Genomic DNA, 144,179 nt, shown 5'->3' with positions numbered 1-144,179 from the left:
TGATCAGAGCTGGGGGGCTGACATGGGGGTGGGTATTGCCCTTCCCCTGCCTTAGGATAGGTTGATCAGCCTGCTGTCTCCCCCCACACATCACTCTCCCCCCCCCACTTCAGTTGAAAATGGCTGATAATCTACTAGGATGCCCATGGAACAATGGGATTGAGAAACCTGCATCATGTGATGCTGTGCCTGCCCCATGAGGCACTGGAAACCCTTCCCAAAGCACCCTGCAGCCAACTGCACAGTGGGATAGCAGAGTGCACTGCTCTCTGTATCAATGCAAGAGCTGCTAGTGTGGATGCATTCTGCCGACCCAAGGAGCTAGTGTGGACATGCAACAGCAGTTTTAATTAAAGTGCTTTAACTAAAGCGGCATACCTTTTGCCAACAAAACTTTGTAGTATAGATAAGGCCTTAGAATGCTCAAGGAGCTGACTAAGGAGATATGAGTCATCAGCGATTATCTTTGAAAACGCATGAAAGAATGGGGAGATTCCAGAGGACTGAAAAAAGGCAAATAGAGTGCCAAACTATAAAAAAGGAGAATAAGGCCAACCCAGGGAATGACAGACCAGTCTGCCTAACTTCAGTACCCAGAAAGATAATGGAGCAAATGATCAAGCAATCAATTTGCAAACACCCAGAAGATAATAAGGTGATAAGTAACAGTCAGCATGGATTTGTCAAGAACAAATCGTGTCAAACCAACCTAATAGCTTTCTTTGACAGGGTAACAAGCCTTGTGGACAGGGGAAGTGGCAGATGTGGTATAGCTTGACTTTACTAAGGCTTTTGATACCGTCTTGCGTGACCTTATAAACAAACTAGGGAAATACAATCTAGATGGAGCTACTATAAGGTGGGTGCATAACTGGTTGGAAAACCATTCCCAGAGTGTAGTTATCAGTGACTCACAGTGAAGCTGGAAGGACATATCAAGTGGGGTCCCACAGGGATCAGTTCTGGGTCTGGTTCTTTTCAATATATGCCATTAGCTAAATAATTTGTGAAGAGAGAGTACACTTATAAAGTTTGCAGACTATACAAAACTGGGGGGGGGGGGTTGCAAGTGCTTTGGAGAATAGGATTAAAATTCAAAATGATCTGGACAAACTGGAGAAATGGTCTGAAGTAAAGTAGTATGAAATTCAATAAGGACAAATGCAAAGTACTCCACTTAGGAAGGAACAATCAATTGCACATATTAAAATAGGAAATGATTGCCTAGGAAGGAATACTATGGAAAGAGATATGGGATTATAGTGGATCACAAGCTAAATATGAGTCAACAGTGTAACACTGTTAAAAAAGGTGGGGGAGAAGAGAGAGATATCATTCTGGGATCTATCAGCTGGAATGTTGTCAGCAAGACAGGAGAAGTAATTCTTCCACTCTACTCTGAGCTGTTAAGGCCCCAACTAGAATATTGTGTTCTGTTCTGGGCATCACATTTCAGGAAAGATGTGGATAAAATGGAGAAAGTCCAGAGGAGAGCAACAAAAAAATCATTAAAATTCTAGGAGTACTTGTGGCACCTTAGAGACTAACCAATTTATTTGAGCATGAGCTTTCGTGAGCTACAGCATGAAGTGAGCTGTAGCTCACGAAAGCTCATGCTCAAATAAATTGGTTAGTCTCTAAGGTGCCACAAGTACTCCTTTTCTTTTTGCGAATACAGACTAACACGGCTGTTACTCTGAAACCTATTAAAATTCTAGAAAACATCACCTGTTAGGAAATACTGAAATAACTGGGTTTGTTTAGCCTGGAGAAGAGAAGACTGAGGTGGGACATGATAACAGTTTTCAAGTACATAAAAAGTTGTTAAAAGGCGGAGGGTGAAAAATTGTTCTCCTTCACCTGAGGACAGAAGCAGCATCAATGGGCTTAAAGTGCAGAAAGGAAGGTTTAGGTTGGAAGTTAGGAAAAACTTCCTACCTGTAAGGGTAGTTAAGCACTGGAACAAATTGCCTAGGGAGGTTCTGGAGACTCCATCGTTGGAGATTTTTAAGAAAAGGTTACTCCTGTCAGGAATGGTCTAGTTATTATGTAGACCTGACTTGAGTGTAGGAGTCTGGACTAGATGATCTACTGAGGTTCCTTCCAGTCCTACACTTCTATAATTCTATGACATACGTAAATACAACTATAAAGTAATTTAAGTTAATAGCTTTGCAAAGCTAATAATTATTTGGGACATATAAGTAAAATATAAAATACTAAATGTTGACATTTCCCTCCCATATGCAACTAAATAGGAGAGGGGAATTCCAGTAGCCATCTTTAACAACAAAGATCAATTTTTTTTTTAAATCACAGGTGTTGGATCAGCACTTGGAGAAGTTTACTCAGTGCTGGAAAGTGTTGAGCTATTCCACTCAGGGCCTGGCAAGTCTCAAGATACTGGACTGTAACTCATAATTTCCCATCTCCCCCATATTGTCATTGAACTTTACATTTATAAATCTTCCCAACAGTTTCACATAACTGAACTAAAAGTAGTGTCTGTTCCCAGTGCAGTCCCCTCTTCCAAGGAAGTCACCTGAGTCCCACGTTGCTGCTCTCCTAATATCACCTAGCTCTTATACAACCAACTTCATCAATAGATCCCAAAGTGCTTTACAAATAGGTCAGTATCACTATCCCCATTTTACAGGTGGAGAAACAGAGACATAGAGAGGTGAAGTGACTTGCCCAGCTTCATCCAGAATGCTAGCTGCAGAACCAAGAATAGAAGCCAGGCCTCCCACGTCCCAGTTCAGTGCTCTATCCACTAAACCAGGGGTTCTCAACCTTTTTCTTTCTGAGCCCCCCCCCCCCCACATGCTATAAAATCTCCACGGCCCACCTGTGCCACAATAAGCTGTGTGTATAAAAGCCAGGGCTGGCACTGGGAGATAGCAAGCAGGGCAATTGCCTGTGGCCCTATGCCACAGCCCCATGCGATGGGGCTTCGGCTTTCTGCCTTGGGCCCAAATGAGTCTAATGCTGGAACTGCTTGGTGGAACCCCTGAAACCTACTTATGGCCCCTTGGGGGCCCGGGTCCCCTGGTTGAGAACTACTGCACTAAACCACACTTCCGTTTCCACTCTGAAGAGAAACTAAAGCTGCCCTCTGAAATTATGTTGTGAAGGTATCAGGCTTATACTCCCCCCCCCCCACCCGCACCCCCGAAGTCCAAAGATTTCTAACAAATTGGAAGTGCAACTGAATAAGACAAGGCGAAAAAACACAGCACAGTAGGATCAGCATGCATTGAGCAACACCAGGTTCAGAGAGTACAAAGGAGGGCCGGGATTTTCCATTAGCAGGTGGTTTTGGGTTTTCACTTTGAGACAATTTGTTTAATGGGGCCTGATTTTCAGAAGCTGGGAGTTCAGCACTTTCTTGAAGTCAGGCTTCATTAAGGTGTCAAGTGGGGCATCCAGAGTTTGAGGCACCCAACATCCATAGTCACTTATGAAAATCATGGCTGAGTTTTAAGCAGGAGTTGCATGCAACTCCTCAGTTTTCGCTGTTACCACTCTCTTCTACTGTCAGACTAACTTGGTGCGAATGGCACATTCCACTGGCTGGCAACAGTTAGAGGCTGAGCTACAGCTGTACTTGAACAATTTGGATTTTTGAGAAAGGAAATGCAATGAAGACAGGAAAAATTTGAGAGAAAACAAGCACAAAAATAACTGGAGTAACTGATGCTCACTTACGAAAATGGCACTGGAAGGGCAAAACGCTCCCTCAGGTCAACACTCATGAACGGGACATACTCAACACCATTTATCTTTGATGTCTTTCTGCACATCATAAAAGGAGAACATGATTGTAAGTGTCAAAGTGGGAACCATAATGTTCAAAGCTATTTGGTTTTTACCAACTTCCAGAACACAACTCCCAGGAAATAACAATGAAGGAACGAAAAAACAGAAGCCAAGAAATGGTGCACTTGAGGGTCTTTAAAAGTATTGTTGGGGTGCAATTCGGCCTCAAATAGGGAATAACTACAAGTTCCACATTTCTAAAGCTGGAGTACTTGCTGGGCTGGGCATCAATCCTGCAAAGACACACACAGAAGTGGACCAATGGTCCTCTGTAGAGGCACAATGGTCTGCTGCCTGCACAGCAATCTGTGGCATTGAAGTCCAAGGCCTTAAAATATGTTTGTTTACGTATACTTTCAACGATGTCTTTAAATTTCTATTGTCACAAAGTTATAACTATATACACGCACACACACAAAAACTAACAACTGATATGGCACTTTTTTAAGAGGTAATTTTTCATATTCATCCACTTTTGATCAGTTAGACAAATAGTAAAGGTACGAATGATAACACTGGATGTATTTATTAGTGTATTTGCAAAGAGATAGTCAAGTGCACACAGAGCTATAATGGGGGCTATTTTAGATCAGGAAGAATAAAGAAATATGTACAAGTCAGATGTGACCGCAACAAGTTTCAGTGACAACTGCTGAACAATAGGAAGTCAAAAAAACCGATATTTTCAAAAGAAAAGATATGTAGGATTTAAAGCAATTTGAAGCTCTCTTTGAAGTTTAGAAAGGTTTATATTTAACAAATATCAGTTAAGATGAAAAAACTTGTTTTTAAAACGAAACTCGTTCATACAACTGTCTAACTTTTCCTGCGCAAACATATTTATATTGTTAGGGCCTGATCCAAGCCCAATGAAGCCAATGGAGAGACTCTCATTGACTTCAGTGGGCTTTGGATCAGGCCTTAAGTTTTTAGGCACAGAGCTGGGCACTACTAACCGCCTCTGAAATCTTACATTCCGGTATCTGTCTGAAAATGAAAGCAGAGTGCATCTGTCCAGACAGCACCCTTTGGAAGGATTTTTCTACACTGCACTGCCCCACAGTTTGGACTATGGAGATGTGAATAGCAGTATGCACCAAAGTGCTGCACCGTAATTCCCCTGCGAGGACGCTGCGGGTGTGAACTAAAAAGTTCCTGGTTCACATTAACGTAGTCCTCTTTGAAGGGGACTACATTAAACACAAATTAAGAACCTTTTAGTTTGCACGTGCAGCACCCACACAGGAGAGTTACAGAGCAGCACTGTAGTCACACCCCTGCAGGCCAAACTGTGGGTCACTGTAGACATAACCTAAGATGCATTTGATGGAGTTTTCAATACTTGTAATTTGAACTCAGGATATTATATATTAATTGTTGAACACCAAAGCATGTATAGTGTATGTGTCTGATCCTACTCCCATTAAAGTCAATGCAAGAAGGAGTGGGCCTAAGTAAAGGCCCAATCCTGCAAGAGGATAAGCACCCTTAATTCCCGCTGAAGTCAATTTTACTCGAGAGAACTCTGTAAATATTACAGGGATCTCTGCAGCTCACAGGGTCAGGCCCCCAGATTATACACTCATTCAGGTAGGAAATGTGTGGGGTCTATGTTCTGTACTGCACTAAAGAAATAATGAATACACAGAGAAAACAGAGAAAATATTTCATCAACTAGAAGAACTGAATTCTCTATCAAATACACCTTACAAAGAATGCTGTCTGACAAGGAGCCATCTGCATTCACTTACAAAGAGATTATTTTTTGGAATGTGTTAGCTTTCAATACAGTAGAACCTCAGTGTTATGAACTGACCAGTCAACTACACACCTCATTTCGAACTGGAAGTATGCAATTAGCCAGCGGCTTGTTTTACAGGTGAGAGCAGGCGCAATCAGGTGTAACTGAGATACCATTGTCTGGGAAAATTTAGGCCCTGATCCTGCAATTGGATCTGGACTTGGTAGATGTCAGTGGGCCAACCTATGTAGCCTTCAGTGACAGCAGCAGTATTTTGCACTGTTAAGAAAAAACATTCCTGTGAACTTTGACTAACAGCATTTAAACCCTTCTGGTAGATGAACCCGTTTTGATAAAGTCTATACCTTTCAAACACGGAAAGGGATACTCATGCAAACATTTTTACTGTAGTGTGAAATTTGCCCAGTAGTGTGGTAATATGGAGGGTCCACCAAAGATTACTGCACTGCCTTAGCCCAGAAAAGGGGCTTAGCCCAGACTGGCTGCTTTGGGAGGGCCTCTTCACTACCTGGGCATCACAATAATGGCTCCTGCAGGGCCTGAATAGACTTGGACATATGGGAAATGTGCATGTAGGTCTGGGTGGGGATAGGCCATGGAATGTGTGACTACAAAGATCCAGCATTCCTGACACACTGGATAGGGGTGAAAAGTGGTAAGAGCTTCTCTGTTAGCCTATGTACCGTAGGAGCACCCACAGAGGAGTTGTGTTGAAGCTGCACAGCCTGTCCACAGAAGGGTGGTGATATAGATACTGAGGACCATAATATTGCACTTGAATATAGGACTTGAAATAATAGTAAACTGCCCTGTTTTGTAAGTTCTTCAGTGTGTTGCGGGTCATGTAGAACATTAGCCTACTGGATTAGAGGACTGCCTTCAAGTTCCAACATGATGCTTAGGCAAGCCCTGCAAAACTAGTATTTCATCAAAATGGCATTTGCTCTATTGTCATGTAATGTTCTTGTATTGACCCACCCATCATAGCAGATAACACAGAAGTTGATATATAAATGAGCTCTTTCCCTTGTATCCAGCCTGCTTCTCTTATCTGATGTATTGACTGCCAGGGAGAAGCAAAGTATATTTTATCTACAAAAAGCGAACACCTTTCAAGCAACAATTAAACTATCACAGGATCTCATTGTATAGCCCCACTCTTAACTGTGGTCTTCCAGGACCAGCAAGACATCATGTATCTAACACACTTGCTCCTCTTACCAATACCAATTTGTCCACTCATCCAAGAGCACCTTCATTGCTCTACTAATAAAACTATGGAGCTCAACAATGACTAAAGCAAGGAAAGTGTCAGTGACTAACCAAGCAGCCTTGAAGACAACTTTTTAATAAAAGTATCATAATGTCCTTACGCTAAAAGATCAGGTTAAAATTTCCAAGACAAAATTTATTGGAAAAATACCATAGAAATTACTCCAGGACCATTTTGATACATTATATTAGCTGTTTCCCCTACAAAGAAAGTTAGTATCTGTCAGGGTATACCCCCCCCAAAATCTGAACTCTGGGGTACAGATGTGGGGACCCGCATGAAAGACCCCCTAAGCTTATCTTCTACCAGCTTAGGTTAAAACTCTTCCAAGGCACAGTCTCCTGCCTTGGACAGATATTTATATTACCACAAAGTGATTTTCAGGGAAGGGTCACTTAGAATCCCTATCCCCACAAGCCTCTTCACCCCCTTCCTGGGGAGGCTTGAGACAAAAATACTAACCAGTTGCCTTAGCAACGTGAGCACAGACCAACCCCTTGTTTAAGGACTTTGGAATCAGAGGATTCTTTAAAAAAAGGTAAATTTTATTAAAAAAGAAAGAAACATCTGAAAATTCAGGCTTTAGGGATTAAACACCAAAAATAACTTTCTTGGGGTTTCAGCTTAAAGGTTACAAGCAAAACAAAAGCACCTGGAGTTAGTACAGAGGAATCCACAAACCACAATAATTAAAAAGGTCCCTAATCGCATCTGTCTTAACTTTTCCTGTGCTACTTACATATCTGGGGTTCCAAATGAGGAGTTTCTAGGTATGATGCTGACGATTTCCCATACCTGGCTTAAAGCCTACAGCTTGTTGCTACCTTCCCCTCTCTCCAGCCCAAGAGAGAACCCCCCACACCCAGCAGTTTTTCCAATTTGAAAGGGTACAGCCTTCCTATTGGTTCCCCTGGTCAGGTGCTAACTCAGCCCTGGTCTACACTAGCACTTTAGGTCGAATTTAGCAGCGTTCAATCGATGTAAACCTGCACCCGTCCACACGATGAAGCCCTTTATTTTGACTTAAAGGGCTCTTAAAATCGATTTCCTTACTCCACCCCTGACAAGTGGATTAGCGCTTAAATCGGCCTTGCCGGGTCGAATTTGGGGTACTGTGGACATAATTCGACGGTATTGGCCTCCGGGAGCTATCCCTGAGTGCTCCATTGTGACCGCTCTGGACAGCACTCTCAACTCAGATGCACTGGCCAGGTAGACAGGAAAAGAACCGCAAACTTTTTAATCTCATTTCCTGTTTGGCCAGTGTGGCAAGCTGCAGGTGACCATGTAGAGCTCATCAGCAGAGGTGACCATGATGGGGTCCCAGAAACACAAAAGAGCTCCAGCATGGACTGAACAGGAGGTACGGGATCTGATCGCTGTATGGGGAGAGGAATCCGTGCTATCAGAACTCCGTTCCAGTTTTCGAAATGCTAAAACCTTTGTCAAAATCTCCCAGGGCATGAAGGACAGAGGACATAACAGGGACCCGAAGCAGTGCTGCGTGAAACTTAAGGAGCTGAGGCAAGCCTACCAGAAAACCAGAGAGGCGAACTGCCGCTCCGGGTCAGAGCCCCAAACGTGCCTTTTCTATGATGAGCTGCATGCCATTTTAGGGGGTTCAGCTACCACCACCCCAGCCGTGTTGTTTGACTCCTTCAATGGAGATGGAGGCAACACGGAAGCAGGTTTTGGGGACGAAGAAGATGATGATGATGATGATGAGGCTGTAGATAGCTCACAGCAAGCAAGCGGAGAAACCGGTTTTCCCGACAGCCAGGAACTGTTTCTCACCCTGGACCTGGAGCCAGTATCCCCCGAACCCACCCAAGGCTGCTTCCTGGACCCGGCAGGTGGAGAAGGGACCTCTGGTGAGTGTACCTTTTAAAATATTATACATGGTTTAAAAGCAAGCATGTGAAAGGATTACTTTGCCCTGGCATTCGCGGCTCTCCTGGATGTACTCCCAAAGCCTTTGCAAAAGGTTTCTGGGGAGGGCAGCCTTATTGCGTCCTCCATGGTAGGATACTTTACCACTCCAGGCCAGTAACACGTACTCGGGAATCATTGTGGAACAAAGCATTGTAGTGTATGTTTGCTGGCGTTCAAACAACATCCGTTCTTTATCTCTCTGTGTTATCCTCAGGAGAGTGAGATATCATTCATGGTCACCTGGTTGAAATAGGGTGCTTTTCTTCAGGGGACACTCAGAGGAGCCCGTTCCTGCTGGGCTGTTTACCTGTGACTGAACAGAAATGTTCCCCGCTGTTAGCCACGGGGAGGGGGGAGGGTTGAGGGGGTAGCCACGCGGTAGGGGGAGGCAAAATGCGACCTTGTAACGAAAGCACATGTGCTATGTATGTAATGTTAACAGCAAGGTTTACCCTGAAAGAGTGTAGCCACTGTTTTATAAAATGTGTCTTTTTAAATACCGCTGTCTCTTTTTTTTCTCCATCAACTGCATGTGTTTCAATGATCACAGGATCTTCTCCTTCCCAGAGGCTAGTGAAGATTAGAAAGAAAAAAAAACGCACTCGTGATGAAATGTTCTCTGAGCTCATGCTGTCCTCCCACACTGACAGAGCACAGACGAATGCGTGGAGGCAAATAATGTCAGAGTGCAGGAAAGCACAAAATGACCAGGAGGAGAGGTGGCGGGCTGAAGAGAGTAAGTGGCGGGCTGAAGACAGGGCTCAAGCTGAAGCTCAAATGTGGCAGCAGCGTGATGAGAGGAAGCAGGATTCAATGCTGAGGCTGCTGGAGGACCAAACCAGTATGCTCCAGTGTATGGTTGAGCTGCAGCAAAGGCAGCTGGAGCACAGACTGCCACTACAGCCCCTGTGTAACCAACCGCCCTCCTCCCCAAGTTCCATAGCCTCCACACCCAGACGCCCAAGAACGCGGTGGGGGGGCCACCGGCCAACCAGCCACTCTGCCACAGAGGATTGCCCAAAAAAAAGAAGGCTGGCATTCAATAAATTTTAAAGTTGTAAACTTTTAAAGTGCTGTGTGGCATTTTCCTTCCCTCCTCTACCACCTTGGTAGTCATCCCCCTATTTGTGTGATGAATGAATAAAGAATGCATGAAAGTGAAGCAACAATGACTTTATTGCCTCTGCAAGCAATGATTAAAGGGAGGAGGAGAGGGTGCTTGCAGGGAAGTAGAGTGAACCAAGGGGCGGGGGTTTCATCAAGGAGAAACAAAGAGAACTTTCACACCGTAGCCTGGCCAGTCATGAAATTGGTTTTCAAAGCTTCTCTGATGCGTACCGCGCCCTCCTGTGCTCTTCTAACCGCCCTGGTGTCTGGCTGCGTGGCCAGGCGATTTGCCTCAACCTCCCACCCTGCCATAAACGTCTCCCCCTTACTCTCACAGATATTGTGGAGCACACAGCAAGCAGTAATAACAGTGGGAATATTGGTTTTGCTGAGGTCTAAGAGAGTCAGTAAACTGCGCCAGCGCGCCTTTAAACGTCCAAATGCACATTCTACCACCATTCTGCACTTGCTCAGCCTGTAGTTGAACAGCTCCTGACTACTGTCCAGGCTGCCTGTGTACGGCTTCATGAGCCATGGCATTAAGGGGTAGGCTGGGTCCCCAAGGATACATATAGGCATTTCAACATCCCCAACAGTTATTTTCTGGTCTGGGAATAAAGTCCCTTCCTGCAGCTTTTGAAACAGACCAGTGTTCCTGAAGATGCGAGCGTCATGTACCTTTCCCGGCCATCCCACGTTGATGTTGGTGAAACGTCCCTTGTGATCCACCAGAGCTTGCAGCACTATTGAAAAGTACCCCTTGCGGTTTATGTACTTGCCGGCTTGGTGCTCTGGTGCCAAGATAGGGATATGGGTTCCATCTATGGCCCCATCACAGTTAGGGAATCCCATTGCAGCAAAGCCATCCACTATGACCTGCACATTTCCCAGGGTCACTACCCTTGATATCAGCAGATCTTTGATTGCGTGGGCTACTTGCATCACAGCAGCCCCAACAGTAGACTTGCCCACTCCAAATTGATTCCCAACTGACCAGTAGCTGTCTGGCATTGCAAGCTTCCACAGGGCTATCGCCACTCGCTTCTCAACTGTGAGGGCTGCTCTCATCTTGGTATTCATGCGCTTCAGGGCAGGGGAAAGCAAGTCACAAAGTTCCATGAAAGTGCCCTTACGCATGCAAAAGTTTCGCAGCCACTGGGAATCGTCCCAGATCTGCAACACTATGCGGTCCCACCAGTCTGTGCTTGTTTCCCGAGCCCAGAATTGGCGTTCCACAGCATGAACCTGCCCCATTAGCACCATAATGCATGCATTGGCAGGGCCCATGCTTTCAGAGAAATCTGTGTCCATGTCCTGATCACTCACGTGACCGTGCTTACGTCGCCTCCTCGCTCGGTATCACTTTGCCAGGTTCTGGTGCTGCATATACTGCTGTATAATACGTGTGGTGTTTAATGTGCTCCTAATTGCCAAAGTGAGCTGAGCGGCCTCCATGCTTGCCTTGGTATGGCGTCCGCACAGAAAAAAGGCGCGGAACGATTGTCTGCCATTGCTCTGATGGAGGGAGGGGCGACTGACGACATGGCTTACAGGGTTGGCTTCAGGGAGCTAAAATCAACAAAGGGGGTGGCTTTACATCAAGCAGTATTTCAGGCAGGACTTCACGGAGGGTTCCAATAAGAAATGGTGCACCTAAGTTATTGTTCTTATTGGAACAAGGAGGTTAGCCTGGCCTCTGATTGATACATGGCTAGATTTACCTTGCTGCACCTTCTCTGTGAGTGACTGCAGTGTGACCTAGAGGAATGAGTCCCCTAGACGGAGGGGGGGGGGGGAAGCAAATGAGTACAAAACAAATCTGGTCTATTTCTTGTTTTGATTCACTCCATCTATCTTTTACATCTTTGGCTGGCAGCGGACAGTGCAGAAGGACTGCATGCCATCCACATCTCATGGCTGCCCAGAAGAAGATGATGCAATAGGACTGCTAGCAATCCATATCGCCTGCCTGCTCACCATAAGACGGTTCAATAGGACTGACTGCAGGACTAAAGAGAATGACCTGGTCGAGTCACTCCAAATTTAGTCCCTGCGCCCATGTCTGCCGAGGCGCTCCTGGCCGACGTGGCCAGGAGTACCTCGGACATGACAAGGACGGCTACCAGTCGTACTGTACCGTCTGCTGCCACAAGGCAAGGGGTTGATGCTGCTGTGTAGCAATGCAGTACCACGTCTGCCAGCACCCAGGAGACATAGGGTGACGGTTACCTGAGCGGGCTCCATGCTTGCCGTGCTATGGCGTCTGCACAGGTAACTCAGGAAAAAAGGCGTGAAATGATTGTCTGCCCTTGCTTTCACGGAGGGAGGGAGGGAACGTGGGCCTGACGATATGTACCCAGAACCACCCGCGACAATGTTTTAGCCCCGTCAGGCATTGGGATCTCAACCCAGAATTCCAATGGGCAGCGGAGACTGCGGGAACTGTGGGATAGCCACCCACAGTGCAACACTCTGGAAGTCGACTCTAGCCTCGGTACTGTGGAAGCACTCTGTCGAGTTAATGCACTTAATGCACTTAGAGCATTTTCTGTGGCGACACACACACTCGAATATATAAAACTGATTTCTAAAAAACCGACTTCTATAAATTCGACCTGATTTCGTAGTGTAGACATACCCTCAGATTAAGCTTCTCTTAACACTTTACACTTAAGGCAATTAGGGTACAGCTGCTAAGGAGGATGCTCTAGCTACTTTCTGGCTGGGTGTCTATAAAAGGGAGCTACCCCCCTCATTTATCACAGTATCTCATTAATTAAGGCTTCACTGCATTCCAACTAAATGCAAAGCCTGTCTTTTCATCTTCACTCAATCAATTCTACCCACTTGCAAATATTCAGCACATATGTTAACTAATTGAGCTGTTTCTCCCACAGTCTGGACAGGAAGAGAGATTATTATTTCAGTGTTTAAATATTTGGGAAGTACTATATGTATATCTATATCTATATCGATATCTATATCTATATCTATATATGTGTATCTATTTACTGGTGAAAGTTAAGGATGGTATGTAAACACCAGTGTAGATAGGCAGATATGGGATCTCAAAACACCAATACTGACGTCAGATGGTGATACGGCCAGATTGGTATTTGTGCTTCAGCGTCTGTGCTAACATTCCAATGTACAGCAATGCTGCCATACTGCCCTACAGAAGAACACGACAGAAAAAGAGTTAAACTCTGCAGCGTGTTTGGTGAAGATGCTCTATGCTGCCGGGAGAGAGCTTTTCTGTTGGCATAAAAACACCACCTCCGCGAGGGGCAGAAGCTATGTCAGTGGGAGAAGCTCTCCCACAAACATAGCACTGTGTACATGAGCGCTTATGTCGGTGTAACTTACATCGCTCGGGGGGTGGTTTATTCGCACGCCCAAGCAACATAAATGATGCCAACGTAGGCTGTAGTGTAGACATAGCCGTAGTGTCTGAACCTGCAAACATTTATGCACGTGCTGAACTCTGTCCCTATGAATAGTTCCAGTGAAATGTTCTCAGATGGGTAAATTACTCCTGGGCATAAGTGAATGCAGAATTGGGGACTAGCGAGAACAGAAGCTCCTGGGTGTACACGGTTTTGTATCTTAGGCCTGGTCTACACTAGGAAATTAGGTTGGTATGACTATGTTGCTCAGGGGTGTGAAAAAGCCACATCCCTGAGTGACACAGTTAAACCGACCTAACCCCTGGTGTAGACAGCACTAGGTCGCTGGGAGAATTCTCCTGCTGTCCTAGCTACTGTCTCTCAGGGAGGTGGAGTACTTACACTGATGGGAGAACCACTCTCGTTGGCGTAGGTAGTGTCTTCGCTGACACCCTACAGGGGTGTAGCTGTGCTGCTGCAGCGGTTTAAGTGTAGGCAAGCCCTTAAACATCACTGGGAGCCTTGGCGCTCGATGGCATGGAAAAAGAGAACAAGAGCTGGTATGATGTGGAAAGTGGCAAGGGATATAAAAAATGAAAAGGAAACCAATCGGTAAAAGCCGAGTAATGGCGTACACGGATTCTGAGATTTTAAAATACGCACAGAGCTCTTGCTTTGGTCTCATTTTTATGAGGTGATCAAATGGAAAGATTACGTTTTACATAAACAAGCAGAGCAAATCTTCCATCTTCAGAAACTGGGCAAAAATCATTTTGTTCCAATTTCCTTTCCTCGTTTTGTACCAAAACAGTGATTATTGGAGGAGAAAACACAAGGTTTGTAGCAGAGGGTGTGGTGCTTCTGTAGAATCTCCCTATTAAAAGCAGTAACTGGAATTTTAACCAGTACCTACCTGTCACAGGGCTGGCCCTTTAAGGGACTCAGCTGCCCAGCCTACCTGTGACAGGCTCTACTGAAGGGAATGAGCCAACCCAGGTCCACCTGGAGATAGTTAACTGCCTACACACCTGGAAAGCAGCTAATAAAGAAATAAGCACCTGGGCCGAATAAAAGGGCTAGGAGAGCTCAACTGAGGGGAACCTTTGGAAGAGGAAGGATGCCCTGGATTGGGGGTGGGTGAGGAAGATGCTCTGAGGGAGTCTGAGCTAGGCAAAAACTGTCCAGGCAGGGAAGCCTGGGAGAGACCCTGACCAAGCTGGGGAAGAGCAGCAGAGCTCTCCAAACAGTGAAGAAGCCAGAGGCCTTACAACAGAAGGAGGGGCTGGAACCCAGTGGCTTTTGGTTTGGGACTTTGATGTTTCATCTGGGTAAGAGCCTCTGAACATTTGCAGAAGTGCTCCTTTCAGGAGGCTTTCTTAAATGGTGCTACTCTGCTGTAGAGTGTTTGTTTGGCTTCTCCTTGACTGGGCTGTTTAAGTGACCTCATTGTCCCCTCAGGAAGAAAGGGAAACTGAGGCAGACCATAGCAGAGCCACACTCCTCCATAATGGGCTGCTCAGGAAGTGATGGTGCCCCATCTGCATCACCCTTCAGTGAATTCTGTTGAGTATCACATTAGTGGGTTGCTTTAATAAATACCCATTCCAAAAGCTAAAGGATGGTGGTAAAACCTGCTCTTTTAACTCACCCCAGCTCACCAGTTCTAGCTGCAGAAATTTTACTCATGCATTTCCTGGTTAAATGATTTAGACTTTTTAACTGGCCTTCTACGCAGGGCACTGAATGAATGTGGTATATTTAAAATAAAATAGAAGCACAATTTCTTAAGTCAATAGATACACTTCTAGCTCTCATGAATACAGTTTCTGCTCTGCACTTGAAGGATGGATATACACTGTTATGGTGTGGTCTTGTAGGTTGAAAAATGCATGGATATACAACTTTGGAGTGATGGCTGATACTCCAAAGAGTTTTTATTGGTTTTAACTTTTGCCTTTCCATTAATGTGTGTAATGCCAACATCATCGGTCACCATCGGCTGGGATCAAACCTGGGACTTCTGGAGTTAATGCATGAGCCTCTACTGCACAAGCTAAAAGGTGTGTGTCTTTTAGCCAAGGCTGTAGCAGAGTCATGGATCTCTAACTGCCAGTAAAGTGGGACAGTGGGCCACACCGTGCTCAAAATGCTATGTTTGCCTCAAAAGTGGTAGGCCAGATCTGGGGTTGAAGTTAATTTTTTTTTTTGTAAAACTTTAAGGGAATCCAATGAAGCTTCATGCATTATAACAACCTAAAAATAGGTGTTCAGTGTAGTTCAAGAAGTCTTCCAACTTTATTGACTCTTCTGTGTGTTTCTGTTTTTTAGTTGCTCCAGAGAAGTAAAACTTAATCTCAACCAGGGGGATTTAAAAGACTAACTGCCCAGCACCTTAATTTTGTTGTTCAAAGTCTAATTTTGAAAATTATTCACTTTTGAAATTGGAAAACTGATGTGGATGCAGCCCCCATCAGTGTTAATACAGCACGCGAGTGCTGGAGATCTAAGCTTTCATTATATTTTATTAAAAAAAAGTCCCTAACCCTTTTCCTTATCTGTGTTTTCTGGGTCTCTTTTTCATGTTGTCTTCAATGGGAGCAGAATGAGGCCAGTCTCACCACTCCTGAATACCCCACCCTGAATTTTCACTTAAAAAACCCTAACTTCCATGAAAAGTCACAGGTGCTCAAATTACTGATTTGTGTTTAATAGCTTCATTTTAACAAGGACTCTTTTGTATGGGATTTTCTGACTATAAGGCGGCATTGGTTTCCTTGGTCTCACTTCTCCTCTTCCATCCTTTCAAGAGGGTGTATGTGTGTGTAATTCACTGGGTCCCCATTGTGGGCTGATCATGTCATCTCAACACTGGTATGCTATCTTTAAAGTTGCTGGACAAGCTGCCAATGTACCGTATGTACATATCTCAATAGTTCTTATTACTTGTCAGTTCCTTTGAGGCAGTATTGTTAAACCCCAAACTTTAGATGCCACTGCATGTGCGCACATGCGTCTAATGCTCATGGTCAATCAGAAGAACATGTATATTCTTTCATCAGTGCTGAAAATGTCTCCGTGAATTGAGTGAATGGTACGTGTAACCAAACTTCTTAAACTTTGATTTTTACGGAGGATTTTCACTCCTGTGACAAGAGTGATCTTCTACTGAGTGAAGAATCTTCTGCTCTGGACCATGGTATTAAGGAATTACATTAAGCAGTGCTAGGTAACAAAACTACCATACAATGACAGTGTTTCAGAAGCTTACTATTCAAAGTACTATGTTTCAGCTCCTCTACTGAGAAGGGCAAACATGAATCAGCAGTGACCCTTTCCTATAATCCAGGGACTGGTTATATCAAGGGCTTGGCAGGCCATTACTAGCAGTTATCCAAAGTCTTTACATAACCCTTCTGCCAGGGAGAGTCGGCAGCAATCAGGGCCGGGTTCAATATCTAGGGGTTCCTCTTCAACAACACAAAATTGGCTTGAGCCCTCACCCAGTAACCTGGGAAAATTGCACACAACCTGGGCACCTCTAAAAAGCAATGCTTCCCCTCACAAGCACAGAGTCTGTGTATAGAAAAGAAACTCTTCGTGAAAAGAGGGAAGTCACCTGACATTAATTAGGGAAAATGCTGCAAGCAGGATTCAACTGTGAGCAAAACACTCACCCCACAAAAACAGGGAGTCTGGTGGCACCTTAAAGACTAACAGATTTATTTGGGCATAAGCTTTCATGGGTAAAAACCCACTTCAGATGTACGGAGTGAAAATTACAGATACAGGCATAAATATATATTGGCACATGGAGAGAAGGGAGTTACCTTCCAAGTGGAGAACCAATGTTGAAGGTCAATTCCCAATAATTGACGAGGAAGTATCAATACCAAGAGAGAAAATTGTTTTTGTAGTGAGCCAGCCACTCCCAGTCCCTATTCAAACCTAAATTGATAGTATTAAGTTTGCAAATGAATTGTAGTTCTGCAGTTTCTCTTTGGAGTCTCTTCAACGCCACTGTTCCATTCAGCTCAGCCAGCTGCCCCGCCCAGTTTAGGACCCAGATTCAGGGCTCTTCATACTAGGAAGAGGGAAAGGCCTGGCAGGTGTTACCTACTGTGAGGAGCATGATACCAGGTAGTGTGGATGGGTGCTATAAGGAATTGATACATGCACTGGATTAAGGGTTCAGGCTGGGACTTTAGTGAGGGTATGATGGAGTCCCTATTCTGTTGCCCTCAGCCCAGGAGAAGTACAATGTACTGCTGAGCCCTGTGAGGGTGAAGACAGGATATTGCTGTGCAAGGGTGCCTCTGACTGAACAGCGAAAGACTGAGCATGATGTTGCTGGATATCTGTTTAGGTTCTGTTGGACTGAGTTGTTATATCCTAGAGCCTGGGATGGGATGTTTGACTTGCACACACAACTAGGACAGTTTTGAGACCTCAGTTTTGAGACCTCAGATCTCAGAGTGAATTTGTGTGGGGGGGTGGAGGGTGAGAAAACCTGGATTTGTGCTGGAAATGGCCCACCTGATGATCACTTTAGATAAGCTATTACCAGCAGGACAGTGGGGTGGGAGGAGGTATTGTTTCATATTCTCTGTGTATATATAAAGTCTGCTGCAGTTTCCACGGTATGCATCTGATGAAGTGAGCTGTAGCTCACGAAAGCTCATGCTCAAATAAATTGGTTAGTCTCTAAGGTGCCACAAGTACTCCTTTTCTTTTTTCGTGTAAGGATCCGCTAATAAGACACATGAGAGCTGCACAGTGTCCATGTTCACATGTAGTCAAACAGAACATTTCGCCCCTGCTTTCTCTCTGATGTTGTCAAAAACCCCATACATGATCATATTGACAGTGACCGTCAAAGCCTTCCTAAACTATTTCTGCTCTCAGGATCCCAGTTTTAATCCAGGAATAGTGATTGGCACATTCCTGGTCGGGAGACAGATCAAAGGCAAACAAGGTGTAACCCTGTGCAAACTCCTCATGGTTGATTAACAGAAAATGATCTTTCATGTGTTTACCAGCCATCTGTACCAGATTCACGTATTCTCTCACGCAGTGTCCGGCCTTGAAGTCTGGTTGCAGAGGCTTGGTTGGTATATGTTCACCATCCACATACCAGGCAACAAAATTAATACCATAATGTTTAAAATGAAAGGGGTTTTTAGCATAACTTCCACTAAAGGCATCATTATCCACAAATCCTAGGACAAGCATTTTGGGTAACTGTCCCAAGAACAGGTTCTCCTGTTTACTGACCCTGCTGCTCACAGGGATGCTAAACACTTTCATTCCCACATGGTCCACAGGGTATTTAGCATTAGCAGTAAGCAGGGCCTCCGCATGCCCCAGATGGACGCCCGGGGCCACCCTTACTTCCTTCACAAAAAGGGATGCTGATACAATGAGCAGTTTAAAGCCTTCGGCTGCACTGCATATTAAACAGAAGGTATCTTTACTGCACATCAGTTTAATTTTCACATCCACACCATTCAACACAAGTTTTTTCTTGAAAAAACAGGTCTCTGTGTAGATGACCCAGCAGCTCTATTGTTCTGCTCAGGGCAGTCAGCTTTGCCCGCCACACAAACTCTAGATTCCCGCCATCCAACTCCATTTCTTCATGTTGTCTTGGCGTGTCTTGGAGATAGGTGACCTGCTCTGCAGCTTTTGGGGGATGTGGTTCAGACCTGGGTCTGTTTGCAGCAGGCTAGCATGTCTGGCTCAACAAGGCAGGGTTCTGAAGTCCCATACTGGCAGGGAAAATGGGCTCAGAGGTAATTCCAGCATATCAGGTGACAGTCCCAAGGGGGTCTCTGTGACCCAACCTGTCACAATAGGTACAGCAGCATGTTTAAATCCATATAATCTATGCCATTCCCTGCTATAAAAAAGTTGATGTGGGGCAGCCTCTGTAATGGCCAATGGAGGCAGCACCTCAGTGTAGATGCTTTTCTCGATGCTGGTCTGCATAAGGGCTATTTGGAACAAGTCTAGTTCGGATTTGGTGAATAAAAGTCATGTTGGTTAAAATATTTTTTTACCAGGCAGAGAGCATCTCCTCTTTTGCCCAGGCTTCCTCTTGGACTTTCGCTTATGGCTGGGCCTGCGCATCAAAACCCTTCTTTTAAAGGGTTTTGCAGGTATGACTCATTTCTCTTTCTCTTCCTCCTTTTAATGTACATCAGCCCCAATCCCTCCTGTGTAGCTGGATTCCCCACCTTCTCCAGAACAGCACGGGAGACGTGGTTTACTATGTTTTGAACAGCAGTTTTTACGTGGGGTTTAATAATCTCTAGCCCCCTCCTCAAAAGCAGTATGGCATTTCAAGAGATGCTATGGAATATTCCATCCATGTGAGCCCCGTACATCACGGGAGGGGCCCATGATATCCAGGAAGGGCATATCCAGCCTGGGCTTTGTCATCGTTGCTGTAGACAGTGGGGTCACCATAATTTTTTAGGGTCACCATAGCGCTTTGCTTTTTAGAAACCTCGCTCTCTCCGGGGATGCAGGTGCAGCTTGATGATCACCTTGCCAAAGCGAATTAGACGTGTCTGTTCTGATCTGTCTTTATTTCAATGGTGATGGTGTTTGTTTACTGACAGGGATGTAATGAGGTTTATCGTAGGTGATGGTGACAAACTCATTGTTCCTTCCTTGAACGGGGACACAGTGTTATGGAAAAGTCCCCCACAAACTGGCGTTTTACGATATCAGTGTATAGATACAAGGAGTTGAAACCCGCTGTGATATCTGCCAAGAAGGGGATTTTTTGGACGCTGTGCGTGGGGCCCAGATCCAGAATGTTAGCTAGCTCCCTGCTGGTAGAAAACATATAAGTAAAATCGGCGGATTTAAGTCTAACTTTTCTGCTCACAGGGCCATAGTTCACTACCACCTCATGCAGTCCAGGATGATGAGTTATGGTACTGTTCATATTATCCAGTAATTCAGGTGTGGATGAGTAATAACCTCATCATAGGATGAAACGCCACACCATATCTCCAAAGGTGATTTTGAAAGGGGTGTCTTTTATTGATAGTGTTCCAGCTGTGTGGGTACGGTATTTCCACTAACCCCACCTCCCAGGCACCCAGGAGATCCAAGGGGCTTAATTAGCTTCGAGCTGGTGTTTTGGGGAAAAACCGCAGGGCTGGCATTGCTGGGCAAAGTAATGTAACCCTCTCCCTCTCCCTCCTGGAGGAATCGTTTTTATTTTCATCTAAATGTCATAGAGTTGAGAAGCTTCTACTCAGCTGTTAAATGTATCGGGCCACCCCCAACCATTTCACCAGTAGCTGCTTTTTTCTCCCTTTTCCTTTCTCCACTAGAACTTTTTCAATCCTATCTCATTTGGGGTTTACTTTTTGTAATTCTTCAGGGTAAAAAGATCCAGTAACCGTCTCACCCTCCTAATCTTTTAATTGGTATACAGATCTCTGGCCCCTAGTTAAGGCTTCATCCACTATGAATATCTCATCGGTAAACATTTGTTCATAACCTTTTTCAAAACCTCACGTGGTCACCTTTTCTAAAAGGGGCAACAACTGGTTTTATTTTAAAACTGTCTCTGTAAACCATTTTCCATATCTTCAGAAAATTTGAAGGGTTAACATCAGTGGGTCTGGTATGAATAGTTCTGTGAAAGCTCTGGTTGTAACTCTTTATAAGGTCAGGTAAAACATTGATGTAGCGAAAGGTGTTATGGGCAGTAAAATATCTCCACATCCTAGTTTTTAAAGTTCTGTTGAATCACTCCACAACCCTTGCTTTGACTTCATTGTTAGTAACAAAATGGTGAATGTCATGCTGCTTTAACAATCTGCTTAAAGGTTTGTTTAAAAATTCTTTTCCCCGATCGGTTTGTAATTTTTTAGGCACGTGACCTTCGCTGAAAATAGCTTTAAAGGCCTTGGATACCTCACCACTCATCTTGTCTTTTAGGCCTAAGGCCCAGGCATATTTGGATAAAATGTCTATCACTGTTAAGAGGTACCTAAAACTGCTGTCGTGTTTGGAGAACTGGTGCATATCCACTAAATCTGCCTGCCATTGCACATCCACATCTGAAACAATGGTCTGGTTTCTTTTAAAATGTATTCAAGCCTGTTTGTGTAAAGTGTAAGCATCCTCGTCTGAAAGCCAAGCTGTTGCTTGTCTTCTATTTAAAGTTTTACTATGCTTTTTGGCTGCTTGAAAAAGAGGGTTCACCCTGCTGAAGCTCCCATCTTCTCTGGGGGTGTAATATATTTTCTTTAACAGAGTTATCTGTGTAGACATGACTGTTACTTGTACCATCTTTCCATAACACAAGTATGGCAGGGACACATTCATATTGATAAATTTAAACAAGTTTTATTAATCGTCTGGTTTAACACGACCTTTTACAGCTGCCTGTGAAAGTGGACACAATGACCCCTACCGTTAAGGAGTCTGAGCTGGTTCATTCTTCCATTTTGTCCTTTTCTGGATTTTCCTCTTCAGATCTGTGTCTCAGACATGAGCAAAAACAGCTGATGCACGATATAGTTACTCCCACAGGGCAACCGATGTGTAAGTTCTCAAAGGCCTCTAGAAAGGCATTGTCGAGCTGTCTAAATTTTTTTTCAGAAAAGAAACCGTGTAAGCCCCCACTTGTTTTTAGATTTACGCAATCCAGGGTAGGTTCCTAACCCCATTACACCCCATCCTCAACCGTCACTTCTTAATTGTTCATTTACCTCAGTGATGTCTTCTTCCAGTCACCTTGTCTACCGGTGACTCCCATGAGCCTTCGTCCATAGCGGTGGACAACAAGAGGCCATCATGCTCGTCGGTCTTCCTCATGAGTGGTTAGGTTTTGGGGTCGGGTTCCAGTGTATCCATAAATGGCTGGGCCAAAGGGCTACCCATGGCTGCTCCCTCCTCCTCTTCAGAACTGTCACTGATGTAGCGCTTTCTCCGCAGACGGTTGAAGGCCCTTGTAGCTAAAACAAAATCTGAAGATTGCACAGGGGTGGTGAAGGAGTCCATGTTTACTCTCAGACTTTCCATGATTTTTAAAACATGCGTTCTTGGAATGAAATGGCGTCTTCCGCATGGTGCTGGTACTTCCTGGGGCAGTGCTGTGCTCTGATTGGTAGGGGGAGCTCTTAGAGGAGTCACATGACCCTCTTCTGGGCAGGTCATCCCACCCCAGAACTCCCCCACGATTGGTCAAATCTGCTCTTGGGGAGGTCCTCTGGTTGAAACCCAGCCTGATTGGTAGAGGGAGGTGGAAGAAGTTCTTAGAGGGGTCACATGAGACCCTTGGCTTTTGGTCTTGTGTCAGTCTTGACCCCAGAAGTAATACCCCCCAGGGGGCGGGTCTTAGGGTGACAGGTGGGTGGGGCCTACGTTTGATTGATGGTAGGCCCCTTATACTACTCACAGTGAAAGGGAAATACCTCAGGGCACAAATTTCCAAAGAATTAACTGAATCAAAAAATAATATGGTAATACTACATTCCATTCATGAGGCTTGATTTTCAATGTTGCTTAGAGTATGTGTTGCCACTTATAACTTTGAATTAAAAAATCTCAATTCGTCTGTACCAAAGGTTTGATTAGACTTTATGCAGTGCTCTGTAGTTTCACTTTTATAAATAGATTTCTTGGTAGTGGAAAGTTTTAGAAGAAATTACGAGGGAAAGGAAATTAAAGTGATAGAATATAGAAATTAAAGCTATAGAATAAGATATTGAGCTCCATGCACGTCAAGATTACCTATGAACTTTTCTGAATTAACAAGTATCATGGTATATTTAACGTGGCTTGTGTAGTCGTGGCACAGTGCTGGGAGAGAGCTCTAAAAACCCACCTCCACAGGGGGCATAGCTACCAGAGCTTGGAGCGCGGCTCCCACCGCTGGTGCACTATCTATACTGTCATGTTACAGTGCTGAAACTTGCAGCGCTCGGCTGCTGTGTTTTCACCCCCTGAGCGAAAAAGTTGCAGCGCTGTAAAATGCCAGTGTAGACAAGCCCTGAGATTACTCAATCAGAGAAAACCGCAAAGAATGGGGCAGTCAATCTCTAAAACTGCTGGGCTATTCTAATAATTAGATTCACCAAGCCAGCAACAACACATATTCTGTGTGTATATAAATATCCTCACTGTATTTTCCACTGAATGCACCCGATGAAGTGAGCTGTAGCTCACGAAAGCTTATGCTCAAATAAATTGGTTAGTCTCTAAGGTGCCACTAGTACTCCTTTACAGTTTCTACAATACCTTACTGTTTACCCCAAAACCACAGTTCCCTTAAAGCAATCCAGCCCTCAGCTCCCACCCAGAGAGCCAAGTCAAATATGGTGAGGATTATTTAAAATTTTATTCATCATATATAAAGTTCTACTAATCCCAATGGATCGGACACATTATACAGGTCAATGAATATTTCAGATCTTACCCAAATCCATGCTTATAGCCAATTCTTATTAACTAAACTAAAAGATCTCTTAAAGAGAGTATTGTGGTTAAAAGATCATTATACAAACAGCTATGAAGAAAGTTCTTAGGTCAGTTACATAGTAGAGATAGTGAGCTGCTGATTTGTAGAAAGTTCTTCCAGAATCAGTTCTATAGGTTATAGTCCCATAGGCAATCCATGTGCAGAGTCTGTTTTAAATTCTTCCATGAGAAATAATCCAGTCTGGAACTGAAGATCTCAGTCTTGTGACTCAAACTTCCCCTAGTAAAACTCAAGCAGACTTGAGATGAAAAAAGGATCAGGTGTCAGAGTTCTTGTATAGATCTCTGGCAGGCTGTGATAGCCTCTTGACAGCAGGTAACACACAGACAAGGAAATGTATATTGTTGCTTTAACAGTTATTTCCTATGTATACACAGATAATTAGTTGCACTGATTAACATAAGGCCATTAACCATCCAAAGATTGATCAGTAGCTTACTACTAACTTCAAAGAGAAATATAAAGACAATATTATTTACACCAAGTTTCATCTAAATGTTAATATACCCTTTTGTTCTCTGAATCAATAGAATATAGTAACAGACAAATAGAAGTTTACCATCTACAAGCTGATAAAATTACATATATTTCTCCATTACTAAGCAGATGTTTGGTGTCAGATCCTCTGCTATGACCAAGGTCCACAGTGCACAACTCAGGGGCAAAGGGAAGGGTTACAAAGCTCATCAGAGCCCCCCAGTGCTGCACTAACAAAGTCACAGAGGGCCAGGTGCATGCAGGCCGTGTCTCCAATGGGCATTGCAGAAACTTCTGGGTTGGGAGCAGAACTACTGCTCATTCCAGAGGTAAGAGAGGGAACCTCACCCTTCCCCAGGGACAACAGTTTGGTGCAAACTCAGGTTTTCTCACTCCCCAGATCTTTCTTGTGAGATTTTCTGTGGGAGTGGGTGATCCAGGCTGATATTACAATTGTTATGCCCCTTGTATGAGGACACCTTTGCACCTAAAAGCAACCCTTGATAGTATGTATCAATACAGTGATTGGAGCTAGTCTGAGAAACTTTGACAGAATCATATTCCATTGCAGCTCCATCCAAATGCTTTGTAAAATCAGATCGATTTCTTTAGGACTTCGTTTAAGAGAAAAATGGCAAACAGTTCTAACAACGTGAATGTCTCATTTGGATATGTTCAGAACTAGTGGTAGTGACTTTTTTTGGCTTTGCTTTATTATATATTAGACTATATAATACTATTTTTAAAAACTCAGTATTGAAATAAATCATTTTGAATGACCCCAAACAATTTCTTTTGTGAATTTTCCTTTGCGGAAAGTTTTTGAAATGTTCAGTTTTTACTCTGACTCAGAACAAAGGCAGACATTGAAATCTCAAAATCCTTTACACAATGGAACTTTCATCTTTTGTACAGCTCTAACAGTGGTAAGATTTTCATGATTAATGTTTACATCTATATCTCCTTCAATTCTACCTTAGCTATGACATGCAGAAGTTCAAAAATCATCTTTCATAACAATGACACACCTAACTGCTCTTTCTATTACATATCCGACAAAGTATCAGCCTCCCCACTCCCTGCAGCACTTTTCACTTACTGTGCTGTGTCTTCAAAATAGCATGAGACTTTCCAAGATGGCTGCTTGGTGCTTGTCACTCTAGCAATAGCTATAGTTGTTGTAATGCTGATGGCTACTAAGCTCCAGCTTGATTATGTGAACTCCTTTACATTTTTGCTCCAAGAATCCACAGCCAAATCCTCATTCAGATAAAAGTCCCATTGGTTTGAACAGGAATTTTGCCTGAATAAGAAAAGATTACTCCAAATAACTCAAAGTAAATCATTCACTTAACTTTATGTAAAGGTGTATCAGAAAATGTCTTCATATTATACACACTTCCCAGGCATATGATGAATTAACCATATGTAATTCACCCTCACAGATAAAAGAGGCAAACACAGGTAGATATGTATAGTCTACTATCTGCTTATCTCTACAACAGACTACAATTAGCTGAATTTGCAGATAAAATAAGAACCAAGAAACATTCTAGATCTTATCTCACCTATATAAACTAGCTCTCTACCCCAGGGAAATATCTGAAGTTGCCTGCTGATGTTTAGGAGAGAGGTGAATAACATGTCAAATCATATTATTAGTGTACTGAAAAATAATCTACTGTAAATAGTGCAGCACACTTATAAAAAGCTATCTGTTCCTAACATTTGCTGGTTTTGTTTCTTATTAGAAATAGATTTTATGGCTCTTAGTCAAAGCTCTTAAATTTTTTTATGTACAACATATATGTAAGACTACTTATCAATGCCCGTAACAGGTGGGAACAGGAACATATATTAGTTCTGTAGTTTCCCAACAACAATGAAACTTCTCCAATTCTAGGCTGGCCATGCTTTGTGAAGATATTTTTGAAAACAGTGGGCCGGATTCTCCTCTCTCTTTCACAAATTTTTCACCAGCGTAGCTCCATTGAAGTTGATGGCATTACCCCTGATTTACAACATTGTAAATGAGAGGAAAATCAGGACCTGTGAAATCACTTGGGTCAGAAGTTTTGTATTGTGAGGATTGTAGGAGCAGGGCCTTTATATTAAAAACAAATATATAATCAGAATTGTTAACAAAAGAAGAATGGCAGCTCTCTTTGCAATTGTTCCAAATGCTCTCTTATTCTTGAGATCTCAATTCCATAGCATGAATTCCATAGCTCATGCTTTCTGTATCCATTACTTCCACTTTATCTTTAGCTTCTTTCTATCTGCAGCAACCACACATTTTCTATGGGCTCCTTATATTTCTTCTTTTGATCTCAAATTCTTAAGTGAAGACTTATAAATGATTGATTACTTTGCACCAAGTTTGCTGTAGGTGATGGCACTAGAAGTAAAGTATTTCTCTTTGCTAAGTTACTTTGTGCTTACTGGAGGACCTCTGGAGAAGATGAACTTTGCTGAGACTGTAAACTGGTTTCTATCATACTCCATTCTAAACAAGCCCTTTGACCTTACTTACTTGTCCTGTCTCCATTGCTGCCAGATCTGAGCTATATTTCAAATGTTACTTTCAGATCCAGAAATCATAGGAGACCTTGTCCTCCTCAATCATTTTTACACAGCTCACACAAGATTCACCATTCTATTATTATGTAACCCTTGTTTTTATTTCTATTATAAATAAGCAACAAAGCATCATTTTTATTTGAAATGCTTAAAGTAAAGAAATAAAGGAAGAGTGTTTCTGTGCTGATTCATGTCAAAGTTAATAAATTAGAACTCTTTAGTGGTAGCTTTAAGGCCTGTAATTTTGGTGAGGAGCCACCCTCTAAAAACCCCATTTAGATTGGCCCTTTTAAGGCACCTCCATTTGGACACCCACAATCACAAGTCAAAAATTAGCCTTAATTTTGTTAATATTACAGTAGCCCGCAATAATCAGGGATCACAGCCCCATTGGGCTGGGCACGATACAATCACATCGTAAGATTGTTCCTGCATTGAAGAACTTGCAAACTATGGCCTTGATCCTACAATGAGCTATGCACAGGCATCGATTTTCCATCCCTTATGGGGCTCATTGCACGACTGAGTCCAAGAAAAAACAGAATATGGGCAGACTAACAGACTTCGGGCAGTTTTAAAGTTTTACCACAAACCCAAACACAAAAGCACAGATACTCATTCCAAGGGTCCCTATGGCACAAAGAACCCTTCAACTCACATAGATCAGACAGATCAGTGATTCCCTACCATGGGTACATGTACCCCTGGGGATAGGCAGAGGTCTTCCGGGGGTATGTCGAATCATCTAGGTCAGGGGTAGATAAGCTATGGCACACGTGCCAAAGGCAGCACGTGAGCTGATTTTTTCAGTGGCACTCACACTGCCCGAGTCCTGGGCACCGGTCTGGGGGGCTCTGCATTTTAATTTAATTTTAAATGAAGCTTCTTAAACATTTTAAAAACCTTATTTACTTTACATACAACAATAGTTTAGTTATATATTAAAGACTTATAGAAAGAGACCTTCTAAAAATGCTAAAATGTATTACTGGCACGCAAAACCTTAAATTAGAGTGAATAAATGAAGACTCGGCACACCACTTCTGAAAGGTTGCTGACCCCTGATCTACGTATTTGCTTAGGCTACATAAAAAGCACTAGCAAAGTCAGTACAAATTAAAATTTCATACAGACAATGACTTGTTTATACTGCTCTATATACTATACACTGAAATGTAAGTATATTATTTATATTCCAATCTATATATTTTATAATTATATGGTAAAAATGAGAACGGTTTAGCAATTTTTCAGTATCAGTGGCTGTGACACTTCTGTATTTTTATGTCTGATTTTATAAGCAAGTAGTTTTTAAGTAAGGGGAAACTTGGGGTACACAAGACAAATCAGACTTCTGAATGGGTACAGTAGACTGGAAAGGCTGAGAGCCACTGACCTAGATGATCATGATGGTCCCTTCTGACCTTAAAGTCTATGATCTCAAATGGTAACTCACTTTTACATCTGTTCCTTGTTAGAGATGGGTCTGAGCTGCAAAAGTCAGATCCTATATTTCTTTGGTTTTGCTCATTATGGAGAGAAGATCTAGCTGCCAAACTTTAACTTGGATCTGGGTTCAGAGTCTGAAACTCTCATGCCTCCGCAGGGAAGATTAGCTGGCGTGTGACAGGAAAGATCTGTCCCTAAAAAGTTAGCCGTTTTTCAATCTGGGGCTTTCGCTCAATACCCTGAGGCCCTTCAGTCTTAATTTTGAAAGATACTATCCTCCTGGGCCCATAATTCAGTCATTAGACTGCTCTTTTAAAAGAAAAGATAAACATAAAAATCCTTCAGCATCCAAGCTTTAGTGTTTGGCCCTTCTGTGGGCTGTTGTTTACACTAACAGTAGCATAGGAATATACATTTTCAGTCTCTTGCGTGCAGATACTGTAGGGAAAATAGCTGCTCTTATCAGCTGGTTTGTGTTTACCTTCAAACTATTTTATCTGCAGGAAAATATTTAAACTGGACAACTGGTATTAGATATGAAAGAGTAGAATTTGCTTGAAGTAAAAACCGCTCTGCATCAAAAACCTCAATGCATACCACACAAGATCTGAAAGTAACATACTATAATAAAGCAGATTTGCCAGGTAAAGTATTAAAAATGACGAATCTGAAATTCCGTGAGACTCTATCGGAATGTAGTTAACATACCATTTGGCAAGAGAAATGAATATTTCAATACTTTGCAATAAGTAATCATTTTTTAAAGTAAATGAATACAACAGCATTTTTTAAAAGTAAAGTCAGGTAGTCAGGATTAAGACATTCCCAATCTAATTTGTTTAAGAATTCCATTGTCACCCCTTATGTATGGAACATCACAACCGAAGGCGAATCTGTGTAACCATGTTTTTCCTTTCACTGTCACCCTCATCCTCTTTCCCTCATTCCCTGTAACTGTTTGTTAAACTCAGCTTTTTCACCTTGTCTTTTAGACAAAGCAGGGACCCTTTCCACCTTTGGATACTCCAGTCAAATCCATAGAAAGTGGTCTTACTTCCTCTGCCTGCACTGATTGGCTGTTTGCTCCAATCCTGTCTCTCCCTCAGTCTCTACCCTAGCTTCACTCCACACCTGCCCCTTCACCCTCTCCTCTGTCTGCCCTGTTCCCCTTTGCCATCTTCCCTTCCCTGCCTTTCCCTTTTCTTTCCATTTAGATGATCCCATCCTAAGTAAAATCATCCAAGGAACTAATCACCATCACATTGTTCATTCTGCTTGTGTGTTCTATCCCTTTCTCCACTCAGTATCTGTCCTGTCTAGTGGGATAAAATTGTCTCATTGTTTCCTTGTACTCCCCAGCCAGTCTGTCTGTATCTATCTATTGTCTTTTGTCTAATACTTGGATTGTAAGCAATTTGGGGCAGTGACTGTCTTTTTGTTCTGTGTTTGTACAGCGCCTAGCACAATGGGGTCCTGGTCTGTGACTGGGGCTCCTAGCTGCTATAGTAATACACATCAGAATAAAAATAGTCTTAAATTAGATTGTAAACTCTTTTAGGGCAGGGATTTCTCTTATGTGTTCATACAGCTCCTAGCATGTGAAGTGGAAGCTAGAGTCTGTTAGGTGAGGGAAAATTGTGAGAAGGAAAGGCCCAGCTTGAGTCTTCAAGGTTTGTGTGAACCTTGAAGAGTTCCTGTTTCTGGCCAAAGCCAGGTAAATCTTCTAGAGTTTAGAGATTTCAGTCTGAAAGTTTTACACAGCATTGTTTTCATATCTCATGAGACATTGCATCATGAATCTGAAGAGTCTCCCACACACAAAATCTACCTATTTATGTTCTTATACTATGCCCATCACTGTGGTATCAGAACATATTATACAATTTAAATTACTGAGTAGTCTACAGAGAGTCCTCTCTCCTTGTCCAGAGATACATAGGATTCATCATGTACCTTCATCTCTCTCCTCTTGTTCTTCTGTTATTCTCTTACCCAGTCTCAGAGCAAGCAGAGTAGAGGGTTTTTCTCCTCCTTCATTTCCATTGGGATTCCCTATGAACACCTGTACGAAGGAACAAAGCACAGGAACTCTTTGAAAGACAAATATGCAGGTCAAGTGCAAACTAAAATGTCTCCCAAAATGAAAAGTCACATTTGGTAGAGTAGTCACATGAATAGCTGATGTGTGCTATCCTTGAAATAAAAAAGCAGTGCAGAACTGTCAGAAGGGTCCAAACATGTCTCAGTAAAGAACCCTGTATTGTCAAAGCTTATCCCTACATTTACTTTACGCTATGCTATGCCTGGCCCAAGGGATAGTAAAACACACACTGTGACATGTCATTCCATATTCTTTATGAAAATATGTTTGATATGAATATGACATAACTGAGATACTTTATGCAAGATGGCTCATGTGGGATCATTGGAAAGGTTATGATTTACTGAATGCAATTATCCAATTTGTATGCCTGTATCATTTCTGTATCTGAAGTTAGGAATATTGACTGTGCATCTGTATTTCAACTATGTTACTTTGGGTGATGTCCACTGCTAACACTTCAGGTACAACAATGGAAAAGCCAGACAGGGAGGATGGCCCATCAGCGAGAACAATGGACTGTGAAAAGGTTGGCCTTTCCGTTGACACTCCATACTGTCACTGACTCAAGGATGTTGTGATACTACAGAGTGAGGTGGTCTTGTCACATGATACTAAAACATTACCTGGGACTGGGGGAGGGATAGCTCAGTGGTTTGAACATTGGCCTGCTAAACCCAGGGTTGTGAGTTCAACCTTTGAGGGGGCCATTTAGGGATCTGGGGCAAAAATTGGGGATTGGCCCTGCTTTGAGCAGGGGTTGAACTAGATGACCTCCTGAGGTCCCTTCCAACCCTGATATTCTCTGACTTGTTGTAACTTTCCACTATAAGGAAAGGGGGCGGGGAATCAAGTTTGGGAAACTTGTAAATCCAATTTAAGGGTGGGGAGGAAGGCAAACAGGATGACTCCTCTCCATGGCCTGTCTGCCCAAGAAGAAAGACTGCAAAAGGGAAGGCAGGGGTGGAGTCCAGACTGAGACAGGGGTCCAGTCTGAAAAGGAATATAACTGGAACTCTGAACCACAGAAACTTTGCAGACTGCAGGCAACAATATCTAGGGTGAGAAATACTTGAAACTAGCTTAGTTTGTGTGTTTGATTTCATTTGCTTAGTAATCTGCTTTGTTCTGTTTGTTACCCCTTTTACCACTTAAAATCTGCCTTTTATAGTTAATAAAATTAATTTTGTTTAATAAAAAACTTGGTTTCTGTAATTTCTAAAGGGGGATTGGGGGGGCGTTGAGAAGTTGTGTATACCTTTCTCCACATTGAGGGAGGGGCCGAATTTCATAATATATCTTTGGGTCTGCACTCCAAGGGAGGTGGACATCTGAGTGTTGGAGTAAGGCCCTTAAGTTGAGTCTTCCCAGACCTGATCTGCTGCTGGGTGTGGCCCTGCCTGTGTGTGTGTGTTAGAAGAGGTTTTAAGAGCCTGGCTCAGCAAGACAGGTTAAAGGGGGACCCTGCTGGAAGAACAGGTAGACTCAGTGGTATCTCAGCACATCAGGTGGCTTACCAAGGGGTCCAACCTGTCACATACACTAATTTAACTATGTGTTCCTAGTACAGATTGGTGTTGTTGTCTACCACCTTTTAATCACTACAGTAATAATGAGCATTCCCCCATGACTGTTTCTGAAGCTTTAAAAACTTTGTTTCATGATCAAATTTGTCATTTTAAAGTAAAAAACAAAGGCTGAAATTTTCAGAGAAGCCTGCGGGAGATGGGGGACTATTAGACTCCTTTGACAATCCCAACCAAAGCTTTAAAACTTCAAAATGGCTGCTGAAGACTCCTAAATGGCTGTATATTCACAGCAGGTCTGCAAATGGAAACACTGTATAGACAGATACCTCAAAGCAACAAAAGGCGGCAAATCAGAGTTCAGGACATCACTCCACCTTTGGTTTGTCTAGATGGGCCTATTATGGTCACACACATGCAAAACAGCCCCATTCTAAATGTCTCTACCGCTTACATTAGCAGGATACATACTGATGGCTCCATTGCTCTGAGGCTCGGGTAAGATGAATAGACAATGAGTTAACAAAAATGATTAGGGGTATGGAACAGCTTCCGTATGAGGAGAAATTTATAAGACTGGGACTTTTCAGCTTGGAAAAGAGACGACTAAGGGGAGATATAATTGAGGTCTATAAAATAATGACTGGAGTGGAGGAAGTAAATAAGGAAGTATTATTTACTTCTCATAACACAAGAACTAGGGGTCACCAAATGAAATTCATAGGTAGCAGGTCTAAAACAAATAAAAGGAAGTATGTCTTCACACAACCTGTGGAACTCTTTACCAGAGGATGTTGTGAAGGCCAAGACCATAACAGGGTTCAAAAAAGAACTAGATAAATTCATGGGGGATAGGTCCATCAATGGTTATTAGCCAGGATGGGCAGGGATGGTGTCCCTAACCTCTGTTTGCCAGAAGCTGGGAATGAGCAACAGGGAAAGGAAAGGGGGAAAGGATCACTTGATGATTACCTGTTCTGTTCATTCCCTCTGGGGCACCTGGCATTGGCCACTGTCGGAAAACAGGATACTGGGCTAGATGGACCTCTGGTTTGACCCAATATGGCTGTTCTTATGTTAATGGTGGATTGTGTTGCCCAGGATTTTGAATTTCCTAGTTAGTGCCAAATGAGAGTTAAATGCCTAACACCGTTTCTATTCTAAAATGGGATTTTAATAAATAACTTATTCCAGATGAGACTGGATTTTAATACTTACTCCTGTGTATGAGCTGCTTTTCTGAATGTTCTTAGGAGCAAGAGTTTCACATCTGTCCACTGTCTTAAGCAATTTTGGCTCTGCCTAGAAGGTATCTTCATGAATGAAATGTTTGTGCTTATTCAACTTCTTATCCTCTACTAAATGGGTCAGTGAAGAGATGTGAAGCTTGTAAGTAGGTCTGATATTATTAACCTTTAGGCTACTGACATTTTTCTACTAGTCCAGTAAATGGATGTAACAAAGATACCTATAGATGTCTGTATCATCCTGGGGGTTCAGACACCACATTTTACAATACTTTTAGGATAGCTTTAGTTTATGATTACAATATTTGTTACTGATCATTGTTTCTTTCTTTTCTACTGGTAAACACTGTTAAGGCTGACCCTTGTCAGTACCAACTGTGGGGACACTAAGTTAAAACATTTTAACTTTAAAACTCTATTTTTAATTTTAAGTTTTAAATTTCCCATTCTAGCCTTAGATGAGAAGTGCCATGTGAAATTTCAAGGGGATTGGTTACTTTTCTGGGAAATTAGCTTTAATCAACTCCCTTACTATGATCCTGCACTCACTTATTCTCATGTTTTAATTTAAAGCATGTGATAGTCCCACTGACTTTGATGAGGGGACTCGTGCTTAAAGTTAAGCTCACATCAACCTTTTGTAACTAAAATAATAATAAAATTACAAATAATACTTATATGGGGTTGCTATAAGCACTCATAATATGTGAAATTCTCAAAGGAGCTAGATAAAGGTATAAAATAGAGATGGTTAAAATTTTTCCTTCGAAACTGTTTTTGACAGATAAATAGGTTTTCAAAAAAAGATTTTTTTCATAAAAAGCATCTGCTTTCTGGAGAAAATTAGATTTTTGTATAAAGGAAACAAAAGACCCAAACCTGAAATATTTCAGCCAAAAACTGAAATATTCTGATTTGGAAATGCTGTGGACTGTGCTTTGTGGGAGTTATAGTTAAGTTGTCTCATGTCCCCCTTCTCTATGGGTTAGGCTCCCCAGCCAGACTACATCATCCATGATGTGCTTCTTCCTCTCTCTAAGGAAGTGGGCTGTGGTGAATCATGGGAGATGTTGTCCAACCAGAGATCCTGGTCTATAAAGGAGAACCAGCTCTTGAAGCACCTGAACTACAACTCCCAAGAGACATTGCAGCAGCATTTCCAAATTGAAATATTTTGGTTTTCAGCCCATTTTTTCCCCAAATTTCCACCAAAAATCAAAAATGTCCATGAAAAATTTTGTTGAAAATGATTCTCCCCCCCCCCCTTTCATGGAAGTTTCCCCATGGAAAAAAATCCATTTTTTTCAAACTGTTCTGGTCTAAGGCCACAGACCAAGTTGGATGAAACTATATTTGGCAGGTGTTGATGTAAATAACCGAAACATACTTTGTACAGAAAAGGGGGAAATGCATTTCCTGAGTGGGGGAAAATAGGCGTTTAGGGCTTGATTCTGCAAGGTGCTGAACACTCCGGTTTTGTACATGTGCTTAATTGTAAACACATGAGTAATCCCACTGGTTTCATTAGTGGCCCCATTGTTAGGATTGAATAGAGTTTAAGACAGATTATACTTAGATGTGCTGCTACTAGGTCCAGTGATATGTGTGGGCTCCTGAATTGAGAGGAATATTGCTATTTTCTGTGGTCTGGTTAGTAAACCCTTTGTTCTCCAGATGGGGCTCACATTGGATGACTGGAACTTTAAGAAAGTTTGGATCAGGATCTGAATTTTTACATCGGGAGCCCATTGTATTTTTTTCATTTCACACCAGCAGCAAAAATAAATGCACTAGTAATAATGAATTGTTAGACATTTTAAAAAAAATGTAAATGCTGATTTAAAAGCTACAGACAAACAACCAAAGGGAAACTCATAATCACATCACAAAATGAAGGCAGTTTTTCTATCTTATAAATAGTTAACCATTCATCTAAATGGTTAAGCAAGTAAACTTTTAAACCACCACTTGGGAAAGAAAGATGGAAAGTCTTTATAAAAAAGCTAGCAGTAAATGAATGAACTTCAACGTGACCCGCCTTTTCAGTAAGTCTAGATGCTCCCAACCTAACCCCCACTGCTGGACCTACCCCCAGCCAGTTGCAGCCACTCACCCTGCTGGGAAGCCTGAGGGAGAGCAACCTCTGGAACATCTGGCCCATGACACATTAATCACACTGACCTCCAGGCAATTAGGTAAGCCACCAACTGCATTATGGTTGCTTCTCCAATCCTCTCTTAAGTGATTTAGTGTTTTGCCATATCTGTGTATGGCTCCACCAGAAAAATATGCTTTCCCCTTACAGCCTCTTAGATGGATGGAACTTTTTTCATAGAGACATTTTAATGCTAAAAGATTGATAATGCACTTATAACAATAATGCATCGGTCCTCCACGTAGATAAAGTGACTTCTAATGATCAAAGTTTTCCTTATCTGCATAAAGTTGACACTTGGAAAATATTTTCATTATTTTCATAAGTGCATTATCATTCTCTTAGCATCAAAATGTTTCAGTGAAACCAGATGGGGGTGGGAGTAGGGAGGCTTACTTGTTTCACTGTTTTGTAGGACAAGAAAGTTGTGCTGGAGGAATGTAGACTTCTAATTTGCTTTTGGGGGAGGAAAGAGAGGATGAGAGAAACTGATGTGAAAAACTAGACATATGGATTGAAGCTGTGTGTATCTTTCTCTTTGTACTCCAGGGCTTAAGCTTTTCCAATACATTTTCTAAGGAATGAAGGCAGTACAGAAAAATTAGAGACCAAACTGAAGTGCTTCACCAGGTAGGAGGAATCTATTTGATCACATTCATTCAAACAGACAGAGGTGGGGCGAGAACTTGTTATGAGCAAGATCGTGTTCTTTCTGCTTAACTGAGGCAAAAAAATAGAGAGAAAATGAAGAATAACGTGTATACAGCAATAAGCAGAGTGTGCAGAGAGATCTTGATACACGTGGAGTTAAAGGACTGTTAACCTAATTGGCAGCATTAGTGTGGGATCACGTTCCTGAATTGATTAGTCAGGGTGTGATTCCATGATACTGTACTCTTAAATGATTTGCTACATGAGTTTCCTAAGGTAGGGCCATGAAATTATCTCTTGGAGCTAGGAATGAAGTCGTCCTATGCCAACTATCTATGCACTCTGTAAGAAGCAGTGAGTCCCTATGATTCTGGGGAAATAAGGCAAAATAGACAGTAGCAAATGGAGAGCTTGATCACCACCTGCTTTAAATTCATAATCTTATTTATTTAAAGCAGCTGCCAGGAGGAGGCTGGAGACAGTCAGCAGGGATTGATTTAAATCAAAGAGATTTAAATCACCAGTTTTAATCATTTAAATCAGCAAGCAGGAAATCTTGATTTAAATAATCAATTTTAATTGTGTTTTTCATTTGTACTTATTTACCTAAAGAAAGATTGATTCTCATTGGTTGGTAACTATTAAAACATGTTATTTTGCAACTAAATATAGTCTGTATGCTAAATTTGGTTCTTCTTTTTGCTAACCAGCTGGATGCACTATATCTATACACATTTATTTAAGCAATTATAGATCTTAATTTACATGTATTTGCATTTTTAATTTTTATATTTTGTATTAAGTTAGAAAATGGTGAATGATGCAATTCTTATTTACCAGATAATGATTAATTTTCTACTTGTGATTTGTGTCAAGCTACATTTGGAGGGAAATTAGAATTCAGTTAAAAATGCACAAAAACAGTATTTTTCCAATTTTTTAAATTCGCTGAATAAAACTACCTTAAATGTGCTGGATATATAAGAAACAAAAAGTAAGTTTATTTAAACATGTTTTGCATTTAAAACTAACTGACATTAAACAAAGGCAGTATTATCTGTAGTTAGGGAATTGAACTGATTGTTTCTGGCCATTATGTCCTTCAATATTTTAGAAGTGGTAGCTCTCATTCTCTCAGACCTAATTTCTATTCATAGATTGGAAGAGAAAAACAAGCTTTCCTGCTTTTTTTTTTTAACTCTGAACTGGTTTTGTAACTATGAATGAACTAGTCATTGAACTGAACTAGGTGAATAAACTGAAAATGAAGAAAATAGTCTCTGTACCTGCAGAAGAGGCTATTGCTGTCAAAAACTAGTTAGCACTTCAGCTGGTTCCAGGTGCTAGGCCATTGACTTCCACCAGTTCAGTGGTCTGACTTTTTTTGTACTGAGTAGTATAATTATTTGTATTTAATTTCAATTATTTTAATAGTTTATGATAAGTGTAGGTTTAATATAGTGGTGCATGGTGGTGGCTATTAATCCACTTTGAATACAGGACTGATGGTCACTTTGAAATCTCCATAAATTCATATTGGCCCAGATTGTTTCACTACAGGAATAACATCTGAGATTTTCAAAGCCAACTAAAGGATACAGCCTCACTGGTTTCCTGAAAATTAATAGGAGCTGTGTGACTAAATCCCCCAAATCTCAGCCAAATGGTGTAGCCCATTCCTTTGTGTTGACTCTGGTTTCCAACAAACTGGCTTGTCTTTTGACCTTTGCTGGGACTTGAAAACTCGAGTATTACATTCTCTTGCATTTCCAGTTAGTCTTTGGAAACTTGTGCTGTTTCCATATCCCCTCGGAAATCCTTTTCATGTTACAGCACCTGTGATAATTTTCCATTGTTGCCATCCATTGGGGCTATGTTTCCCAAACTTTTGAAAGTTGGTTTCATTTTAATGAAAGTGGGGCTTGATTGCACCCTTCCTTCAATCCTTCCATTGTTATTAAAGGCTCTCCCATCCTCATGTATGGATCTTCGTTGCTCCCCTGACTAGTCCTTCATGGTCCTCTGGGGAGGGGTGAAAAGAAAGGGCATGTGTCCTACATTTTAGGAAATGTTGCTTTAGGGGTTCCAGAGTTTGAATAAGTATAATGTTCTCACTTTAGACTTGTCTTCCTTAGCTAGTCATACTAAGCAAGTCCTTTCCCCCGCACCATGAACACGTATAACTTATAGGGATGTCCTTGTTTTTCTTTCAGAGTAGCAGCCGTGTTAGTCTGTATCCGCAAAAAGAAAAGGAGTACTTGTGGCACCTTAGAGACTAACAAATTTATTTGAGGGTAAGCTTTCGTGAGATATAGCTCACTTCATCGGATGCACGCATGCTGTAGCTCATGAAAGCTTATGCTCAAATAAATTTGTTAGTCTCTAAGGTGCCACAAGTCCTCCTTTTCTTCTTGTTTTTCTTGACAGACTTTCCACTTGTGTGTGTATTTGTATGTCTTGTCCTTAGAAAAGAACACTAAACTTCGCAAAATATATATTGTTTGCATGCTGCTTGCAAATTATCTTTTAAAAACTCTGTGGTTATAAGTCTGGTTGTAAACTAATGTGTGACAAACACTCTTGTGTGGTCCATAGCTTTTCATGAACATCAGGAAGTTACCCCAGTTTTTTCTACTGTATTTGGTTTAATAATAATGTTGTCCAGATGTTTATTCTCTAGCAGTGTTGTTTGTGAGAAGAACACAAATGCCATGTTAACCATGAATATAAAATGCATCTGCACAGGGGGGTCAGCTTAAAGACAGTTAAAAGGTAAAATGAGTTTACAAGAGATAATCTTGGTTTCTAAGAACATCATTTTCACACACTTTCTAACACAAATGCTTCTTTCTATTAGAGATGAGCCTGAACTGTAACTCTGGGACTTTAGGAACTCAATTTGGTACTTTGCTTCCATTTCTGCCTTGTTTGTAAGGGATTGCTGAGAGTGAAACTACAGTCGTACATCAATTTTTCCACAAATCATCATATAAAATGGATTCTATTTCACGGTCCGGAGAAACATTTAATGTGATTCCAAATAGTTTAGGGGGGAAAAGTCCACTTCCATAACTTTCTACAGAACCATGATGGCATGGACTATGCCACAGTTAAATTACAAGGGCTTTGACCGAACTTGTTTTGTCTATCAACTAGGTAAGCCTTGTGGCTATGCCAGCGTAAGAGTGTTAGGGAGGGCAGGAGAAAGCACCAGCCAGCATTTGTGCTGGGGCCATAATTTGGTTGCTGTAGCATAAGGTGGGTGGCAGATATGATCCCGCAATTCCTGCTCATCGGAATGGCTGCAGTGGGGGAACATTGGCAACAACTATTAACCATAGATAGTGAGGGTTTTCCTGGGATAGGCATCAATCCACATTTCTGTTGTTTAGCATCAGAGATTGGTTTGTGGTGTCTTTTGGAGATGTGCTAAAACTGAGCACTGCCTTTAAATGGACCTTAAAGTCAGGAGCAATTTCCACAGCTGAAGTCTAGTTTCTAATTTGATCCCATCTTCCAAAACTGAGAGGAATTTCACAGACTTGAAAACTAAAATAGTCAGCTCAAGGGTGTGTAAGCACATCACTAGTCATGTACCTCCACCTTTGAAACTGACTCTAAACCAAGATCACTTGCCTTTTGGCTCTGGACAAGAAGAGCCCATTTAACAGGTTTAAAGCGTCACATCAACATTCCACCCTAAATCAGATATTAGAGAGAGTCCTGTACAGGCCAGATCCTGAGCTCCCTTTGGGCTGGTCTGTGCCGCTCAGTGCCTGAAAAGCTACCTAAATGGGCAGCTGGTGATTCCCCTTGTGCAGTGAAATCTCTCAGTGGTGCACAGCCAGTGGAGGTGGTGCGTTGGGCTGGAGACCGGAGCAGGTGTGGCCTCAGAACCTCATGCTCTGACAGTCCCCAGATGGTAGAATGAACTCTAGGGGGACCATTACCTTGATAGTAGCATAGAGCAATTGCTTCTGGGGTTGAATAGGCCCCTTGCTGACCCCAGGATTGGGAGGAACAAAAAAGGTGTCTTAGAGCCCCCTTTTTCTCCAAACTTGTGTGTCGTACCAAGCTTAGCTCAGCCAGAGCCCACCTTTCTTAGGTCGTACATCTCTTAGGGGTCTATATTTCTGGTATTATGCTGAGACCAGTACATCTGGAGTTGCATTTCATATTTAAGACTTAAATCCAAATTTCCCTAGCATATGCCTCTCTGACATTGCCATTTCAATTTAACCGAGTATAATAACTTTGGTAGGAATATTGCCCAGAGTTATTAATAATTCAGAGAGAAAGATATGTGAAGGTACACCGGGGAGATTGGACAGCCTCTTCTTTGCAGTATCTGGAGTATTTCCTAGGCATGCTTAGTGAAATCTATCCATGCCCTTCTCAAAAGCAATCAGACCAGGCAGATTTGGAGTCATCGCTCTGGAGAAGGAACCTGTGCAGAATGTGTAAGAAGATTATATTAGAATTTAGGCAGGCAGGGTTTCTACACAGAACTACTGAGAAATGATTCAGAAACATACACACAATCCCAGTCTTATAAATTCAGTTCCCCCTATTTCTTCTGTCATATTTGGGGACACTTTTATGTGTTTCCAACTAGAGAAGTCACAAATCTCTAAACTGTTAATCTGTATTTATGAGATTTCAAACCTCAACCGCATTCCACGCAGAAAAGCAAGCCAAGATGGGATAAATGTTTGTGATGAATAATTGTTAATCCTGTTTCATTACCCTGAGATTTCCATTAATATTTCAGCACTCACAGCAGAAACATAAATAAAAAACTCCCCAGTAAAAACAAAACAAAAAACAAAAACCTCCTGTAGAAACCCTGCCAGCTCCTAGCACAGGTCATGGCCATGAATATATTTCTTCTTGGAACTTTAAAAAGCCTGTGTACATGGATTTTATTTCACACTATGGGCTCATTTGATCTGATAAACTCAGAGGCGTCCTGTGCTTTGCAGCTCTAATCCTTTGGGGGACCCTTATCCTAAATACAGAGGGGATTAATTCTAATATACTCTGCTTCCCTTGCCACCTTCAGTAAAGGCAAAACAAATAATCTCCTGCTAGCACCAAATCAAACCACATTCTGGCATTTGAAGAATTCTTTGTGGTGCCTTGAACATCAACATTTGCCACACTTCAAGGAATATTGCACACCTGGTCACCATTATTAGTGGTAGTAATATTACCATAACATCTAGAGATACCAACTAAGATTGGAACCCCATTGGGCTAGGCACAGTAGAAACATAAGGTAAGAGAAACATCCTGTACCCTGAGGAGTTTACAATTTATATGGACAAAACAGACAAAGGGTGAGAGTGAAATAAAGTCACTTCTCCACTTTTTGTCATACTGAAGGTGACATGGCAGGTCAGTGCCAGAGACAGGAACAGAACCAGATCTGCTGGGTCCAAGTGCAGTACCTTATCCACTAGATCCTGGTGGAATTTCACCAGAGGCAGGGAAATAGTCCCAACTTTCTTTCCAGCTGCTAGAATTCTAAAATGGGCTTCCTAAGAGCCCCTTCCAGCAAATCAGTGGAGCAGGGCCAACTTGCAATTATCCTAAACAGGGCTAAAGTAAGGGAAGGGGAACTCCTCTGTAAAGACACACAGGCTTTCCTCAATCATGGGTCAAATTTAAAACACCATAAAGTGCATATTGCTTATTCCCCTCTGTACTTAGACTAAACTCCAGACCCTTCTGGTTTTGCTTAGCATATGATCATGGCAGACCAAACTGCTCCAAGGAAACCAATCTACTTTATTGCAGAAACAAACAGTTCTTTAAATGCACAAGTATTTGTTACTTGACAGTTAAATAGTTTATTGGGTAACTGAGATTGCAGTTTCAATGCTCTTAATCAAAGATACTTGCCACAAGTATTTTATTCATCAGCTGGCCTGTCATTATTGAAAAGAAAAATTGGATACTGATGATAGTATGTTCACTGGTAGTGAAAACATTGTCTGCTTCCTGTCTTTCTCTGCATGTGAATCATGCTGTACTTTGTTGACCTCAGTTGATCTCCAGATGGATATTCTTTTTTTCTGCTTTGTGTAAGACTAGGCCATCATGTACAATGCAAATCTTTTCAAAGCATTTCTTTTTTTGCAGACCAATCCTCAGTCTATAAATCCTTTGTTTGAAAGTGTTAGCTAGTTTTCAGTCTCTCCTCTTCGTTGTTGTTCTACACACTACACCTTTACGCATAACTGGGAGACACAATTTACTAAAAACAATGAGGAGTCCTTGTGGCACCTTAGAGACTAACAAATTTACTTGGGCATAAGCTTTTGTGGGCTATAACCCACTTCATCAGATGCATGGAGTGGAAAATACAATAAGCAGGTATAAATATACAGCACATGAAAAGATGGGAGCTGCCTTACCAAGTCGGGGGTTAGTGCTAATGAGGCCAATTCAATTAGGGTGGAAGTGGCCCATTCCCAACATCTGACAAGAAAGGGTGAATATCAAAAGAGGGAAAATTACTTTTTGTAGTGCTAATGAGGCCAATTCAATCAAATTGGATGTGGCCCATTCCCAGCAGTTGACAAGAAGGTGTGAGTATCAACAGAGGGAAAATTACTTTTTTGTAGTGACCCAGCCACTCCCAGCCTTTATTCAGGCCTAATTTGATGATGTCAAGTTTGCAAATTAATTCCAGTTCTGCAGTTTCTCGTTGAAGTCTGTTTTTTGAAGTTTTTTTGTTGAAGAATGGTGACTTTTAAGTCTGTTATTGAGTGTCCAGGGAGATTGAAGTGCTCTCCTACTCGTTTTTAAAAGTTACAATTCTTAATTCTTTTGTGTAGAGACTGTCCATTTTGGCCAATGTACATGGCAGAGGGGCATTGTTAGCCAGAAGGGTACCCAGAAGTCACCTACTACAGGACAGGCCCAACAAAGAAGATAACAGAATGCCGCTATCTATCACCTACAGCCCCCAACTAAAACCTCTCCAACGCATCATCAAGGACCTACAACCTATCCTGAAGGAAGATCCCTCACTCTCACAGACCTTGGGAGACAGGCCAGTCCTCGCTTACAGACAGCCCCCCAACCTGAAGGAAATGCTCACCACCAACTACACACCACACGACAGAAACACAAACCCAGGAACCAACCCCTGCAACAAACCCCATTGCCAACTCTGTCTGCATATCTATTCAAGGAACACCATCATAGGACCCAACCACATCAGCCACACCATCAAGGGCTCGTTCACCTGCACATCTACCAATGTGATATGCTATCATGTACACAGGAAGGTGTGCAGGTAAATAAACCATTTACAACCAATTGTCCTAGTCAATGGGAGCCATCAAGATTCTAAAGCACCATTAATGGCCCACACTTTGCATAATTACAATGGGACCTCAGAGTTATACTTCATATTTCTAGCTTCAGATACAAGAATGATACATACATATGCATAGGAGGAATATATTCAGTAGGTTATAACCTTTGTTATGATACCTTACAAGAGACCTTTTGCATAAAGCATATTCCAGTTACATCACATTCAAACTCATAAGCATATTTCCATAAAACATATGGAGTGCAACATCACAATAATATTTAGCAAGAACTCAGGAGTAGAGTGGTGTGAATAAATTATATTTTTGGCTAGCTGGCAGTTCCAAAAAATTGAAAAAAATTAATTTGGGGTCAAACAAAATGTTTTGTTTGATCTGAAATGAGAAGTTTTGTTTTGACTTAAAACTGTTTAAGATTTTTAATTGCATTTTTTATAAATAAAGTCAAAGGAAATTTTTAAACAAAAAGTTGTTTCAAATCAAAACATTTCATTTAAAAATGTTGAAACAAAATGTTTCATTTTGGGGGATTTTTTTGTTTTGGTTTGTTTTTTGTCCGAAACAATTTAAATTTGACATGAATTCACAAAATGTTTCAGTCAAACTAAATCTTCATTTCCTCTCCTTTCCCGCAAAAAAAGTACTGAGAGAAAAATTTCACTCCATTCATGTCAGGAGACAAGATTGTCAGGAGGGAAGGCCCAGCACTTTGATTAGCTGCATGAGAACGGAATTCAGACTGAGGGCTTGTCTACACTATAGTTATGTTGGTACAACATATGTTTCTCAGGGGTGTGAATAAGCCACCCCCCGAGCGGCATACATTACACCAACCTAAGCACCGGTGTGGACAGCGCTATGTCAGCAGGAGAGCTTCTCCCACCAACATAGCTACCTACTTGCAGAGGTGTCTTATTATGCGGATGGGAAAGCTCTCTCCCATCGGCATAGAGTGTCTTCACCAGATGCTTCTAGGGTAGACTAGCCCTGAGTCTGCTCAAGCACCTGAAACAGTGAGTTCACAGTGTATGCATGTTCAGAGGGTTAACCGTGTATTAGCATAGAGCAACATGATATCTACAGGATGCTTACAAAGCACATTCCATCTAATGTACTATAGCATTTGTGACGTTATCTAATTAAAATATACCCATGCAAATCATTATTCCTATCTGTGACAGGTGTCGGTCAGTCCTCCGAGCCTCTAGGGGCGATGGAGAGCTATGGTCTCCATGGCAGGCCTCAGCCACACCTTCCGGGCGTTGGGGAATTAGCGGGGAAGGTGTGCCGGCCGGAGTCGGTAGCGCGCCCCTCAGGCAGGGGCGCGCCGGCCGGAGTCGGTAGCGCGCCCCTCAGGCAGGGGCGCGCCGGCCGGAGTCGGTAGCGCGCCCCTCAGGCAGGGGCGCGCCGGCCGGAGTCGGTAGCGCGCCCCTCAGGCAGGGGCGCGCCGGCCGGAGTCGGTAGCGCGCCCCTCAGGCAGGGGCGCGCCGGCCGGAGTCGGTAGCGCGCCCCTCAGGCAGGGGAGTGCTGGGGTAGGGGAACGCAGGCCCACCCAACTCCACTGCGTTCCAGCCCAGGGCCCTGACAGTGGCGGGAGGTGAAAGTCCCGCCGCTGGGTCAGCGGGGCCGTCCACGACCGCTGACCAAACACACCCACCCCACGCTGTAGTTCGGCCCGTGGGCTACTTCCTACCTGGTCTCTCAGGCGGGTCGCTCCAGTCCCTCCATCTCCTCCGGGTATTCCGCTGCAGGCAGCGCCGGTCCCTCCATCTCGTCCGAGTATTCCGCTGCGGGCCACTCCCACTGCCCCTCGGTATCGGACTCACGCTGGCCCGGGCTGCAGTCAGGCCCCTCCAGGTCCTCTGGGTATTCAGCGGCTGGCAGCCCTGGTTGCCACAGGCCGTCCTCCCGGTCAAGCTCCTCCTTGCCCGGGGCTTTGCCTGGGTCAGCAGCAGGATCGCGAGGGAGCAGCCTGTGTCTGTCTCCCTCCCTGGTGCTCTCTTCCCTGGGCAGAGGGCCCCGCCCTTTGTACTTCCTGTCCCACCCTTCCCCTTCCGGGGATTAGCGGAAGGTTGGCCTGGCCCCGCCCACTCAGGCTGAAAGGGTGGCTCTTTACCCTCTGGTTCGGAGGGGAGCCACCCTGGCTCCCTACACTACCTCTGTTATATAATTGCAACAAATCTTATACAAAGTGTAACACATGGCCAGAAAGATTTGAACAGCTTGCAGGCCAACTAACCCAAAGCCAACCTTTAGAGGCATGTTAGAAAGTATGCAGATGGTAATTAGGGCCATTCGATGTTAGATTGGCTAGAACTTTGAAATGCAAACCTATATTGTTAGAGAATTAGAGGTGATATTAATTGCATGTATCTTAGATGCTAGCCATGTAAACAGACAGTTTCTGTCTGTCACTATAACTATTAATTCAGCGATCAAAAGGGAATATTAACATTTAGATGAATCTTGGTGAAATAATGTCATTGTCTATATGTCTCTTTGAAGTTGTGATAGACTGCCTAATGGATAAATTGCCCTACGTTAATTTGTGTAACTAATTACTGGTGGGGTTTAGGAAACAGAAGGTTACATCAAAAGCCTATTGTTTACCCAGGATGGTCAAGTGAATGCTAGAAAACTATATAAAAGACCCTTGAGTCTCAATCCTTTTTTCTCAGAGCTGCTTAAGCTTCATCAGGGGACATTTGAGTCACAAGATTGAGATCCCAGTTCTGATTGGACTGCCCTGAAATATAAACATTGGACTATAACCTATGGACTATTTCTGAAAGAACTCTTTGCAACTACAAAGCTCACCATCTCTATTAATCTGATCTCAGAAACTGTACTCATGTCTGTATGTATATTGATGTTTTAACCACACTCTTTCTCTCTTGTTTTTTAATAATTTTTAATTTAGTTAATCAGAATTGGCTGTAAGCGTGTATTTTGGTAAGATCCGGAATATTCATTTACCTGGGAGGTAATGTGTCCGATCCTTTGGGATCGGTAGAACCCTTTTTATATGATGAAATAAGATTTTCATTAATGCTCATCATATCTTACTTGGGTGCCTAGGTGGAGACCTGAAGCTGGGTTATTTTAAGGGAAATGTGGTGTTGACTTCTGAGTAACCACTGATTTAATAAAGAAGCTGTTTTGTGCTGGCTTGGTAAACCTAAGTACTGTAATATCCACCAGTTTGGGGATTGTCTACCCCATTCTTTGCAGTTCACCCTAATGGAGTGACCTCAGCTGACTCCCCTGGGGCCCGGTTACAGTGGCATAGTCTGGCTTGGATACAAATTACCACAGGTTAATTGGGTTTTTGGATCAGAACCACATGGTTGTAAAAATTAATTCTGATATGGAGAGTTTAGGGGTTAAAAATCAGTTACAGTGCATGACCCAGGATCGTATGAGGATCCTGACAGAAAAAGCCTGGAAGAATTGTGTTCACAGAGGGGGGGTTGTCTTTTAAGAAAAAAGCCCCAGAGCAAGAACAGAAAAATCTGCTAATGACTAGTGATCAGGAAGCAGACCCAGCGAAAATGCTTGCCGTAAGAAACCAGCTGCAGTTTGAACATGAACAAAGAATGGCATATATTCAATTGCAGGAACTAGAGACTAAGGCAAAAGTGGACAAACTTAAGCTTCAAGTCGAGAGAATGAAGGAATAGGAACTGTATCATCCTGAAAAGCCAGCTCCTCTCAACAGCAAAGATGGGGATAGAATCTATCCAGTTTATAACAAGGTTGGTATGTTGTTTGACTCTAAGCAGTTGTCTGTGTGTAACCAAATATACCCCAACACTGCCACCTTTTATGTAAATGCTTTTATTGTAAGCTCAGGTAAAGGTAACCCCATAACTTGTGTAGAGAATGTAAAAGTCAATGGTAAAAGCTGTTTAGGCAAATTACAGCTTCTAATATCACTCTTGTTAAAGCAGATCTTGTCAAAGAGGAAGATTACTTACCAGATCAGAGTGTGAATATTGTAATCCTCTGAGTGTACTGTAAGCGTGCCTTTAGCCAGAATCCACCTTGAATGAAATGCTATTAAACATGAAATTATAGTGGTTGTAAGAAAGTTATTGCCAAACGATCTTTTGATTGGGGATGATATTAAAGCTTTGTTCAGTCAGGTTGATATCATAAATCAGTCACAGGAAAGAAATTATCCGAAACCTGTGTCTAATAGGGGCAATGATTTACCTATGGAGAGTTTCTCCAAATATATGTCTGAGGAAGATAGCTGTTTGTCTGTGAATGAAGTTTCTGAATGTCTGTCTAATGTCTCAAAAGTGAATCTGGAATTAGATAAAGCACAGAAAGTACTCACTGATCAGAGAAATGCTTCTCTAGAGCAAATTAAAGTTGGTGATCAGGTTAAAACCCTAGCTGAGGAAGAAAGGGGTACATTCTTGGTGAGTGTTGGAAAGCTTCTGAAAGTGAGCCTAACCAATGTAAAAGTAATCCTATGATGAGCTGCTGCCTGTGAAAAGCAGCAATGTGTCTGTTGGAAGTGGCAACTTGCCTGTTAAGGAAGCTATCCCACGCTCCAAGCAATTGTCCGTGAACAGCCATGTGTGCCGGGACAAGGGAAATAATATCAAAAGCTGTTTGTCTGTTAAATGGGAATGTTTCTCCAGCTCTTCTCTGTCTGTAAAGCAGACAGAAGAAGGCTGTCAGCCTATGATGGTTGAACATTTGTCAGTTGCCTCAGAGCTGATTCTGGATTTAACTGAAGCCCAGGTTGGAAATGTTCCTAAATTTGTGTCTACTAGGGGGAGTGACATTGGAACGAGGGTGCATCCAATTAATGTCATAAATAGCTCCCAGGAACTAAGCAATTCTGTTGCTTCTATTTTGCCTGTTGCTAGTGTGTTGCTGGGTAAAGAGATGACACTCTTGTCTGATCAGGTTGATATCATAGCCAGGGCACGAGAAAAGCATGAGTGTGATTTGACTGTTACTCACTGACAGTGTGGAAACTTGTAACAAGGAAGAGAATGCTTTTAACCTTTTGACCATGGAGTCTAGCAGCTTGCCTGAAAGGGGGTTATGTAAAAATCCTCCTGATGGGCCAGAGGTGATTCTGGATGTAAGTGAAACTCAGAAGGAGTTTTGTAATTTGTCTGTTTTGCCAATGTCGGTTCTGGACATAAATAAAGCTCAGAAAGAATCAGTTTCAGTTAATGATATTGCAGGAGGGAAGCAATTTCTTAGTGAAGCCTTTGAAGTTTGTAAAAAGTCAATAGCTGTGCCTAGTGTGGGTGACAAGGTATTATTACTTCCATTAACTCTTTATGGGCCATTGTTGATAGTAAACAGTCTCTCTTCTGAGTAAAGTGTGTTGGTGCTTAATGGCCAAAGTATTTCAAGTAAAAATGAATCCACTGAATTTGCTTTGGAAAAATCTAGTGTGGATAGCTTAAAGGAGGCTTTTTAAACTAATATTGGAAATGAACACTCTGTCTCAGGTTCAAGGAAAAGGCTGGATTCTTGGCTTTACACAGCAGAGCAGCCTTGTGAATAGACCCGTGGACACTTTGGATTTGTCATGTGATTTCTTCATAAGCTATAATGCATCTGATGCCTTGTGGATGCAGAAATCGGTAGTTGAAAAGCAGGAAAACTGTAGTTCAAACATAATGATAGAAAATGGTTCTGTCACTTTAAGGCATGGTGTCCATGCAAGTTACCTCGCTAACAAGGGAAAAAAGAAAGGCAAGTTAACCATTGAAAGGCAATGTGCCCTTACAGACTTGCCTCACTCATCTCTAAAATACCAAAAACCCCCAAAACTGGTTAAATTGGAGCCTATGTTAAGGAAAACCCTAAGATAAAGAAAAAGCTACAAAAGTTCAAAAGGGATATTAAACAAGCTGACCTAAGAATAATTTATCTAAACAAAAGGCTTGGCATCACAAAAATAATTGTAAATGTACACTTGTGATAGAACTGATGTTATTGCTAATGAGTGGAACTAACTTGTTGCTGATACCAAAAACTGTAAAAATGTACAATATGCATGGTCTTTTGGAAAAACCCTTGAACATGTTAAGAGTGGTACATAATAGAAACCCTTATGATTATGCTTCTTGGTTCAACAAGAACACACTTTGTATTAAAAGGCCTAATAATGCTGAGGTATCACATCTAATGCCTGTACACAATCCTAAAACTTTCCACAACAAAAAAACCGCTACAAGCTTGAACTGCTGTGCTCAGGGAAACTGAGGTACAACACTGCACAACCTTCATGGCTGAATGCCAGAGTAAGTGCTCTCTGAAGAACTTTAATGGCTATGTTAAGTCAACACATAGACCAAACCCTGGAATCACTAAAGTGTTTCACAAAGTATGGACTAAGCTTTTAACTTGGGCCAAAGCATGCATCAATAATTTGGCATTGCAAGGAATTCAGTATAAACACAGCTCATGTCAATGTTGGAAGGTCTTTAAGTTGTATCCAGGAGCTCTAATTGTGCCCTTCTACACCAATCTCGTGTTGGGGGTGTGACGTTGTCTAATTAAAATATAACCATACAAATCATTATTTTTACCACTGTTATATAATTGCAATGAATCTTATACAAAGTGTAACATGTGTCAGATCCTTTGGGATTGGTAGAACCCTTTTTATATGACGAAATAAGATTTTCATTAATCCTCATCATATCTGACTTGGGTGCCTATGTGGAGGCCCAAGGCTGGGTTACTTTAAGGGAACTGTTGTGTTGACTTCTGAGTAACCAGTGAGGTAATACAGAAGCTGTTTTGTGCTGGCTTGGTAAACCTATGTATTGTAATATCCACCAGCTTTGGGGATTGTCTACCCCATGCCTTGCAGTTCACCCTAATGGAGTGACCTCAGCTGGCTTCCCTGGGACCCTGGTTACAGCATCAGTAGAACTGTTTTGTCTTATTAAGACGATTCTGAAATGCATTTTATTTACTTTATATAGTTTTCTTCCCAACTCATAGGATAATGTATTTAAATTTTAAAATTCATCTTAGCAAAGAAGTTTCAGTCGTAGGGGGAGGTAGCATTCAGAAAAAGCAATTTGAAAATGACAGTAAAGCACAGAGCTACATTTTTACCTCAGGCACTGATTTGGGCCATGTTATACTCTTCTGCAGAAAAACTGAGGGAGGGAGACAGAGGGTCCAGAAAGCTTCGTGCTGCTCAGCTTGTGGAGTTTCATTCTACTGCTCCCCTAAAAGTGGAAGGACTTGGGGGCAATGGAAGTGCTCAGACCAAGGGATCCAAGCCGGAGGAGTCCAGGTGTCTGTGGGAAACTCCTCTCCCATCTTTGCAGATCAGGGGGATTTTGCAGGGAAGGCCAGACCTCTGTAATGAGCTATTCCTCTGCCCCTCCCTGAACATGGTTCTTGCTGCTATTGACTGCTTTGTGCTGCTATTGACTGCTTTGCCCAGGGGTTGTGCTTGAGAAGCCACGGGGAAGCCTGAGATAATGAGCAGCATTAACTTGTGTGTGAATAATATATGTTAAGCTGCCTACAGGATCTGGAGGAGAGCAAACATGGAAGCCATTAACTCCCACCCCTCTCTCTTGACTTGCAGAGCCCGAACACCTAGGGGTTGGAGGGCCTTTGACAGGCCTCTGATGCAGCAGGCAATCATGATCTGGAGCTCATATATTCGTAGAATTTAAACACCAGAAGGGACATTTGGATCCATCTAATCTGGTCTCCTACATAACACAGGCCATAGAATTAATAGTCTCCATACCTCATTTTCTCATTCCCTCCTCTGCACAGAACCAACCCACCTGGCTCCCCTCTGCTCCTGGCAGCACAGGGGGCCATTCAGCCCTTTTATTCCTAATGTTTACCAATATATATTTTCTTCCATCTGCTAACGTTCTGTGCTTTGTACTGTGGAGTTCAGTTCTGATCCTGGCCAGACCTTGAGGGGAGTATTAGAGAGCAGGCCGCTTTTGAAGGGCAGCTGGGAACCAGTCAGAAAGAGCAGAAGCGGCTCTTCAGCCATGTCACAAAAACAACATATGAAATCTTCCCATCTGAGCTTGCAGAAAGAGACGAGCCTGGGCTTCGTTGCTGTGGTTCAACATTTCTTTTTCTTCTGGTCAATAGGTTGTTGTCACATAGTTTACACAAGCTAAAACACTTTTAAAAAGAAGTCTCTCTGCCCATTTCAACAATTTCCATTGCCTATGCTGAATACGTGGCTCAAACTTGTGCTTTCCATGAGTCAGGAAAGAGGGTGGAAATAGGGTTGCTAATGTTCTAATCGCACAAAACGGAACACGCTTCCCCCGCCCCTGCCCCTTCTCCATGGCCCCATCCCCCTCACTCCATCCTCCCCTTCCTCTGTTGCTTGCCCTCCCCCATCGTCATTCACTCGCTCATTTTTACCGGGCTGGGGCAGGAGGTTGGGATGCAGGAGGGGGTGAGGGCTCCGGCTGTGGGTGTGGGCTTCAGGGTGGGGCCAGAAATGGAGGGATTCAGGGTGTGGGAGGGGGCTCTGGGTTGGGGCAGAGGGTTGGGGGCGGGCTCTGGGGTGGGGCTGGGGATGAGGGATTTGGGGTGCAGGAGGAGGCTACAGGCTTGGGGTTGAGCTGAGGGGTTCAGAGTGTGGGAGGGGCCTCTGGGATAAGGCAAGGAGTTGAGGTGTAGGAAGGGGTACAGGCTCTGGGCTGGGGGTGCAGGTTCCTGGTTGGGGCCAGAAATGAGGGTTTCAGAGTGTAGGAGGGGGCTCAGGGCTGGGGTAGGAGTTTGAGATGCAGGGTGAGGGTTCAGGCTCCGGGAGGGAGTTTGGGCGAGGGAGGGGGCTCAGGGCTGGGGCAGGAGGGTGGGGTGCGGGAGGAGGTGCGGGGTATGGGCTCTGGGTGGTGCTTACCTCAGGGGGCTCCCTGGAAGCGGCAACATGTCCCTTGGCTCCTAGGCGTAGGGGCAGCTCTGTGTGGCTCTTTGTGGAATGTACTGCGTGCAGGTACCGCCCCCGCAGCTTCCATTGGCTGCAGTTCCTGGCCAATTGGAGCTGTGGAGTTAGGGGTGGGGCAGCGTGCGGAGCCCCCTGGCCACCACTGTGCCTTGGAGCCAGAGAGACATGTCACCACTTCCAGGAGCTGCATGGAACCATGTAGGGAGGCTGCCAGCCCCGCCAACCGGACTTTTAAGGGATTGCTCAGCGTTGCTGACCGGAGCTGCCAGGGTCCCTTTTCAACCGGTTGTTCCACCTGGCAACCCTAGGTGGAAAGGAGATGGGAATTGAACATTGAATTGGGATGAGCATACTTGTGGCATTTGCTCATGGATTCAGTAATGTCAGTTTGTGTTACTGTTGGTCTTATCTCTATTGATGTATTCCATTTCTAAATTCATTGTTGTTTTATTAATTGATGACTGTTTTAACCAAAGGCCACCAACTAACATCTGAATATTTCTTAAGAAAAACTCCCATTTTTCTTAATTTTAAGCCCCTATTCATCTTTGAACATCTTAACCCTAGCTCAAGATAGGTTTTGATTCGTACAGCAACAAAAGCTCATTGAGTACGCATACATCAGCACCAGTTCATTTTGGCTCTGATCATGTTCCCATTCAAGTCAGTAGCCTAATTCTCATCCACTCCAGGATCAAACACTTTATTTCCTATAGTGAGTGAGGAAAATATGAAGATAAAATACTGTTCATAGTATTTAAAATGTAAACTTGACAACAGGAATGGGAATAGGAATATTTGCTGAGTCAGCACTGATTTGTATGAGTCCCCTCAAATTATATGTATTAGATTTGACTATTCCTGATCCAGTGAGGTTATCAGATTATCTATATTCATTCCAGTATCAATCTGTCTGCATCTGAATGCAAATGTCCATATGGTGGATGGGAGCATTTTGAAAGATCAAGGCATGGTGAAGTACATTGCAGTCCTGTACACAGCTAGGAAACATCACATGAGCTAATGTCCTTAAATTCATTAAGATGCTTTAGAAACTTTCTTTTTCAAGACTAACAAGTTCTTTATCAGGCAGATGTTCTGTATGATTCTCATGGCTTTATTTTCTTTTTCTCTAGGGAGGCTTTCAGAATGGACAACCAGAAAACACTTCTTCTTCTTTTTGCAGCCAAATTCTGCTCCCCTGACCAGACAACTGGTAATACAGCATGAGCCTGCTCCTGTTCCCATTGGGGTCACCAGCAAAGCTCCCTTTGCCTTTAATGGAAGCAGGATTGGGCTTTGTGCTTCTTATCCATTCAAATATATGTTAAAAAACAACCCGCTGGTGCCATTTAATTCTTTGTGTAATTCCAGACAGCTCTTGCAACATAATTTCACCAGGAGTACATTTGCATTAGGATATTAAAGACAATTTTACAGAATTAAATTTAAGGCAAATGGTTTAGTGGTGTTTCTTTTTCTTTTTGGGGTTTTTGTTTGTTTTTGGTTCAAGTGTACTGAAGTTCAGTGCTTTCAAAATTTAGGGAAAAATCTTATTACTAAAAACAAATGAGCATGCAATCGCTGACAATTAGCATATTTATATTTGGGAGTAGACTCATGCCAGCTTTGCCTATTATTCCATCAACACATGCAGTTCAGATCTAGTACTGATTGCTAATTGCAAGGCTGCTTATCAACTCTAGATAAGTTATAAGCACTCCAACATTTTGACTATTGTAATCAACTCTTTAGCCCTTTTGGAAGATAGAAGAATTGAGGAAGGCAATCTGTCAGTATGCAGGCCATCTTCCTTATGTTTAACAATTCAGGGGGTCATAACCATTTTACCCTTTTGTCAGGTGGTGGTGACATTCCATTTTGGAATGACTAAAAACCCAGGGCCCTAATACTGCAAGTATTTATTGCATGACATAGTGCTTACTCCTGTTTAAGTCAATATGACTAAAGGCTTGTCTACCTGTTGGGGTAATGCACACTCTGGGGTGTGATTTCTGAAGTGCACTGGTGTGTTGCACATTAGTTGGTCTGTGTGGTCCCAGCTAGTGGGCACTAAAGGTTTTCTAGTGCATTTTATCGTAGTACTGTTTGAAACGCTTTAGAAGTCACACTGTCAGACTGTGTGCATTACCCTGCTGTGTAGACAAGCCCTTAGTCCCATGCTAATAAACACTATGCCTCGTAGTAAATGATTGTAGTATTGGGCCCATAAAACACACGTGAGTAACTTTCCCTGTGATCTAAAACTGCAGTAAGACAACACACCATCACCAAACCACAAGAAGAAAGCCAAGTGTGGGCCCCTTACTGAATGAGGGAGGCAACCTAGTGACAGAGGATGTGGAAAAAGCTAATGTACTCAATGCTTTTTTTGCCTCTGTCTTCACTAACAAGGTCAGCTCCCAGACTGCTGCACTGGGCATCACAAAATGGGGAAGAGATGGCCAGCCCTCTGTGGAGATAGAGGTGGTTAGGGACTATTTAGAAAAGCTGGACGTGCACAAGTCCATGGGGCCGGACGAGTTGCATCCGAGAGTGCTGAAGGAATTGGCGGCTGTGATTGCAGAGCCATTGGCCATTATCTTTGAAAACTCGTGGCGAACGGGGGAAGTCCCGGATGACTGGAAAAAGGCTAATGTAGTGCCAATCTTTAAAAAAGGGAAGAAGGAGGATCCAGGGAACTACAGGCCAGTCAGCCTCACCTCAGTCCCTGGAAAAATCATGGAGCAGGTCCTCAAAGAATCAATCCTGAAGCACTTGCATGAGAGGAAAGTGATCAGGAACAGCCAGCATGGATTCACCAAGGGAAGGTCATGCCTGACTAATCTAATTGCCTTTTATGATGAGATTACTGGTTCTGTGGATGAAGGACTGTGGATGTATTGTATCTTGACTTTAGCAAAGCTTTTGACACAGTCTTCCACAGTATTCTTGTCAGCAAGTTAAGGAAGTATGGGCTGGATGAATGCACTATAAGGTGGGTAGAAAGCTGGCTAGATTGTCGGGCTCAACGGGTAGTGATCAATGGCTCCATGTCTAGTTGGCAGCCGGTATCAAGTGGAGTGCCCCAAGGGTCGGTCCTGGGGCCGGTTTTGTTCAATATCTTCATAAATGATCTGGAGGATTGCACTCTCAGCAAATTTGCGGATGATACTAAACTGGGAGGAGTGGTAGATACGCTGGAGGGGAGGGATAGGATACAGAGGATACAGAGGGACCTAGACAAATTGGAAGATTGGGCCAAAAGAAATCTGATGAGGTTCAATAAGGATAAGTGCAGGGTCCTGCACTTAGGATGGAAGAATCCAATGCACCGCTACAGACTAGGGACCGAATGGCTAGGCAGCAGTTCTGCGGAAAAGGACCTAGGGGTGACAGTGGACGAGAAGCTGGATATGAGTCAGCAGTGTGCCCTTGTTGCCAAGAAGGCCAATGGCATTTTGGGATGTATAAGTAGGGGCATAGCGAGCAGATCGAGGGACGTGATCGTTCCCCTCTATTCGACATTGGTGAGGCCTCATCTGGAGTACTGTGTCCAGTTTTGGGCCCCACACTACAAGAAGGATGTGGATAAATTGGAGAGAGTCCAGCGAAGGGCAACAAAAATGATTAGGGGTCTAGAACACATGACTTATGAGGAGAGGCTGAGGGAGCTGGGATTGTTTAGCCTGCAGAAGAGAAGAATGAGGGGGGATTTGATAGCTGCTTTCAACTACCTGAAAGGGGGTTCCAAAGAGGATGGCTCTAGACTGTTCTCAATGGTATCAGATGACAGAACGAGGAGTAATGGTCTCAAGTTGCAGTGGGGGAGGTTTAGATTGGATATTAGGAAAAACTTTTTCACTAAGAGGGTGGTGAAACACTGGAATGCGTTACCTAGGGAGGTGGTAGAATCTCCTTCCTTAGAGGTTTTTAAGGTCAGGCTTGACAAAGCCCTGGCTGGGATGATTTAACTGGGAATTGGTCCTGCTTCGAGCAGGGGGTTGGACTAGATGACCTTCAGGGGTCCCTTCCAACCCTGATATTCTATGATTCTATGATTCTAAGTGCTGGGCATTGTGGTGGAAGATGCTTAAGTACATATATCAACAGGCATGCATGTGTATACTTTACCATCTGTTCTTGTGACCAGGCCAGATAAGTAAGTCAAGTGTGTGTGAATTTCAATATCCTGTCTGTTCATAAGAATGGACCTGCAAACGCACATTGCATCATCCCTTTGCATTCTTGTGATTCCAGGAACTTGCACATCCATGACCACTGGCTTCAGTATGTAGGGTTTTCAGGCAAACTGATAGCTGGAATTTCAACAGGCAGGAGTGGTGGCTTTTTACTGAATTTTTACGTTAAGTAGCCTTATTTTCCCCAGGAAGGAAACAAGAACTGAGATTGTAATATTAGATAATACATCCAGTAAGAACTGAAAAAAGTTATGTTTCTTCAGTCTGCAGGAAAGCTTCTGTTGCAGACATTGTATTCCTCATGGATGGATCCTGGAGTATAGGAAAAGAGAACTTCAGAAGGATGCAAGACTTCTTGTACATCATGGTCAGCAGCTTTGATGTTGGGGAAGATAAAATCCGGATAGGTCTGATTCAGTATAGCGATGCTCCACACACTGAGTTCTTCTTGAGCACTTACAACTGCAAGGAAGCCATCTTAGAGAAGATACAAGCATTACACTACAAAGGAGGGGGCACAAAAACTGGGGAGAGCTTACGGTTCATGCTGGAGAATCACTTCGAGGAAACTGTTGGAAGTCGAAGGCAGAAAGGCGTCCCCCAGATTGCAGTGGTGATAACAGATGGGCAGGCTCAAGATAATATCCAAGAACCGGCCAAGGAAGTCAAGGATACAGGCATCACACTGTATGCCATTGGCATCAAAGATGCTAGTTGGGAGGAGCTTCGAGAGATAGCTAGTGATCCAGATGACAAGCACGTCTATGAAGTGGAAGACTTCACTGATCTGCAGGATATCTCTCATAATATGCTACAGGTGCTTTGTAGCACAGTAGAAGAGGTGAACCAAATCACCCACTTCTCCCAAGGTATGTCCACAAGCCCCTGTTCTCCTCCCCCCCACTCTTTTCTCTTTCATATTCATAGGTGAAGTGTTTAAAACTGTGACATGCAATCAAATCGTGGGTCTTAACTTCATTGCATCTTCCTTATCCCTTTCTCTACCTCATACAGGCACTCTGAGGAACTAACTTTGAACACACACTTACTGTGACAAGTTCCTACAGTATCTGTTTAGCTTAAAATATCCAAAATAGCACCATGGGTTGGCAGACTCTAAACACAAACCTACTTTGTTGAATCAAAAATAGAAAATCAGTTTGAAAACCATTTAATTTTGGTTGGTGGGGGGAAGTCAACTTATCCTTTAGGATGAAGATAGCTCACAACTGTGAAAGAAATGAAACAACTTGCCTTTTCAATTTTTGTGTCACCTTTCTCATGTAGTTTGCACAAAAGCCACCTTGGCTGACATCGTATTTTTAGTGCCTACTTCAACAAGTATTGGCCCAGAAAACTTTCAGAAAGTGAAGAACTTCCTCTACATCCTGGTTTCAAACCTTAATGTGAGCAGCGATCAGATCCGGGTTGGACTGGCCCAGTACAGCGATGAGACCTTCAAGGTGTTTTTGCTGAATCAATATTCACTGAAAAGTGACATTCTGGAACAGATACAGAATTTGCCATATAAGAGCGGAGGGAGTTACACAGGCACAGCTCTGGATTTTGTCAGGACAACGTATTTCACTGAGTCTGCTGGTAGTATTGCTCTGGAAAACGTCCCCCAGATAGTCATCCTGATCACTAATGGGGAATCCAATGATGAGGTCAAAATCCAGCCAACAAATTGAAAGCCAGAGGCATCTCTGTCTATGTGGTTGGAATCAATATCCAGGATTCAACTGAGCTTCAGGAAATAGCCAACAAGCCTTTAAATAAATTTCTGTTTGGTATTGACAGTTCTGATTTCCTTCAAGATCTCCCCAGAAGCCTTTTGCAAACCATGTGCTTTGCAGTCGAGAGCCAGATTAAAGGTAAATAACTTGCCCTTACAATGGTGGCATTTCAGACATTTTTGGTGCACCAGTGCAACAATCCTGATTCTGATCTGACTTACACAAGTTTTACCTTGGTGTAACTCCACTGGCTTTGATGGAGTTAATCTTGATTTGGGCCCCAATTCAGGAAAGCATCTCTATTCAGGAGGGGAGCTTTAACTTGTACTTAAATTGTAGCATGTAGGTGAGTTCCATTGAAGTCAGTGGGTTTTAAGTTTATACTTTAAAGTTAAGCACATGCTTAAGGGGCTTTCCAAGGTCAGGGTTTAAGTGAAATCAGGCTCAGGCTCACAGATTAGGTGAAATAGCTAAAATTCCATCTGACTAGAACTGGTTGAGAATTTTCTGATGATGTTTTTTCTTTAAATAAAATCAATGTCGTTTTCAATGAAAACTTGTTATTTTCCCAACATTTTTCATTTCGAGATTGGGGTTTCTCCACTGTCCAACACTTCTGTACTGTTTTCCAGAATTTGGAAAACAAAGTGTGTGTTTGTGTGTGTGGCCAGGGGGGCAGTAACTATATTTTCACACCATTTCATAGTGTTGATTAAACAGTCAAAGGTGTGAAAAGCATTTTTTTCTCTACTTTCTCAATTCCCCTTCCTTTTTCCAAAGGGGGAAAAGGAGGGAAAGTAAAAATAAGGGGATTCCCCCCAAATTTGAAAAAACAAAAAATATTGTTTCAGTTTAAAATGAAACAATTTTTAGTTTGAAATAGTATTGTGATACTAAATGAAAACTTCTGTGTCCATTTGATGTTTCCCATGGCAAATCACATTTCAGTAGGGATTTTTTTTCCTCACAAAAAATATCTCAGAGGAAAGATGATCCAGTTGCAAGGATACTACCCTGGGCCTCAGAAAATGGTTTTATTCCCTGCTCAGCCACAGACTGCCTGTGTGACCATGGGCGAGTCATTTAGTCTCTCTTTGCCTCAGTTCCCTGTATTTACAATGGGGTGTTAGCATTTCCCTACCTCACAGGAATCTTGTGAGGATAAATCCATTAAAGATTGCAAGGAGCTCAGATAGTACAGTGATGGGCTCATATAAGCCCCTTAGGGTCCAGCTACATTTACGGCAGAATGTAGAGTAAAGTCACTGCACTCTCAGGTAGCACGGGTATAAATAGCAATGCAGACAGTGAAGCATGCTTAAGCGAGTGGAAGAGGATGCCTGCATACCTGAACCCCCAGGGTATGTATTCCACATGCCCAAGCAGCGCCTCCCATGTCTACACAGCTTTTTTTAGCAGTGCAGTGTCCCACTGCCACCCTGTGGCTGGAGCCTTTCACTGCGACAGTGAAAGCCTCCAGCAATGGAGAAGAGCTCTGGCAGAGAGGAGGCAGCGGGAAAAGGCCTTTCGCTGCAGTGTGTAGATACACACCACAGTAACAAGTGTGGATGCAGCCTGCCTTTCAATTCAGTGTGCAGCTACGTATGTTGTGCCCATACTCTGCATGTTGCTGTAAATGTAGCCTTAGCCTTAGCTAGATAAACTCCTTCAATGGAAATTATGTCTCAATAACAAAAGTAGAAGTGCAGTTTGGTCTATGGATATACAAGCTGTGATTTAACAGAACGGGAAGCCCCAGAGCATAAAGATCAGTGGCTCAATCCTTCTCCTGTAGAAGTAAATGGAAGATTCAATGGGAGCAAGTCTAGGGCCCCACATGTATAAATATAGTCAGATGTGGATTTGGTCAAAAATGGGATTTTTTTTCCCCATGGAAGTTTTCACAGGGATAGCTTCGTGGGATGCTTGTCTATTCCAGAGAGCTGCAGGAACAATGGTCATATAATGTTACTTCGTCATAATTCAGCACCATCCATGCAATAGGCTGTAGAATTCTCAATTTAAAAGAGTAGAGAACAATGAGTGCAGTAGTTACAATTTCAGTTCTGTTTACAATTCAAATCCAGACTTGATTCCAATTTGACAGCCACCCCTTTCACTAATTTGTCACATTTTTTCTTTCTCTTCAGCATTTACAAAGCACTATGCTGACATTATTTTTCTCGTTGACTCTTCTGTGAATATGAGGTCTTTTACCTTCGAGCAAATAAAAAATTTCATTTACCAAATTGTTGACCAGCTTGATGTTGGGACTGACAAATACAGGGTCGGCCTAGCCCAGTACAGCAGGGAAGGCCATGTGGAGTTTTTACTGAACACCTATAAGAGCAAGGAAGATATGCTCAATCACATCCAAGGACGTGTCACATTCCTGGGGGGCCCTTTGCAGACAGGAAGTGCCCTGGAGTTTCTGCACAAAGTCTTTTTCAAAGAAGAGGCTGGGAGCCGAATTAGCCAAGGCACCCCCCAGTTTGCAGTGGTCATCACTTCTGCCAAATCAAAGGATGATGTCGCAGAAGCTGCAGAGGAGCTGAAAGAGATCGGAGTGAAAGTCATCTCAGTCGGAGTCCAAAATTCGGATTGGGAAGAAATGGAGGTGATAGCCACCTCTCCCTTGGTTTACCAAGTCAATGGAGTGCAGGGCATCAGTCAGCTGCACCAGGACATTACTGATGTTTTGGAAGCATCAGTTCAACAACAGTATGACTCCGCCCTAGATGCAAAAGTGCCAGCAGGTATAGTATATCACAAGAGTGAAAACAGCTGCTTGAATACATTTGTAGGAAGAGAAACTCTATAATTCACCCATAAACAAGAGAAATATCAAATGACTAGGTAGAAGGGGGCAGAATGCAGATGTCTGAATTTAGTGCTTGCGAGAGATTGGACCGCCGAGGTAGCCACATGGCAGTAAGGATGCAGTATCTGTGTACATAAAGTTGCTAATACTTACCTGCACTGGTTATATGCAGTGAAATTCTGCTCTCAGTTACACCCAGGAGTTCCTATTATTGGTTTCAGAGGGGTGGCCCATTGTGACTAAGAGGAGGATTTTGCCCAGTGTTTTTCTGTTCACTTTTTTTTTTCTTGAGATGGGCCGTAGGAAGAAACTCCAGATTCAGATCCAAAGAAGAACTTCCCTAAAGTCCTGTGGTAGTGTGATTAAGTGTCTTGGTTTGGCTGCGAGAGAGACTCAATCTGCAAACTTCTCCATAATTTGGACAAAAGGGAGTTTAATATCCCTTTATATCTGTTTAATATCTGATTCAGACTCATTATAAAATGGGCCTGAACCATGAAGTTCAGATCTAAATCTGAACTCTCTGAAGTTTGTAGAATTTTGTAGCTGGTTTTCTCTTTCATTCCCATCTAGCTCATTATTTGTGCTGTTGGTTTCTTTTAATAAACTATCCCAATTGTATCCTTCAGTGATCCCGCAGTCTAACCTACAGTAACCTTGTTATCTTCCTTTTCCTTTGATTAGTTTGCTTTTACTATGCTCCAGAGCATCTGTAGCAGACATTGTATTTCTTGTGGATGAATCCAGCAGAATTGGGTTAAGAAACTTCCAGCTGACCAGGACCTTTCTGCTCAAAATAGTCAATGCTCTGGATATTGGCCCAAATAATATCAGAGTTGGCTTGGTGTTGTACAGTGATGAACCAAGGCTAGAGTTCACCCTGGATACGTTTGAGGACAAATCAGATATCTTGAACTACCTGACAAAACTGCCATATCGAGGTGGGCGTACGTACACTGGTGCTGCCATAGATTTCCTGAGGAAGAAGGTTTTGACTCAAGAGGCAGGTAGCAGGAAAAATCAAGGAGTACAGCAGTTAGCTGTGGTTATCACTGATGGCCAGTCTTACGATGACTTTGATGAGCCTGCTTCTAAACTGAGACATCATGGAGTTGGGCACCAAGAATATCTCAGAGAGTAGCCAGCTGGATAAAATTGCATCGTATCCCACAAGGAAACACGTCACCAACTTGGAATCTTTTCTGCAGCTGTCAAATATTAAATGGAAAACAAAGAAACAGCTTTGCAGTGAGATTGTGTCACAAACCTTTGTAGTCCCAGTGCGATCACGGACCCTGAAAGAAGGTAAGAGAGACATATAACATCCGGCCCAAAATCTTGCTCAGGTTCATTGATGGAAACTCAGTAACTCTATTGGCTTTCAAGGATATACTCTGAATTTGCATCAGTGTAACTGAGAGCAGACTGTGGCCCTCTATCTTTGTCAAATAAAGTATCCAGGGCCATGAATTCAGTCATATTCTTTTTACATTATCATTGAAAAATGAGACTTGTGGTGATATCAGAATGTACAGCTTGGGGTGAGGAGGGGACTCCCTCCCACTCAAGAACCTTTCATGGATCTTCTCCCTATTTACACAGAGAAGGAGGGCTGAGTTCATCTGCCCTCTCACATCATCCCCCTTTGCCTTTGACCTCTTGGAAGACCCTATTTATCTCCAGAGTCCCATGCCTTGGAAGTCATGGCCAGGGGACATGCATTGTTGCCCTCCACCCACCAGCAGTGGTAAATATACAGGCATGGTGATGCAGCTGACGCAAGGATGCTGTAGGGCGGGTTTAAGGCTCACCACCAGTGAATACCACCAATGCAAGGGCCTCTCTGCCAGGCACAGAGCCAGCTCTGCAGGAAACCCTGACATTGGGGGCATATTGGGTTAGGAACAGGTGTGGGTTAGGAGCTGGGCTGTTCCTCCCTCCCCGCTAATTATTCCATGCCACTGCAACACCAATAGGGCTGTGGTAGGAAGGGGCACAATTTAGGTCAGCCCTCAGGGTTGGCCAAGCCTCCTCTGGGGTGCCAAACCATCGCCATCATCCTCAGAGGTACGATCAGTATCCCCTTGATCCAAGCAATGGGCCTTAGTGGTGGCTCAAAGATAATTCAACTGTGTGGGACAAGTACTGCATTGATTTACAGCTGGCTCGATCCTATTGAAAGAGTGCTTTGCTACAGTGTTAGCAGCCACGTTTTAAGTTAAACAAAATTGGTTGTGTGTCCTCCTGTATACACACAAATGCACACATATATCCACATGGATCTGGGTGAACACTGATGCAGACAATAGGTTGTCAATAGCCTTGCTCGTCTTGGAGAACTTTGGCATTGCAAGTCCTGCAACACTTGTGAATACCTTGTGGCCACATGCCAAGTGCTTGGATTAAGTTATATGTGTGTACAGGGTGTAAATTAGGCAAAATTTGGCCCCATATGTTATCCTGACTCCTATGATTTTTGTCTGCCCTTGGCTTAGAAAATGTAGTAATTTTTCCAACACTAAATATTATAGCCAGCATTTATTTTGTGATTGCTATTAAACCATACTGTAGCATTGCAGTAATTGGAAGATCTTTCACCTTTCCCTTTGCTTCCTCTCAATTAGGTTGTGTAGACACAGAGGAAGCGGATATTTATTTCCTGATGGATGGGTCTGGCAGTATATTCCCAAATGACTTCCAGGACATGAAAGTATTCATGAATGAGATGATCCGCATGTTCCAGGTCAGTGCCAATGGAGTTCGCTTTGGTGTGGTTCAGTATGCAAGCGCTCCTCAAACAGAACTCGTGATTAGCCAGTACGACAGCGTGAATCAGGTAAAGGAAGCAGTCCGTGTTATTCATCAGTCAGGAGCTGGCACCAATACGGGAGATGCTTTAAGGTATATGAAAAGTCTTTTTGCAAAGGCCACCAGGGACAATGTTCCCAAGTTGCTGATAGTCGTTACGGATGGTGAATCCCAGCATCAGGTGACAAAGGCAGCAGAAGAGCTGAGACAAGAAGGGATTGTTATGTATGCCATTGGCGTCAGGTATGCAGTTAAAAAGGAACTGAAAGACATCGCAGGAACAGATGAGCGAATGTTTTTTGTGAATGACTTTGATTCCTTAAAGCTCATCAAACATGATATTGTGCAGGATATCTGCTCCCCAGAAGGTAAGAGGTTTTCCTAAATCACTCCAATCGCTTAGAAAGTAGACAGCACCTGGATGTGCTCATTATAATAATTAATAGTATTTACTATTTGCATTAGCCCAGCACAGATGTGGTGCATACTGAAGATAGCTTTGCTAAATAAACAGGAATAAACAACTTCACTCTTGTGTAAATTGTCTCAGAAGACGCAACATGCTTTGCCAGATGAAATCCAGGCTGTCCTTCGCCTTCTGACACAGGGAGGGTATAATTTCGTTAGCTGAACATCTCACAAAAGAAAATGAAGTCTGACACCAGAGGCTGAAATTCTTAAAGATGGCCTTATGTATGTAAAAAATATATATATTTACTATTTACAGTATGGTAGCTCTTGAAGGTTCCTACCTCATTGTGCTAGGTACTGTACAAATATAGAACAGAAAGCAGCCCCTTGCTCTGAAGTGCCTATAATCTAATGCTAGACTATTTGAGACCCTAAACAAACGCACGTTTTGAGCACTGTTGGTACAGTCCAGAACAACATGTGGCTGTAGTGCATTGCTCTTCTAAAGGAGATAGAGGAAGGCTCTGATTTTGGATCCCCAAGTCTGAGCATGAGCAGGTGAGTTTGTCAAAAAAAATGAAGTACTCATTTTAGGGCCACATTACTGACTTTATCCAGAGCGGCTGTGGATCAAGGGCAGCGTATAAATCTTACGGTGCCGCATTCTGAGATGGGGGAAGGAGCCCGTGTAACAGGATGTGGTTACATATTTATACATGCCATGGTCATCAGTTGAGATGAAACTCAGTATCTTCACCATCAGAACATAAATCCTTACTATTTAGAATTTAACAGTAACTGTTAGTTGTTAGTAAACACTAGGCTTTTATTTTCCTTGAGGTCTGCTATGGAAGACACGATTTTCTGTGTAGTTTTCAGTCTGAGTGGTTGGCAAATACATTCAGGAGGAGATTCAGAATTCTTTTCTTTTCTTTTCTTTTCTTTCCCAGCCTGTAAGAACATGAAAGCCGACATTATTTTGCTGGTCGACAGCTCTGAGAGTATCCACCCTGTTGATTTTCAGAAGATGAAGGATTTCATACAGCTGATTGTGAACAGGTCTGATATTGGGGCTGATAAAGTTCAGATTGGCTTGTTGCAGTTCAGTTCAGAGCCCCAGGAGGAGTTCCAACTCAACAACTACAGCAGCAAGACTGACCTAAGGAGAGCCATTTCGGGAATCAGGCAGATTAAATCTGGAACAATGACCGGGAAAGCCCTAACTTTTGCCTCCTCTTACTTTGATGAACCCAAAGGAGGGCGACCCAGAGTAAAACAGTATCTCATAGTGATCACAGATGGGGAGGCCCAAGATATCGTGAGAGAGCCTGCTGAGACCATTAGGGACAAAGGTATCACCATCTATGCCATTGGTGTTCTCCAGGCAAACAACTCCCAACTTGTGGAGATTGCTGGCAGTCAAGACAAAGTGTTCTTCGAAGATAACTTTGATTCCCTTACCTTTCTGGAAAAGGATATTCTCTTTGAAATTAGCAACCCGGAGGATTGTAAGTGATAGTAATAACCTGTTGGGTCTTTCTAATTCTTCTTTATTTTGTTGTGTTTACTATTAATCCTTTATAAGGTTTGATTCTTCTCTGCCCACATATTTCTAGTAGAGATCTTCAGCTTTTCTTCCATTGTGATATTAACCAATGACAGTAAAGTGAAATGCAATAGCAGAAAATAAGACCACTCTCTTTACAGACCATAGTCTCATGGTTTTCCTCAGGAGCCATATTTTATTTCTTTTCAGGCAGGTATATATTTTTCTTTTGGACAAAAAGAAATGCCCACAGCCCTCCTTTTTAGTTTTTCTTTGTATCTTGCTTTTTGGAATGTCCTTGCACTTTCTGGTTTCAGCTAGCAGTTGGATCAAAAGAACTACTCGGGGGGGAGCAAGGAGGAGAGAGACCTGATCATAACATTGCTGCTTTGTTTCCTTTGTTTTGTTAACAACAGCATGCAAAAGGACTGAAGTTGCAGACATCATATTTGTAGTGCATGGATCAAGAAGCCTCATAGACTTGAAGTTCCAGGGCATGCAGAGGATCATGGAGGCTGTGGTGAATGACTCAGTGGTTGGAAAAGACAATGTTCAGTTTGGGGCTGTGGTCTATAGCCCTGATCCTCAGGATCATTTCTCACTGAATACGTACTCTGCTAAATCTTCCAGCAGCAACAAAATCTTTGAAGCAAGATGGTATCAATGTCTTTGCTGTTGGAGTGGAGGAAGCGAGTAGAACAGAGCTTGAAGAAATTGTGAGAGAGCGAGAGAAATTGTTCTTTGCACAGAGCTATAATGAACTGGAAAGCTTACACGAAAACCTCACTCATACAGTATGTGATGAGGCAAAGCCAGGTAAGTGAGACCTTTAAATTGAGCTGTTGTTTTTTTTTTCTTATATGTTTTCTCCCATTTATCCAGATTATCTAGGTTGTCACAGGCAATGTCAGTCACAGGTAATATTCATTTTTAAAATGTTCTATTGAGACAAGGTTAAGGGGTGGGTGGAAATAGTGTAGAGACAGTTTCCAGTATGGAAAGCAGAACACGTGTCAAAAATCAGATCTCCCTCACTATCGTTTTCTTATGCACTTTTCCAGCAAAGCATGTTCTTTACTTTAAGCACATGATTAAGCCCTTTGATGTTTATGGGAACATTCGTGTGCTTCAAGTGCTTTTGTTGGATCAGGATTTTTGTTTCCCTTTTCTCTCATACCAGAGTCCCCCCTTTCGTCCTCCTGCCAGAAGTTCTATGTGCTCTCCATCCCCCTTCTCTCTATACCAGGACCCCCCTATGTCCCTCTCCCCATGCCAGGGATTCTGTGTGTCCTGCCATTTTCCCTTCACCCCATGCCAGGGCCACCCTTTCTCTTTCCCATGCCAGGGGCTCTGTGTCCTTTTCCATATCCCTCTTCCCTCCATATTGGGCTCCTCCATTTCCCTCCCCTCCCAGGGTTCTGTGTGCCCCCTGTTCCCCCTTCTCCTTATGCCAAAGTCTCCCTTTCTCCCTCCCCATACCAGGGGCTCTATGTGCACCCCCATGCCCTCTCCCCCCCATTATTTCTTATTTATTTGTCACAGACAGACAGAGGTATGCCATGAAATTGAGGTAAAGGGCCTCACTTCACTCAGCCAATAAAAATGTATAAAGCATAAAACCCCTTGTACTTCCAGAGATAAGGTAAGCACCAATTGCCTGGGTTAGCTTAAACATCCCTTATAGGCACCTTACTCCATAATTGTCCTATATAAGGCTTCCTTGAAATGAACGATCCCTGGGGAAGCTGCCCCTTTTGGCCCCCCCATCAGCAGTCCTGCTGGTATGGTCGGCTGTGTACTGGCTCTTTCTGGTATGCCGTACCGGACTGGACCGGCTTATTTTCACCATTGACTATGTGAGAATTAAGCTATGAGAGGCAAATTTTCAGCATGAAGAGGCTCGCTTGTGCTTGTAGAAATGTACCACAATAACACACCTATCTTTAGCAGGACAACTGCAAATGTGTATGTAAGTGTCTAAAGACCCATTTGTGTGCACATTTGTGGTAACAGTGTTTGCGGTTGTGGTAAATATATGCACAGACGTTCTGTCTGCTGAAAAATCAAATGGGCCTTTACCGACTGAGAGTGTGGCCCTAGGCTTGCAAAATGGGTGATTTTCCCAGCAGAAGAATGTCCTCCCTTTCTAAAGTGCTTCTGGGACATGGGGAAAATACCCACATTATTTGGATACCCTACTTCTCCATTCACCTCAAACAATTCTTGAGAAAAGACTCTCTACACCAGTGGTGGGCAACCTGCAGCCCATCAGGGTAATCCCCTGGTGGACTGCCAGGCAGTTTGTTTACATTTGCATGGCTGCCCGCAGCTCCCAGTGGCTGCAGTTCGCCGTTCCCAGCCAATGGGAATTGCAGGAAGTGGTGTGGGCCGCAGGGAAATGCTGGCTGCTGTTTCCTTCAGCTCCCATTGGCTGGGAACGGCAAACCGTGGCCACTGGGAGCTGTGGTGGGCCATGCAAATTTAAACAAACTGTCTGGCAGCCCACCAGCGGATTACCCTGATGGGCTACAGGTTGCCCACCACTGCTCTACACACTCTTCTCCTAGCATATTGTGCTGGTTTCTTTTCACCACAATCACTTTTTTACTGCTACATTATCTACAGTATTGAGTTCACTGAAATATACAAGCATTGTACAATTCTGATGTAAACTTTCAGTTTGAAGTACCAAGCTCACTGACGAGAAGCTGCCTGTAATAAATGTCATGCACCTGAGATAGATAGCTCCTGCAGCACAAACCTGTTCACAAACAAGAAACTGCCCAACCTTCTAGTAAACCAACAGAGCTTCTGGTTCCCATGCCATTCAAGGCAGTCAGGAAGCTCATCATTCATCTCCTAGAATGCAAGCAATTTTTCTTAGTATGACACTTCAGATTTTGGCGAGAAAGGGATGGTGTTTTACTTGATTACACCTGCTGACTGTCCACCACTTGCTTGTCATTCAGTGAGAATTAAAGATTAACCTTATTCTCCTGACAGCCTGACTTCAGACACAGGTTCTGCATAGTCTAGTCTCACCTCCTCTCTGTAATAAGTCATAGTTATGGTGTATAAAGTGTCCAGGAGCTAGTTTCTCCCAGCATTTGCTACTTGATACATGGTGACGTTTCTTTCTGCACAGAGGACCTAAGGGTTTAAGTGGAACTTATGTGGTGGATTGCCCTTGTGCTGGCATCTCTGCCCAGAGGGAAATTTCACCCAAAGAGGGCAGGGTGTTGGAAAGGTGAAATGGATGAGAATGAAGGCAATGACTGAACTCTCCCAGATTTGCATAGCTAAGTAAATTTTTTTCCCCCCTGCAGCTTGTGGCAACCAACAGGCAGATCTTATATTCTTGATTGATGGGTCAGAAAGAATACCTGCAAGTAACTTTTCTGCCATGAAAACATTCATGAAGGAAATCGTGGGCAGTTTTATTATCGCTCAGGACAAAGTCCAAGTTGGTGTGATCCAGTACAGCAAAGATCCCCAGAAGGAAATATATCTCAATGAATTCCACTCCGACACAGCCATAAAGGAATGGATTGACAGCATTGTCCAGTTAAAGACCTCCACCTTCACTGGCAAAGGTCTGAGGTTTGTCAAGAGCTTTTTTGAGACTGCCAATGGTGGCAGGAAAAAACAAGGAGTTTTGCAAAGCCTAGTAGTGATTACTGGTGGGCAGTCTAACGACATGGTGGATGAGGCAGCTATTGCTCTGAGGAATGATGGGATACACATCTTTGCAATTGGCCTAGGAAGTCCAAACTCATTTGAGTTGCTTCGAATTGCCGGTGATGCACGCAGGGTGTATGTGCTGGAGAATTTTGAAGAGCTGAAAACCATAGAGAGGAAGGTTGTCACTGAAATCTGTGAATTGGAAGATCATCCTAGCCAGGGTAAGTCACAGAAATCTTTTATTGAGTATATCTATCTAAAGTGTCCCACACTTTTGTGATTAAGCAAAGGAAAGAAATCACTTTTCTGTAGATCATAGATAACTTTATATATATACATATATATATATGTAGTTAAAGTTCCTCCTCTGCCTTGGTGGGTCCTGCGCTTATTGGCGGATTTGCTTGCCTCAGAGATTCACAGCAACCCTCAGTTTGGCCACTTTTGCTAGTGGCTCAAACCTGCCATTCACTCAGCTAACTTCATCACTGGCCAGCATGGGGAAACGGAAGGAGAACAATCCCCACAGTCTCTGCTGATCCACCTAGTGGGGTCGGGGGCCAGGCCAGGCACCTTCCCCTCTGGTGGGACCCACAGTCCAGGAGAACTCCTCCTGTATCCAATAGGGAGTTGGGGGTATGGGGGAAACCTGGGTCCTCTACTCCGGGTTCCAGCCCAGGACCCTGTGGATCACAGCTGTCTACAGTGTTTCTTGTAACAGCTGTGTGACAACTACAACTCCCTGGGCTACTTCCCCATGGCCTCCTCCCAACACCTTCTTTATCCTCAGCACAGGACCTTCTTCCTGATTCCAGATAGTGTTTGTACTCCTCAGTCCTCCAGCAGCATGCCCGCTCACTCTCAGCTCCTTGCGCGCCCCTCACTGACTGAAGTGAGGTTCTTTTTAAACCAGGTGCCCTGATTAGCCTGCCTGTCTTAATTGATTCTAGAAGCTTCTTAATTGGCTCCAGGTGTCCCAATTTCCCTGCCTGCCTTAATTGGTTCCAGCAAGTTGTGGATTGTTATGGAACTGCTCCTGTTACCTTACCCAGGGAAAAGGGACCTGCTTAATCTGGGGCTAATATATTTGCCTTCTATCACTTTCCTGTAGCCATCTAGCCCGACCCTGTCACAATATATATACAAGCATGCCATGGCTTCTTTTTTCCACTCCAAAACATGAAACTTTTAAATATATATATTTCCCTTGGAACAGAATTTCCAACTTTCACCCAGCTCCGCTACCAACTCTTGCATGAAAATAGGAGCTTTGTGTTTCTTATGAGTTAGTCTGCACCCGCTGCTTATGTCCTGCTGAAGTTTCTAGGGCCAGATAGAACATCAGCAGGACATAAGCAGCAGGTGCAGACTAACTCATAAGAAACACAAAGCTCCTATTTTACTAAATCTGGCCCTAGAACTTCAGCAGGACATAAGCAGCGGGTGCAGACTAACTCATAAGAAACACAAAGCTCCTATTTTCATGCAAGAGTCGGTAGCAGAGCTGGATGAAAATTGGAAATTCTGTTCCATGGGAAATTCTTTAAAAAACAAACAAACAAACATTCCATTTTTGGAATGAAAAGTAACAGTTTTAGAAACTTCCTGTGGAAGGGAAAATCTGAAAAAAAAAATTCTTTCGAAATGATTGAAATGTTTCATTTAGAAAACTTTTGAAATGAAATACAGCCCATGCTCTGATGCTCCCAGCTCAGCCATGGCTTTCAGGGCTTCTGGACTTCCAGCTTCTTGTCCTGTCTAGAAGACTGACACAGAATCAGGCACCTTGCTCTGAGCACCACAGATGATTTGGGAGACTTGCAGCTTGGAAGCTGGGTCGGTGGGACATGACCAGTGCATCCACAACTATGCAGACAGTGGCTAAAGCAGGGATGGGCAAACTATGGCCTGTGGGCCGGATCTGGCCCATCAGGGCTTTGGATCCAGCCCACAGGATTGCCACCACCCCTGGTGCCATGGGGCTAAGGCAGGCTCCCTGCATGCAGCCCCAGAAGAACAAATCCAGCAGTAAATAATATCACATAGAAATAGTTTTACAGGCTTGAGTGCTGGTGCTATTTCATAGCTAGGTGGTTTAGAGAGACTATGTGCAATAATATAAACCAGCTCCTCAGCTGGGGTAAATTGACATAGCCCCATGCAAGTCAATAGCGTGACACCAATTTACACCAGTTGAAGATCTGGCTCTCTAATTCTTCCAATTTTAAATTGAGCATGTTTTGTCACTGGTACAGATAGAAATCAAGATCATAAAATAGTGCTTGGATTTGATGACTGATTTTCTTCCCTACCCCCTTCTCAGACTGCAACATAGATGTTTCTGTAGGAATTGATATTTCAAGGCGCATGAAGTCTATATCTGCACTGCATGAGAAGCAGAAATTGCAAAAGTACCTGCCCAAACTTCTACACGGGATGGAATCCTTGACTAACAACAGCTGTACTGTTGAGTCTCAAATCAACATCAGGTTCAAGTACCAAGTGTTTGCACAGAACGGCCAGTCCTTGTTTGACTCCGATTTTGAAGCCTTTGGCGAAGAGATCGTCCAGAAATTCTTAGTTGTACAAACAACTGTGGACACATATCTGAAAGCAGACTTCTTACAGTCATTTTGGGAGAAATCCCTCAGCCTGGCCTCTGCTAAAGTGAAGGTAAATAAAATGGAATAAATTATATTGTTTCAAAGTATATTAAGTCTAGTGCTGGTGAACATTGCATGGGAAATAAAAACATCATTAATGCTCTTTTAGATAAATCCTTGAATTCATTTTGACAGCATTCATGACCCCTTACTGCAAACAATTCTGTGAGTGAATTTTTGCTCCTGGAATTCAAATACTTGGGCAAATCCATATGCTCACAAGTACTTACATGGGAAGTTTTCACTTGTCCACCTTGGAAGCAGTTAGTAGATTAAGGAGCAGAACAATACTCTGTAATAGATAGCTAATCACACAACCTGGGTAGTAATGACTCAAAGCAAACATCATTGTGAATGTTTTATGTCAGAAACATATTCACAGAAACCACTTATACATAATTTCAAATAACAAATGAGTAAAGTCAAGGTCTATCAATGGATAATTTATGAACAGAGAAAAGTGGCTATATCTGTAGACTAACATGTCCACTGCAAATAGTTCATCCAGGTTGAAATGAGACCAAGAGAAAGCAAATGTTTAAAGGGCTGATCCAATCCCTATTGAAGTCAAGGGGAACCTTTCCACTGACTTGAATAGAAATTAGACACCTCCTAGTATTTCAGATTCAGTACCTTTTATGTTTTTTTCTGATTAAGAAACTAGTTCTGGAAAGAATTTTACATACTAAAGCCCTGATTCAGAAAAAAACATCCCAGTTCAGGAAAGGCACTTTAGCCCCTCTAGGATATTAAGTGCATCTTCCAGGGAGACCTTATTTGAATTCTTATAAGGTATTGCTAGTTTACAGTGGTCTTAATTTAATTTAGAACGCTCACTGAAAAGTGTATTCTCACTTCCATTCTGAGGAGCAGACACAAATCCCCATGCTGGCAGATAAGAATATAAACTCCATATTCAGCATTTTTAGAATTCTTTCTTCTCTATATAGGTGTGTGGAGTGGTGCATATCTAATGTTTTGGGTTTTTCTTCTTTTTCTGTTAAAATCTGTAAAGTGCAAGTCTTGTCTGAATGATGACTATGAAATGGCATCATGAGGATCCACTTGTATTGCATCGCAATGATTTCTGAACAAATTTGCTCAGTTTACCTATAACAATGTTATTTTTCTAACTGCCAATTCTACTAATGCAATGTGGAATCTGAGAGTTGAGCTGAATTCTTCCCTCCTTATGGATGATGACGAGTAACAAAGATCCTGCAGACCTAATGCTGCTTTTAGCTACATCTGTACGACTCCACTGTCGTCACCATTCTAGGAATTGGAAGGTAGCTCAGACTTCATACCCATTTAATTATTGGCGACAGCCAGAAGGGCACCCCTTATTGCCCTTTGTTCTGGCACTTGTGTGCATGACATAAACACCTGACTATTTACTTAGAACAGGACTGACATCATGAATTCATTTTTCATAGGTCACTGAACAGCAACAAGTTTTTGCTCATCTGTTGGATGAGACACAATGATTCTGGTTCTTTGTAGTTTGCCGTTCATCTGTTGTTTGTTGTTCTGTTTGGTTATGGAATACTGAAGCCAATCTTGAAGTCATTAACTCAGCAAGACTCGGATTTATTCCAATCAAAAACTGATCCCACCATGCTTAGAGTGGGAACAGAAAGGTACTTTCCAACACTTTGTGATAGATTATTTGCACAGTAGGGGCTCAATTTGCCACTGCATCTGAGCTCCACTAGGGCAGATGGGGGGGCCTCATCTAATTTATGCCACTGGAGACTTTATACCATTGGAGGATAGGGGTAGTGAAGCTTTGCTTCACCAATACCCGCTGTCTTGGTGTTAATATGCCCCTTCTCTCCTCCTACCTTGGGGGTGTGGAGTAGCTGGCACAGGAGCTGACTCAGCCGCATATGCCAGCCTTACACCAGTGGAGAGTTCTTGTGTGCTTGGGGAATTCTTTGCTGTCCATCTATGGCTGAATCAAGCATCAAGTAGGCAGAATGGACCAGAGAACCCAGTCCAGCATTGTTATGTTGTTAGTCTGACAAATCCAGTCCTGGACTGCCATCACCCAAAGGAAAAACACTGCTTGCTCTAAATTCTCTTAGTTACACCAGGGTCAATCTGGAGAACTCCACTGACTTCAGTGAAAGTCCTTCAAATTGTAAACAAGAATAGAAATGGCCCCTTGCCCAGAACATTTGGGTACTTACCTGAACTGTTTACACTAATAAAAGTTGCAGTCTACAAGGTAAATCCTTCCAAATGGAGCCACTGTCAAACCAGAGATATTTTGGGGCTTAATTACCATGACTCTGTCCTTTTTAAGCTACATTGTCACCAATTTTCAATACTAAATTGTAATTTTTAAGTTAACCTGAAATTTCAACTCATCAAAGATTGCACGGCGCTTTGAGAACTACCCAGGAAAAGTGGTGGTGATATTATTATGGTTGTTTTTTTCATATTTTCTGCTAACCACCATGGTAATTCAGTGTTTTCTTCATAGGTTCTTTTAGTGTTTACAGATGGGCTGGATGATACTATAGAAATGCTCAGAACGACAGCAGACTCCCTTCACATTAAAGGTATGGCCTGTTATGACAGCCCAGCATTGCATTGCATCAGAAGATAAATCTACAATGCAAAAAGAGCCTCACAAGCAGTGAGTCTCAGAGCCTGGGTCAACTGACTCAGGCTCACATTTTGGGGCTAAAAATAGCAGTGTAGAGGTTCTTGCTCAGGCTCTGAAACCCACATCTTTCGCTGGGTTTCAGAGGCTGAGCTCCAGTTCAAAAGGAAATGTTTACACTGCTATTTTTAGCTCCGCAAGCTTAAGGAAGTCAACCTGGGCTCTGAGATTTGCTGCTGCGGGGTTTTTGGTTTATTTTGCAGTGTAGACATACTCAAAGAGTACTACATTCCTCTCCCACTGCAGACCTTCCACATACTCATGCTGATTTGCCTGGTTATGGCGTTGCCCAAGAATTCTTGATGAGCACCCTCCCTTCTCTGAGTGAGCCAGATTCCTCTATTTTCCTTTCTAAGTCTAAGATCAGAGACTATATGATGGTCTCTCACCTTGCTGTAATAGCAAGGAATAGATGTAAGCACAGAGTAAATAGATGGCTCCCTAAGACACTGCATTTCAGGAGGCAACATAACTTTGGGAGGAATTCTACTACAGAAAGTAGCTGTCTGCTCATGAAAATATTCACCAACTGAAAAGTCGACATTTTTCATTTCAGGTCAGTTGAAACCTTTTGAAATGTCTCATTTTGGTTTCAACCTTCTTTCTTTTTTAACCTCCAGTTAGCTCAAATTTTGAAACAAAAAGTCATTTTGAACAGGAAAACCAGCACTTTTCATTTTGAAAATATCAAAATGAAACTGACATTTTCAAAATCCTTTCCTCAACATTTTTTCTGAGTTGGTAAATTTGTCGACCCCCCTGTTCTGCAAATGGTTTCGGTTTTGAGGAATCCACATTTTTTCGACAAAACAGATTAATTGAACAATTTCTGACCAGCTCTATCTATGGGTCACTTCAAAAACCAAATAATTTACGGTCATTATTCTAATTATTAAAGCAGATCAGGTAAACAACAGTTTTAACATATTTCTTTTCTAAGGCCTTGATGCACTTTTAATGGTTGGCCTGGAAAATATGCAGGATTTGAATGAACTTCAGGAAATAGAGTTTGGCAGAGGATTTGGATACAAGCAACCTCTGAGCATTGGATTTCCAGAACTTCCAAACATCTTACGGAAAGAACTTGTAAGTCCCTTTGTGATATGAACAAAGACAAAACCCATCACATTTTGACAATCTGATTGATAAACTAGTATATCAAGAATTGTTTTGCAGGACGTGGTTGCTGAAAGAAAATGCTGCAATATTCTTGCTAAGTGTGTTGGAGAACATGGTTTTCGTGGTGTAACTGGACCTCCTGGGAGGAAGGTAAGTGTACAAAAATGTCTACTGGTTAGTTATTTTGTTTTGCCAATCTTTTTAAAGTAGTTCAGTGTTATACACATAAAACACCTGCAAATCTTGCCAGTACAACAGGAAACAAAAGCTTGATCATTTCTCTAATGTAAATTTTATCCTAGTATATGTTTTTCTTATAAAAATATTGACCAGTAAAACACACACAAAAACAGGTGGCTTGTGTGACTTCTGACACTAATGGCCATTGAACACGCTCCTTAGGCCAATTCAGTAATCAGAAATAACCCTGTCCCTTCCTCACTTGACCATGAGCTTTATTAGTAATTATGGCTAATTGCCTTTGGTAGCTTACTACTGCTGTATGAGCAATTTGAACGCTAGCCACCTTCCCACCAGTCACCAACATCACCTCTCTTGCGCTTTCTCGTTCTTCTTTCTCATCCCACTACTGCATCCATGTGCCAGAGTTGCCACACCTGGCATCGTACTGTCCTTCCAAAACTTTCTGTTTAAAAAAATCTTGTTACTCACTTTGCTTTCCCGAGTATTTTCCTGAAATCCATCAGATCAGGTTATGGGGGGGCTCTACTGGTTGAAGTTTTCCTACTTGGAATGGTGCTATAACATGGAGCATGCCAGCCACTCCAAACAGAGGCTGGTTTATAAAACAAACTGTAGCCATTTTTCTTGTATAATATTTAATAATACTACTTTGAGTTGCTATAGTGCCATTTATCTGAGAGACTTGTTATTAATTAATTAAGCTTTGGTTTGTAACACCCCTGTATTGCTGTTCTAACCATTTTACATATGAATAAATTGAGGCCCTGAGATTAAGTTCCAGATATTTCAGCTCTGGCCTCCTTTCTTTTTCTTGTCACAGAGCATGGCAGGATCTGGCCCTCTCCATTCTATCTGCTTCTTTAATAAAACGAAGAGTGAAAAATGTGTCTCACTTAGAAGAGAGACAAACAATTGGTTATAATACACTGTTGCTGAATGAATATGGGCTGGAGAGGAAGGAGGGGAAGTATTTGCAAACATTGATTCAAACAAGAGCTATGAATTTCCTTTTGCATTCACAACCCTTTTCTTTCATTCTAGGCTAACATTCATAGCATCATTCTTTTAGTTACAAATATATTCTCAGAAAGCAAAAACTTGTGCAGATCTGTGCACTGGTCACTCTGTTTGACCTGGATTTATTTTCCCTTTTGCTGTTTATAAAAATTTGTCATCCACTCAGGAAGGTGAAACTTTATCATGTGATCAGAGTGAATTGTCTGACATCACAAATATTGAATAATTGAAGCAAATAATTTGTAAATAACCCTCATGTTGGAATATGCGCCTGTATAATGCTCAAACAATTTCCAGTAGCAGACAAAATTTGCCTGTTCATGGATAATTTGCCATCCAGAGAGGCTTAATTAACTATTTCCTATAAATAAGTCATCATCTTGACAGTGTATACTTTGTAGGAAGGAAAAGAAAGACATATGTAAAAACCACTCTTTTATGGCAAACACCCAGGGTTTCTGAAAGACAGTTTCTCAGGTTATTTTTAATAGTCACAGAAAAATTTAAACATCCTCTTCAGATATCTGTTCACCGTTATCATAGCCCTCTTAGTCCTCACTTAGGCAAGATGTATGTATGCAGTTCTTATTTTTACTCATAAATCAATCCTGTCAGCTCCTTGCTTATTTTTGCTGCTCTTCTATAAACCCCTCTATTTTGTCAATATCTTTCCAGCAATATGGTGCCCAGACAATAAAAGCTATATGGAAGATACAGTTTCAGCAGGGCTGTGTAGAGAAAGACTGTTAACTCCTTGTCCTGTGACATGAAGCCTTTGCAAATGCAGCCGACAATCGTTCAAGCAAACTTTGCTGCCGTATTATATTGAAAATTCATGACTAATTGCCCGTCCACTGCCATTCCAAGTTCTTTTTCAGCATTTTGGTTTTCCAGGCTTCTCCTGCACACTGAATATTTGCATTTTGGGTTATTTTCCCCAAGAGACCATGAGTTTTTCATCATTCCAAGTCAAAAATAAATTTAGTCGTTGCACATATTTTTAATATCTCTAGGTCTGTTTGGAATATATTATTTCTCTGTTCTCAATGGTATCTAACTCCTTACAATATAGTACCCTCTGTGAACTTTGTTAGCATGTCTATTATTTCCTATTCCAGATCATTAATGAAGTTATTGAATAAAATCAAACCTATCAATGATCTCTCTGGCTGTCACCAGAGATCACACCAAAGGCGTATCCTGAACACTGTTCTAATGATTATTTCTCAAGTGTATGCGGCTTTTAGTAGTGGTTGTGGAAATGTCCAAGTTGCAGCTTTTTTTCTCCCCTTTACAATCGACTCTGGTTTGAAAGGTATGTTTTCTATATGCACATGCACAGTTCTGCAGCCACCCTCCTGTAATCAAATGTAAAGGAGCACTGTGTTGCGGAAGAGGAAAACTGAGACAGTTTTATCTTATTCATTTGTTTCTTTCAGGGAGGTGTAGGCTTCAAGGGATCTCCTGGCCATCCTGGTGAGGAAGGTGGAAATGTAAGTAAACATTTTGCCTTCCTTTATTTTAAGGGGGATGTTGGGAACCCCCCACAGACCTTGGAAAATGTACCACCACTGCTTGTACACAGAAAGGGGATTGCCTACGACTTCTACTGCACATAGTTTTTGGTGAACATAGCACCAAATGATTTGCCAACATCACATCTACTTGTTGCGGAGCTCGGAATAGAACTCAGAGCTCCTGATTTACAGTCATGTGCCTCTCACACAAGGCCATCCTTTCCCTCTCAGCGTAAACCAGCATATCATAAGAAAAGCCAATTGCAAGTATAGCAGCATAAGGTTATTATTTTTGGTGCATTTACCAACGGCTTTGCAATGAGTTATTTATTACTGCTGTAGACTTCAGCATAACACACTCAAAAGGCTAGAAATGTTCTTTTCCTCCTTTTTAATATCATAAATTCTGTTGGGACATCACCCAGAGAAGGCCAACAAAAATTAATTTATTTTCCAGGATAAACAGAGAACTAGTTTTATAGTGTTGCAGCCACGTCACTTGAACATCTCTCCTAAAAGACTTTATTGATGCACACCAAAAACCCATTCTGAGATAACTATATACAAGCATGCAAGCTCCATGAGAGTAATTTCTGCTCTTGGCGTGTGCTTGGCTAGCTTGACCTTGCCGCTGGAGATACTGTCTGGGGCTGTCCAGAAGACAGCCCGGTTGGTGCCGGCAGTGGGAGAACGCCTCCAAACTGGGATTGTGGAGAAAGCACTCTCTGTTGCTGTGTCCTCCAACCCCAGAGGTCATGACTCACCTTAAGCAGCAGAAAGATGGAAGAAATGAACTTTCCAAAATTTCAGGTCACCTCCATCCCTGCCAAGAAACGGGAGGGAAAAAGGAAATGCATTGATTCCTCATTGCCTCATGGGTGTTATAACCTGAAAGCAACTCCCATGTCCCCACTTTCCCCTTTCAGCTGCTAAGCCCTCCAGCTTTTCCTGACTTCAATATAAAAATCTGCAGTACATTGAGAATTTGAGGAAGCCAAAACAATCAAATGTAATAAAATAACTAACACAAGGTATATTGTGCTGATTATACTGTGCTGGACTAAGGTGTGTGGTGCACTGAGGAGGGGAGAACTTGAAGGGGCAGTATCATGTAACTACAGGCTCCCTGCTTTATTATTCCATGATAACCAGCTCATAATTTAGGTCTAATGTGTCCAGTAGGACATGGGGCTATGCGTAAGGTCCAGAATGCGGCTGCATTATTGCCCTTGCACTTTTGTATAATGTTGTGCCAGTATATCACTATTTTATACCTGGAACCAGATTCTGATCCCATTTGCACTAGTGTAAATCTGGAGTAATTACACTGGTAGAGAAGAGGGCCCAGAGACTGCACAAGAGAGAGGTACAAGGCTCCTTGTGCCCTCCTCCTCCCTTGTCTGTCTTTGCAAAGGTCTTTCACAATCAGACCCCAAATGATCTCTCTCTCTCTCTCTTACTCTGAATTTGTTTTTTTATTAAGACAATACTCTAATGAGTCTTCATGAAAGATTTTGCTGCTGTCTTTGGGGGCTGCTCCTGGATGCTCCTAAATTGTCTCCAGTTTTTTGAAAGATTACAGATGTGATCTCTGAGACAAGATTGTTGCTAAAGATTCTTCCACCTTGTATTTAGCTGTGACACTCTGAGTTCCTTTCCCAGACCTGAAGAACAGCTCTGCATAAGCTTAAAAGCTTGTCTCTTTCGCCAACAGAAGTTGGTCGAAACAAGATATTATCTCACCCACTTAGTCTCTCTAATATCCTGCGACCAACACAGCTACAACAACACTGCAAACAAAATATCTGTATCTTTTCACCAGTCTACATGTCATCCCTAGGAGACCCATAGAATAATCCTTCCAAGACTAGATGTCCATATGAGAGGAAAGGGGTATTCAGTTCAGGACAAGTTTTAAAAAGAATCAATCTTCAAAAATCAAGATTTCAGAGTCAGAAAGATTTTTGTGTGTGGTGGGGGGACAAAACATAACATGATAGTAAGGACATAGAACAGTGATGCAGCTCAAACTTCGCAGGGACTGACTCAAAGCCCTTTGACGACAATATGAGGATTCCCATTGAGTTCAGTGGGCCCTAGTCAGGTCCCTAGTGCAGTGGATGATGATAATTAAAGAACTCTGGCTTGCTTTAATTGTAGCTTTTTAAATAACAAGTGACCAATTTTTAATGCATGAATTTTAACACTCTACCTTGCTTTGTAGAGGGAGAGAGGTCCAATGGGCTTCAATGGAACTCAAGGAGAAGGAGGATGCCCGGGTGTTAGAGGTCCTGAGGCAAGTGTTAGAAGAATTCTTTATCCCCCCCCCTTTTATTTTTACTTTCCATATACCTATTTTGCACCTAGAAGAGTTCCCTTCTTTGCATTCTTTAAGGACCTATGGATGGCTATGCCCTGTTTTCAGAATACCAGAGTGACCCTCTAGCTTCTGGGTGTGCTGGTCTTGTATCTAGTCTTAGATGGCGCTGGCCAGGACAAGAACATTGCAATGGTGGCTGGACAGTCTGCTGATTCAGCAGCTCTCCAATGAATCTCCCACCCATGGAGCTGCTACAGAGCCCTACTGGGGAGTTAAAGCCGAACCAACCTGATTGCTAGGACAGGAACAGAAATGTCAATCTGCCCTGGGGCACCAAGGAGCTTTCATGGGGTAGATCCTGAAACTCGATCCTTCATTGGCAGCTGCCTGTGATTGATTCAGCAAGCTGCTTCTTGCTCCTGCACCAGCTCTAGAAAACACTTCAGCTGTTTTTTGGTGTAGTTTAAATTTTAACAGAACTTATTTTTAATTTCAGGGAGCAAGAGGCTATCGAGGAATTCGGGTATGTGTTCTTTCTATAATTTCTTCCAATAAAACGGCTCTTGGTTATACACAGTCCTGTCATCGCTACTTTATGTTGTAGGATGAAAGTATGAAAGCTAGCTAAAGACCCAAAGGCAAAGGGTATCAAAAATTGAGTTTAAAAACATTGTGTGGATTTGCAATATAATTGTGCAAATGTATGCTGGTTTGGGAACTGCTCCTAGACTATTAAGAGACGATGGATGTGTGATTCAGTTGAACTGAACGACTGCAGAAATTTGACCTAAATTGCTCACAGTGAAAAAGTCAGCAGTAATTACCAATGTGACACTATTCCAAGGGCCAAATTATGGCTATTGGAGGCACAAGAGAGGGTTGCCAGAACTTCCCCTGGCTCTGGTTAGCTGGTTCTAGGAGGTAATGCAAAGGTGCTGGGAGTAGGTAAGTCTGTTTCCTGAATTCCCTTACCTTTCTCTTTTTCTAAAGATCTAAAACACATAACAGTAAAAGAAGGGTCAATTCAGCCCTGATGATTGATTTCAAAACCATTGCTGATTTTGGCTCAAATGGACTGAAATCTAGGGTGGGATTTTCAGAAGAGCCTAAGGGAGTTAGGATCCAAATCACGCTGAAACCCAATGATAGTAGAATGCCTAATTGCCTTAGGAAAATGTCAGCCTTAATGTGTGTGCCGTAGACAAAGTGCAGTCTAAAAACTAGTGCAGTCCTTGAATCAAAGCCCACCCTATTGACATACAAAGACTCCTTCACCTTTTTTGGCTACCATTATGAAACTTCATTTGGAAAGCGTATATCTTTCATTGCTAACATTCTCATCTGGGATGTGCATCTCAGCCATAACACATGCTTCAGTCACTCTGTTCATTGTGTCCTCTTAAGTTATTTAAAAATGAAACTCTCCACTTCAAAGAAAGGATTCAATACTGGTAACTCAGTAAGGTCAAGAGAATCAGAACTTTGGTCTCATGCAAGCCTTTTAGAGACAGTTATTTAGAAAAAGCTGTACTTGGTATGTGATACTATAAACTTGGGGTCAGATCTGTTAATACGAGAAAGAAAAATAAAAAAATGCAAAAACAAAAGTGGTGATCTCTTAGGATGTGGTTGTGGAATATTTATACAGTAAACACTGATTTATGAGCTAAGAGATTTGGAACAGTATAATTTTCTCTCCTTCACTGACTAATGAAATTTGCCCCATAAGCATGTAATATATAGTGCTAATTACTGCCAAGGCCAAGCTAACAGCAATTTACGAAGATATCAGAGCTATCAGATTGAGTCCCATTGACTTCAATGGTCTTTAGAAGAGGCCCTTAAAGTCACTTTCAAGGTGTTTGCGTATTACCCATTTCAATTCTCAAGGTAACAAAACAATTTAAGGTCACTTTTCATCTCTTTCTTTATTCCAGCTGAGCATCAGAGTAAATTTCTTCTTTTTGTAAAGGGTAAACAAAAGGAGAAGATGAGCACTCCAAGTACCATTTAGTTTTCAATTAAAAGAAAACTACTAGGGCAATTCTAAAACATTTCAGGAGTTTCCCCACTGACATTTATGTCTTGTAGCTGTAAATCTTCAGGACAATTACATTCAAAGGTCAAATTCTTCATCTGAACAGCAAGTTCACATTACAAGCTTCTGAGGTTTGGGTTGCTATTTTATAAGACATTGTCTTCCAGAAATGGCTGATACTTGCTCTGATTTTTTTAGTGATATGATCTCAGCTGCAATACAAAAAGGTGACTGTAGATTGTGTAATGTATTAGTCCTACCAGTCCTGTAAAAAAACAACTCCTGGCTGAAGAATTTCAGTTATGAAGGACTGAATGGACTACTTTCAGATCCCATTAACCCTTTTCTGAGATCAACCAGAGGAATCGTTGGCTTTCCACTGGATCTGACTAGGTCATCCTCTCAGAGCTCTTAGCCCTTGCTGCCCTGGGAAAGGAGTAATCAAAAGCAGGTGTCTCAACACTAATTACACACCCATCAGATTGGCTCTAAGAATGTTTGGATAAATGACATCTTTAACACAACATGGAGGCATTCACAGTTTTGAGTGCGGCTGTTTTAGAGTCAAAGTATCAAAATCCACCCTGATGCCAATAAGCAGAATTCTATTAAAACAATCCATTAAAATGGATTGCCTTTATTTGTCCCAAAGTCTACAAAACTCTTACATAGTTTGTACTTCCAGTAAAGAGATGTTTTTCTAAGAGAGATGCTCTAGGAATTATTTTGGGGAAGTTTCCTAGTCTGTGTTATACAGGAGGTCATCTTTGAATCCATAAATAATCTATGAATTGTTACCAGCTGTTAAGTATAACAACCACAATATAAAATGCCCTAAAAAGAACACAGTACACTGTAAATAAGTAAAACAACTGAGCACCAAAAATACAAGAGAACCTAAATGCTAGATCAAATGCAAACTGATTATATACTGGAAGCTGTTGAGATTTTAAGGATGCTGCAAGTGGTAAAGGAGATGTGAAAAAATGACTGATGGCAAAATGAAGAGGGTTCTTCTTCTTGAAGAAGTTCATATTTTTAATAACTATTATTCTTACTTTTGAAAGTATTCAAAAGCATGTTAGGTGCTTTACTGTACATATAGAAAGACAGGTTCCTTGCCCCCAAAGGCTCACTAGTGTGCTAATGTGGATTTTTATTTATACCAACAGGGTGAAGATGGTGAAAATGGAATTGATGGGATTGATGGATCAGAGGTAACCTTTATTCACATGTACTGAATTAAATGAATGAGGTTCACCTGAAAGAAAGAACATTGTTTGTTTGTATTTTTATTTTTCTAGGGAAAACGAGGATCTCCTGGATCTTCTGGAGAAAAAGGCAGCGCAGGAAGACAGGTAAAATGTCTTTAGCCCTGATGGAAGCTTCTGTCACCTTTCCAACCTTTACTGCCAAATCTGCAACCTCTGTGACCTCTTAACAGCTGCACATTCTCTAATTATTTGATATAAACTGGTTAGATATATTTTAAGTGTAAAAGCCAGATTCTCATCTGGTGCAAATCAGTGTAGCTCCATTGATTTAATAGAGTTATGCAAATTTATGGCAGTGAGGATCTGGCCCTAAAGATCTAACGATGACATTAATACTGTAGCTCTCTACCTGTATTCTAATTGTATGTGCTTTCTTCATGACTTAAGGGTAGAAAAGGACCTAGAGGAGAATTGGGTGAGCGTGAGAGCCTGGTCTAAGAGGAGACCATGTAAGTAAAGTCTGTGGTTTCTCTTAACTTTTGACATGCTGAAAAGACTTTCAGTGAAGTGAATAGCAATAGAGCTTTTAACCTTCATCTTTGAGTCCAGATTTGTCATGTTATGTCCAGATTTTGGTGATGAAGTTGCCTCAAATGTCAATTTTGTTGTAATGTTTGAGGGCATCCTGATAATCCTGGACCAAGCACTACCCTGCTGAGGAAATCGGGAATAGAACTGGTCAGGAATTTTTATGATTAAATGGCTTTTGGTTGGAAAATGCCAGTTTGATAAAACTGAAACATTTTGTGGAAATGTATCAGTTTCTCAGGTCTAGGGTGGAATTTCTGGTCAGAGAGAGAAATCCCCACCTCAGAATATCCAACAGACCTGTGGTTAGGGAACTTAGTTGGGATGTGGAAGACGCAGGTTTAGTTTCTTGCTATGAGTCAGACAGACCAGGGACTTTTAGTTATTCCAGAGAGGGGGGTCTCTCTCTTTCTCACTCTCTCTATGATGGTATTTTTGCTGGATGGAAAAACTATTTCCTGCCTGTCTCTGATAGGGAATTTTGAGAGTTCCCCTCTCATTAATGGCTGTTGGTTTGGCACCTGAAATCTGTGGATGCCCCAAGATACATACCCATCTTAATAATACCAGAAAGGGGCAGGAGCACAGGCCTCACTGCTTCCTTATCCATGGTAACACAGCCCCTTCTGTAGCCATCCTGGCATGCAATCCCTACTTGCTGGCTGAACTGAAACCCCATCCTCTAAACAGATTTGCAGCCATCTGGAGGAGTTACTGCTTATTCCACTAGAAGAAACTCGGGGGCTGATTTCTGGTTGCAAATGTACACTGATGGTGAGAGCAGCTGCTTTTTGACTTCACTCCTCCTTGTTATGAACTGCAGAGCCCTAATCTTATGGAGCGGCTTCAGCCGTGTCTGAGGACCAGGAGTTAGAATGCAGCGGAGGCTTTGCTCTCTTCACACTATAGGTTGAGGACCTTTACAGGTGCATTTTGCAGCCCTTTTCTCCAAATAGCAAAGAGTATCATGTGGCTCCTGCCAGTTTCTAATGCTCAGTTAAGACGGGAACACTGTCAGATGTCCTAGTAACAATCAGGGAAATCCTGGCCCCACTGAAGCAAATGAGAATTTAGCCATTGTCATGACTTCAGTGGATTTCAGTCAGGATTTCATTCCCTGAGTCCAACTGTATTGTATTCAAAGAGGACAATATTTGTGCATAATTCAATTTGTTTCAGGATAAAATCTTGCTGAAAATCACTGATTATGTTCTTACCAGCACATGTAAACCCCTGCTTTTGCAGGGATGTGGCTGTTGGGCCAGTTAATCCACCATCTGAGCAGTCTCCCTTGTGCAACCAATGAAACTGTTGCATACAAATTAGCTCTAGGGTAAAGGTAGGATTGGTTGAGTTACCTCTTATATCACAATGGTCTGGGACTCTAGGCATGTCTTAGACACGGAGCTACTGTAGCTGTACACTGCACAGGTGTTGTTTGTAAAGACAAAATGGCTGAGAACTTACAATTTGTGTGTTAACAGACCGTGAATCCCAGTGATGAATGAACCTGGTGATATTCTTAACAGAAAAGAACTCTCAGCCATGCATGTAGCTGTTTCCATCACTTCCACTGACTCAGTAGACATTTTAGACTTCAGAATGACAAACAGTGACAATCCTGGAATCTTATTATGTAGACCCTGCGTAATTATACCTAAACAGACAGATCAACCATTTAATTACAAGCTTGAATTCATTGCCAATCCAGATACTTTCTTATCATCTCTTTGGGCAAAGAGCTTTTCGTTTTTGATTGTGGAAATGCATCTGCAGAGGCCTCTTGCTACCGTCATCTTCTGAATTAATCCTTTTTTATTATTATTATTTCTCTGCTCCTATTTCCGTATCCTGCCTTTGCAGCTACACTAGCAAAGAGGAAATTACCGAAAATAATTAACATCATCTTGACTTTTTCAGGGGGATCCCGGAATTAACAACAATGTCTCTGGTCCAGAGGGTGAAAAAGGAAAGCCAGGGCAGGAGGTAAACACAGCTTTGCACTGTTAAGGGCTAACAGGGCTGTGTGGGGAGGAGACCTGTGTGTTTCTTAGAGGGTTGAGTTCTATCAGTTGTTGGGGGTGAGCTGCTATTTAATTTTATGTTACTTTATTACCTGTGTCTGCAGCACGTAGGGCTTTGGAGAGGTGTGCCCCTTTTTTATTATTGTATCAATCCATAGAAACGCCATGCTGTGCCTACAGCTGGTAACATTTTTGTGCTTGCTGATGATGTCGAATGCAGTTTGACCAGAAGGAAGATCATTTATAATTTGTTACCTGGGTTCAGCAAGAATATATTTCTGCAGAAGACTTCTCAGGGTGGATTGAGCCACCAACTTCATTTCTCATAGGACTCTAATGAGTGAAATACCATGGATTTCTCATACTATATTGCTTAGAAAAAAAATAAATCAAGCATTCTGAATACCAAAATCATCCTTGTAAGCTTGCTAAAAATGATTTATTCCTTAAGAGAAGACCAAACTCCTTTCTGATCTGTTTCTTCAGATTTGGATATATGCTTACAAAATGTCTTCTGAATCCTTTCTGGTTAAATTAGATTTGCTGTAAGCGCGTAGGGGTAGGAACTTGAAACTTAGTATATGTGTGTACAGTGACCCTGATCCTGATAGGCAATGATGCAGTACAAATAAAATAACCAAAGGAGCTCTGGCCATAGTTCCTCATTTCTTGATTTCCAAGCTGTAAGGAAGGGTTTATCTATATTCTATTCAAATACCAAAGTTAGAGATACAGTAGGTATAGGCATATCCATATGAAATCTGGTCACATCTCAAAAACTCCTTGGTCTACGGGAAGCTGATTCACTGTGTGAAAATATATCTAGGATCTAATCCAAAGACCATTAAAGTCAATGGAAACCCCCCAGTCGCCTTCAGTGGGCTTTGGATCAGGCCCCAGACCTTAAGAAGTTGCCCTTTTTGCATAATCGCTTTTCAGAGAAAAGCTGCACTTTAATAAATTCCTGACAACAAAAGTCACTGCCTTCTGATTAACCTTTCCTCAGAATCCCCACCATCTGCTTTCTCTGGAAGACAGGGACAGACAAAAGATCCCACAAAAGCCTTTGTCTAATCTCAGATGGTTATGGTTGAAGGGTTGGAACCGAAAGGCAGACCAGTTCCTTCTGACTAGATACTTTTAATTAACCACATTTTCCACAGAACTAGGTCTAACAAATGCTGTGCTTTGGGTGATTACAATCCAATTAGAAGAAAAAATTTCCAGGAAAAATATCAAAGAAGGGCTATAAAAAGAAATATGTGTACTTGATATTTTTTTTTAAAAGGCTGATTGTGTCTTTTCATTTTGCAGGGAGAACCGGGAACAGATGGAGTGCCAGGAGAGTTCGGTGAAGAGGGCACTGATGTAAGAGCAGTTATCCTTATGGAATGGAAGTAGCTGATCCATAGTTGAGGATGCAATGATGTTGCCATTTATAAGCCCTATTTTGCTCCCCACTTTTTTATCCACACAAAAAATCTACACCAAAGGAATATTGGCCTCAAGTTTGGAAGGGTTGGTCTGTGATGGAGGTACAGTCTTCTGCCAAATTTTAAATATATCGTACAAGGAATTCCTGATTTATGACCACCATTGAGCCTTGCGCTCAGTGGGGACCTTGGACCCTCCATGAGCCTTAGAAACTTGGGAAAGTCACCAAAGACAAGCCTAATCTTTCCCCGCCTACCAATGAGCCTTAGTAAGCTTCTTACTCCCCCACAAGCCTATATAAGCTCATTGGGAGCTGACAAGCCTATTTTGACTCATTGGAGTCAGAGGAGCCTATTAAGGCTGAGGGGACATTTGCTGAACCACCTCCATCTCCCAGGAAATGGAGTCAATGAACCTGCTAATGCTCAGGAATGGGCTGCTTACTGGTCCCTCCTAATCTGGACTTGAGGTTAGCTCCCAAAAGGCCTCCATGATGTTTAACAGTGTCACTATAGTTATGAAGGAAGCTAAGAAGAGCAGAGTACTTAGGGGAGTAATGCAGTCCCCACTGCCTAACATGCATGGAACCAGGACTCTCCTTCTGCTGACCTTAGCTGTGGGGATAGGGAATGGGGAAGTCATCCTGGAGAAGGCAGTTTAGATACCTTCCTTCTGAATTTCCTACATTTCTAATGACTGTATTTTGATAAATGTAATACTTTTGTAAAGTTTCTACCCTTAATTTACTGATATGAACATTCAACTTCAATTTCACTTAACCAAGGTTTTTTGTCTGGGAATAGCCATTTCCCCACCATTAATGTACCATGTTTGGCTCCAGGGCCATTATTTTTCATTTACTGGTCATAGTTCTGGATAAATTGCGCTTGTCTTTTAGGGTGCAGAAGGTCGGAGAGGTCCCCAGGGCTTAAAGGTCAGTGATCATTACTGGTATATGCTATGTGTACATAGCTATCTCTCAAGTCTGAGCTTTTGCCTGTCTTAGAGGGGATATTTTCAGTGTGATCACAGAAACTGAACACAAGTATTTAATAATCAGGAAGTCCATTGCAAGCCTACTCAGCCTTTAGGTCCCAGGAAGCACGTGACCAGCAGTCTTTTTGATTTGGAAGGGGCAAAAATGTAAAGGAGAATCTTAGCTTTCTCTGAAATAAAAGCCTGTTTCTAGCTCATTTTTTGTGATGGTAGCCTCGTCAATGTAAACTGACATTAGCTGAGGTAAGTCAGTCACTTAGGTTATAAGGAATGGGCAGCTGGGCTCATTCCTGCAACACAAGGCTGAGGGACCTGATGATTTTCTCCCTAGTCCTTACCTGAAAACACACACTACTACATAAAATGACCCCATTTAATGTGGGGTATGTCCAAAGAATCTTTATGCCAGCCCTGTGTATAGCGATGTGATAATGGAGAACAGGAATTGGTCATGTTTGGTGTAAAGCAACAAAATGCCATCTTGCAGCCTTGCTCAACAAATGCTTAAGTTGTCTCTGGTTTCAGAATCAAATCCAGAAAGCAGATGTCCAAATTTCCCACTGGGATATGCATGTGGAACTTCCATTTTAACTGATGAAATTTGCATATGGATAGCCAAAGTCAGAATTTTGCCTCTGTGGTGTATATAGGATAACACTGTTCAGTGGATGGTTTGTTTCTTTTAAAGCTAAACCAAGGGACTGGTGCCATTTCTATCAAATAATGGAGCTATAACCACTGCTCGATAAGAATGTGAGAATTTTCTAGCTTGTAAGGCTTACACATATTTTTCAACCAGTTAAAAATTAAAAAGTTAGTGAGGGGCAATAGCTGACCACTGAGAAGAAGGGAGGTAGGCTGGTGCAGATCCATTATATTAAGCCTCCTTAAAACCAACACAAAACTTGGCTGAAGGTTTGTGAATATCTGCACTACTGTTGACAAGGCAAGACAGAGATGAGTGATTCCTTCTACGTCTGCTTTGCCTTGCCCTGCGCGTGTTCCAGAGTTCCCTCTTCTTCCACTACAGGGTTACCAACAATGAGACCTGATTGGAAATTTTCCAACAAAACAGAGTTTTGTTGGAAAATGGCAATGAGTCAAACCTGAGAAGTTTTGTGACAACACTTTAGGTTAAATGAAGTTTCATTGAGTCACAAGCAGAGTTCCAACAGAACCCTGTTATTTCCTTGCCAGCTCACTTAGTGGGCTGTTGGGGACAGTCTGCCCCAGGGCCAGGGACCCCAAGGCTTCCCGTCTCCCAGTATCAGAATGAGGAGCCTGGAAACCCTGGGAGCCTTGGTTCTGATTGTGGTTTGTCTTCTAGCTCTGTGGCAGGGAGCCTGGAAGTCCTGAAAATGCAGATCTCAGGACATCCAGGCTCTCTCCTGCTGAGGTGGGAGCCTGAAAGCCCTGGGAGCCCTGGCTCCGAGCTTAGTGTGGGTTCCAGGTTCCTGCCACTGGAACCAGGAGTGTGGCAACCCAGGGAGCCTTCTGAGCCCCAGCTCAAGCCCTGGCTCTCAGGGTCTAGGGCCTGGCATTGCATCAGGGAGCCTGGAAGCAGTAAGAGCCCTGACTTGAGCTGTGGCTCTCAGGGTTCCAGACTCCCAGCCACAGAGCAAGACACCTGGGCCAGCTGGTTCCCCAGGCTGCCTGACTTTTGGGTCAGCTTGCTGCCCAAACTGTGGGAGCTGGGGAGCCAGCTGGCCTGGGAGTTTGGAAGCCCTCTGGGCCCTGTGGTCTGCCCTGGAGCTGGGGGGCACTGGAATCTGGGAAGCATATTTGATTTTGGAAAGACTGTGTTTTCAAAATGGAAATGTTTGGACTCTCCAGTTAGCAGGAAATTTTGAAATGGCAGAATTTCCCCATGAACTGAGAATTTCAAATTTCATCCAGCTCTGAGCACCTGCAACACATGAGCTGCTTCTGGCGCTCACAAAAATAACACACAGGATTGAAGCCGGCCCAGGAAGAGAAATTCCAAGTGCTGGAATGCTGATGGTCTTGATTAGAGATAGTAGATATGCATCTGAGACACAGAAATATAAGACAGGACTGGACCACCTGGGTCACTAAGTCCAGTCCCCTGCTATCATAGATGACCCATCATACAATCCCATTTGTAAATTTATCAAGCTTCATCGTAAAGCTGGGTAGGTTGTTTGACCCCACTACTTCTATTGGAGGGTTGTTCCAGAACCTCATTCCTCTGATGGTTAGAAACCTTTTTGTAATTTCCAGCCTAAATTGATTCAGGGCAAGTTTATAATAATTTGTTCTCCAAACTGGTTGTTAGTTTTAAATGAAGCTGCCTTAAAAACAAACAAACAAAAATAGCCCCCCCCCCCCAAAAAAATCAAAAGCTGTGCTCTGATTGCAAGTAGAACTAGCAAATCAGCTCCAACATATTAAAATACAGAATTCTGTGAATTACAGCGGACAGAGAATTCCAGGAACTAGTGGAATTTATGGGAAAAATTAACTTCCAAACTATTGGGCCCAGATCTGTTACAGGAATAGATTGAACACAATTGTACTACAGTAATTACTACTGATTGGAGGTGCCAGGAAAGAACCTTAAAGCACAATCTGAAAAAAATGTATCTCCCTTATAAAACCATTAGCAGTTTAACCCCTGCGATGCAACAAAGAAGAGAAACACTGTAGAGAGATTTAATTGATGAAGACATTTCTGTCTCCATTCTATCACTGGTTAAGTTTTAGGTAGTGTTCTTGAAAAAGAATTGTTTATCTCAGGAGTCACTTCAACCATGCAGTTACCAAAGAAAATCTGAAAGCAGATGGATCTAATAAATGAGCTGACAAAAGTAAAATAACACTAAAGAAATTCAAGAAGGTTCCATGATTTTAAAAGCAGGGAAACAAACCCTCCCCATGGCACCTTAAGAAAATATAGTGGGACTGTGATGATGTTTATAAACCAGGACTTTGCTTATTCTGCTTGCATGTTATATCCTTTTGCCCTACCCGTCTTCTGTCTTGTCTGCTTAGGTTTTATGCTCTTAAGGGCAGAGACCATATTACTCTGTAGAGCACCTAGCACAGTAAGGTCCTGTTCTTGGTTGACCTCTACGTGCTCCTTCAGTGCAAATAATGATGTTAGTGATGTGTGACCAGTCACTTCGTAAACTATAGTGCCTTAATAGGCATGTCTTAATGTAATTCTTCATATGTTTTGGATAATATTAATTTTTCTGATTTTTCATTTCTCCTTTTACTAGTCTGCATCTTTCTCTAGATCTCACCAAGCAATTTCCCAGAGCTGTTCGCTTGTTTGTCTTAACAAAAATTAAATGTAGAGAAGCTTTGCGCTTTTGCCTCTGGCTCTTTGGCACTATCTTCAGGCTAAGATTGTGCCTTTAGGGCCCTGCTCTACACTGCAGGAGAGAGCAGAGCACCACCACCTTATTGAATACATGATGCTATACATGGCTGCTATCTCTTACAAAATGGTAAGAGACAGGTTCTTTCCTGATTTACACCTTGTGCAATCCCCTTCATTCCAATTCATGCAGATGTGGTTCCAGTGATTAAGAACTGCATGGGGGTGGGTTTGGTGTAGTAGGGCAGTTAGCACACTTCCAGTCACTGGGCTCAAGTAGCAATTGTGGTACAGCTGTTCCACAGCAGTGTAGCTTTTCTTCAGGTTGGGTGTATGTGTGTGTGGAGTTAGCCCCTCAGAAATCCATTGCCGTTCCCCTGGAAATAGCTGCTGAGTTTTACATGAGTTTGTCACGTTTCCCCCCATATGCACAGGATAGGCACTGAAATGCTTACTTGCTTCTTATTCTGGCAGCATTTCCATTAGGGATCATGAGAAAGGTCTAAGGGCTGCCGGGTTTCTCAAACATAAGCAAAATAATGCTGTGAATAAATTTAAATTGAGTGCCAAGCACAAAGAGGAACTTAATAAATAACAATAGCATCCAAAATTGAATAAAACATTAATTTATGCAAAGAAAATGTAGGCTACAGAAGAGTCCCTTCAATGGCATAACACTGTCTTCAGCCAACCAGTCTTTGAATAGATATACAGTCCTACTGAGTTTTTGTCCTTCTGCACTTCCCAGTAGCTTATGGGGTCTCTTTGTTGGTGGAGGTGGATCTCACGCACTGATCTTTGGCTTGCTATGAGCTGTTGTGAGGCATCGCGAGTTTGTGACATCAGGGGCAGTCTGATTCAAATTCAGTATCCAGGGGAACATGACAGCTGCAGTCTGGTTTCCAGGTGACCCCTCAGATAGTGCCTTTTATCACATTCCTACTTCACAACTTGCTGTGTGAGTTTATATCTAAATATGAAACCTCTGTCTCATTGGCTTCCTGGCCAGGAACCCCCGAGGCTGGAATCCGTTACAAGCATTTTGGCCTTTGATGCTGTGTGGCAATGGTATCCAAGAGACTGAATGTCAGCTGAGGGTAGCCAGAGTCCAGCATCCCTCACCCTCAGCATGTACCCCCGGCAGGGTAGGTTGGAGGGAGTGGCACAGGAGATGATTATGGCAGCTCTGCACCGTTTGGGAGCTGCTGTATGCCAGGGACCCAATTCCGGATCCAGCCACTGTCCAGCCCTTTTTCACTACCAGAGTTGAATCTGATCCTATGTGTTTATGACTGTTCTTGGGGCACCCAGAACTATGAGACACCTTGATAGCCCCTGCCTCCGCCATGAGGGGAGTCTTTCTTGTGCCTGGCTGGATGTCAGCTCTGTAATAGCACCAGTCCTTCAGCCACTCCAGAGCTTTCCTCTGGGCTATGCCAGCTCTGTCTTCACTTTGTAGGTTAAAAGTAGGTGCACCCCAGTCCCTAAGTCCTTTTGAATCATTCCCCTGGATATCCAGCCCCTGACACTGGCTACTCTCAGAAATCCCAGATCTTCTGCTCCCAAAGGCACAGTGTCCCTAGTGTACCAGTGTTACCTTAAATTACTACTCCTGTAAACTACACAGCACTTATGAGCACTTATAATGAAACAAAAATAGGTCTATTTAAGAAGGGTAAAGACTTAACTAGAAACGAGAGACAGTGATGGAAATGGCTACAATACAAAACAAAATCATAACCTGACTCTACCTTTATTAATTGTTACCTTTCCTATCTAATAGAGTAGGCTTTCCCCTGCCCCCGCCTCCCAGAGTTCAATCTGTTGCAGAGCTGGCTGGTTCCACAAGAAGCAGGCCCCAACATTCACAAAAACATCCCAGCTCCACATGGGGTTTTCCTCAGTGAATGGATACAGACTGCTTCTCCCTCTCATGTTACGCTGAAAAAAGCCTTTTGTTTCTATTCACGGACAGGGCAAAGCCCTGTCTTGTTATAATGGTGTTTTTTTTTTTTTTACCGTTAAGAGGTTTTGATGCTTTGCCTCTGATGATTTTGCACGTCTTAGTATTGTGAAAGGCTAAACAATAGAGCTTTGCATTGCATCACCAACTAAACAGGACGGGATGACAGCTCCAATGGGGCCATCACTCAGCTACACTATCCCCTGGTGACTAACTTTTACTCCAAGTCTCTAAAGCATATTTTCAATATAAGTACAGTATTCCTTAAATATTACCCGCACACATATCTTGCAATGATTATAAATCTTGACAAGTTACAAGCCTTCTGTAGTTACCTAACATGTTTTGCTTTATGGATAAATATTCTGCAAGATGTGCTTGGTGTAGTGAGTTTGTCAGGTCTGAGGTGAGAGTTGTTTGCTAAGAAAAGGGGACTCTTTGCCAAGGGGGTCTCTGTGCCACAGTATTCCCTTCTTTTCATTTTCAGGGTCAATTTTTTGCTCTACATTACTCTTTTTTTCTCCTTGATTCTGGGGTCTCCTATCTTTTCTGGCTTCTAAGCCCTTTTCCCTTGTTGTGTTTAAGGCTCCTCTGTCTCTGTCTTTCATGATCTTTCCACTGTACCTACTGATATGGTCACTTACCTACCTACAATGCATCCTGAGGCTGCTCACTTAATCAGTTGTACTTTTCATTTTGTCACTGGTCTTTGCTACTGCTCCTGCCACCACCCCTCATCTGAGTTCATTCACTTGCATTTTCTATTTCCGTCCATCTTGTTTGCCTACCCACTAAGGCTACATCTACACTGCAGTCGGAGGTGTGACTGCCGCATGGGCAGACATACCTGAGCTAGCTTTGATCTGAATAACGTGGGCAGCAGTACAAGCTGTACAAACCCGCTCAGGATCCTGGGATGTAGTTGAGTGGCTAGCCCATGCTGCTGCGGCTTCGCTGCTATTGTTATTCAAGCTAGGCCAGAATGTCTACTTGTACTGCAGTCAGACTTCAGACTGTAGCACAAGTCTTAGGAAACATCTTCACTGTGATAAAAGACCCATAGGACAGACATGGCTAGCCCAGGTCAGCTGTCTCAGGCTGGGGCTGTGGGGCCATAAAATTGCAGTGTAGATGTTTTGGCTGGGGTTGGAACCCTGGCTCTGGGACTCTTCCCCCTTGGCAGGTCTGAGATCTGTGCTCCAGCCCAGGCCTGAATGTTCATACTACAATTTGATAGCCCATCAGCCTGAGCCCTGTGAGCCCAAGTCAGCTCAGCCAGGCCAACTGTGAGTCTTTTATTGCAGTGTTGACATATCCTAAGAGTCTAATCCAAAATCCATTGAACTCAGCGAGAGTCTTTCCACTGGCTTCATTGGGCTTTGAATCAGTCCCTACTTTCTAAAGGATTAGGCCTAATCATAGAGTCATAGAATATTAGGGTTGGAAGAGACTCAGGAAGTCATCTAGTCCAATCCCCTGCTCAAAGCAGAACCAACACCAACTAAATCATCCCAGCCAAGTCTTTGTAAAGCCAGGCCTTAAAAACCTCTAAGGATGGAGATTCTACCACCTCCCTAGATAACTCATTCCAGTGCTTCACTACCCCCTAGCGAAATAGTGTTTCCTAATATCCAACCTAGACCTCCCGCACTGCAACTTGAGACCATTGCTCCTTGTTCTGTCATCTGGTACCACTGAGAACAGCCTAGCTCCATCCTCTTGGAACCTCCCTTCAGGTAGTTGAAGGCTGCTATCAAATCCTCTGTCACTCTTCCTCTCTGCAGACTAAATAGCCCCAGTTCCCTCAGCCTCTTCAGGGTTGTGAGTTCAATCCTTGAGGGGGCCGTTTAGGGATCTGGGGCAAAAATTGGGGATTGGCCCTGCTTTGAGCAGGGGTTTGGACTAGATGACCTTCTGAGGTCCCTTCCAACCCTGATATTCTACGATTCTAAGTCATGTGCCCCAGCCCCCTAATCATTTTCATTGTCCTGCACTGGACTGTCTCCAATTTGTCCACATCCCTTCTGTAGTGTGGGAACCAAAATTGGACCTTAAGGCAGGTTACAAGAATGATCAACTGTCACTCAGCTACCTTTTCCCTCAGACAGCCTTAAAAAGACAGAGCTTTAATCTTATGCCTTATTTAAGAAGTTTTGGATTTAAAGCCTGCTGTATCTTGTGACTTTCTATTGAACACATTACAGTGGTATCTGGGGGCTTCCTTGGAAAGGATAAGACATTTTCAGAATTGATCTACTGTTCCTGTGACAAATGCTTAATTTAAAATGTTGCAGAAAGACTGGGTATTTAAAATGAAATATTACACATTAGTATTGCTGCCTCTGAATTTCCTTTATATAGAATTCCCCTTTAGTCTCTTTCTTAATCACTGCCTTTGGTGTCAATAAACCTTGTCTTAGGTCTTTTCTACTTGGTGTGGCTGTGTGGTGTGCTGTCCTGGGGGTGTGAATTGTAGAGCTCTTGCGCTTTAAATGCCAATTTGTAAACCCTACTGGTGCAAACTAAAGGATACCTAGTTTGCATTGATGTAGTCCTGTTACAAACAGAAAATTACATTCTTTCCTGGTGCCCCTTTTTTGGGGTGTGTGTGGAGGGGGAGGTGTCACAGCAGGAAATCTAAGTGATTTAAGACTGCATCTTGCTCTAGGGCTTCAGCCAAAAAGTAATAATTGATGTTCTGTGAGATTAACAGGTCAGTTTTAAGACCATTACAAATCACAGCTTTAGAGAATGGGGCAGGGGATGAGGGGTGTTGTCATTTGTCTGGCTGTACTATGTGGTATGTGGTGCTAGTAAGCAATGGAGTTCTAATGTGGTTGTCAGAGAAAATGTTGACCTTTCTTCATAAAATCATTGGGTGCAGAAACGGACAAGTCCTTTTAGGGCAGTTGTCCCTAATGCACAGCCATCCCTTCAGAAAGTCAGGGGGCAAAGCTGGGCCCACAACTGAGAACTTTGCACACGAATTACAATGGTGTCAATTCCTCTTAATTACTTACATCCCAGCTTTTCAAAATAGAATAGCCCTCTGCGTGAATTAATGGGCATTCAGGGCTAAGGCCTCTGCCCGGACTGAAAGCTTCCAGCAATAGCGGAGATGCTCCTTGCTTGCTATTGCAATTGTAGGGTAGCAGCAGCCCTCTGACCATCTGTGTGCTGGGATGCAGAGAACACAGCTCCACAGCACATGAGTGCAGGGGGACCCACATGCTGTTCCCAGCAAGCAGAATCACCTGGCCTCTACTGCATCTAGTGTCTTCAGCAGCCCTTCTTTAGACCACAGGATTTGGCTCTCGAAATAAACAGCATAGGAAAGTTTTGCTCCTACTAGATCAGGCAGCCTGGAGGATTTTGTGTTTAAAACAAACAAACAAACAAAAAACCAATGCCGTTCAAATGAAGACAGATATTAGTGTTTTGTGATCCAGGCTGACAAAACTTCTGATGTCTTTTAATTGCACAGAGAGGGCCAAAACGGCACTCACTAATGTCCATGCAGTTTTATGATTTTTAATGGCTTCTAAGAGGTGCTAAACCGACAGCACTAGAGTTAAAGTGGTACAAAAAAATAAAGTACTTTGCCATCCAGCAGCAACATGGCACTTTTTCACTATTTTCTGAAAAGGAAAACGTTTTGGAGTTTCACCTCCAATCAGCTTCTGCGTTCCATGAAAACAAAAAAGGCAGACTTTAAATACTTTGTGTTAATGACTTTTTGATTACAAGAAGTACAAAAGGCAGCCATTCGGAGACAGCGATAACCAGTGGGCAGAAAGACAGTAAGTCTGCTAGAGCCTAGGAGAAGATGTGTGCATTGTACACATGAACAACACTACTAGTTTTAGGTAAGGTTGCAAAGGAAAAGAGATAGTGTTAAGGAAGAAAAGAGAAATAAAGAAAAAAGGGAAACACATAAGAAAAAGAGAGAGTTATCTCTGGGCCTGATCCAAAGCCCATTGAAGTCAGTAGAAAGACTCCCATTGATTTCAATGGGCTTTGGGTCCAACTCCAGTGTGCCTTTTCTCATACAAGGCAGCCTTGTATGAGAAAATCATGCATACAGCAAAATATAGAGGGGGACACATTTTTCTACAGCTGGCATTGTATCAGATGCCCAATGTTGCAGTATCTTAACTTTATCTACCACTAGGTTTGTTCAGATCCATGTGTTTTTTTTTTTCCTTTGATTTCCTTCCCAGTTCAGTCATAGTATGAAGAATTCTTCAGAACTGTGGAGTATAGTATTTTAAATCCAATTTTTCCCAGGACTTGTTTTTTTTGGAATTGCCTGAGTTCCACAGAATCCTTGGACATATGTTTATAATTTCCCCAATGAAAGACCACTTCCAGTATTCTCCAGAACTGCTTAGATCTAACCCATATACTTGACTCAGTCCAACAGAGACAATATGAAGAGATCTTTCTTATGGATATCAGTTGAACTGACTCATGTGCAGATGCCAGCTTTATGTGAGTGACACTCCACTGCTGATCTTAAAAACTAACAACTTAATTTTTCCACAGAGATTTGGGATGCAGCTTTCTGAGCAACTGGAATTAAACTGGGAGGCATATACTGGTGCCCACCTTTGGGAAAACTCTCAGTGCTGGGCTAGATTCTGAACAGTCCAATAGAGGTGTGCATGTGGAGGGGGAAGAAGACTCAAGAAACTCTCCACTCCCACCACCCTTGTCGCCTCTATGCTGTGGCTAGTGATAATTCTTGCACTGACTGAGTGGGCTGCACTAGATTAGTGCTGACATTGGCCTGTTGAAACGAATTCATCACCATGTGAAACAAATACAACTAGCCTTTCCTACTCCCTCTCCTCCATCCATCTCAGACCCCAAAACAAGAAAAAGGCTACCTGGCCCACTCTCTTTTCAGCTGATGTTTCTTCAGTGGTGGTTGCTGCTTGCAAATCACTGTAGCTTTCTGTAAATGGCAGTAATATTGCTTGATCAGTTTATTTGTAGATGTAAACGTGTCATGAAGTAAAGTGTTGTTTTTTTTTCCTCACTTTCTGGCAGGGTGGGCAAGGAGATCGTGGGGAACCAGGTTATCCAGGAGATCCTGGCCTACGAGGCTCACAGGTAGCAGAAAGAAAGTCTGAGTTATTTTACATGACATGTATGGAGAAAGCATGCCATTAGGTTCAATTTTCTATTTTCCTTTTGGAATATTTTGTTCATACCGATTTCAAATATCCTGGGTGAAATTCTGCCCTGGCATGTTAGCAACGTTATAATTTTTTTAAAACTCCTTTATCCACCAGGTCTAAGAGGACCACAGGGGGTCAGAGGCCCTCCTGGACCATGAGGCATACCAGGCCCTCAGGTTAGTTTTAAAGAATATATCCTTATTTTGCACCTTATGCTTGTCTACTTCTCGACAGTGTGTTTTTTCAAAATTATATTTGGATCTTTATAAATAAGATCTATGTAAGTGGAGGATTTTTTCATTCTAAAGCTTAGAAATGAACATCCAAATGAGAGAGTTACACTAGTCATTGTAGACCTTGATAATATGGTGCCAAAATAATGGACTTGAAAGTAAATGTTGGTTTGTAAATCAGGAGAGAAGAGAAACTTTGTGTTACTGAGCTCTTTCATGGTTACAGTGAAAACGCTTAGGTCCAGATTCTGCTCTCAGTTATACTGGTGTATACTGGAGTAACTCCATTGCTTGCTCTGGGCGTATACCAGTGTAACTAAACCCTTTTAGTTAGTAAGAGATTTCATTTGGGAGTGGCTACAGGGACTTGCCGATGAGATTCAAGCCTGGGATCTGATGAAAGAACAGGGGACAGCATAGATGCTGTGGGCGGAATTCTGTTTTCGCTTACACTGGTGTAACACCATTGACTTCAACAGAATTACTGTGGTGTTACACCAGTGTAACTCAGTCAGGATCTGGACAAATATATCAAGATTTAGGCATAAACTTCAATTGTGTGATGAGACTCTTGCTTTCAGATCCAGTTACTTTGTGTATATATAGTCTCTATGATGCTTTAACAAATAATATCTTAGGAATATTGGAAATCTCAAAGAGTTTACATGGAAAAGAGAAAAGAATTTGCATGGCTGTCTTGCACATCACTATTACTGTGGTTCCTGAAAGCTTTGAGAAATGCCAGTAGATAGGCCAAATGTAATGAATACTTCTAGAGTCATTCCAAGCTCTGGTGAACATTAGCCATTATCTTTTTTCTAATGCATCCTTTAATTTGTGTTTCTGATTGTAGGCTAATCCAGGAGCCCCAGGTGCAGGAGGCTCTCCTGGGAATCCAGGGCCTAGAGGACCACAGGTAAGCATTTTAAGAAGTACATTGTACTTCTGCAGCACCTTTCATTCAATGATATCATTGCACTTTACAAACACAAAACCCCTCTTATATAGGTAAGTATTAGTATAGTTTACATATGGATAAATATGGGCAGCAAAGCTTAGGTCCAGTGTATTTAGGCACTTTAACTCTCTGATTCAATGGGAGTTAGGTACCTAAATATCTTTGAGGATCAGGACCTAAGTGACTTATTCGAGGTTGCCCAATCAGTGGCAGAGCTACAGTAGGATGATACATGTGGAACCTGACTTCCCATTTCTTGTTCTAACTACTAGATGCCTTGGTTCCCATCCTAGATCAATCATCATAGAGTGATCCTGGCCTGGGTCACTCACAAAAAGCTCCTGCATGCTAGGGTGCAGGTGTAACCCATAGATGAGTGTGTTACAGTTCCCCCTCTGCCCAATCTGCAGAGGACATGTGTCCATTACAACCCCAACAAGAAATCCTTGGCTCTTTAGCTCAAGTTGTAGCAGTTTATGGTTTTACAGCTGGAGGTCCTTGGATCAATCCTTTTTGTGTCAAGCAAGACAGTGGCCATCACATTGGAATCCACCAAGCATGCGTACTGTGGGGATGATTAGGTCAAGAGGATGTTAGACGAAAAGGATTGAAATCCACATTTTTAGTCTGATATCACATTAGGAGGTTTGGATTTATGGTTTGTTTCTTTGTAAGACTTTTTAGCCCCTCCTTTCCTTTCATTGAATTACCTGTGGTTATGTCTTTGATATGCAGTCTAAATCTATTAAAGAAAAGCAACAGTATCCTGTATACATGGTGTTTCATCCAAGCATTTCAAAGTACTTTACCAATATTACTTAGCTCAGCCTCCCAACTTCTCTGAAGTAGGTATTGTTAAACTCACTTTTTACAGAGATACACTGCGGTTAAGAGAGTGGGAGTGAGAAGACCAAAGCTGGGAATAGAACCTAGAAATTTTAACTCCCTGTCTCCAGCCTGTAGCCACCAGATAATGCTGCTTCCTACTAGAATAAGTCACCATCTAAGAAGTGCTGTGCCTCAGTCTCCTCAGTCTCCTCAGTCTGGCTTTGTTATTTAGTTGGTGTGGTTCTCGCTGGAATAAACTGCGTCATGAGATAGTGGAAAGCATAAGGAATCCAACTCGAACCAAGAACATAGCTAAGAGCATACTTCACAATGACAAGCTGAATCATTCAATTCACTCTGACATCACTTGTGTTTCATGCCAGTAGAGTTCCAGTCAGGTTCCTATTGTGATTGGTATATTTCGCTGGCCTTATTCAGGCAGTACTGCCACTGGTAACAATGGGAGTTTTGCCAGAGTAAGGCCTGTGGGATTTGGCTGCATGTGTGCACACAGCGTTGTCTGACTCGATCTGTGCCTTCCAGTTCCTATGAGAAGAAGCCCCCATAAAAGCTTTGATTCTGGTCTGCTATTGAACTTTTACTATTTACATCTTTTAATCTGCAGAAAATGCAAGCGCAACTCTTACCCCAGTGACTAACCCCTTTGTACTAAAACCAAAATACTCCCTGGTAAGCCAAATATAAAAAGTGTAATCTCTTTTGTATTTAAATTGTAATAGGGTGAACCTGGAGATCCTGGTGAGACGAGTCTGCTTGGACCCACTGGCCCAAGGGGCATGCCTGTTAGTCTTGCTCTTCCTATTCGGGTTCTCTGTGTTAACTGCTGGGAGTTGTGAGGCCTTGCAGTTCTCATTTTCTTTTTCATTCTATTTTTGTCCATTTAGGATTTTTTAAAATCTTTTTGCTCAGTTTTCAGTCTTCTCACTAATGTCACAGCCTTCTTGGCTGGGTTATGCTGGAGGTCGGGCTAGATGATCATCAGTGGGGTGTTCTGGTCTTAGTGTCTGTGTATCTTTATTTTGTTGCAAGGAAGATACTTGCGCTTTTTCAGCCACCCATCAGACAGAAGTGCAGAACAACTTATTCTCATCTTCAAGCAACTATCTTACAATCATATTTATTTATTTGGTATGGAGTCCAGGCAAATGAATATGCCAGTCAAGATGCAATCTCTGTACTGGACCTATCCTTCTCTCCTTTCAAGACTTCCAGGGAAAAATTCTCCTCTCATTGTGGATTGGAGAGAAGAATTTTGCCCTAGGGAGAGAGAAAATATAAGTGAGGTGCCCTGTAGATTGGAGAGAAGGATATTGGCCTTAGGCTGTATCTTCTCTTGGTGGCTTTTGCCATAGCTGCTAGACTGTGTCTGTGACACCCTCCACTACATAATCAGCCATAGCTTCTAAGGTCCCAAAATCATGAGTGCTCCTTTAGGCCAATGGAGTATTGAATTTACAGCTAATTCTACATTTGAAACTAACCGACAGTATCTTTTCCAACCTGTGCAGGGCCCAGATGGCAATAATGGATATGGTCCTGCAGGAAGCAAAGGAGCAAAGGGGAGATCAAGCAGAGGTCTTTGTCATGGAATGTCACGCCTAATAAGATACCAGTCATTTCTTTGTCGTGACAAAGGAAATTTCGGACACTGTCCAAGTCCCTCCCCAGAATGCGAGAGGCTAATCCCATCCCCAGTTATGTGTACCCGTATATCAGGCTTTCTGAATTTGGAGCTGCAGCAGTGGTAGTTACCTCCACTTCTGGCATAGTGGCTCCTGGGACATCCCCATGTACTTATGCTCAGCAAGGAAGAGCTAGGGACCATCTAGCCCTAAGTTAATATTTATTTACAAAAATAATTAAATAATCTCTTCTAAAAATATAGAAACTATTTACAATAAAAGATCTAAAGTAAGGGCCAGATCCAAAGTTGATAGAATTCTGCGTAGCTCCATTGGAATCAATGGATAACTCCTCTGCACTAGTTGAGGATCAGGTCCACTAATCTGTGAACTTCTCCCCAGATATTTGTATTTAGTAGTTGTTTTTTTGTTTTGTTTTGGGTGTGGAGACAGGAAGGGGGAAATTTGAGCAAAAACAGCTTGTGACACGCTCTCGCTCAATTCCCTTTCCTGAGTACATGGAGAGATAGCAATGATTTGCTAACAAAAAATGTGTAACACATTGCAGGGACCCATTTGAAAAATAATCTGACCATAACATTTTACAACAATACTAATTCAAAATAAATAAAAATCCTATAATATTCATTCCAATCATTATGCATATTTATTGATTGGAATAAACAGAAAACCCTGCATACAACAAAGGATGATAAAAGATTTCTGGACACCATCCAGTGAAAACTGGCTTTAAGAAATAAGAAAGTCTATCAACAGACAATATTATAATAATATTTTCCAAAAATAAATCTGAGGGGAATAGATGAGTGTCAATCTCAGAACTTGCTGCACTGCATCTGCTTTCTTCTCTGTAAATTTTTTCTCTAGTTAATCCCCAACAACTGTTCTACATAAAGGTCATACCAAAAAAAAAAAGAAATAAAAGGAAGGACAAAGGCTGGGAAGGAAGTTTTTGAAAAATATAGAAAGAACCGGCAAGCATACCCATGTTAGCTGTTAATATTGATACACATCACATTCAATGTTAGATAGTGTGTTGTGCACAAACACCACCCTGAATCTTCTCAGTCTTGATCTAAGCATGCATTAATAATTCCTTTTAGTTCCTATGTAAACAAATGGCATACCAGGTGCCATCTTCCTGGTGTCTTTTCTTCTTAGCAAAGTTTCCTAACCCCGCCCCTCCCTCTCCCCTTCCCCCCCTCCGAGTCTTTTCTTTCATTAAGAGAAAGAAAACTCCTTCATAATTTTATGCTAGGCATACTTCAGCTAAATAATTATCTGTTTTTACCAGTCTGCTGCAGTTAGCCTGAGCTTTCTTAAGGCTGATAATGACAGCTCCAATAGAAATTGTTCCCTGGAAGTTCTGAACACATTTCTATTGGTTAAATCACTTAACTCCTTGATAGCTACTTTGGGCTTTGTCTATATGAGCATCTCTCTTGTTGAACTGAAATCTGTTTAAAAAAGATTTAAACTGGTTCAAAACCTTATGTGGACATGCTTATTGCAATTTAGCTTTACTTAGTAATATAGCAACCTGCTTGGAGGGAGGAGCATGGGCTGCAGGAGGGAAGAGTTTGGAGGAGGCACTGGAAGTCAGTTGCTGTGCTCATGGCATGAATTCTAGCTGCCGTTGCAATATCACTGTCAACAGTTCTCTTCATAAAGAGTCAGTGTAGTTTTACAAGCATGGATTCCTTTCATGTTATTACCCAGCATGCTGTACATGAAACAAGGAATAAAGGCATTGCCAGACTGGATCAGACCCAAGGTCCATCTAGTCCAGTGTCCTATCCCTGCCTGTGACCAGCTCCAAATGTTGGGGATTGGTCCTGCTTTGAGCAGGGGGTTGGACTAGATGACCTCCTGAGGTCCCTTCCAACCCTGATATTCTATGATTCTATGAAATGCTCCATAGGAAGGTTTAAGCCAGGGGCTCTCAAACTGGGGATTGGGACCCCTTGGGGGTCACGGAGCTATACATGGGGGATCGTGAGCTGTCAGCATCCACCCCAAATCCTGCTTTGCCTCCAGCATTTATAATGGTATTAAATATATAAAAACGTAATTTATAAGGGGGGATTGCACTCAGAGGCATGCTATGTGAAATGGGTCACCGGTAAAAAAAAAAGTTTCAGAACCACTGGTTTAAACCCTGTAGTAGGCAGAAGTGAGGTAATCTGCCCAAACATCTTATCCTTCTCTCTAAGTGCTAGAGATTAGTTCTGAAGCATGAGGTTTAATATCCCTTGCAAAAATGTTATTAAATATGTTAACTCTGGATATTCTTGTTACCAGTGTAAATATCCAGTCCCTTTTTGAACAGTTCTTGCCCTCAACAACTTCCTGCGGCCATGAGTTCCACAGCAGAAGGGGGAGCCAGGGCTCCATTCACTCCCTAGCCTTTCCCACCATTTGGGAGAGTAAATGGATAGCAATCTGCCTAATCGCTAGGTGAGCTTGGCCAGTTCTGAGCCTTATATGAGCCATACAAGGTTCCTTATTTCCCTTCTCCCTCATGGTGTGCCTGGCCAAAGCTGAGGCAGAATCTAATCCAAAAAAAGTTGGGATCCTCCTAACAACAAAGGGAACACTTAACAACAACAAAGGGATGATTTAAATATAGTCCTCTACAAAGGTTACTATAAATTGTATAGGTTCACTAGCTAACTTACACTTCATTAAATGCAATGTCTTAGGAAAACAAACCTACCATGCAAATGGAAATAAATCATTTGTGGTAGAATCATGTTTGAAGGATCTCTTGGGCAACCCCACATTTTGATGGTTGTGTGAGAACAATCACTGTGTCCCGATTCATAAGAGAGAGCTTCCTAAATCAGACACATGCATGGGACAATCTTACAAAGACACAGAGTGAATTCTGCTAGTTTCTTGGTCAGGAAAGGATGTACTTTAGCTCAACTGGTACTCATGGAAGCTATTACATTTCTTACCTGCAGACAAAAAGCACACAAAAGATTGTGAGATGATTTCCTTTCTTTGAAGTAAACATAAACACGAGAACAACACAACCCTACTTCTGATCTAACCCTTGAATCTGAATGCCCCATTGATTGATATAAGGGAGGGGCCAACACATTGGTACCATTAGGAAACAGCTCCTGGAAAGTGAGATTTGAACCGTATACAATGGTCATATGATCACTAAAATAGAATTCCACTTAATTTCACTAAAAATGAAACAAAAAAATTAATAAAATAGTAATTAGAAGAGAAATAAAAACCATTGGAAATATTTAAATTGCTGTAGCTTTAAATGGGCAGAATGGAATGGTGCCATTTGAGGCTGAAAAATGGCTGCTGTAAATTAAATTGACTGTAACTAAGAAATCTTTAATTTTTTTCTGATTAAAAAATATCTTCAAATAAGGAGCAGTGAAAAGGTTAATAAAGTTTTAAGGTCTGTTTCTTTTTTTCCCCGATACCAGGGAGAATCTGGATTCCCAGGATACCCCGGTCCACAGGTATATAAAATGGATATTTTCTGATTTTGGTATATGTTGCTGTGGACTGTGTGTGTCTATATTTTTGTGTGTGTGTTCTTCACTACAGAGATTCTGGTTTTGATTCACTCGTAGGGAGAAGATGGTGATCCAGGCAGTCAAGGAGATAGAGGGTCCAAAGGAATTAGAAGGAAAAGGGTAAGTATAATAAACACTCTTACTCTTTCTGATAAGTATATGTTAAGGGGGCCTTGAAGAAAGTTTCTAGAGTTTAGTGGCCCCTAGTCATAAAGGGATTGAAAATCAGTCTTATTACTTTATTGCTTCAAGGTCTAAGAGGTATGATGATCTCAATCATTAATGTTCTTCACTGATTTCTATTACTTATGAGGGCTGATCTATACTGTATATTACATCATCTTTATTTAAATTGCAGTAAGCCAGCTCCTCAGCTGGATTTCAATGAAGCTATGGAGATTTTCGTCAGCGATGGATCTGTCCCCCATGTCTGTCCTTATAAACAACAAACTGAAAATTTGACTTGATAACTATTCTTGAGTTTCTATTTTTAGGGAAATGCTGGATTTCCAGGTTCAGAGGGAAATCCAGGGGACCAAGGGCCTCCAGGACCACAGGAGCCACATTTAAAAACTGAATATTAACCTTGGGATTTGGAATTAATGATGCATTTGACAATACTGCTCACAATAAAATGTAGTTCACTAGTCAAGTATGAATAGACAGATGTATCCTGCCCTCAGCTATGCCCAAGAAAACCTGCTGGAGTCCATGGAATGGCATGGGATTAACTGAGGGCAGAATTGTACCTTCCCCAATCTTTTCTCTCCCAGGGAAGATAAAAATTGATTGAAAAAATTTCAAAATTGGATTTTTATTTAACTTAAACACATTTTTATTTTTAAAAACAAATGTGTTTAAAATTAAATGTGAAATTATGACAACTTGTGTTAAGGCCAAAATTTACTATAGTCTATTGAAATTGTTTAAATAAATACATACAATGCTGCATCAATGAGGCCACCTCAAATATTAGAGTGCTGCTTTTTTTAATTATGTACACAATTGGGGGGAATATCATTATTTCAATGGGAGTTAGGCACCTAATTGAGCTCTTTACTGTCTGTAATATTTTATGAATATTATAATCTTTTTAGGTGTCTAGTGGGATTTTTAAAAGTGCCTATCTGCATCTTTAAGCACCTAAATACCTTTGAAAATCTGGTCTGTGATAACCCAAACAATCTGTGAATTCACTGACTAAATTAATACCACCTTTGTGTAATAACTCTATTAGTTTACATGTTTTGATAAATCTACTTCTATTTCTTATGTTCCCAACACATAAGATCGTTTTAGTTAACAAATAAAAATAGTGCTTTTTTGGTATATTTTAAAGTGAATTCCTATTTCCATCTAAATACAGTTTGACACAAATCCCAAGTGAAAAAATGAACCATGTATTAGCCAATAAACATGTTTCAGTGGTTATACCAACTGCTGAGAAGAATAGCTAGCTCTTACATAGCACTTTTCATCGATAGATTTCAAAACACTTTATTAGGAGATAAGCATCATTATCTCCATTTTACAAATGGGGGGTGTGATGGGTTTGGTCACAGAGACCACCTTGGGACTGTTACCTGATGTGCTGAAACTACCTATGAGCCCGTTTTCCCTGTCAGCTTGGAACTCCAGAACCCTGCCTTGTTGAGCCAAGCACACTAGTCTGCTGCAACACAGACCCAGGTTTGGTCCACACCCCCAAAGCTGCAGACTTTAACCAAAAACTGCTCAGCAAGTCACCCATCTCCAGCACCCAGACACCCAGTTCCCAATGGGATCCAAACCCCAAATAAATCCGTTTTACTCTGTATAAAGTTTATACAGGGTAAACTCATAAATTGTCCACCCTCTATACCACTATCCCTCCATTGGGGGGGAGGAATAGCTCAGTGGTTTGTGCATTGGCCTGCTAAATCCAGGGTTGTGAGTTCAACCCTTGAGAGGGCCATTTAGGGATCTGGGGCAAAAATTGGGCATTTGGTCCTGCTTTGAGCAGGGGGTTGGACTAGATGACCTCCTGAGGTCCCTTCTTAACCCTGATATTCTATGAAATCACTGATAAAGAGATATGCAATTCAATAAGGATAAGTGCAGGGTCCTGCACTTAGGATGGAAGAATCCAATGCACCGCTACAGACTAGGGACCGAATGGCTAGGCAGCAGTTCTGCGGAAAAGGACCTAGGGGTGACAGTGGACGAGAAGCTGGATATGAGTCAGCAGTGTGCCCTTGTTGCCAAGAAGGCCAATGGCATTTTGGGATGTATAAGTAGGGGCATAGCGAGCAGATCGAGGGACGTGATCGTTCCCCTCTATTCGACATTGGTGAGGCCTCATCTGGAGTACTGTGTCCAGTTTTGGGCCCCACACTACAAGAAGGATGTGGATAAATTGGAGAGAGTCCAGCGAAGGGCAACAAAAATGATTAGGGGTCTAGAACACATGACTTATGAGGAGAGGCTGAGGGAGCTGGGATTGTTTAGTCTGCAGAAGAGAAGAATGAGGGGGGATTTGATAGCTGCTTTCAACTACCTGAAAGGGGGTTCCAAAGAGGATGGCTCTAGACTGTTCTCAATGGTAGCAGATGACAGAACGAGGAGTAATGGTCTCAAGTTGCAGTGGGGGAGGTTTAGATTGGATATTAGGAAAAACTTTTTCACTAAGAGGGTGGTGAAACACTGGAATGCGTTACCTAGGGAGGTGGTAGAATCTCCTTCCTTAGAGGTTTTTAAGGTCAGGCTTGACAAAGCCCTGGCTGGGATGATTTAACTGGGAATTGGTCCTGCTTCGAGCAGGGGGTTGGACTAGATGACCTTCTGGGGTCCCTTCCAACCCTGATATTCTATGATTCTATGATTCTATGCACAGGTGTTTGCTCCCCCCCCCCCGGTATTAATCACTTACTCTGGGTTAATTAATAAACAAAAGTGATTTTATTATATATAAAAAGTAGGATTTAAGTGGTTTCAAGTAATAACAGACAGAACAAAGTAAGTTACCAAGCAAAATAAAAGAAAACACGCAAGTCTAAGCCTAATACATTTAAGAAACTGAATACAGGTAAATCTCACCCTCAGAGATGTTCCAATAAGCTTCTTTCACAGAATAGACTCCTTCTTAGTCTTGGCCCAGTCCTTTCCCCGGTACAGTTCTTGTTAATTGCAGCTCAGGTGGTAACTAGGGGATTTCTCATAACTGGCAGCCCCCTTTGTTCTGTTCCACCCCCTTTTATAGCTTTGGCACAAGGCGGGAATCTTTTGTCTCTCTGGGTCCCCACCCCTCCTTCTAAATGGAAAAGCACCAGGTTTAAGATGGATTCCAGTACCAGGTGACATGGTCATTTGTCCCTGTGAGGCCCCAAGCCTCCGTTCTTTCTGGCCTGACTTACAGGGACACAGGAAGGCTTACAAGTAAACAGAGCCATTTACAACCAATTGTTCTAGTTAATGGGAGCCATCAAGATCCTAAGCCACCATTAATGGCCCACACTTTGTATAATTACAATAGGACCTCAGAGTAATACTTCATATTTCTAGTTTTAGGTACAAGAATGATAGTCCTACAAATAGAATGAACACACTCAGTAGATTGTAAGCTTTTTAATGATACCTTACAAGAGACCTTTTGCATAAAGCATATTCAGGTTACATCCTGTTCACACTCATAAGCATATTTCCATAAAACATATGGAGTGCAAGTCACAGGCGGGACTGAGACATGGAGGTCACCCAGCAGGACCAGTTGCTGAGCTAAGAATAGAACACAGGTTTCTTGAGTCCTAGTCTAGTGCTCTCGTCACTACCCCACACTGCATCCCTAAAGAAAGAATGAAGTTACTTTAGGAACTAAGAGTTATATCATTCACCATTTAAAAATATAATGAGAAATGCAAAAATAAAAAATCCGAATAAATGTATGTATCGGTATAATTGCTTAAAAATGTGTGTAGCGATTGTGTATCCTCCTGGTTAGCAAAGAGACGTACCAAATTTAGTGTAAAGGCTATCCTGAGTTGCAAAGCAACATGTAATGGTTACCAACCAAGTAAATGAACCTTTCTTTAAATACAGTTGCAAACCCAGATTAAAATCAATTATTTAAATTAAGGTTTCCTCCTTGATGATTTTAGATAATGATTAAAACTGGTGACTTAAATCACTTTTATTTCAATCAATACTCCCTGTTTTGTCCTTAAGGGAGTCTTCTGCCTCACACTGGAGCAGGATCCTTGTGGGGAGCCAGGACAGGGGGAACCCTCTATGAAGGAACTGAGCTGCCTGTAATATTTTCCAAATATTATATGTTCCATCCACTAGTTTTATTGTTCCTGAGGTGTTTGCTGTATGATTACTTATGGGTAAATTTAGGCATGGGTTAGTTTGCATGTAGACAGGAAAGTGGGCAAACATTGCTGGTAGCTACACATTCACTGATACTTAGAGACAATACAGGTGATGATCCCTTTAAAGATTACCTCTGACATGCTGGGTTCCACATGCCTGGCTTGACACAGAGGCAGGGGAATTCCATTCAGATGCTGAAACAAAGAACTTTAGAGTGGGTAAAAACATGAGCCCCTGAAAATGAGGAGAAAGAGAGGCAGAGATTGCAGGGCTACAGAATGTCCACCCAGTCCCGGAGGTAGGAGTGTTTGGATATATAGGCCTGCCTGCACTTTAGGTAAGACAGAAGCATGCAGACTGTTCTATTAAACCCTTTTTCTTATTATGCTGTGTTCCTGCAGATAAGATTAAACAATACTTTGTTCTGAAAAGGCTGTTTGGGTCCCTATTTCACACACAAGTCAGAGTTCCTCAAGGGGAGTCTTGCAGGGCAGCAAAATACAGTTGGGCCTGCTGAACAATCAGGATTGGTACACAAGGTGGTATACCCCAGCACCTTGTCTGAGAAGGGGAGAATCGTGGGATTCCACTCCAGAGACAGGAAGGCAAGAGGTCTTGCATACTGAGAGGGGTCGAATGTGCAGATATATCTGAACCGTGACACCCTCTACTAGCAAAAACTTTGGAAACTAATATAATCCTGCATGATGCCACTTTACAGCAGCAGCAAATGCTGAATTTAGGTAACATGCAGGAAAAATTCGTTGGAGAAAGTACGTCAAAGTGACAGTCTTCATCCCAACTGTGCAACAGTCTACAGACATCCGTGTCGGGAAATATTCTGGGCAATCACATTGGAAAGCCATAAATAGTTGTCAAGAAAACAACACGTGCACTAACACAGAAATGCCTGACTTTTTCCTAGGGCCTTTGTCATCATTAAATATATATTAAATACGTTCCTGCTCTTAGTATGAGAGTGATTTTCTAACCCGCTGTTAAATCTCTTCCAGGGCAGCAAAGGACCAAAGGGCACCATAGCCATGGCTGTATGTAATCATCTCATTTCTAAAACCTAAGTGCACGCTGCATGTAGTTAAGTTTCATGTTTTTCCATTTAAGAAGCATTGACTATACAGAGTTTGCTACTAGCCATTGAAGGAAAGCTTCCTTCATGTACTTGTTGCAGTAAAACAATTACAGCCCTGTGTGAAATAAATAACCAAGGACTTAGAAACAATTTTTTAATATGGATTTAAACCAGGCAAAAGTTTTGCAAACAATTAAAACATTAAAACTCTTTTCTCAGTTTTGTGATTTGGACTAGTTTACAGAACCTCAAAAGGGACTTCGGGCTAGACCCTGCCCTCTTATATGGGTGTGCTAGAGTGAGGAAAGAGGGCAAAAGAAGCCTTGACCCAAGCACACACACTTCCAGGGTAAACAGCAAAGTAACTTGGGAGAAGGGAAATGCAAATTTGCCCCTCCCTTTGCATTTCCTTCCCCCAGGTACTGGCTAGGAAATCAACCTCACACATATTATCCCTCAAAGCCCTTTGAAGTTCCTAATACTTTTCAGAGATTGCACTAGTCAGTCTCCTGAAGCAGTTACATACAATTCCACAACAACACATACACAATTACATTTTTAATACAATGGACCCTCAAATTATTAAACTTAAATCAATAATGTTTATCTTAATTCCATAAGCTTTGTCCAGGTTATTGCAGGTCTGTCATATGCCTGCTAGCTAAGGCACATGTCCAACTCAGGCAAGATCACTCAGCAGTCAATAGCATGAGCTAACTAGGGGGCACCTGCTGCTCCTTTTCCAACGTGCAGAAATATGCCCCTCACAGAATAGTGCTCTCCTCATCTTGTAGAATCCTGCCGAGACTATCAGGTTTTCCCCTGGCACCCTCTCCACTCCTCCAGCAGCACTGGCCAGGCCAACTACTGTCCCATGATCTTCTAGATCTTAATGCACAGATACATTACACAAAATGAACTGTTCAGAAAGTATCTACTTCATACATTTGAGAAAGGTTAAGTGTCCAATGAAACGTAGGAAACTTCTACTATAGCGTTAGGGTAAGATCCTGCTTTCAAGTACACCAGTGTATATCCTGAGTAACTGTACAGACTGTAAGGTTGTTACTTTGGATTTATGCAGGATTAAGTGAGCTCAGGACTTGGCACCTGATCCAGTTCCCACGGGAGTCAATGGAAAGAGTCCCATGGATTTTCCCGTGGGAGCTGACTCTGGCTCTTGGCCCTTAACCATCTTTTCATTCCCCCCCCCCCCCCCACAGCCTTGTGGACTTGTTAAGTTCACACGAGAAAACTGCCGTAAGTACTGGGTTTATTTCTTTTCCCCTGTTGGAATTTGCATAGCCACAGTTTTTAAATGGAAACATAGTGGGCAACTCAATGGCTCAGGGGATGGATCTGAGGCTTTGAGGTCTCTAGGTGGGTGGTATCAGTCTGACACAAGCTGGTAGTGACTGCAAGTTGTTACCTTTGTGGCTATTCAGGAATGTATGAGAAACAAGTCTGTACTCCCCATTTATTTTTTCTGCGTCTGAATCATTCACCATGGCTCACAGTCCTTGTTAATGAGCACCCTTGTTGGCAGACTCAGCACAGGGGCCATGGACTGAAGAGGATGTGGAAAGTGAGTTACCATCTCCCGCATAGAGCTAACCCTTCCAGGTACAGGCTGAGTCACCTTGATGGATAGTTCAGGGAACCTTGCACTGCCTCTGCCTGTGCTGTACCCATCCTGTGGATAAATACAAGGCATTAGCCTCCAGGGTTACCTTGCACTTGCATGTACGATGCTCATTTTAACAATATAAATGAGAGACACACACACAGTCAGTATAGATTTCAGCCCATCCGTTTTACATTTGATAACACTGTCAAACTCATCAGGGAAAAAGTAAAGCTATAGAAACGTATCATTTCAACTACGCCTTTGAAGGAGAAAAAAATATACATAGATTCATAGATATTAAGGTCAGAAGGGACCATTATGATCATCTAGTCTGACCTCCTGCACAATGCAGGCCACAGAATCTCACCCACCCACTCCTGCAAAAAACCTCTCACCTATGTCTGAGCTACTGAAGTCTTCAAATCATGGTTTAAAGACTTCAAGGTACAGAAATTCCTCCAGCAAGTGGCCCATGCCCCATGCTACAGAGAAAGGCGAAAACCCCCCAGGGCCTCTTCCAATCTGCCCTGGAGGAAAATTCCTTCCTGACCCCAAATATGGCGATCAGCTGAACCCTAAGCATGTGGGCAAGATTCACCAGCCAGATACTCAGGAAAGAATTCTCTGTAGTAACTCAGATCCCACCCTATCTAACATCCCATCACAGGCCATTGGGCCTATTTACCATGAATAGTTAAAGATCAATTAATTGCCAAAATCATGTTATCCCATCATACCATCTCCTCCATAAACTTATCGAGTTTAATCTTGAAGCCAGATAGGTCTTTTGCCCCCACTGCTTCCCTTGGAAGGCTGTTCCAGAACTTCACTCCTCTGATGGTTAGAAACCTTCGTCTAATTTCAAGTCTAAACTTCCCAATGGCCAGTTTATATCCATTTGTTCTTGTGTACACATTGGTACTGAGCTTAAATAATTCCTCTCCCTCCCTGGTATTTATACCTCTGACATATTTATAGAGAGCAATCATATCTCTCCTCAGCCTTCTTTTGGTTAGGCTAAACAAGCTAAGCTCCTTGAGTCTCCTTTCATAAGGCAGGTTTTACATTCCTCGGATCATCCTAGTGGCCCTTCTCTGTACCTGTTCCAGTTTGAATTCATCCTTCTTAAACATGGGAGACCAGAACTGCATACAGTATTCCAGGTGAGGTCTTACCAGTGCCTTGTATAATGGTACTAATAGCTCCTTATCCCTACTGGAAATACCTCTCCTGATGCATCCCAAGACTGCATTAGCTTTTTTCACGACCATATCACATTGGCGGCTCATAGTCATCCTGTGGTCAACCGATACTCTTCTTCTCCTCCGTTACTTCTAATTGATGCGTCCCCAGCTTATAACTAAAATTCTTGTTATTAATCCCTAAATGTATGACCTTACACTTCTCACTATTCAATTTCAGCCTATTACTATTACTCCAGTTTACAAGGTCATCCAGATCCTCCTGTATGATATCCCGGTCTCTCTCTAAATTGGCAATACCTCCCAGCTTTGTATCATCCGCAAACTTTATTAGCACACTCCCACTTTTTGTGCCAAGGTCAGTAATAAAAAATTAAATAAGATTGGTCCCAAAACCGATCCCTGAGGAACTCCACTGGTAACCTCCCTCCAGCCTGATAGTTCACCTTTCAGTATGACCCGCTGTAGTCTCCCCTTTAACCAATTCCTTATCCACCTTTCAATTTTCATATTGATCCCCATCTTTTCCAATTTAACTAATAATTCCCCATGTGGCACGGTATCAAACGCCTTACTGAAATCTAGGTAAATTAGATCCACGGCGTTTCCTTTGTCTAAAAAATCTGTTACTTTCTCAAAGAAGACGATCAGGTTGGTTTGGCACAATCTACCTTTTGTAAAAATATGTTGTATTTTGTCCCATTTACCATTGACCTCAATGTCCTTAACTACTTTCTCCTTCAAAATTTTGTCCCAGACCTTGCATACTACAGATGTCAAACTAACAAGCCTGTAGTTACCTAGATCACTTTTTTCCCCTTTCTTAAAAATAGGAACTATGTTAGCAATTCTCCAGTCATATGGTACAACCCCTGAGTTTACAGATTCATTAAAAATTCTTGCTAATGGGCTTGCAATTTCATGTGCCAATTCCTTTAATATTCTTGGATGAAGATTATCTGAGCCCCCCGATTTAGTCCCATTAAGCTGTTCGAGTTTCGCTTCTACCTCAGATATTGTAATATCTACCTCCATATCCTCATTCCCATTTGTCATGCTATCATTATCCCCAAGATCCTCATTAAAGACTGAGGCAAAGTATTTGCTTAGATATTGGGCCATGCCTAGATTATCCTTACCCTCCACTCCATCCTCAGTGTTTAGCAGTCCCACTTCTTCTTTCTTTGTTTTTTTCTTATTTATATGGCTATAGAACCTTTTACTATTGGTTTTAATTCCCTTTGCAAGGTCCAACTCTATTTGACTTTTAGCCTTTCTCACTTTATCCCTACATGTTCTGACCTCAATAAGGTAGCTTTCCTTGCTGATCCCTCCCATCTTCCACTCCCTGTATTCTTTCTGCTTTTTCTTAATCACCTCTCCAAAATGCTTGCTCATCCCGCTTGGTCTACAACTCCTGCTTATGAATTTTTCCCCTTTCTTGGGATGCAGGCTTCCGATAGCTTCTGCAGCTTTGACTTGAAGTAATCCCAGACCCCTCTGCCTTTAGATCCATAAGTTCTTCAGTCCAATCCAATTCCCTAACTAATTTTCTTAATTTTTGAAAGTCAGCCCTTTTGAAATCAAAAACCCTAGTCGCAGATTTATTTTTGTTTATCCTTCCGTTCAGTTTGAACTGAATTAGCTCATGATCACTTGAACCAAGGTTGTTCCCTACAACCATTTCTTCTATGTGGTCCTCACTACTCACCGAAACCAAATTTACAATGACATCCCCTCTTGTCGGTTCAGCAGCTACTTGATGAAGGAATCCATTAGCTATCGCATCTAGAAAAATCTGAGCCCTATTATTATTACTAGCACTCGTCCTCCAGTCTATATCTGGGAAGTTAAAGTTTCACGCAGTTTCCATTAGTATTTACTTCATTAAAAACATTAAAGAGGGCTCTATCCATATCTATATCAGATCCCGGTGGTCTATAGCACACCCCAAGCACTATCTCAGAGGAGGCTCTAGTAGTTTTCTTCCCCAATGTGATTTTTGCCCAGACGGACTCTGTCTTATCCATTCCATCGCTTCTTATTTCTTTACATTCTACCTCATCATTGATATACAATGCTACTCCGCCACCTTTGCCTTTATTTCTGTCTTTCCTGAACAGCACATACCCTTCAATGCATGTAGTCCAGTCATGACTACTATTCCATCATGTTTCTGTTATCCCTATAATATCTGGTTTCACTTCCTGCACCAGTAGCTCTAGTTCCTCCATTTTGTTACCTAGGCTCCTCGCATTGGTGTACAAACATCTTAATTTTTGCTTTTTGGCCTCGCTCACATTCTTTACCCTATTAGGCAGAGACATTCTACAGCCAGTATGACCTATTAGACTGGTATCCACACTGCCCTTCCTCCTTATGTCCATTCTCCTACTCACGGCTGTATCCTTTCTTACTTTGATTTCTTCCCTCTCAATGCTAAAATCCGGTTTGGAAATTACTTGGACATCTCCCAACCATCTCCCCCAAATTCTCTTAATCAGTTGTGCCAGCCTCCATCCTAGAAGACTATTTCCTTCCCTACTCAGGTGAAGTCCATCGCGAGAGAACTGTCCTCTGACCATGAATGCCTCCCAGTGGCCATACATCCCAAAGCCCTCCTTATAGCACCACTGCCTGAGCCATCTGTTGATAGTCATAATCTTGTCACACCTTTGCTGCCCTTCTCTAGGAACAGTCAGAATCCCACTGAAGATCACCTGAGCCTAGATTTCCTTAAGTGTCTTCCCCAGCCTGGCATAGTCTCCCTTGATACATTCCAGCGAGAATCTACCGGTATCATTTGTTCCCACATGAAGGACGATCGGTGGATTCTTTCCCGCTCCTTTTAGGATCCTCTTCAACCTCAGGTCCACATCCCGTATCTTAGCACCTGGAAGACAGCACACCCTTCTCTGGATCAGCTTTGGTTACAGGCCTGTCCATTCTTCTCAGTAAGGAGTCCTCGATCCCATAGACCTGCCTTTTCCTGGTGACAGTGCGATTCTCCAGTCTACCCCCTGTTCCCTCTGGCTGCAAGTTCTTTCCATTCCTATTCTCCATTGTAATCCTCTTCAACCCATCCTGTATCCTCCTGGGGCTCATATTTGTTGTAGTCACCATTGACTCTTCCCCTTTTCCTATAGGACTAGCTGCTCTTCTCTTCTTCCTTGCCCTTCCACCTTCAGTGACCACCTGCTGAGCCCCTTCTTCATTTTCCAACTCTGCAAACCTGTTCTTGAGCTCTATTTCTCCTTCACTAGCCCGTCTTTTCCTCTGCCTGGTTCTCTGTCACATGCTTCCACTGTCCATTTTCTTCACCCAGCAGTCTCCCCTCAGAGTTCTTCAGTCCTGCTTCCATATGCAAGTCTGAGCTTTTCCCTTCAGCTGCCTCATTCTTTGCTCCATAATCCACTCAAACCCCCTTCTAAACTCAACCAGACTTTCCACTTGCATCTCCAATCCTTGGATCTTTTCTTCCATCAGTTCTATTAGATGGCACTTCATGCAGATGAAACTGTTTCCAGGTACCCCCTCCAGGATCATGTACATACCGCAGCTTCCACATCCAGTCATCTTCATTGTGTCTTCCACTACATGATCTCCCTTAATTGGATCCCATTAATATTTCCTTCCTCTTTGTCTCTCTCTCATTTGGGCTAACCTGCTCTCCAAAGCACCTTGCCCAAGTAACTCAACTGGGTACTGAGGAACTCTGTGCTGGAGAGGGGAAAGTACCTTCCTATCACCTGCCCCTCAGCCATGGAGCCCCCACCCTCCTCTGCAATAGAACACCACGCAACCTCCACACCTCTGGGCTCTGGGCCATGTAGGAGGTAAATACCCTAAGCATGGCCTTCTTAAATTCTACTCAGTAGACCTGCAGTTTGACTGATGTAGGGTCCTTTGCACCAGTGGATAGGAGAAGAGAAGGTACAATTTCCCCCTTGATGACAAGCAGATAATATAGATTCTGGAGCTAATTCAAAGGTTCAAGCAGCTTTGAATCAGGCTCTTTATTCAAAGCAAGAGTATCACACAGAATCATAGAAATATAGGGCTGGAAGAGACCTCAAGAAGTCATCAAGTCCAGCCTGCTGTGCTGCAGCAGGACCAAGTAAACCTAGAGCATCCCTGAGCAGCTTGTCCAGTTTGTTTTTAAAAGCTTCCAATGATGGGGGCTCTATGACCTCAGTTGGAAGCCTATTCCAGAGCGTAACTATGCTGATATGTAAAAAGTTTTTCCTAATATCTAACCTAAATCTCCCTTCCTGTAGATTAGGCCCATTACTTGTCCTACCTTCAGTGGACATGGAGAACAATTGATCATGGTTCTCTGTATAACAGCCCTTAACAGATTGGAAGACTGTTCTCAGGTTCCCCTCTCAGTCTTCTTTTCTCAAGACTAACTATGCCCAGTTTTTAAAACTTTTCCTCACAGGGCAGGTTTTCTAAGCTTTTTATCATTTTTGTTGCTCTTCTCTGGGCTCTTTCCAATTTGTCCACATCTTTCTCAGCTAAATTGTGGCACCCGGAATTGGACACAGTACTCCAGCTGGGGCCTCAGCAGTGCCAAATAAAGCGGGACAATTACCTCCTGTGTCTTACATACAACACTCCTGTTAATACATTACAGAATCATATTAGTCTTTTTGCAGCTGTGTCACGTTGATGACACATTCATAGATTCATAGATATTTAGGTCAGAAGGGACCATTATGATCATCTAGTCTGACCTCCTGCACAAGGCAGGCCACAGTCTGTAGTCCACTGTAACCCCCAGGTTCCTCTCCAGCAGTACTACCATCTCGATATTTACTCCCCATTTTGTAGCTGTGCATTTGATTTCCCCCCCTAACTGTAGTACTTTGCACTTGTCTTTATTGAATTTCATCTTGCTGATTTCATACTAACTCTCTAATTTGTCAAGGTCATTTTGAATTTTAAACCTGTCCTCCAAAGTGCTTGCAGCCCCTTCCAGCCTGTTGTCATGTACAAATTTTATAAGCGTACACTCTACTCCATTATTCCAAGTCAATAATGAAAATATTAAATAGCTCTGGACTGACCCTTGCAGGATGCCTAGATATGTCCTCCCAAAGTGACAGCAAACCACTGATAACTATTCTTTGAGTTTGGTCCTTCAACCAGTTGTGCACCCACCTTATAGTAATTTCATGCCACTGTATGAATGGATACAATCTAATCAAGGTAACTGTAAAATAAAATAATTCTCTTTTTTTTTCTCTCCCGTCGCTCCCTTCTAGCTTGCTTATCAGGTAAATAGCTCTATACTCTTTCTTCCTTAGACTGTAGAAACAATGACAACATTGGTTTATGGATACCCTTTCACACAGTATGTTTATTTCAAGGTGTCACGGAGTCCCTGGGCGATGCTCTGGAACTGCTCCCCATGAAGCCAGTCAGGACTCTGGGGCAGTCGCCTTTCTGTGAGCAGCCTGTCTTCAGGACACGCAGCTCACACAGCTTCCACCTTCCTGGGTCTGACCTCGGAGCATTCAGCATCCTCTGCCCCTCCGTGCGCTTCCCACAGCGAGTCCGCTCAGGCGGGGCTCCTGGGGAAGCCAGAGGGTCCTGCACCCCAACTTCGCAGTCAGACGTGACTCTCAGCCAGCCAGTAAAACAGAAGGTTTATTAGACGACAGGAACATGGTCTAAAACAGAGCTTGCAGGTGCAGAGAACGGGACCCCTCAGCTGGGTCCATTTTGGGGGGCAGTGAGCCAGACAACCACGTCTGCACTTCACTCCATGTCCCAGCCAGCCCCAAACTGAAAAACCCCCTCCAGCCCCTCCTCCCCGGGCTTTGTTCCTTTCCCGGGCCAGGTGGTCACCTGATTCCTTTGTTCTCCAACCCTTTAGCTCTCACCTTGCAGGGGGGGAAGGGCCCAGGCCATCAGTTGCCAGGAAACAGGGTGTTGGCCATTCTCTGTGTCCAGACTCCTGCACACACATGCCCTCTAGGGCTCTGCAATGATCATACACCCTTACTCCACCCCCTAGATACTTAAGAACTGCCTAGGGGAAACTGAGGCACCCCCACACTATTCAGAGGAAACATTAAGAACAGTCCCACTTCGTCACACAAGGTACAGCCAAATGTCCAGTATATCCAACTGAATTGGCGTTTGCCCTCGATATGTCTGAAGATGTTACCCCAGCAGCATTTGAAAGAATGAGGGATATTGTGATCTCTTTGCTGCGGGTCATCAAGCTCAGCGAAAGCAACTGTCCGACTGGTGCCTGCATCTCCATAGTTTCATACAATACCAACACAAGGTACCTCATCCGATTCTCGGAATTCCAGAGGAATGACTTGCTGCTGGAAGCAGTCCAGAGAATACCGCTGGAGAGGTCCTCGGGCAGACGCAATATTGGAATGGCCATGAGATTCATTGCAAGGAATGTGTTCAAGCAGGTTCGTCAGGGTGTTCTCATAAGAAAAGTTGCCATATTTTTCACCAGTGGCCCATCACAGGATGCTACCTCCATCAACACAGCAGTGCTGGAGTTTGGTGCCCTGGATATCACTCCTGTTGTGATTGCCTTCAGTGAAGTCCCTAATATCAGACGTGCCTTCTCGGTAAGCTGGCTGCCTACAGCAAATGGGAAATCTCAGTGAGAAGTGATCATCCTTTTGATTAACAGTTACTTTGCTAATTTATGAGAATATTTATGCACTCAAGTTAATAACTTATAAAAGGAAGGTTTAGATCAGGGGTTCTCAAACTTCATTGCACCGCTTGGGTCCCGAGCCCCAGCAAGTCTAAGCCAGCCATGGTGACCCCATTAAAATGGGGTCCTGACCCACTTTGGAGTCCCGATCCACAGTTTGAGAACCTCTGGTTTAGATCATAACAGCTTTTAAGAAGGGAATATTTTAGTGACATCTGAATTAAAATTAATCCTGATTTATTTCATGACCATGAATAACAAACAACTGACTCACTTCTGTTATTGTCTGTCCTGGTGTAAATCCAGATTACACCAGGCTCATTTCACTTGCTGTGTCATAGAATGTTCCATTCTAACATTGACAATTGCTAAGCATTTGTCAGGGAACACATACAGCCTGGTTTACGTACAAACCTGGGGCCATATTTTCTGGAGAATTCAAATGCAGACAAACCACTCTATTTTCCCCAAAGAAAACTGAATTCAGTGAAACATTTTAATAAATGCATTGCCATTAGCTAAAACAAAGACGAAAGCTTTTGTCTTAAAATATGATTTTAAACTGAAGCACAGTAAATAGAAAAATAACTATTGCATACCATATGCTACCAAACCTTAAAGGAAACATTTCAGGGGTTGTTTAAAGTTTTTGGTTCTGCTCTGCAAAGAAACCCTCCACAAATGGTACCATAGGTTCCGTATTCCTTATCTGTGAATTATTTCTATATCAACTGTGCTCAGTTTTAAGTTAAATAAAAATATTTTTTCTTGTTGCCAGCCCTTCAGATCAACCTAAGATGCAAGCTGAGTTCTCTCCTCCTTCTGTATCATCAGCAATAGCAGGCTTTGAGGCTAAATGCTGCCTTAGCTACTGTCACAGTTTCAGGGTAACTGCACTTCTATCCCCACCTCTGTGGTCAACTCCAGAAGTGCCAAGTTGGGTCACAGCTCTCCAGCCATCACTTTTCTCTGGGCAGGAAGCCTTGATCCATTCCCTTCTGAAGTTCTGACCAGGGGGTTTTAAAGCTGCACAGCTCCCTGCCACATACTGTTATATCCCCAGCAAGCCAATCTGCCTAATGGACAGTGCCTGCCTGTGTGTTGCTTTCTCTTCTAGGGCTATGAACAGTGTATTGCCAGCAGTTACAAGTTACCACCCAGCTCTTTCTATTTATTTTAAAGGTAAAAGCATTCCCAAAACATATTAAAAACAAATTAAACAGATTTAAGCACACACTAACCATACCAGCAGTCCCCCACCAGTCTTATGGGGCCCTACTAGGCCAAAGTCTCAAACTCAAAGGCCAGAAGGGAACCAAGATCATCTAGTCTGATCTTCTGCACATTGCAGGCCACAGAACCCCATCCACACATTCCTGTAGTAGGGGACCCATAACCTCTAATTGGGTTACTGAAGTCCTCAGATCATGCTTTCAAGACTTGATTTAAAGTTACAGAGAATCCACTATTTATTTATTCTTGTTCAAACCAGTAAATGACCCTGTGCCCCAACCTGCAGAGGAAGGTAAAAAAAAAACAACAGAGTCTCTGATCTGGGGAAAAATTCCTTCCCAATCCCAAACATGGCAATCAGTTAGATCCGGAGCAACTCAGGAAGACCCACCAGCCAGACACCTGGAAAAGAATTCTCTGTAGTAACTCAGAGTCCCCCCATCTAGTGTCCGATTGCCAGTTTTTGGAGATATTCGCTAATAGCAGTCGTGGATATGCCATTGTAGGCAATCTCATCATACCATTCCCGTCCATAAATTTATCAAGCTCAGTCTTTAAACAAGTTAGGTTTTTTTGCCACCACTACTCTCCTTGGAAGGCTGTTCCCAAACTCCACTCCTTGGATGATTAGAAACCTTCATCTAATTTCAAGCTTAAACTTATTGATGGCCAGTTTATATCCATTTGTTCTTGTGCCAACATTGGCCCTTAACTTAAATAACTCCTCTTTCTTCCTGGTGTTTATCCTTCTGATGTATTTATAAAGAGCAATCATATCTCCCCTCAGCTTTTGTATTTGTTAGGCTAAACAAGCCAACCTCTGTAAGTCTTGTAAGCTAGGTTCTCCATTCCTCTGATCATCCTAGTAGCCAGTCTCTGCACCTGTTCCAATTTGAATTAATCTTTCTTAAACAAGGGAGACCAGAATTGCACGCAGTGTTCCAGATGACATCTTACCAGTACCCTGTATAATGGTAATAACACTTTCCTATCTCTACTGGAAATTTCTTGCCTCATGAATCCTAGATTTGCATTAGCTTTTTTCATGGCCTCATCATGTTGGCGGTTCATAGTTATCATGTGATCGACCTATACACCCAGGTCTTTCCACGCCTCTGTTGCTTCCAGCTGATACATCCCTAGTTTATAGCAAAAACTCTTGTTAGTCCTTAAAGCTATGACACTGCACTTAGTACTATTAAATTTCATCCCATTTCCATTACTCCAGTTTTCAAGGTTGTCCAAATCTTCTTGTATGGTATTCCGGTCCTCCTCTATATTGGGAATACCTCCAACTTTGTGTCAGCTGCAGATTTTATTAGCATACTCCCACTTTTTGTGCCAAGGTCATTAATGAAAATATTAAATAAGAGTGGTCCTTGAGGAACTGCATTAGTAACCTTCCTCCAGTTTGCCAGTTCACCTTTCAGTGTGACCCTCTGTAGTCTCCCCTTTAACCAGTTCCTTACCCACCTTTCAATTCTCTTATTCATCCCCCTCTTCTCCAATATAACTAATAATTTCCCATGTGGACCTGTATCAAATGCTTTACTGAAATCCAGGTATATTAGATCTACTGCATTTCCTTTTTTAAAAAAATTGGTTGTCTTCTCAAAGAAAGATCAGGTCAGTCTGGCATGATCTACCTTTTGTAAAACCATGTTGTATTTTATCCCAGTGACCATTTATCTCAATATCCTTAACTACTCTCTCTTTCAAAATTTGTTTTAAGATCTTTGTTTCATTTGTGGTCAAACTAACGGGCCTGCAGTTTCCCAGATCTTTTATTTCTTTCTTAAATATAGGTACTTGATATGTACAATTCTCCTTTCCTAGGTTACAACCCCTGAGTCCACAGATTCATGAAAACCACTCACTATTGGGCTTGCAATTTCATGTGCCAGTTCCTTTAATATTCTTGGATAAAGATTATCCAGGCCCCCTGATTTCATCCCATTAAAATGTTTGAGTCTGGCTTCTACCTTGGATTTGGTAGTTTCTACTTCCATATCCTTGTTCCCATTAGCCACCCTGCTACTGCCCCCAACCTCCTCATTACCCTTATTAAAAACTGAGGCAAAGCATTCATTTAGGTGTTAGCCCATACCTAGATTATCTTTAATCTCCACCTCAACCTCAATGCTTAGTGGTTCCACTTTTTCTTTCCTTGTTTTCTTCTTATGTTTATGGCTAAAGAAAATGGACCAAATTCTCCAATTGCACCAGTGCAACCCTTGAAAGGAGAATTAGGCCTTGTGTCTTTATCAGTGTTCTTTTATATTACATGGATATACAAAAAATAAACAGGATAACCTGAGATTTGTTTCTAGTCTATAGATTCCCAGTACTGGCTTGAGTATTGTGACTATGAAATCACTCTGGCCCCAACTTGGAGAGGTGCAGAGTGAAACAACCAATTAGTGCTCAGGTACCAGAGTAATACATGTAGTATAAGAACCTGAATAGAATAAATAATCTATTTGCAGTAATTAGAAAATAACGTTAACCAGGGCTCCTCATTCTCTTTCCTCTCAACGAGAATGTATAGGGCCAAATCTTGCATTCTTTACTCAAGCAAAAGTCCCACTGGTGTCATAAATACAGATTCAAAACAAAATTGATAAATAACATATAGATTCAAAATAAGACTGTAGGGTTTATCCCAGTGTTGCCTCAATTTATGCAAGGGGGGAAAAAAACCCAGAAGCACAGATATCTACCTTCTGGCATAAGCAGCTTGTGTACCCAAGCACTGCAGGTGAAGTTAACAGCATCAGATAACTGCAGTAACAAAAATCTCATAATGAACACCACGTTACATGTATTCACAGTACATTTTAAGAGGCAGTCCTTATTACCACCAGTGCCACAAGGAATTTTGCCATTAAGAAGTTAAGGATCAGATTCTGTTTTCCATTATTAAACACAGCTAATCTGCCTGTTGTGTAGCAATATATTAAAATCAACGGGATGAGTAAAAGGCGTATGTCTGACCACCACAGTGGAAGGTCACACTGGCAAGCTAAAGAAACACATTTCAGGACCATATATTTTATTCTTGCTGTAACAAATGCTTTCCAAGGGCAAGACTATATGGAACTGTAATCCAAACAAAACAAGACTAGTGTGAAGCCTCAGATTTACTTTAATTTATTGTCTACATTTCAGTCTTGTTTATTCCCCGGGTTCCAAATTCAAGAAATGTCAGGAACCCTCCAGGCAAGAAAATGAAAGTTCAAACCAGAGGCGACTGGTAACTGCTGAATGTGGGGGGCAGGGAGGGCACAATTTAAAGGTGCTGATGGTATGTAGCAGCGTTTAGGGCAAGTACTCAAGAGACAAAGGAGTTTTGATTTCTAGAGCTACTTTTGATGTCATGTTTTACGATACTATGTAATAGCACATGGAGACTGTTCTAAAAGAGAGCTACACATGAAAAAGCTCTCGATTGCACTGATGTATTTTATCAGTTGGAAGCAGTGGTTCTCAACCAGGGATACACATACCCCTGGGTGGATGTACAGGTCTTCTGTAGGGTAGACCATCTAGATATTTGCCTAGTTTTACAACAGGCTCCATAAAAAGCACTAGCAAAGTTAGTACAAACTGTAATTTCATACAGACATTGATGTGTTTACACTGCTCTATATACTAGATCAGTATTTCTCAGTCTGGGGGTTGTGGGATGGGTTTGAGGGGGGAGTTGTAAGTGCAGGGCCAGCATTAGGGGGTGGCAAGCAGGGTCCCTGTGAAGCTAAGATATACATGCTGAAGTCAAAGCTCTAGCCCCGCCACCTAGGGCTGAAATCAGACTCCTGAAAGGAGTACAATAGTCTGGAAAGGTTGAGAACCACTGATGTGAAGAACAGAGATATTTGTAAACCAATCCTTTGATATGATCTTTTAAAGCTCTTGTGATAATATTAGCACCCAATAATTATGTCAGGAATCAGTTCTAATTTAACCATAAAAAATTACTTTCCCTCTCCATTTAAATCTGCATTCCCAAGCAACCGGACTCGAAGAAGACCCGGTCCCGGTGCACCGGGGGCCACTACCGGCCTCACACCCTCCATGGGCCCAGCCAACCCAGAGCCAGTTGCAGCGCACCACCTTGGTGGAAATGCACCCAATGGGGTTGGGGCCGTCCAAGCGGTGGTCCCCTCTCGACACCCCCTGGAGGTGGGCGAGGGGGATCCATCGTCCTGGGCCGGCCGACCGAACCCGCCGGGTTGAATCCTCCAGGCAGACTGTGTGGACACCACCCGTTTACCTCTTAATGTTTTCACGCTCTCTTGAACTCTCTCTTCAAAGTTCTTTTCAACTTTCCCTTATGGTATTTGTTGACTATCGGTCTCGTGCCAGTAATTAGCCTTAGATGGAGTTTACCACCAGCTTTGGGCTTCATTCCCAAGCAACCCGACTCAAAGAAGATCCAATCCCGGTGCGCTGGGGGCCACTACCGACCTCACACCGTCCACTGGCCCAGCCGACCCAGAGCCAGTTGTGGTGCATCGCCTCAGTGGAAATGCACCCAATGTGAGCTGGGGCCGTCCGAGCAGTGGTCCCCTCTCGACACCACCTGGAGGGGGACGAAGGGGATCCGTCGTCCCAGGCTGGCCGTCCGAACCCACCGGCTTCAATCCTCCAGGCAGATTGCACGGACCCCACCCATTTACCTCTTAACAGTTTCATGCTCTCTTGAACTCTGAACATTTAAATCTGCTCTCTCTTCTGAGTTTACAAGGAGACATTGGCTCTTGGGCACCACAGGTACCAGAAATCTCATGCTAACCCTCCTGGGGCTATGATGTCTTTTCTGGCATTTGACTCTTCTGGTATCTGTAGTATCACAGAATGATGAATATGGGGCATCATTAGCAAACCTGTAAAAACAGATTTCATGGCAGGAGGATAGTAGTTTGAAAGAATTTTTGGAAAGTAAATAAAAATGGATTTCTCTGCTCAATCTCCTGTGCCCAGCTCAGTTAGCAAGGATGGTCAAGTCACATTTCTCAGCTTGCCTGCCATTCCATTTTCTCTTTACAGTTCACTTTTAACTAGAGATGGACCCCAAACTAGGACACAGAATTCAAACCACTCAGAAACATGAGGAAGATCAGATCTAGGTCCAGATTTCACCTTCATGGGTCAAGTTTATTTTTATGACTGGCCAGTTCAGAATTCCGAATCCCAACACTCTTGTGAAGTGGCTTGGGTTTGGATCTGAAGTTTAGAAACTTGAATTTGGATGGAAGCTTCACAACTGGCCCACTTTTGCTATTAATATTACAAAGTTTAATAGTGTGACTTTCCAGTTCTTATTAAATATAGTCTGACATTGAGGCCCCAATCCAGCAAACTCTTAAGCATATGCTTACTTATAAGCTTCTGAGTCGTCCCATTGAAATCAATGGAACTGCTCAAGTGCTTGAATTTAAGCATGTTTAAGTACTGTGCTAGATTAGGGCCTCTAGAAAAAATGAAATAAAATATATCATTGTCACAGTTTCAGGGGAACTGCTCTTGTATTCCCCACATCTCCTCACAACCCTCAGCTCCCCTGGCCCATGCTGCCTCCTCCAAAGCTGACTGCAAAGAGTTACAACGGGATCTCACAGAACTGGGTGACTGGGGAACAAAATTGCCCCATCACAAAAAAGATCTATTAGAACTGGAACAGCTACCAAGAAAGGCAAAAAAAATGATTAGCGGCATAGAACAGTTTCTGTATGAGGAGACATTAAAAAGACTGGGACGTTTCAGTTTGGAAAAGAAACGACTCGGAGAGATATCATAGAAGTACATAAAATTGTGACTGGTGTGGAGAAAGTGAATATGGAAAGTGTTATTTACTCCTTTAGGTAAACACAAGAACCAGGGGTCACCTAATAAAATTAATACGCCGCAGGTTTAAAAACACACACAAGGAAGTACTTCTTCACACAATACAATGGAACTTATTGTCAGGGGATGTTGTGAAGGCCAAAACTGTAACAGGCTTAAAAAAAGAACTAATGGAGATTAGGTCCATCAGTGGTCATTGGCCAAGATGCAAGGTGATCAGGAATGCAACCCTATGTTCTGAGTGTCCCTAGCCTCTGATTGCCAGAAGCTGGGAGTGGACAACAAGAGACGGATCACTCGATGATTGCCTGTTCTGTTCATTCCCTCTGAAGCACCTGGCATTGGCCAGTGTTGGAAGACAGAATACTGGGCTAGATGGATCTTTGGTCTGACCCAGTATGGCCATTCTTATGTCCAGATTTTTAGTGTCTAGCAAAGTTATGAATTTAAGCACTCGGGCTCATCTCTTGAAAGTGTTGTGCAGGTTTCTTTGAGGATGAGGACAGATAGGTCAGATATAGAGTGATTGCTTTCTGCAAAGTGTTCACCCATAGGTAATAGATTGTTTTTATCTTTCATTTTCCTGTGTGAGTTCATCTGAAAGCAAAGTGAGGGTCTGGTTTCACCCATATATTTGTTATTAGGGCATTTTAGTGCACTGGATGAGGCACACCATGTGTTGTGATAGGCATGCGTAGGATCCATGGATCTTGAAAGGTGTGTTGTGGGGGGTGTTGCTCATTGTAGCAGTGGAGAGATGTCTGCAGGTTTTGCATCTGTTGTTCTGGCAGGGTCTGCTGCCACTTTGAGTTGGTGTGTCCTGGTCTGTGGGGAGCTTGCTCCTGATGATGAGCTTGTGATGTTGGGGGGGATGTTGTTTGAAGGTCAGGATTGGGAGGTTCAGGAAAGATTGCTTTAAGGATGGGGTCCCCATTGAGTATGGGTGGTAGTTTGATATCCTGTATGAGTTCCAGTGTGGGGTGGTAGATGACAGCTAGGGGTGTGCAGTCATAGGGGGTTTTATTTCTGAATTGAAGCAGGTTCTCTTGGGGGCATTTGGGCGGCAGGTTCCATGATGCAATCCACTTCTCTGGTGCAGTGTCCTTGCTTGGCAAAGGCAATTTTAAGTGTATTAAACTGTATATCCTGGACTTGCTCCTTGGAGAGTATTCAAGTGCCTGGTTGTAGACAACAGATTTCTTGGTGTGTTTGGCGTGGTTACTGGATCTATGGAGAGTAGGTGTGTGATCCAGGGGTTTCTTCTACATGGTTGTCTGTAGGGTTCCATTGTTGAAACTGATTGTGGTGTCCAGGAAGTCAATGCTAGTGTGGGAGTGTTCCAGAGAGAGCTTAATGGATGGGTGGTGGTTGTTGAAGTTTTGGTGAAAATCTATTTGGGAGTTTAAGCTGTCTGTCCAGAGGATAAAAAATATCATTGACGTATTATTGGTTTCATGGTGAAATGGTCCAGCAATTCTTCAAAGGTGGCCCATGAAGAGGTTGGCATATTGGGGAGCCATCCTAGTACCCATGGCTGTTCCCATGGTTTGAACAAAATGTTTGTTGTTGAATGTAAAATTGTTATGAGTGAGGATGAAATGGATGAGTTTGATGATGTGTTTGGGGTAGATATCAGAGGGTTGTCCATTGTCTTGTAAATATTTGAGGTCATAATTGTGAGGGATGTTGGTGTATAAGGAAATGACATCCATAGTGGTGAGGTTGGTGTTCCGAGGGAGGCTGTTAATATTGTGGACTTTGTGGAGGTAGTCAGTTGTGTCCTGGATGAAGCTGGCCTTTTGTGTGATGAGTGATTTGAGGATGGGTTCTATGAGTCCCAATATTCCTTCAGTAAGGGTGCTGTGGCCAGATGTGATGGGTCTGCCTGGGTTCCCTTGTTTGTGTATCTTGGAAGCATGTAGAAGATTGCTTGGGTGGGTAGGTGAGATTGTGGAGTTTCTCTTGGAGTTGTATGGGGAAGGATTTGATGGAATCCTTAAATTCCCGAGTAAATTGTGGTGTGGGGTCTTCTGAGTTCTTTATAGTAGGTGGTGTAAGAGAGTTGTCAGTTGACCTCTTTAATATAGTCATCATGTTGAGGACTACAATGTCACACTCTTTGTTTGCCAGTTTGATCACTATCCGGTACTTAGATTTTTTTGGGTACCGTTTGGCTGTTCTTTTGGTGGGTGGAGAGATTATGGTTGATGTGATGTTTGTTAAGGATTTTGCAGTCAATTTTTTTTCCTGAAGTAATCACTGTAATGATCAAGAGTGTGGTTTTCTGCACTCTGTGCTATCCAGTCAGATGATTCTTTTTTCTTAACTTGTCAGTGGGAACATGGTAATTGTGAGTGGAGTTGTCATTGTTGTGAAAGAATTATTTGAGGCGGAGACAGTGGAAGAATTCTTCTAGTTCTCCAAATATTAGTTAAACACCACAGAACCTGAGACCATGCTATGTTATTTGTTTGCAGTAGCACCTAACAGTCCCAGCCAGGATCTGAAACCCATTGTGCCTAGTGCTGTGCAAACACAGAGTGAGACGTCAGTACCTGCCCTAAAGATCTTACAGTCTAAACAGACAAGGCAGACAAAATGTTGGAGAAAGGAAGCACTATTATCTCCATTTTGCAGACAGGAACTTAGCACAGAGAGGTTTAGGAACTTGCCTAAAGTCACATAGAATGACTGCGGCAGAGCCAGAACTGAAAGCTGATCTTGAACGTTAGTACAACACTTTACCTACTAGACCTTCCTACTTGGATGCAGAATTTATATAAAGTTTTATTTCAGATGTACTTTATCAGAGCGGGGGTTGATTTTTGTTATTTTTTGCTAACTTTTCCTTCCATTCTGAATGTTTTGCCTCCTCCACATGTTAATTGCTCTAATCATGGACAGCAGCTGCAGGAGCTCATGGACAACTGGCACAATACCCAAGAAGTTACGCAATTTCTAGTTTGGGCCTGTTCAGTGTTATAACCATTAACTTGTTGAGTTATTGATAGTTTGTTTCAGCAGAGAAATACCCTTAGTTCAGAAAAGTGGTCTATTCTTTGAGTGCAGTTCTTCTTGTTTAAGCTATTTATAAATAAATTTATAAATAAATGTTTGCTTTAAAACAGATGGATGACACTAGAAGATTTCAACTGCTTATTTGGGAAAGGCAGCAGGATCAGCGCTTGGAAAGGGTTTCTTCAGGTATGTTGGCAACAAGAAGAAAGCCAAGGAAAGTGTGGGCCCCTTACTGAATGAGGGAGGCAACCTAGTGACAGAGGATGTGGAAAAAGCTAATGTACTCAATGCTTTTTTTGCCTCTGTCTTCACTAACAAGGTCAGCTCCCAGACTGCTGCGCTGGGCATCACAAAATGGGGAAGAGATGGCCAGCCCTCTGTGGAGATAGAGGTGGTTAGGGACTATTTAGAAAAGCTGGACGTGCACAAGTCCATGGGGCCGGACGAGTTGCATCCGAGAGTGCTGAAGGAATTGGCGGCTGTGATTGCAGAGCCATTGGCCATTATCTTTGAAAACTCGTGGCGAACGGGGGAAGTCCCGGATGACTGGAAAAAGGCTAATGTAGTGCCAATCTTTAAAAAAGGGAAGAAGGAGGATCCTGGGAACTACAGGCCAGTCAGCCCCACCTCAGTCCCTGGAAAAATCATGGAGCAGGTCCTCAAAGAATCAATCCTGAAGCACTTGCATGAGAGGAAAGTGATCAGGAACAGTCAGCATGGATTCACCAAGGGAAGGTCATGCCTGACTAATCTAATTGCCTTTTATGATGAGATTACTGGTTCTGTGGATGAAGGGAAAGCAGTGGATGTATTGTTTCTTGACTTTAGCAAAGCTTTTGACACGGTCTCCCACAGTATTCTTGTCAGCAAGTTAAGGAAGTATGGGCTGGATGAATGCACTATAAAGTGGGTAGAAAGCTGGCTAGATTGTCGGGCTCAACGGGTAGTGATCAATGGCTCCATGTCTAGTTGGCAGCCGGTGTCAAGTGGAGTGCCCCAGGGGTCGGTCCTGGGGCCGGTTTTGTTCAATATCTTCATAAATGATCTGGAGGATGGTGTGGATTGCACTCTCAGCAAATTTGCGGATGATACTAAACTGGGAGGAGTGGTAGATACGCTGGAGGGGAGGGATAGGATACAGAGGGACCTAGACAAATTGGAGGATTGGGCCAAAAGAAATCTGATGAGGTTCAATAAGGATAAGTGCAGGGTCCTGCACTTAGGATGGAAGAATCCAATGCACAGCTACAGACTAGGGGCCGAATGGCTAGGCAGCAGTTCTGCGGAAAAGGACCTAGGGGTGACAGTGGATGAGAAGCTGGATATGAGTCAGCGGTGTGCCCTTGTTGCCAAGAAGGCCAATGGCATTTTGGGATGTATAAGTAGGGGCATAGCGAGCAGATCGAGGGACGTGATCGTTCCCCTCTATTCGACATTGGTGAGGCCTCATCTGGAGTACTGTGTCCAGTTTTGGGCCCCACACTACAAGAAGGATGTGGATAAATTGGAGAGAGTCCAGCGAAGGGCAACAAAAATGATTAGGGGTCTAGAACACATGACTTATGAGGAGAGGCTGAGGGAGCTGGGATTGTTTAGCCTGCAGAAGAGAAGAATGAGGGGGGATTTGATAGCTGCTTTCAACTACCTGAAAGGGGGTTCCAAAGAGGATGGCTCTAGACTGTTCTCAATGGTAGCAGATGACAGAACGAGGAGTAATGGTCTCAAGTTGCAGTGGGGGAGGTTTAGATTGGATATTAGGAAAAACTTTTTCACTATGAGGGTGGTGAAACACTGGAATGCGTTACCTAGGGAGGTGGTAGAATCTCCTTCCTTAGAGGTTTTTAAGGTCAGGCTTGACAAAGCCCTGGCTGGGATGATTTAACTGGGAATTGGTCCTGCTTCGAGCAGGGGGTTGGACTAGATGACCTTCTGGGGTCCCTTCCAACCTGATATTCTATGATTCTATGAAAGCATCACATATTGCACACTCTGCTATGGTAAGGCTGCTCATTTCACTTAACAAAAATCAGTGTTAATTGATACAGTTTTGTTGTATCCATGCACTGACCTTCACAGCAACAGGTCCTCCGGATATTAGTGCAATAATTTTCTAGCCAAGATAGATAGTAAGAATTAGATATAAGAATAAGAATGCTGTTTAGTTGTCCACTGCGTGGTGAAAGAAAAGATAAAATTTGGCATTTTCCTTCTAGTGGAAGTTACTCAAAATAGAGTTATGCTTCTGGGAAAAGAGGCTCATTTACTATAACTTCCACATTTCCAGGAGGGAGAAGAAAAAGGGAGTGGACGGGACAGTTATATTTAGGAATGACAGCCAACAGTCAGATAAAAAATAGAGTTTGTTCCAGTATCATTTATTTTGTTTAGGTTTCAAGGAAAGAAAAAACAGATGAGCTCTTCAACACATGTTGGGCATTTTCTGTTACTACTGCTGCGTTATGTCCCATGAGATCTCAGAACATAATTTAAAGGGAGTCAGTCAGTGTAGTTTATCGGACCAACTTAGAAGAGCTTTCAAAATAATTTTTAGGACAAACTTTTTAAATGAAAAACAAACAAACAAACCCTCACTGCAGTTTTAAAGTGATTGCTTTTGTTACACTGTAAAATAGCTTACAGTTCAATGCTTCCTGCCTAGATAAATGCAAACCAGATACAAACTGTGAAGTGACAGTTCCCCCACCAGTCATGGTGAACATGGACATCACTTATGTCATGGACAGCTCTGGCAGCATTGACAGCGATGAGTTTGAGAGAGCCAAAGACTTTGTGAGTACCTTGCTCGATCACTTTATCACCTCACAGCCGAGGGGATCGGATGAAGGGGCGAGGGTGGCACTGGTGCAGCAGGCTCCTCGAAGCTTTATCTCCAACAGAAACCCAAGCCCAGTGAACAAAGAGTTTGATCTGATCACGTACAGTGGTAAACATTTGATGAAGAGACATATCCAAGAATCTGTTCACCAGCTGGAAGGGCCATCTGCCATTGGTAATGCTCTGCAATGGACAATTGACAATATATTTTTCAAAGCCCCCGAGCCGAGACAACACAGGGTCATATTTACAATACTTGGAAGTAAGACGAGTTCCTGGGACAGACAGAAACTGAGAGAGGTCTCACTGCAAGCCAAGTGCCAAGGATTCATCATGTTCACCCTAGCACTTGGAAACTATATTACCAGCAGCGAGCTGACAGAGCTTTCAAGCTTCCCAGCAGAACAGCACCTAGTGCAGTGGGCAGGGCTCTGAAACTTGAAATGGCATATGCTCAGAAGTTTAGTCGTGTCTCCCAGTAGCACACAATCCAACTTACTTCTGTTATTGAAGCAACGAGAATTGCGTCACCATCAGTAATGCACATTCACCGTCAGTCATGAGAAGCACAAGAATTTCTAGTAATAGAAGTTTTTGAGTTTTTATAGTGTCATGCATAGTGTCGTCAGATGTCACCGGTGTGGTGCTCTGTTCTGTTCAATGTTGATAACAGCTGGCTGCGTGCATGTGTTCCCTCTGTGTGCTGTACTGCCTCTGCGCAGATAGCTGACACAGCAGACCCCGAGAGAACCCCCAATGACCACAGACTCTCATAAGGTGCGAAGGCACCCGGGTTTATTGTCAAATGAAGCACAGTAATAGTTCCCTATAGACTCTACAGGACATACTACAAATATGTGCCCCCTGACAATGGACCTGCTCAGTCAGTGGCAGGACTCTCCACTGCCCCCTAGGCCAGACAAAGCTATCCACTCAGGGATGCATTCTTATACACAGGTACAAACAAGTTACACATCATTCCTGACGCTTTGAGGTAAAACCCCTCTGCGTGTTGAGGTGCTGCCTGTCTTCTGGTACATGTTGGTTCGAAGAAACAACTCTATCCATCATATTATCCTTTTGACCCTGCTTTAGGATGGGACAGCCTGTTCCTCACTATCTCTGTGGAATGTGTTTGTACCAGAATGTTCTGCACATGTTCATCCTATTAGTACTTGATACCTTTTAGATATGTGTATACGTGCAATTAGCAGCCTTCTTCTTGCCAACTTCTGTGAGCAGGGCCTGCCTCTGGCTCACAGCTGAACTTGACTTTGCTAACATAAAGCATTGACCATTACTTTAGTTCAGGCCTCTGATACAAGGGTTCCTGTTTCAGGGCCTCATCTTACTACACTTAGTATACAAAAGAAGGTAAACTCCATTCTGATACTATGGTGATGAGCACCATAGAAATACCTATAATACAAAACATTACATTCTAATGATGTCTTGGGCCAAATTCTGAAGAGGATCAGGTGTGCAGTCAAGGAAGAACTAAGTTCTATTCCTGGTTTTACCACAGCCTTCCTCTGTGACCATTGGCAAATCATTTACTCTCTATCTCGTTTTTCCCCCACCTCTGTGAAGTGGGGATAATACTTCCCTATTTTCACAGATATGAGGAATAATTCATTAATGTTCATAAGCATTTTGAGATAAGCAATATAAAAGCATCAAGTCTAATTCTGAAGCTGTCATTGATTTCAAGCCACACCAGGAATACATTTAATAGAAGCTCCAACTTCTATAAAAAGATATTCAGTATATTAGAGAATCAGATGCATCTACACAAGGTGAATCTGGAGTTTCCTGAGCCTCAGTTATTGGACAGGCTATATGGGTGATATCCAGTGCTATTTTCTGTGGACTTATTTCCCCTTTCTCCTGTCTCTTGGTTCCAGTTTCTCTAGTTGTGCTATGCTTATTTATTGGAAAATCCTTACTTGAGTTCACAAGAATAATTTCATGCATTTTTTAGACTTTGCTATCTGTGCTCTTCCTACAGGGGGAATGAACAGTTATCCTTCTCCAGAACTGCGAGAAGAGTGTGAAGCCTTAAATCGAGGAGATGCACAACAGCAAGTAGCTGTTCTGGAGAGGTAGGGTAACTCCTTCTGAATTGTTTCAGGGGTGTGGGGAGTACAATTGCATATGTACAGCCTGTTCTCCAAATAAGGGACCTGTCCCCTTGAAGGCAATGGCAAAATTCCCATTAGCTTTCATGGAAACAGGATCAGGCCCAAAGTTTTCCATTAGGAATATCTTGAGCGAATGAGCCTTTTGCATCTTCTTCACATACAAACTATTGCTAAAGTGAGGTATTTCCCCTGCAGGATTCCTTTCCCTGAATTTGGTGGAGTTGACAGTGGTGGGAATTTGGAAGAGCTAATGGAAAGCAGAATGATAGAAGAAATTACAGAAGCCACTCAGGAGGAACCTGTAAATGTCAGACAAGAAGAAAAATATGATTTTGAGGAGAAGAAGTATTTCACAGAGGGCAATGCCAAAGAGACCAAGCTAGAGGAATATGGAGAAGTCCCAGAGAAGAATGAAGAAAACTTAGAGGAGACAGTAGAAACTGGAGCTGCATATGCTAACTATGGTATGTTTCTAGGTCCTGAGGCAAAGCCCTTTGAAGTCAGTGGAAAGACTGCTGTTCCTTCAATGGGCTTTGTCTCAGACTCATAGTATTTAGTCAGTTCCCTGGCTTCTTAAGCTTTTTGTTGGCCATACAAATGAAATACAGCCTAATTTGCTTTGTGCTATTTCCATGTGTGTAACAGAGGGCAGAACTGGTGCTGTCATTTAGTCTTTAACTTGGATCTAGAATGTTTTATCAGAGAAATACAGCTGCAGTTCTAGTTAAACAAAACAAAGAGGCAGCTAATTCTTGTCAGTCCAAATTAAACTGAATCCTCAAAGCCTGCTAGGATATTGACACTTTCAGCAAATTGCTCTATTATTATTGAGCTAACAGGGCCGCTTCTTCTGAACACTAACCTTTCCTAGGACGACAGGCCTTAGCATGTGGGACAGTACATCTATGATTCCACTACTGCCCATTCTTGCACAAGGGACTGAGTCATCCATCAGGTATGTCCCCATCCAAACAGAGGCTCATCATACCCTGCCAGTGATAACTGTTCACTTTCCACCTAGCTGTGTGTATTTCATTGCAGATTTTCTTTATATGGTGCAATAGGCTGAAAGTTAAAGATCTAGTTACTAGATATATTGTCACAAAAATTCCATAAGAGTTACCCACATTTAATTTAGTGGCTCCCCTTCACCTTTTTGAAAATCTACAACCCAATAGAATTCCTGTTGACAAAGGGCAGATGCATGGGTGTGGGGAGTGTTTGTATGTTGATCAACTGCTGCAATGCAAATACAATATAATTTACAAGCTGCAGCTTATGGTTCTCAAGTTAATTCATTGATAGATTATACAAGTCTTTTAAGAAGTTTATATCACTAGCAGTTCCCAAACTTCATTGGTTCACTTACCACCTACTTTAAAAAAATGTTCCATCAATTCACTGCATACACTTACCACTGCTTGGGATTCCCAGCTGTAAGGAGCTGTAACTGGCACTGATTTGCAATTCAGCATATCCATGCTGATGAGGAAGAAGGGTAGGATGGAGAGTACAAGATAAAGTTATTGTCCCACACTATTTTACATCCTCCTGTTTCCTTTCCTGATACCTGGCTTTCCTTCTGTGCCAGATTCTGATTTCATACACTTGTGAAAATTTGGAGTCACTCCTTTGACTTCAGCCGAGTGAGTCTGAATTTACACGGGTGTAAATGTGGTCAAAATCTGGCCTGCTGTATGTCAGATTGCTGCAGGTTACACTACTTATACCTATTTTCTGAACAGTGTATTCCCACTATAACTTATCACCACTGAACTTGGATCAGAGACTTTCATGGATTTCTCCTGTTAAGCATGACCTTTAGTGTCGTTTGCTGGAAGAAGATGTGGTTGGTAACACCTCTTTATGAACACATCTACAATAGGATAAAATAAGAACAGTTTTTACATAGTTAAACAGTTCATGCTAACATGATTTGCCTGATCACTATAGACCAGGTATAACTGTTTTATAAACCAGCCTAGACACTAAAACCATATGGCCCTTCACTTCTGTTTTCCCCTATGTAGCTCCGCTCATTTCAAAACCTCAATAGTTGAAGTGAGAATAGAATCGTGTTCCCTCCAACCAGCCATGTTCTAGACAGACAACGTGTTCTCTAGTAAGACCTGAGAAAGCTTACTAATTCTGTTGTCTGCCAGCTTGAACAGAATATTCTTTGCCTCTGAAGTACCAGCTCTGATGATTTTGGTTCTCTCCCTCACAAACTTTAACCATAACCTTTATTTGCCTTTTTTAGATGCATCTGCAGTGGATCATGATGGAGGAGAATGTCAAGATTACAATCTGAAAGATCAGAAAGTCTGCACTCCATTCTGGTATGGCGGTTGTGGAGGCAACAAAAACAGATTTGAAACTCAAGAGGAATGTGAAGCTATATGCATAGCATCTTCTTAGAGTGGAGACAGTCAAACCACTTCACTTCTTCAACTATGCTGTAAGGACAATGGGGAAAAAGAGATTAAAAGAAAAAGCTCTAAGTTAACAATACTGCTTCTAAATTTCAGATAAAACAAATATATTCTTATTAAAATCCATGTTGCAAGAGGGCATTTTTAGTTGTTTCTTACCTGCTAACTGAATAATGGAAATGGAGTTACAAAAATTGATTTAGGAAGAACCGGTCTAGGAAATATTATTTTCTTAGCCAACAGTGCATTATTTAAAAGGGTAAGGTAAAAATTAATACTAATACTTGATACTGCTCCATAACACCAAAACATGCACTTTTTAAGCGTACTGAAGAAAATAAATCAATACCTCAGACATTTGTATAAAATAATATTGGAGTTGAGATGTTAATGTCAAAGTGTTTTGGTTCATTTGTCTGAATTAATCCTAGTTAAAGAATGGGTCAAAACAATATTTTAGCTCTCAAAAGATGTAGAGCTATGATAGGTCACTCTGCTCCGGTCTGTGTCTAATGTAGCCTCATTCTTAGCCTTCTTTTAAAGAACCCAATATGAATAAATTCTTTCTGCCTAAAATATTAAGGTGTGTGCCACTGTGTTTTTTAAAATTGATTTTGACAGCCTTGTAGATTGGCTTCTCAGCACATATAAATCAGCATAGCTCAAATTCCTTTCACTGAGGGACCAACACACAGACGAAATGCCAATGATTGTGTAGGACAAATACAGAAGAGTTAGGTCATTAGTGTTTGGTACTGCTGGGAAGCCATGTATTTTTCTTTAAAGCACAAAGAATTTCAGGTAAGGTTTGTTTTTGGTTTTTTAAGTGCACATGCTACTACTTTTAGAGCCTGTTCATGATGCTACCTGGCACTGAGTTGTATTTTGCCCAGTGGAAAAATGTGGCTTTACAGCCATAGGGCTAGATACACAAAGGGATTTATGTGCCTAACTGCCATTTTAGCCTCCTAAATCCAAAATTTAGGACCTCAAAACCCTAACTCAGCTAGACACCTTCAAGGACAGGTGACAAAGTCCTTAGGTACCTTAAATTTTGCCATTCAGCATGCACACAGTGCCACGGTCCAGACACCCAGCTCATACCTAAGGCCCAGCAGAATGCTCAGACTAGGTATTCCCCTGTCTAGCTCACTTGTGGGGCCTAATCAGGTAGCTGTTCTCAGAGGACACCTAACAGATCAGGCCATGCACAAAATATCAGAGGAAGATATGGTTCCCTTATGACCTTTAATGCAGTGGGTAGAGCACTCCCTCAGGCTGTGGGAGCCCCAGGTTCAAATAATCCCTTTGCCTGATTTGGAGCAGGGATTGGAATCTCTATCTCCCACCTGGCAGGAGTGTGCCCTAACCGCTGGGCTATGGAAAATTCTGGGGTGGGGCTTTTTCAATCCCTCCTGCTCAAGCTGTGCACGTTGTAGAAATAATTAAATAAATGGTCATTGGAACGGGCATTTGAGTCTCTGACATCCCAGGCGAGCACCCTAGCCATTGGGCTACAGCATCACTCACCCTCTTTTTCTGTCCCAATGGATATTTAATTACTTACACAAAGTGGAACAGATTCAACAGGAGAGACAGACCTGACCCAGAGTACCCCATCTCCTAGTGGTTATGGCAGTCTCCGGAGAGGTGGGTTCCAATCCTTGCTCCCTAGCAGGCAGATGGGGATCTGCACCTTGATTTCTCATATCCTCAGTGAGTGCTCTAATCCCTGGGCTAAAGGTTAAGGGGTGGGTAGAGGCAGTGGCAACATCACCACCATTTTTGGGGGGGGGCAAGAAAGGGCTTAGGCGCCTAACTCTAGGAGAGGAATCAGGACTTTGAGGGGCTGGGCATAGGCCACGCTCCTCTCCTCATCATTTCCTTTTGGCTAGCTTAGGTGGCTCCCCACTCAGCATGCATCCTATTCTTCGGTGCCTAACCCTCCCCTTGCAGTGTATTGGGAGCCTCGGCACTCAGCTTGAGGCTGTGACTTTCATTAGGCGGCAAGGCACCTGAAAGAAAGTGAAGCGACACTGAACCTAAGTCCCCTTTGTGGCTCTAGCCCATAGCATCCTATTTGAAACAGTATACAGCTTGCCCCACATCAGTGGTGGTCACATAGCACTTACAACGCAATCTAGTCTCCCTCCTGGAGGAGGTGATATCACAGTGATATCACCCACCAAATGGTATCCATTTGGCTGCAGCTGGAGAGTATGTGTGGTGGGATTGGATTGTGTGTGTGTGGGGTGGAGGGGGCTGATTCTCTGTGTTGATTGGAGAAATAGTTAATTGATTTCTTATTTAAAAAAACCTGATGAAAACATGTTCTAAAGCCTATCCTGCTGAAAGACTCTGGCCAATCTTAAAGCCTCCAGGCCTCCTGATCTCCTATGGGGAAAGTCAGTAATGCCACTGAAACCGGTCAAGTTTGCAGCAGGATATTCATAGAGTTCAAGCTGAGAAGGGAACAGTAGATCATCTAGTCTGATCGTCTGTATATCACAGGCCATTAACTTTCACCCAGACTACCCTGTATTGAGTCCAGTAATTGTGTATAACTAAAGGCCTGTCTTGTTTAGTTAAAGCAGATCTTCCAGTAAGGCAACCAGAAGTCCATGGTAGCAAACCCCAAGCAAGGACTGGAGTCTAAAGAGCCTGATTTCCCCCCCTCATCATGGTGTAAATCAGATGTATGTTCATTGATGTCAAAGGAGTTACCCGATGTAGGCTTGGAAGGATTAGATTTTAAATTAGTAAATGTCAATTTCAATATATACACAAACAGATGAAAAAAATATTTCCCCTGGTAATAATCAAAGTTTACAGATAAGCAAGAAAAATGCTGCTTGAGAACTAGAGTTTGATTAAAGATATTTACTTTGTATATTTTGCTATGTGCTGTTGACAATGTTTTAACAGGTGTGCAGCTTTGACTTTTTGAATCTCAATGTCATTAAATAATTGCCTGACCCCATCCCATTTATTATGAAAATTTAAATCAAAAATTGAAAAAAAAATGCTTAGATATGTCATAATTATAGAACAATACAGATTGAATTCTGCCAACACTACCCTTGTAAAAGTGGGATCAGCATCAAATCCTCAGGGAAAGATTTTACTATTAAACCTTAGTTACTATTCAAAGTTAACAGTACACATGGGAGCCTGAAACCACTACAAATGTTCAGTTCAGAATTGGAATTTAGTTTGTAGAATAAAAATAAATGTGCATTTGTTACCAAACTGTCCAAGCACAAAGAAGCCACACAGAATCCTTTTGTTTCCTTTGACTGTGAGAACTAAAGCACACATTTTAACAATCCTTTTTAAAAAAAAATTAATGTAGTACTTGTGATATGTACCAAACTGACAGATTGGGAAATTAAGTGCACTATCCATTACAGGCAATGTCAGTGCAAACAGTCATACATGGTACCTCACTGTTATGCTAAGAATCAGTTGCTGGAGAGTGATCCTGTGAGGTAAAGAGGCAGTTAAATCACCCCTGGGCCTTTCTGAGACTCTCAGTTTGGTGGTGGTGGTGGTGGTAGGGGTTACATAGGCATTATCAGCCTATAACTAACATCTCACGTACATAGATTTATAATTTTTTTTAGCATAAATTGATCAACCAGTGCTGACAGGACCAAACAGTGTCTGAAACACGATCTAGTTTAGGAGCTAAATTAGACACTAGCATAAAAGAATGCAACTCAGTTGATTTAAATTGAGTTCATGGTTTGGTTTCAGTAGTGTTTAATTCCAGAAATTGCTTTCATGTCCACTGACCTCAAAACTGTTGTGCTTGCTTGTGCTGGTAAATAAATTGGCCATGCGTGTCTCTCTGGTCAACAATGCTCAGAAGTATCCGGTTTGCTGGCTCTTTCCCCTCATCTTAGAATCAGCAATAACAGTTCCAGTATAAAAACACTGCCACTTGAAATTTAGGTGATGAGAAAAGGAGACAAATCAGACAGTTTCCTCCAAGTTATATATTTACATGCAATGTCTACAGATATATTTAAACTGGAAACCTGTGGTGGAAGTTCTCTTAAAAGATTCTGGCAATGTTATGTGCAGTTCTTCAGTTAATATAAGGGTGCTAGCATTCTCTTTGAATTGGCTATTATCCTTTTGGGTTTAGGTTTGACTAAATCTGGTTAACATCAGAGTTCGGCTGTGTGTATCAGTTTGACTTAAGTGCATCTGCACTGAAACTGATGGGCTCAGTCAACACAGCAACTGGTATGGCATAAGCACTTGAATATAAAATAAGCAGTGGAATTGTATTGATATAACAGATAGCAGAAAATGTCTTGAAGTGTAATAACCAGGAGAATATACTGAAACCTTCCTAAAAATAAAGAATCGTAAAAAGAAAAACTTATCTTACTCTCCTCTATTGTCACTGAACAGCAGTCTACTATATTTACTGTGAGCTTGATCCTGGAAGTTTTCCCCACTGATTTCTCCAGATTTGGCCCTGACATGGATTATAACAGACTTCACAAAATGTTGTGCAAAATGCATGCTCACATGTTTGCCATGTTATTACCGCTGAGCTATAAAGACACTTTGTGCTAGTTTCCAAATTCTTTGGAAACAATTCAATGTATACTGACTGATGGGATAGAGGTGCTAATATGCAACGTATGGATAGAACACCACACAATACGTGACTGTTGTGAGGTACATACAAGCCTGAAGAGGCAAAGTTTTCAAAA

The 144,179-nt window shown here is 42.4% G+C and overlaps 1 protein-coding gene across 1 annotated transcript; it reads left to right on the top strand.

The window, feature by feature from the left end:
* The first annotated feature begins 35,767 nt into the window (after nt 1–35,767).
* On the top strand, nt 35,768–140,025 carry LOC125631019 (collagen alpha-4(VI) chain-like). Its single transcript, XM_075124746.1, is given in 44 exon segments — nt 35,768–35,951; nt 46,936–47,073; nt 53,390–53,469; nt 56,719–57,324; nt 57,743–58,126; nt 58,129–58,329; nt 60,342–60,947; nt 61,708–62,125; nt 62,127–62,317; nt 63,637–64,188; nt 65,182–65,739; nt 66,194–66,395; nt 66,397–66,593; nt 69,104–69,679; nt 71,782–72,131; nt 74,610–74,688; nt 75,733–75,878; nt 75,969–76,061; nt 78,572–78,625; nt 80,874–80,945; nt 81,466–81,492; nt 84,180–84,224; nt 84,312–84,365; nt 84,669–84,702; nt 84,705–84,730; nt 86,730–86,795; nt 88,148–88,201; nt 89,166–89,201; nt 99,622–99,683; nt 99,865–99,928; nt 100,839–100,901; nt 106,891–106,926; nt 107,041–107,103; nt 107,478–107,536; nt 112,340–112,379; nt 113,644–113,680; nt 120,517–120,528; nt 121,358–121,851; nt 132,152–132,211; nt 134,008–134,038; nt 134,701–135,051; nt 136,885–136,978; nt 137,213–137,481; nt 139,278–140,025. Coding segments are annotated over 43 exon segments (7,632 nt in total). The 5' UTR covers nt 35,768–35,951; nt 46,936–47,041; the 3' UTR covers nt 139,436–140,025.
* The last annotated feature ends 4,154 nt before the right edge of the window (nt 140,026–144,179 follow it).

This window comes from Caretta caretta, chromosome 2 (assembly GCF_965140235.1).
Source record: "Caretta caretta isolate rCarCar2 chromosome 2, rCarCar1.hap1, whole genome shotgun sequence".
NCBI classification, from domain to species: Eukaryota; Metazoa; Chordata; order Testudines; family Cheloniidae; genus Caretta; species Caretta caretta.
The sequence above is the reverse complement of the archived record's forward strand: the minus strand, read 5'-3'. Positions and strand labels throughout refer to the sequence as shown.